This window comes from Neopsephotus bourkii, unplaced genomic scaffold, assembly GCF_033783945.1.
Source record: "Neopsephotus bourkii isolate Nb327-2 ecotype Australia unplaced genomic scaffold, CSIRO-AGI_Nbou_v1 NB_797, whole genome shotgun sequence".
Taxonomy (NCBI): domain Eukaryota; kingdom Metazoa; phylum Chordata; class Aves; order Psittaciformes; family Psittacidae; genus Neopsephotus; species Neopsephotus bourkii.
Window position 1 is genome coordinate 139,286 of NW_026901293.1, and position 144,179 is coordinate 283,464.

Here is a 144,179-nt window from a genome sequence, read left to right on the forward strand (position 1 = left end):
ATCTTGGTTTAGGCCACATGTGAAAATGGGGTGGGGCTTTTTTTCTAATTTTCAGTGCAGATGTTTCTCTGCATCTTAAAATGGCAGTGTAGTTTCTCAGGAAAGATACCACAGTTCAGAAACATATTTGGTAAGTCTAAGGTGTAGTACTGAAATTTATGACAAAAGTAGGGAAACCCTATAACGGGGTTTGCATCAGAAATCTGAACAGCCCTTGGAGGATTTTATTTTTAAAATTTACAGAGAAGCTTTTCTACCTGTCTTTGTAGCGACCAGAAGTAAACTCTTAAGTTACAGATACAAATGCACTGAATATGTTATTCAGACTCTTGACAACTGAAGAGGGTAAAAAGAGGCATTTATTTTTTGTACAGTTGATTTTAAGAGGTATGCAAACCCAAGGAAAAGAACAATGGGAAATATTGGTACATGCATAAGACAGATAATCAGGAACTCACTGAAGTCCTGAAATTTGTGAAAGTCTTTACAGATAAACTTTGGTGAAGTAAAATAGCAATAATATTGAAAGAGCAGAACAGACTTCCACTTGGAAGTATAGCTTCCTTCAGTAGTCTTGTGATCACTCCCCTGAACTTCTTAACAGTTACTTTCACTAAAATGAACTGGCCTGGGGATAGACTTTATTCTTTTCAGAAAGATTTTCCAAACTTTTGTAATCTTTGTAGAGCACAATCAAATGTAGCAAATTGAGAGGTTGTCATTCTCTGTATTATTGTTTTCTTTTCATTGTAATTAACACCCAGAAAAATAGAATGTATATACACACCTCATCCATTTTAATGAACAGTCTTATGGGTTGGTTTGATGAAACAAGAGGAAGGGTTAAAATTAAAATGAGAATGCACATTACATGTCCTGTTCTGCAGGCTGTGCTTTGAGGGCAGTAGCCTCTGGCAGAGAGGTGAAAAAGGTAGTTGAAAATAAGTTCTTAAACTGATGCTGTTAAATTTTCTAAGGGTACTTGAAAACACTGAAGACATAAAAGCACACAAGGATTTTGTACAAAACTAATTTTTTTTAATAAATTTGCCTGATTTTTTTTTTAATAGAAATTGGAATAAAGTGGCTGTTCTAAATAAATTGAAATTAATAGTTTGTTTCCTAATTTTTTTACTAACACTAAAAAATATAAACCTACCCTGTAAAGTACAAAAGTTTTCATTTTAGTGTCCAAAATAAGTAAGATTGCTATAGTTCAGAATTTTTAATTGATAATAGTAATTCTTTAGAATTCACCAAGAATGCAAGGAAGTCCATGTGCATTTAAGGAAATGTGTATTTTTCTTGAAGCATTTTAAGAAGATACTATATTAGGCTATGGAAGATAAGTTTTAAAAACTTTTCTAAGTTTATTATGTGACTAGGCGTGCTTCTAACAAATTTAGTTCTGGTTGTGTTTAATAAAGGATAAGCTTTGTTGTATATCAGTGAGTTTTACCAATTCAAGATTTAGAAGCAAGCATTAAGGCTGTCTTCCAAAGAAGGACAAATACAGAACATTTTTTGAACATACTGCATTTAACTGATAAACACACACATATCTTTATATATATGTAATTAAAAGGTCACATGCCATGTAGCTTATTTGAGAACCTGTGGAGATAGATCCCATTTTGCTTCATGAGAACACTTCAAGTTCCTTTTGTGTGGATTTCTCTTTGGCACTTAATATAATCATCAGTGATTCTTCTGAAGTACTTTGCGTATTTTACATTTAGAATAATGCATTGTTGATCTGGTGAATGTCTGTTTAGTTGTATATGGGTGGTTTGTTTTTTTTCTTCTTTACAACAGGTATTTACAAACTTATAGGTACTCCACAGTTCTCTCCATATTGGAAGCAAGCGTACGCTGTCCTGAAGAGTAAGAAACTTATTTTTGCTCTTTGTTTTGAGGATTCACAAAGGTACAGTTGAGGAAGGATCTAAAATAGCCAGGAACTTAAGATAGTGCTTCTGTTATATGGTAGCTACAGAGGAACTATGTTTCTTTTTTTATTGTTGAACACTCACAGCTAGGATAAATTACTTGATGGCAGATTTTCAAATATTCTGTTTAATTCAGTAATGATCTTGTCTTGTTTTTTTCCTAAGTTAAATGTTGGATTGCCTCTATTGAGTAAATATATATATTATAAAAAAACTTGTATGCTATAATTTTGGTTAGTCAGCAAGGAACTTTTAAATAAATGGAAGTGTAGGAATTAAAAACATTGAAATGCTGCATAAAACCTGACAGTTAAATAATTTCAAAGTTGATTCTAGTTTCTGGGTGTGAAGAGGACTTTTGCATGGTGGGAGCTCTATTTTTGTGATAGGAATTCAGTATAGAGAAAAGAGCAACTAGAGGAAGTTTTCTGGCTGTTCTGATACAAAATTCATACCACTTCACATATGTGGCAAACAAAGATGGAAGTATTAGCAGCTTTCACTTAAGTATGTGTTTGGGTACATGCTTATTTTTATGAATTTTAGAAAGAAATCTCTGCATAGTATTTCAGTGTCCCTGTTAGTGCAGAGCAGAGGCATTTTAATTTAGCAGTCTTGCTGTAAGTCTTGGAAGTTATTTGAATAATAAAATCAGAATAAATGTAATAATTTATGTACAAAATTAGTACCAAATTTTTTTTTACTGGAACATTGCAGGTTTTTGATAGTTGTTATAACCAGTTTATATCTTTGACAGATGTTACAACATTGTCTCAAAGATTTGAGAAGAAATAACCTTTGTGTTAAAATCTGCTGCTTAATGCAGTGGGATTGAGTGCAACCTCAGCAAGTTTGCCAGTGACACCAAGCTGTGTGGTTCGGTTGATACGCTGGAGGGAAGGAATGCCATGCAGAGGGACCTTGACACGCTTGTGAGGTGGGCTGATGCCAACCTTATGAAGTTTAAACATAACAAGTGCAAGGTCCTACACCTGGGTGGGAGCAATTCCAGGCACAGCTACAGGTTGGGAAGAGAAAAGATTCAGAGCAGCCTTGCCCGGAAGGACTTAGGGGTGTTGGTCGATGAGAAAATGAACATGAGCCAGCTTCAGTGTGTGCTCACAGCCCAGAAGGCAAACCATATCCTGGGCTGCATCAAAAGAAGCGTGACCAGCAGGTCGAAGGAGGTGATCCTGCCCCTCTGCTCTGCTATTGTAAAACCTCACTTGGAGTGTTGTGTGCAGTTCTGGTGTCCTCAACATAAAAAGGACATGGAACCGTTGGAACAAGTCCAGAGGAGGTCCTAGAGGATGATCAGGGGACTGGAGCATCTCCTGTGTGAAGCCAGGCTGAGAAAGTTGGGGCTGTTCAGCCTGGAGAAGAGAAGGCTGCGTGGAGACCTCATAGCAGCCTTCCAGTTTCTGAAGGGGGCCTATAAGGTTGCTGGAGAGGGACTCTTCCTTAGGGACTGTAGCGATAGGACAAGGGGTAACAGGTTAAAACTTAAACAGGGGAAGTTTAGATTGGATGTTAGAAGGAAATTCTTTCCTGTTGGGGTGGTGAGGCACTGGAATAGGTTGCCCAGGGAGGTTGTGAATGCCCCGTCCCTGGCAGTGTTCAGTGCCAGGTTGGACAGAGCCTTGGGTGCCATGATTCAGTGTGAGGTGTCCCTGCCCATGGCAGGGGGGTTGGAACTACATGATCTTAATGTCCTCTGCAACCCTAACTATTCTATGATTCTATTCTATATCCCATTCTGTATTTTAATAAGGATAAAAGGTTGAATTGTATTAATAGTCTTGGAAAGATTTTGAAGAGTTTGTCACTAATAAACTGTATTTAGGGAGAGGGAAATCTGTTTATTGGCATTGGAGGATGCTATGAGCCTTTGAGAGAAAGATGATTTTTTTGAAAGGATGGCATAATTTTGGAATAACACACCGGAATAGAATGTCTGTCTTTTGGTGTTGGAGGTTTTGTTTGCTTTGAGGCTTTTACACACAGGCCCCAGGAAGCCGTTAGTTTGCCTCATGCATGTTTTCCCTTAAACTGTATAATGCTTTGAAGACTTCTTTCTCCGACTGCTCTTATGGCAAGGAGTAGAATAAAACTGTTCATATAAGTATATTCCCTAGAAGGGCAGAGTCAGTTCCTATTGGCCAGTACATCTTTCAGTATGCAAAAACGTATTGCTGCTAAAAGAATATTTACAGACCTTTGTGTATTGACAGGTTTAAAACTTAACCTCAAAACATTTGGTTTTGGTATTCATTTTGTCTTAAAGATGCCCTAAAACTTTCAGCTTTCTGGCACAGACTACCATTCAACCCAAGAGGTTTGTAAGGTTGGGTTGTTTTTCAGTAGTCCTACAAAATCAGCACTTCACTTGGCTATTTGTCACACATTTATTATGTCATGGCTGCTAGTGATTGTGTATTAATTCTGGTGTTCTTGTTTTTATGGTATGAGATTTTTGAGTTTAAACTATTGCATGTACACTCCTGAAGTTGGTTCTTATGTGACTTGTCTTACCATGTTTCATTTTCAGGTCTGATGATGAGATATCCATCTGGATTTAAAACACATCTCTGAGCTTCTTAATTCTTCATTAAAGAGATGTGTTCTTTATTCATGGGTAAGGTCATTTTTTTTATGTATCTTTGACCCCTTTCTTAAATATCTTGCGATACAGTTTAACTTAGAAGATTTCAGCGGTTTATGTTTTATAGGTTGCCCTGGGTTCAGCAGTAGCAGTCATTTTTCTCTTTCTTGGTAGCTGGTGCAGGGCTGTGTTTTGACTTTCAGGCTGGGAACAGAGCTGATAAAAATGATGTTTTGGTTTGGCCAAGGACTTTGTGAGCCTCATGCTCTGCCAGGGAGGAGGGAAGCTGGGAGGAAGCAGAGACAGGACACCTGACCCAAACTGACCAAAGAGGTATTCCATACCACAGCACGTCATGCCCAGAGGGTAACTGGGAGTTACCTGGAAGGGCTAAGGGGACTGCAGGGTTGGAGGAGGTATCAGCTGGTGCTTGGTCGGGCTGGGGGGATGAGTTATCAGTCACCTGGTGATGAGGTGTTGTATTCTCTTCCCTTGTTATTTCCTTTATCATCTTTATTATTGGTGGTAGCAGTAGTGATTTGTGTTATACCTTAGTTACTGAACTGTTCTTATCTCAACCTGTGGGAGTTGCATCCTTTTCGATTCTCCTCTCTGTCCCTCCAGGAGTAGGGGGAGGGCAAGAAGAGGGGGGAGTGGGTGAACAAGCTGTCTGGCTAGGGTTAAACCACGACAAAGTTAATCAGGTACTTCTGTAGTATAGGGTTCTTTAGATGCTTGTCGTAGCTCTTAATTTTGACCCAAGCTTATTATTAAATTTCATAATTCATGGGATTTTTCAAAATGCTACTTGTATTTTTAATTTTTTTAGGTCTCTAAATAAATCTGCTGAGATAATACATTACAGATTTTATTGTAATGTGTTCTTTGCATATGTTAATCACTGCTTGCTGAAACATTATTCTGAGACTTTGTGTATTTACCTTGAGTTAAAAATGAATGTTAAAATATATCTCTTTAAAGAAGTATAGTAAACGGCCCAAATATATGCTCTGGGACTTCCGGTAACATGCTGTATTATACAGAGAGTTCTGTGATAGACTTTGTCTTTGGTGTGGTTTTGCTCTGTTCAGCCTTAGGCAAAGCTGTTCTCAATAAAGAAGCTGTCCCATTCAGAGTGAAGGCAAATATCTTTGGGAAGGGTAGAAATTAGCCTTTAGTTGGACTGGAAGATGGATTTTCTTTCCAAGTGCAGTGTCATTTGTCATTGAACTTCTGTGAATTACCATAACAATTGGCAATTACTGACTTTTTTATTTTTTTTTCTTCTATAAACATTTAATATCAATTTCCCAGAGTGTACCTGCAAGAAAAGAGGAGAAATGGTAGAAGGGAGTTAGTGTGTGTCTGGGAGTAGAGGGGGAGAAACTTGAGTACAGTAACTGGTGTCTGTAAAACCAGTGTAGGTATGTATGAGAAGATACTACTCAGAATCACTGTGAAAAGCATGTACAAGCCAGTTTGCTCTGGTTTTTATGCTCTTACTCAGAGCTGGAACTGTAGCCATGGACTGGAACCTAGTCCTGAGAATTTTAAGACAACCAGTTTCAAATATTTATCTTGATAATCCTCATATCAAAATATAAGGTACTTGAGTTTTGCATGTTTAGGATGATGTCAGTGAGCTACCTAGCATAATAAAATTCTAAACAAAAATGGTGTGTGTAGGGTATGATTTTACTAAAGGGGTGGCTCATTATTCAAAAATAATTATAAATGCATACTAGTGAAAAGCAATTTTAAAATAACAGTGCATATTTAATGGATATGTATTTTTTGTTTAATGAGACAGATTATCCAAACAAGTTTTCTTCTAATTTTAGTGGTAGTAATAAGAGCAGGCACATCTTTTCAACTCATATTAGTTATAGGTATCATGGCACTCTTGCACATAGACTTACTCCTTTCTGTTAGGGAATAGAAGAGTTAATCTGTTCTGAATGTCATAATGTTCTTTTTTTTCAATCTTCTGTGTTTCTTGGATTTTGAGGAAATGGTGCTATCCCTTTGTGAATTTTGAATTTAACATGTACATTGATCTTTATAGTAAAATATCTCTTGTATTGGCACATCAGTGGAAAGTAACTCTGTATTATTTAATTTACTGCAGCTTTTTTAACTCTGCCAGACTTTAGTTATAATTAAATCTGGCAAATAGTGATAGTGTAATTGGCTTTCATTTTTAATACTGGAGAAAGAATGTCTAGCATTTCTGAATATTATGCAGAAGTGATCAGTTTTTTGAGTATCTGTTTTTTAACATGCTGTATTGAGTGTTAGCTCTTGAGTATTCTGTCTGCTAGTAGGTGGGCAAATCATACAAAGCCACAAACCTATCAAACTTTAGTATGCTACACAGAACTCAGCAAATGTAATTATTTTTTCAGTCTCTTTGGGAGATCTCTTTTTGGAAGCAAGTCTGTTACCTGGTTGCATTACTTTCCTCACAAAACAAAAAAGAAAACATGAGAAAACCCAAATACTTCACATACAATCCATACTCTTCCCTAGTTACCAGTATTTGTGTTTACCCCTTTTGTGTCCTTTACCTGTAGTCTGGATTTCTGTTATGTCGTGTTGTTACGACTTCAGTTTTAATTCCTTCTGTCTACTAATTTACCCCTACCTTCTTTCTGAGGTAGTATCTAACATTTATATAGTTGGCCATTGTTTCAACTTATTTTGTGCAAAATGGCCACCAAGTTCACTGACTTCCGCTCATCTATGATCCTGTCACTTGTCAGTCACATGAAGGAGTTATACTCAAGTCTAACAGAGCGTAAAACTGTGGTAACATGCTGAATCGTTACCTAATTTACTTGCTTATAGCTGAAGTAATTCATTTTCTGTTGTCACTTCATCAAATGTGATCAACAATGCAGTTAATGAAGTAAAAGACATCAGTAGTTTTTATTATCTTGTATTTTACTGCTACTCCCGCTTAGTTTTTTTGGAAAAAAAAAATTGCTGATTTTGTTCCATTTTGTTTTCTTGTGTTCATTCTTTTTTTGATATATTATGTAAAATCTTCTTTTCTCTGGTCTTTAAATGTTGTGCTGTTCATTTCTGCTCTTGCTTGTGTCTAGCTGCAAGTGTGTCTTTTTACAGCTCAGGTCTACTGCATGCTAATGTGTGTGCTGTAAAAGGAGATCATGTCTTTGAGACTTCCAGGCTATTTTTTCTTGGTATTTCCTTCTGACAACAATAAAGGGTTATTATTAAACTCTGATGGACAAATGAAATGAAGAAAGTTTCCTTTTTTTCTTCCTTTTTTTTTTTTTTGTTGTTCTTGTTTCCTTTGCGAGTAGTTGCATTAACTTGAAAGCTCAGTTTCCTAACCTACCTCTGGTGTTGGTTCATTCTTGTTGCACACACAATCAAGGAAAAGAATCAAACTGGGATGAGTGTAGCCAGTTTCATCAGTTCTAAGTGGTTTTGATTAAGCAAAATTTCAAAAATATCTTAATGTATTGATTTATATTCTGTTTGTAGTTGAAAATATAGTTTTAAACCATAGAACGTCTATGTTTCTATTGGTTTTTTTAATGAAAAATGTGGGTTGAGCAGAAATTTTTTTTTTGCTTTTTCATTCACTTGGACTTACTTACTCAAATGCCATTTCTCCTGTTCTAGCACCTCACTTTAAATCCTCAATTTAAAATAGATGTCTTAATGTTAAGAGCTAGCAGATTAAAGAAAGGAGAGGTGTTGTCCTGGTTTCATTAGTTAACAGTTACTTTTCTCCTTTGTAGTAGCTGGTGTAGTGCTGTGTTTTCAACTTTAGTCTGAGAACACTGCTGGCAACACACTAATGTCTTAGTTGTTGCTCACTATTGCTTACTCTGATCAAGGACTTTTCAGTCTTTCCTCCCCTGCCAGTGAGGAGGGACATAAGCCAGGAGGGAGCAGAGACAGGACACCTGACCCAAACTAGCCAAAGGGGTATTCTGTACCACAGCATGTCATGCCCAGTATATAAACTGAGGGGAGTTACCTGGAAAGCCAGATGTCTGCTCAGGTCAGGCTGGGTATCGGTCGTCAGGTGGTGAGGTTGTACTGGGCATCACTGCTGTTTATTGGTTCTTCTTTTTTTCCCTTTCTTTTTTAGCTTTATATTCTCTCCCCTTGTTACTTCCCTTATTAGTAGTAGTTTTGTATTGTACTTTAGTTATTGCACTGTTCTCATCTCAGTTCATGGGGTTTGAATATTCTTTTGGTTCTCCTCCCCATCCTGCTGGGGGGGGGGGGAAGGGTGTTGGGGGAGCGTAAGCAAGCAGCTGTGTGGTTCTGAGTTGCTGTCTGGACTGAAACCACGGCAGGTGTTCAGTTTAATGAAGAGTGACCAGATCAAGAAAATCCGAGAGCTGGGAGGTGTTTCTGTTCTCATTCAAGTATGTTTGCAGAGTAACTTAATACTTGGAGAAAATGCTGTGTTTTGTGTGACATATCAAACGATACAGTTGGCAATCTGAAAAAATTTGCACTTTAAATTCTGCTGCTTTAGCATGTGAAGATTGCAAACCTTGAAATGTTTCAGGCTAACTTGGAGGGTACTGTTGCAAAATGTTAGAATTAGTTTATTTTTTATGAGAAGTCTAATTTCATCACAGATTCTCAATGCAAAAGGGCACAAATGTCAAGTTGTATTTGCCATGAGAAATAGAATTCCCATTCTGGTTAAAATGCCACTTCAGTGGGAGCTTCTGTGAGAAGTATTTTGAAACTAGTACTATAAAACACCGGCTGCCACCGCATTTTTAAACTTGTAGCTGTCAAGTCAAATAGATGAAAGTGTTCCAAATGTTTATTTGCTTGAATGCTTTTGTACCATCTGAAGGTAAAAGTATGTCCAAAGCTTGAACTGGTACCAGAGATATGTTTGGGGAAGGAGAAAGCCGGGTAAAACTGTGTTAAAATACAGTTGTAGCTGCCATCATTTTCTGTATAAGTAGGAGTAAAGACATGGAAAAGAGAGTTAGATACAGAAGGCGTGTAAAAAATTTCCTTATCAGAACTATTTTGCTTAATTAAGTTGGATGTGAGGAGGTAGGTTTAGGTTTTGGTTTTGGTTTTTTTTTGGGGGGAGGGGCAGTTTGTGGGAGGTTTTTTTTGTGGTTTGGTATTTTGGTTTTTTTGGGGGGGTGTTTGTGTTGGGTTTTTGTTTTTGTTGGTTTTTGGTTTTGTTTTTGTTTTGAAGGAAGGGACAGGAGAAAATAAAATGTTTGTTTCAGAGAAGTTCAGAAATGCGTCACAGTCTTCATATACCTTCACAGTGTCCAGGCTGAGCATCTAACGTTTTGATAATCAAGTATAGCACAGAGAAATAAAAAAGCATTGCTCAATGAATTTGGAAAATGACTGTGTGAAAGTCTAGTTTCTCCAAATCAAATCTCCTTGCATTTCCAAGTTACACTTTTCTTTGGGCTGAAAATATGTCATGATTTTGTAAACACTAGAGTAAAAGACTAGAGGTAAAAGTACTTCTCTGGACAAAAAAGCAAGGTGTCTTTGCAGCAGTTGTGCTCAGGCTATCAACAGCGGTATCCTTTCAAAAAGAGGCTTGGGTTGTTTAAGCTGTCTTCTTAACAAATTTGTGTTGGTATACTTATGAAGTTTATCATGTGTCTAGCCTTCAGATTTCTCAGTTCACAAGTTCATCTGTGTTGGTATTATTGAAGTGAATCTGAGATCTTCAGGTTATATTTCCTTTTTAAACCTACTAAGATTTATGTGCTTTTATAAAGCCTTTTCATTTTAATAAGAGGGTCTCTTATTTTGTGCCTTTTTTTTCCTTATGCTGAAAATAAGTAGGGAAAAACAAAGGTGAAAAGTGTTTCTTGGATTTTGAGCAAGACAGCAAATTCCTGTGAGGCTCAAAGTTACAGTTCCATGACTGCAGTGATAACAGCTGTTATATGTGGGGTTTTTTCCCCATTTTTTATTATAGAGGTACGCAATCAAATATGAAGAGGTTCTCTGGTATGTGTTTTTCAGTGCAGGACAGTTGTAGCCTCATTCCATAATTCTACGCTACTAGGTAGTTAAAATCAAGAGTGCGTGCAGTAAATTTCCATAGAGTAGCTGGCCGGATGTCACTTACTCAAAAAAAAATTGAAAAAAAGTGGTGGATCCTATTGTATCTGTATCGTTAAAGGTGGAAGAAATTGCTCTGCTTTTTCTAGTTTTCAGGATAGCATGAATTCAGTAGCTTTCCTTACACGTCACAGTGAAATAACAGTGTATCGCTGGGCATAACCAAGGACCTGTTTGTAGTCTGCTGAGCTAATTATACTTAGTCTCTAGGTAAACTTCTATTGATAAAGGCTTCAAATTTCAGTTTTCACCAGTAGGGTCCTTGGTAGCCTGGACCATGACATTTTACATATTGCTACCGCCCTTTCCATCTAATCTTTCCACCATCTGCGTGGGGGTTTGTTTAATTGGATCATTTGTTCTGGGTCAACAATATTATGTACTTGTATTTATTCTGAATTAGTTGTCTTCCCTTAGCTATAATAGCTCTTCCCTGACTTATGTTTTGAGTTAAAATGTCCTAAGATGGGAGATTATTATATTGGAAATGATACAGAAACTTACACCCATGCCACATCATCTACCTGAATCCTGATGTTGGTTTATCATCTGTTGGAAGGTGTTCGATACTGGGAAAGTCATTCTGTTGCTTTCAATCATAAGCACACAACTTAATCGGTTCTAGAAGATAATGGGGCCTAATTTATGTTAGTGCTTCCTTTAACTTGGGACTTCAGGACGTCCTAACTTCAAGCAATAAATTATACATGTATCACCTGGAAACCATGGCTATTTTGCTATGCTAAGCTGTCACCTTCCTAAGATTCTGTGCTTTTTTATAGCATGCTTCTGCTCTATACTCATGGTAATTAACACACAAATCCATACTTGCTAGATGTCACCAACTGGTGACTTTTGAGTGTGATACAGGATTCATCTATTTTCTGTGTAGACCAGAAGTTACATACCCAAACCTTCAGTCAGGTTTATTAGTTTATTCTGACTATGGTGCCTACACCATCAGTAGATTAGGAGTATGAGAACAGGTTTTCATCAGCCTGTCAGAGATTAGTTTGTACTTAGTAGGTTCAACATGAACCTTGTTCATCAATGAATTTTTTAGATTTCCATTCAGGGTATCCATTTTTGCAAGGATCCCATGTTCATTTTATTCTTAGGAGAAATCATTAATGAAGAATTGCAGTTGAAATGGAGGAGGAGGGCATGAAGGTGAGCTTTAGTAGTAGGGTCAGGAATTAAAAGCTGTGGCTGTTTTATTTCCTTCCCCCCCCCCCTTTTTTTTTTTAATTGGATATATGTATTGACAGGACAAAGGAATTATTACATGCAGAAGCCTTTAGTTCTGTTACTTCCTTAATTTAACATAAATACAAGAAATGGAGTATCTCAGCATTTCCCAGTGAAGTCAAGGTGGTTTTGTTTTTAAATGTAGTTTATAACCTTGTTAAGTTTCTTGTATAGACCTACAGAATTGTGTACATTTTATGTGCTATGCCTGATTTCTTATCCTGCAACCAGTTTAATTCTGGACTGCTAAAGCCACAATACTGTTCCAATTCAATAGTTTTAATGAAAATGGCAAAGAAAAAATCTAAACCTTGGGTAATTGAGGAAACTGAATGAAAAAAGTGAAACCATTAAATTTAAAACATCAAATATTACTTTAATTGTGTAAGCACAAAGAGGATAAATGCTACCCAAGCATCAAGTAGAAGCAAAAATGACTTAATTGATTTGCGGTTTAACTAAACTCTTAATGTTAAGAAAAAAAATACCACACATCTGGAAAAGTATTGTGGAGGGGAAGGAGCAATGTGGAAAGCCATAAAAGTAATTTTTCTCTTTTTTTTTTTTTCTCTGTTTTTTTCTCTCCCATAGGATCCTTTAACGTTTTGAGATGAATGTTCCATCAGAATCACTAATGGATGTTGGCATGCCTTGGATAAGCTGGTGACTGCTGGATGTCATTCATTTCTGTTCACTGCAGAGCGCCAAAATTGACTCCATTTGGAGTTGAGAGAAAAAGCAGTACAGGCCTATCAAAATGACTGATCCTATGATGGATTTTTTTGATGATGCCAATCTTTTTAGTGAGACCTTAGAAGGTTTGTCAGATGATGCCTTTGTTCAACCTGGACCTGTTTCACTTGTTGATGAATTAAATTTGGGTGCAGAATTTGAACCTTTGCACATAGACTCGTTAAACCATGTGCAAGATGCTCAAAATCAACAAAAGATGAGTGACTTTGATCAGTTGAATCAGTTTGATTCACTGAAACTCCACTCAGTAAATCAGTCTTTTAATAGCCCAGCTGACAATGTCTTATCACCACACTCTCAGTTCAATTGTTCACCAGTTCATCCACAGAACCAGTCTAATGGGATGTTTCCAGATGTGGCTGATGGTAGTCCTATGTGGGGTCATCAAACTGCCACAACTGTTTCAAATCAGAATGGGTCCCCCTTTCACCAAGGACATTCTCAGTCTATGCAGCAAAATAAAAGCTTTGTAGCACACCATGACTTTGCCTTATTTCAGGCTAACGAGCCACAGCATCAGTGTGCCTCACTACAGTCACAACAAAGCAGAAACAACACGGGGCAAGATGCTCTGAGTCAGCCGAAAGACTTCATGGAAGTTAACGTATCTACTTCTCTCAGAGTCGGTGTCAACCACCCCTCTCCAGTTTCTAATCCATCAACTTCACAGCAGCCTCTGTCTGTTCAACAGTTTTCTCAAACTGCAAGTGCTTCACTACATTTTTGTGGGAATCAAGAAGGAAATTTTGATGGACAGTCTCCAACTATTACTCCATGTTCTGTCAGTAATAGCCAACAATTTTCATCTCCTTTTTCTTACTCTAATAATCACATTTCCCCTACAAGCCTTCTTCGGTCTACGACAGCTCTTTCTACTAGCCAGCAGACACACTCTATCTCTGACTTCACTGGAAGCGATGCCTTTACATCTCAAACGGGGACCAAGCAAGAAACAACCAATCAGATGTTGAATCCTAATACACCTCTGAATTCAAATAATTTTCAAATGTTGCATTCTTCGCATCCTCAGGGCAACTTTAGTAGTTCAAAACTCTCTACTGTAAATATTAGTTTTTCAGCTTCTACTGGTTCTGCATCTCAGATAAGCCATTTCACTGACCCAATTGAAAGCAATGGTTTTACATCTTTAGATGAGAACTTACTTCATCAAGTCGACACTCATAATGAACCATTTACAGGACTTGATCCAGATGACCTTCTTCAGGAAGACCTTCTACCACAGTTTGATGATTCTGCATTTGTTCAGGATAGCACAAGCCATGTTTTAGAGCATGACCTAGAACACCATATAAACCCAGAGCAAGTAACACAGTCATCTGACCTTGTTCGGGCACAGTCTCACAGTCAGATCCATCCTTGGCATTCTCCAGTTTCTAATCAGCATCTGCAAGACAGAAGTCGTGTAACCTTACAAGGACAGGTGTGTAGGGATTTGGGGGTGGGGGTTGAGGTCCTTGATTTGGTTTATCTGGTGAAATGAATAATAGTGACTGGTTCTTGTACTAAAGCATGATTACTTAATTCTCTCAGCTGTTCTTACTTGACCCTGAAGAAGTCTTTAAGTAAAGGCTACTTCAGGGGGAAAAAACCCAAGTTGTTGATGCAGACCTTTTTGTCTCCTTTTCTTACCATTGCAGAAAATAAGATGTACATGAACTGAAATATTTAGAGAAAATGGTGCCAGTCCTTCTGGTGCTTATATTTCCTAAGTACAGCAGAGAAAATTGGTTGTTTTGTGGTTTTGGTGCAAATACAATGGCTTATTGTCTTTTTTAAGTACTTACAGCAACATATTTTTAAGAGCTTTGATAAGGCTTGTGTAGATGATTTCCTTCAGAAATTGTACTGGTTTTGTTGTTACTTGGTCCTTTGCTTGATATCTTTGTGCTTATGCTAATTGGCTAAAAATAGAGACTTTTTGTTGTTGGTTTTGGTATGCATAGTAATAATAGAAACATAAAATGCTATGCTGCTGTTTGATTTTTGTTACTTTTGGCTAAACAAAAAAACACTGCAGTTGTTTTAGTGTAATGCATACAAGTATTAAGCCCTCCATGTGGAGGACAAGATAGCATGAAAATTACAGTTTACATTTTTTTGGTGGTATGCAAGAGAAGCCAGCTTTGCAGGCAGTGCTTTTCAGATTATCTGTAAGAAATAACAACGGTCCAAGCACTGGGGAGTTTGAAAGACAGTCCTTCAATCTGTTTCTTGTGAATGCTTTCTCCTAACAAATAATGTAGTGAGCTTTCAAATAGTTTTGAGTGTCCACTCAATATTAAGTGCACTTTTTTTTTTTTTAAATTCCTGACCTTTATCTTCATCCATATCGTCATCTTTTATAGGAAGCATGTAAACATCAATGAATTGAAATATAGGCTGGCACTTGTGGATTACTTTGGTCTGTTACAAGACTAGCTAAGCTTTTCAAAACCAAACAAAATGGCACAAGTAAAGTTGGGTTTTTTTCCCACAACATTGTAACCAGCAAAAGTCATGTTTTTATTACAGAGGCTAGAAGGCTCAGCATTATGTGAGATTCTTGCAGGCTTTTCAGCATAAAAAGTTCCTAAATCAAAGGAAAATACTTATTGAACATAGAAAAGACTTAATCAAATGCACAAATAATTATTCTTTCAGCTCTTAAAGTTTACCAATCTTTAAAGCTGTTGCTGTGGTTTTGGAGATGGGTTTAGCGGCCCTCTTTGTTAATGCTTGAAAAGTGATGTCAGCAAATGCATTACCTTAATCTTACCATAGTTTTATCTGTTTGGTAGCTTCCAGTCCATATTTCATTTGACAGGAATGACTGAAACGTTTTCAGTAAAATGGCTTGGCAGAAGGAGATACTGCTGTAGCATAAATGCTCATGTTCAGCTGTCATGGCTGGTTATCTGGGGTTTTCAAAATTGTGAGACTGCTGAAATCCATGTACATATGAACAGTGAAAGTAGGAATCTTTATTTTAAACTAGTGTTCTTTCTAGTAGAAATGTAAATTGTATTTGAGAAAGGTGATGAAATAGAAATGTTTTCTAATTTTCAATCTGTGCATTTAAAAATAGAGGCAACTCTTATCATCAAATCTAAACCTGCACACAGCTTGAAAAAGGTAATAACTACTGTATTCAGTATATCCTTGCAGCCAATATTCTTTCTACCTGAGAATATAGAATGCTGTCTTGCTGGGAAAAAAAAATACTGAGAAAGTAACTTAATTACTGACTTGCTTCTACTTAGTGTCCTAGGTTCAGTTGTAACAGTTATTTTTCTCCTTCATAGTAGGTGGTGCAGTGCTGTGTGTTGGCCTTAGTCTGAGAGCAGTGCTGGTAACACAGGAATGTTTTAGTTGTTGCTCAGTATCGCTTACTTTGATCAAGGACTTTTCAGTTTCATGCTCTGCCAGTGAGGAGGGGCACATAAAGCTGGGAGGAAGGAGAGACATGACACCTGACTGAAATTAGCCAGAGGTATTCCATACCACAGCACGTCATGCCCAGTATATAAACTGAGGGGAGCTACCCGGAAGTCCAGGTCGCTGCTCAGGTCAGGCTGGGTATCAGACAGTGGGTGGTGAGCAGAGGTATTTGGCATCACTGCTGTTTGTTGGTTCTCTTCCCTTTCCTTTTAAACTTTATATTCTCTTCCCTAGTTACTTCCTTTATCGTTACTAGTAGTAGTAGTAGTTTTGCATTACACTTTAGTTATTGGACTGCTCTTATCAGCCCCCGTGGGGTGTGCGTTCTTTGGGTTCTCCTCCCCGTCCTGCCTGGAGCTGGGGATGGGGGGAGGTGTGGAGAGCCAAAGGAGGGAGAAGGGGGGGAGTGAGCAAGTGGCTGTATGGTTCTGAGTTACCAGGTGGGCTGAAACTATGACACTTAGTTTGCAGGACACAAGCCTGTGAAGGAGGCAGTCTATTACTTTTTCATCTCTTTATGTCATTAGTGTAGAGATAAGGGTTTTATACATTTCATCTTTGGTCTTGGTTCAGTAGATTGCTTCTCCATTTCTGTTTCAGCTTATGGTTCTGGAGTGTGTGGTTGTAGATTTTTACCAGTGAAACTCTTCCTGTAAAACTGGTGTGACATTAATGGAAGATGTATACAGCTGTGTATTTGACATCAGCGTGATGAACTGAATGATGCAGTAGATGTGCTCCATTGGTTTTGATAAACACTTCTTATTTTTTAGATTGGGGAAGGGGAAGAAGAGGGTACAGCCCAAGTAGCTACTTGTCAGTTATCTCTGTAACCTAAAGACACATGTAGTAGCTCCTAGTGAAATGTGATGCTGTTTATTACTGTGTGTACAGTAATGCAGAGGTTACAGCACCCGAATTCCCTGCCAGGAAGTGGAGCAGCAGAGCCACGAGCTATAAACAGTAGCATTGAGGCTGTTGGTCTCCCATGAGCCATACTTGGGTGAAGGGTGAAGAGGAAGTGGATTCCGGGAAGAGTGGGGGTGGCAAGAAATCCAGGGGTTGGGATCCAGGGGTTGTGAGGAGCCTTGGGATACAAGCCAGACAGCTAAAAACAGGTCTAAGAAAATTCTCTGGTGCTGTGACTTTTCTGTTGTGTTCAAGAGAACTATTTAAGTCTTACTTCCATCTTGCTACATGAGTAGCTAGGAATAGAGACAAAGTTCTGAGACCTGTGGAAAGTGTTTAAGGTTCTTGGGGTTTGTGTTTGTTTTTTATTGTGTAAATACAAAGCAACTTTCCAGTATTTAAACTTTTTTTTTTTTTTTTTTTTTTTTTACATTTTTTACCCTGGAAATTTGAAATGAGACAGAAAATGGATAGTTAAAAACTGCTTGGCTTGTTTTTTATTATTTCAGGGTATGCAGTAAATTGTATAAATTGGATTGTGACCTCGAGTTTGTCTAATCAGACGGATTTTTCATGTTTTCATCAGAAACTAATTGTGAAGTGGTCGGTGTCAAACTGTTAAGAGGAATGTACTGATGGGGGAGTGCAGAAGCATATGATGTTGAGGCCTATTTAAGTCAGTGGTGTATGTAATATGAATAGTAACAGAAATGTATGGCAATTACTGAAGAAGTGTTTCAGATCTGTCTTTTGTCTGAGTTAGGTGGGAAGGGATTTTGATAATTTTAATTTGGAATAATTAAGGTGAAATCTTCATTACTTAACAAGGCAGTGTTTCATCCCAGCTTTTGTGCACACTGTGGAAACAGTGGATTAAATTGTTTTCATCAATTTTAGTTTGATCACAGTTGAGTGTTTTTTCAGACAGGAAACCTTTTTATTTTAGTAAATAGTTAATGAACTGTAGCTATGTGAATAAACACAACATTAGACAACCAGAGATCTTCAACTACAGTTATGCTGAGGTTATTTGAAATTAAGGATGAACATTAAACACTCCTGATGAGTATGCTTCCTTCCAGATAATGAAATATTTTTACTTATACAGTATTCTTTTGATAGAAATTAATTTCACAATTAATACATTTATTCTGTGTAACAATGCTACAGAAATAAATACCATCTAGAATATCTTATACCACCGTTACACTTTCAGTGCCTGCTGTAATTAGATTATAGTTGTAAATAAATTGTGCCTCTTAATATTACATCATGCATTTTTCATTAGAGTTAGTTTGAGAACAAAGTAGAGAAGTGAACTGAAGATTCATGTAGCCTCAGCTTCGACTAATACAACATTTGTAGCCTTTAACTCCACTTAAAAATGGTTTAAGTTTGCTAATGCTAAATAATTTATTCACTTTTTTGTGAAGTTGAAAAAAGATGACAAAAATAAAGACTTCAACATTCAGCATCTTTAGGAAAAAAAAAAAAAGTTGGGAAGATAATCTGAACTATAAATTGTCCTAAGAGAAGTTTACAACCCTCTCACTATATGTTATTTTGTAATAAATGTTTTAATCTCTTCTGGCTACATACATGAAAGCAGAATAACTGAGATTATACTGGAAAGTAATATTCAATTAATAATCTTGTGTGCTATAGGACAAGGTGGTAGGCTTAGTTCCTAAATTTGATTAATCTTTTCTCTTTTGTGACTACATGTTTGGCACCTAACTTGATCCTTAAGGGTACCAGTGAATTCCAGTATCTTGTATCTTACTTATTTTGTAAAAACTGGCTTGAAACCTGCTTTTATCCTTGGAAGCTTGAGGTTTCCAAGCACTTGTTTTATACCAACAGATGAGACTATTTCTGGAGAGAATTTGTCTTGCCCTTGTTGAAAGTTTAGCAAAGAAAGTCTGAATATTGTAGATGGTTGTTTGGTGGTTGTGTGCCTTGGGATATCTGTATAGATCAGAATGGCATAATCTCCTATATAAGTGTATAATCAGAGATGGAACTAAATTTCACCTCATCAAAGTCCAGGCATCTGTGCTGCTGAGGTGCATGCCCTGAATTGTCACAGGTCTTTCAGCTCCGGCTGTCTTAGCAGATGCCTCTTTTTATCAAGTCTATATTCATTGTAGACAAGTATCCCTTGGATTATTCCTCTTGTAAACCTCTTACTCTGCCATTGCTTGCTGTTCTACTTGTAGAGGAAATACTGCGCTGTAAAGTTTCTATGACAGAAATACACACTATGCAGTGATATGTTTTCTTGGCTAGTTATGGGAGGTACAGCAAGCTAATTAGTTGATCTGAGCAGTTATGGAGAATGTATAAATGTCAAGGATATAGTATTTGTCAGAGTGTATTTTGTACATTCTATGTAGTTTAATTTGAAGTAAGCCTGTAATGAGAAATATTTTAAAGTAATAAATTGATCACACTGCATGCAAATTCTGTGTAAATGTGGCAGGCTGTTTTGCAGAATAAGTTTATAGGTTATGGCTCCTCAGTATTATTACAGTACAAGATTGTAAAAATTATGATGCTGTTATATATTGCTTATGAAGCAATGGACGACAGTTTTGCGTGGGACTGAGCATAGTAAGATATGAGTCTCAATTTGCCCTATTTTATATCATCTGAAAACTGAAATCCAGACATCTGTGCCACTAAGCAGGAACAGGGGGGAAGCATGAAAAGTCATATCTTGAAATGTAACAAAAACACACCCCCAACAAATCTATCTCCCAAACCAAAAGAGCAACTAAAACCTTGTTCTTTTTCCTAAAATGCTTAATAGTGCTGGTATAGCTCGCATTAAGCATATCCACTGTATTGATACTGTTACTGTTCCTTTAATTATGGTTAATTTTATGGGTGACATCACATTAGCAAATGTAAATCTTTGAGGTTTCCTTTTAAACATTCCTAGGATTTGTATGGATTTACTTATATGTGCTTAAGAAGAATTTTCACCTTTCTTGTAGCAGCTTAATAAATTCTCTACCACAGTGAGGCAGCAGAATCCAGTTGTCATCTCCCAGCACCTAACAGCTTTATCATGTGTGTACAAATAAGGAAAGTAGGCTCTCCGCTGACCTTCTTTGTGCCATATTTTGCAACTTTTTTTTGCTGTCTTTTTATTCTGATCCTCTGATTTTCAGAAAGGCCTGCATGGATGGGGGGAGTCCAAATGGTGAAGCTGTGTCAAATGTGCAGTTAATGAGAAGGAGGAGGAGAGCATCTCTGAGCTTGAGTAGTGCAGCTCCTGGAATGAACTAAGTCTTTTAAGATAGAGCTGTATATAATGTTCTCATGACTAATCTATGGCATTTTGCCAAAGATAGATTCATCACTTTAGATAGCAATATTTTGATAGTTTTATTTATAGTTGAATGTGTATGAAGCATTTCCTTTTGTTTATATTTTGTTCTAAGTTTTATATAAGCATTTTGTATGTTTTGTCTCAAAATGACAAAGATTGAGGAAGGGAAGTACATACTTGTGAAATTAGTTTGTAACACATTTACTCATGAGTATTGCAATTTATAATGTCTACCATTTTTTATTTGCCTTGTTTTTACTTTCAAAATATAGCTGTTTAATAAGGGGAAGACAAAAACTGTTTGGCTTCCAAGAACAGGGAAAATGTGGCAGATTATCTGCTTTACTGTTTTAAAGGATTTATGAGTTTGTTACTAATTACCATCTCTGGATGCAGTTAAATTGTTTCATCATTCTTTCTTTAAATCTTTTTTGCTATCACTAATGCTTTCCTTAAGTCTCAACCCTTTGTCATTTGTCAAATAATTAGGCTGTCCTATTCTTTGTGTATGCTTCCTTTTTAAAATGAAATACTTGCTGTTGTAATAGTTGTTATAATTTAAGAATATAATTTTTCCTGAGATAATTGCACACTCATTAAATGACTGCAATAATTGTCTTTAAAATGTGCCAAAAGAGAAGCATTTTTGTAAAAAATAGTTAACATGGCAAGCATAGAAAGGAAGCTTCTGGCTGGGTCAACTTACAGCAGTGATTCTATTGGGTATCAAGCGAGACTAGTTGACAAAACCAACTAAAATAGATACTGTTTTTTAATGATACTGCAGAACAAGTGTGATTGAATAATCTAAATAATTATTTGCAAGCAGATGTCTTGTTAAGACTGAAGAACTATAAAGCAATTCAGATATGTGAGAATACTGATACAATTGTGCAAGCTTAATGTTGGGAAGGAGTGGTACCTAATTACAGAGAGAACAGAAGACAAACCTGAAACTGTCTTTTAGACAGCGACCCATACTGTAGACTGTTGAATCTGTAGTTCAATTTATGCCTAAATTGTAATTAGTCTAAGGGGGGGAAAAAGTTTATGAAAAAAGCCTCTATCCATTGTATAGTGCTAATGCAGCATTTGTGTGATGAACTGGGAAAGTTAGGTGAGAGAAACTTCTGTGTTTTTGTTGAGGGTGTTTTTCAGGTATACAAGTTCCTGAATTAGTGATCCTTTTAGCTGCACAGAATTGTGTACCATAGAATTTGCTGTGGGGAGAGAGGAAGGAGTGGGAAGCATCATTTGCTGCAGTAGAGGCAAAATCATTGTATATGGAACTGCAGCCTCAAATGCAGAGAGTGCAAGTGGGCATGTTGTGTAGGACTGGCCTTTGGCACCAGTAACCACTCTTCTGCTTTGTCTAAAACAGTTACCTAAACTCTGATTTTTTGAGTGGCTTTGAACATCACATTGCCTCTAAAACTTCCAGAACAGTGCTTCAGCTTGAGATGTTTTGTAGAAAATCAACACTTTAAAAGTGTTAGTGAAGTGTTATTACTGAATGAGAAGCAGAACTTCGAAAGATGCTAACCAGTAGGATGGTTTTGAAGCCAAAGAATCTAAAGTACATTTGGAATTCATGTGGCTTTTGTCCATATGTCTGTGTGCTTTGTGCACTCAGGTTTTACAGTTTCTTTTAGCTGTAATGTTAATTCTAAATGTATAGAGAGATCAAAATAATTTCCAGCACTTTGTCCACCTAACAGCTTCCTATATGTGGACAGATACTGTTTTCTTTATTCATTATGAGGTTGAAACATTTGCACAAGTCCCTGGTTACATGGGTTTCTAAGGCGGTGTTTATCTTCAGGTGTTGAGTGGATTGAATTTGGGATCTCTTAAAGCTAATAAATATAATTGTGGATTTCTAGCATGATGTGACTGAGAATTCTTACGTTGATTTGAGTAAGTTTGATAAATGAAGCTAGGAATGTTGCTTTAGGCTAGAAGTGGTTGACAAGTCTTACATTTTTGAGAGCTATGTAATTTGTAGTAGAGATTGGTTTTTCTTTCATAAATGTGTTAAGTTTTCTTTTGTGTGTGTTATTTGGCTTCTGCTCTCTTGATGTCTTACTGTGAAGGCTAGCATTTTAATTTGTATCTCATGAAATTGTTCCCCTATTTTACATACTGGCGGTTGAGGAATTAAGTCTGCATTTGAAAGCAGTTTTAATCTTAGTAGCGTTAGGTATCTATAGACATAATGCTATTCAATAGCATATTGGATTGTAAACCAGAACTAGTTTCATAGATTGATAGGAAAGCCTCTTTAAAGATATATTCATGACTTCACAGTTTAGTTTTAGTTCATATGTTGGAAAGAAAAGTTGCAAGAAGATATGCAAATAGTTTGGTTCTGAGCATTTTTGTTTTCATACAGTCTGAAACCTTGCTTTAGAAAGAGCTGTGATAGATAGGTTTTTAGAATAATCTTAAGAGTAACCCTAAAAGCAATTCTTTCATTGTACCTTCTTTTTTACTGAGTACTATACACATAGGAGGGGAGTTCTTTAATAGTATTTTAGAGAAACTTGCTAGAAAAACACAGCTATTGTGCTTTTCATGACTTGTAGCACACTGTGGTTTACAGTACCTGTTTTTATACTTTATATAAGAAAGAGTGCTAGAAGATCGGTATGTTTGCATTGGTTTTCGTCTTTGCTAAGTCTTGGTAGCAGCTGCTCATGAGGCCCGGGTGTGGCTTAGCTTGATATGTGAATTTTGTTATAGCAAGAACTTTGGTTCTTGCAAATCTTAAAAGCAGTGATCAGCTGTTGGCAGAGCACAGGTTGTCACGGGGAAAGCAGGTAAAGTAATTAAAGGAACATACGAGTGACTGAATTGGACATGTGTCTTACTGGTTTTGAATTCAGTAAGAATAATTTTTAAAAAGATCAGGCAAATTTATTTTGATGTGTCTGTGTTGTAGCCCCTGTTTATATCATCCTCTGGAGGATTCTTTGACCTGCAGGCACATGGTATTATGAAATCTCATCAACTTCAGATAATACACAGGAGTGTGCTTTCTGGCTTAATGTAAGTGCAATTGCAAATGTGCACAAGCTTTAGCTATTTTGGGAGATGTTTGGATGGTGACCCAGCCTTGCATGATGGGGCAGAGGTGTGAAGGTGCTCTGCTCTTGGATGTGCCCAAGGGTATCCTTGGACAGGCTGTGTGGTCTCTAACCTGACTTGTTCTGCTCTGTGTTGATAACAGGCTCTGTTCACCTGAGCTCTGTTACAGATTGTTAGAAATTCTTGTCTTGAAATTTACGTTGGGCCTGTTCCTGCCTTTGCTGCTAGTCGCAAGACATAGCCAAGATAAAATATTACTGCTGTGCTTTTGTTTCTAGAGACCTGTTTTGCAACTTTTTCTGTTTGATCTCTACCAAAAGGTCATGCTCCCTGCTGTTTTGATTTGGGTTTTCTTTTAAGGTTATCCCAGTGAAGCTCTCACAGGCTGTGTTCTTTCTCTAGAAAAATTTTAGGAGACTTCTGGGGAAAAGCAGTTTGGGTATTTTGGTTGTGTTTTCCGTTTTTCCCTTTGCCTGAAATTGAATCCTGTTGGTACCCAGTAGTAGCTGTCGTCTGACTTGTGACCTTTATTTTCAAGCCATCACGTTGTTTGATAATTTTTTTTTATGTGTCTGGTTTTCCTTCTCATTGTGGGGAGGATTTTGTTCAGGAATATTCAATTGAGAAAACTATATTCAGCAGGAGTGTTTTCATTAAGCTTGCATATATGGTAAAGTAGTCTTGTTTTGGAGGTTCTGGCATAGAATGATAGTGTTTGGCTGCAGCATGTTGTTCCAGGAGCCTTCATACTCTGATGAAGCAAATTTTGTTATGATTGCACTCAGTGTACTACAAAATTAGAGTAGAATTTGTTAAATTATGCTGTTAAAACATGGTGTGGAAGAGAATCTGTCTCTTTGTTTCATTTAATCTGTGGTTGTTCCTCTGACCTAGCCCTGCTCTCCTTTCTGTAGGTAACTACAAAAGCAAGGCCTTTAAACAAAAGGTGGGCAGGTTCCTGCTAGTTCTGCATAGTTCTTGCCTATTCGTCCTGCACTTTCATCACTTCAGTAGGTTAAGTAATTCCTTTAAGCAGCAGAAGTGTACAGAAAATAGATGGTCGTTGCAGTTTGCAACTCTCTGTAACTATACTTTAATGTTGGCTGACTCTGGGACAAAACACAGGGGTTTCCAGGGGGATAGTGTAAGGAAGTAGTGGCAGTAGTGAACTTCATGAGGATGAAGGGGTTTTTGGTTTTAATTATACAAATGTTTTCTTACAAGACCCAGTCCTACGAGAGGTGTAGGAGGAGCACTTGAAAGGAAATTAAGTTTTGACAAGAACCAGCTACCACTGAATTCCTATTGCTTTTCCTTGCTCAGAGATATGTACCTTGCTGGTTTTAGCTGACTTGTGATAGGCATGCCAAAGCTGATCTTGGGTGTTTGGATAAGGTGTATAGAAAGTACCTTGTTGTGGTATTCTTTCTAGTGGAGTTTTGAGTGTGCTTTGGTTATCCTCTCTGGTAATAAAAATCATGTGAAAATCACTCTCTAAGGATTTTGGCATCTTCTATAACTCATGATTTCTGCCTAAAGGTAAATGAAATCACTTAATTTAAGACTACTTGAAAAAAGTAGCTAAAACTTGAATGCTTTTAAAGTAATATAGACTTTTACTGTATATTATACATCCAAATAGAGCATATGTTATTTAAATTTGGGGGTGTAGGGAAGAAGTTGGATAAAAGCTATCTCAACACATTAACTTCATGTCGCTCTAGTTTATGTGACATGTAGACATTACTTAAATGTTCCTTTGTCCTTAAAAATAAACTCAAATTTCAGCTGCAGTTATGAGTATGAAGATTTATGCATCTTCTAAAGTAAAACCTTTATTTCAAATCTTCTGTCAGTATCTACTGCGTGAAAGGGTTGTCCCATATCTTGGTATCTCCTAGTGAGCTCAAACCTGTGTTCACAGTGGCAGGTGAAACGGCTGCATGTTTGCTTCAGCCAGTTGTTAGTTTTTTCTGAGTGTGAAGGACTTTGTAGTAATGTAGGAAAAATGTGGCTTCTAAAGTTTTAACTTACTTAGATTGAGCTTGTGCACCTGCTTCTACCCTGTCCCCCCTTTCCAATTTCTAATATGAGGTGATTTTGTATATGCAACTGGTAGATACGGTATTTCAACTGCATACAGCTGCAATAGTCAAGCACAGTTGTGTGGTTAGTTTTCACGCTATTTGTTTCACAGTGCATTGCAGTTTGTATTTATTTTAGTTTCAGGTCATTGACACAGATATTTGCCATTATTTTGCTTTCTGGATGACAAATAGCACTTGGATATGTTGGGTCACTATGTTGTGTATGCAGAATACATACCTGCTTTCATCACTGGTACACCTTAAATTATTGTGCTCCTAGTCTGCTTCTGCTTGATGGAGTTTCATTTAATAATATTTGTGTACTTGACTGAAGTTAGCAACAGAGTTCCACTGGATTAGTGTGAGTGTATTTGAGGCGTTACAAAGAAATACATACGTTAAGAAAACAGCAATGGAAAGTTTTATCTATCCTGTATGCAAAACTTCTTTCTTTTGACTTATTTTGTGGATGGAACCTATTTAATTTCGGATTTTTTTTCACCTTTTTTATTACAGATTTGAATTATGATTCTTACCACTCTGATTAGAAGATTCCAATGTTCTGTATTTTCAAGCACATACGAGCTCGGATTTTATTTGGTCCTTGTTTTGCTTTTTTATCATGCTTGCGGTTTTGGGAAAATGCTGATACTTGACTTCCTTTTGTGACTCATAAGGCTTTAAAGTAAAGCTGCTGTGTTACTACAAATCTTGTTCTTTACCAGACAGGCAGTTTCTGAAAGAAACTTTCCTATTGGAGACGTAAGTTCCTTTGTGTCAGTGGAAAAGATTGTTTTAGAAGTTTTACTTTGACCATTGTACTGTAAGATATGTTTCTACATTTAAGCCTGAGTATGTGAATTATCTTACTGACTTCAGGCAACGAAACTTGTGAATTTGTCTTTCAGAACAGGAGCTTTAAAATATCAAAAGGAAAAAAAAGTATGCAAAGTAAGCAGTAGTTTCTGGAATTGATGGTTAGAAATATAAGTTATTACAGCAGTCTTCTCTTTTTTGGTTCTGTTATGCATAGGGTATTGAAGACAGGCTTGAGTAATCGGAATGGATACACGGTGAAATGTTTTCAATATATATTACTCTAAAATTTAAATTTCCTATATTAAACTTATTGGAGGAGGGAAGAATGATAAACCCTGATTTTCCACGAATACATAATTTCCTCAGGTTATGTGTTCCAAAATAAATACATTTTAATTTATACATTGAAAAGTTATTTTTCAATCATAATTTAATGCTTGAGAATAATATGTGTAGACTTCAGTGGAGGAACAACAGTTTTAATATTGTCATAAATGGAGTACAAGTAAACTCCACAGCATTTGCCTTTTAGAGGAATACTTATTCAGCCATTTCTTTATATAATGTAATAGTTTGCCACAGGAGTCCTGCCAATAGGTGCACATTTAAGAGGCTCAGATGCACATGTAGGAATGAAAAAAAATAGCAGTTAGAAGGCAAGATACTATACTAAGCATTAATTTAAAACAAGACTAATAAAACTGGAGGTGTAAGAAACTGATATTTTGGCCACTTAATCAAAAGAAATTATTTCTTCTGAAGAGATAGGGGTGCCAGTAGCATTTCCACAGGTCTTTGGTTTTGAGGCATTGAATTCCTTCAGGGAAGGGAGGAGGAAGGGAACAGGAAGCCCTGTTGAGCATTGCTTCAGCAGAACTTCTGTTTGCGTTTTCTTTTGTCAGATGAGAATCTTTAAGTAGGGAGAAAGGAAAGTATTAGTAGATCATGTGGTGTCAAAGTGCTGGATTTTGCAGCTTGTGGTTACTGCAGTGGTAATGTCTGTTGTGGATTTACAGAGGTCCAACAAGGATTGAGCTCATGTTTCATTTCACTCTGTAAGATAGGAACTCACAGATTTTTGTTCTTCTGTTTTAACTGTCTTTGACCTAGAAATCAGTAGGAGCTTGGAAGCATGTATGCACCAAGTTGTATGGCATGGTTGTATAGCCTTGTTTGTATTTTTTAAAGCAAGCTGCATAAAAATTGAACAGCTGTCACTTGTACTTTATTGTACATGGATAACTGTAACCTGAGAGATGAAAAACAAGCTAGCAGAATATTTTAAAGCTAAATCTTTCTTCCAGGTCTTCAGCCAAAGAACGTATGAGGATCAAAGACTGGCTTCCAAACAGAAGCTTACATGCACTGTAGACTCGTTTGTGACATCCAGTGTTGCTTTTGCAGCATACCCAGGTTAGGGGCATCTGCTTACAGTGGCTTGCATGAACAATGACTTGGTCTTCTCCCAGTGAATGGTCTGGTAAATTAGAGGCTTGGTTAAGCAGCTGCTACTAATCACAGCTATGTTATGTTAGCTATAGAAGTGGTGAAGCTTGCTTAGTGGTGATATTACTGGGTTCTGTAGCATTTAGATGAGAAACAAAACCATACTTGAGTGTGTGACGTGCAAAGCAGGTGCATATTTCATCTTAGAAATGACTAGTTTAAGGTTGCCGACCTTTACATTAATGTTTCCATTTCCACATAAATTTGAAATTTGGCCATAAGCCTAGTGTTAAATACCTTGTGAGTACGAATCCTAGTAACCAAATCTACGTTCTGAAGTGACTGTTACACAGATGAAAACTGTCACTTGTCCATGCTGCTGTAATTGTAAGCCATTAATTTACTAACATTACAGATAAGAAATACAGGAGATGGAAAAGGCAGATATTCCCCCTTCTCTCCCCCCCCCCCCCCATCTTTTTCCTTTTTTAATCTATCTGTAGCATATGTGTTTTAATTTGGGTTGTCTCGCATATGTATGTTAGATTTTTAATCTCTTAAACACAGAAACATTCATTAGCAATGACAATAAGCAAGAAAAAGAAGGAAGAGTATGATGAGCATATTGAAAAAACTGTAACTTGGGATGATCTTTGGCTCTCCTAATACTGCCAAATATGCATCAAAGAGAATGGAGAAATAATTGAACCTGCTGGATCTTCATTTTCCAGTGCTCATTGTAGAGTAGCCCCCACAGATGATGTGGGGTAACTGTTGAACAAGAGAAAGTAGAAAGCAATTCAGAAGTAACTCCGAAAGAAGGGGGGAAAAGATACCTTCTGGAGAAAAGAATGTTGCATGTTTACGTGACCTTCCCATCAATTGTGCAGAAACAGCTTGATTAACCATGGAAATCTTATTTCATTATATAATCCAAATAAAATAACTTCTTTTGCTGGGATTGTCATTCAGGAAAGGAGTCTCCTTTCTGCATGCATGGGGCGTGACACATACTGTAAGGAATCTTGTACAGGTTGATTCTGTCAGGGGTGTGAGCTCATCTTTTTTGGTTTTAGTAGGTACTAAATTCTTAATTCTTAATTATAAAACTGCTATTAAAAATTGCTGGGAGAGTTACTTATGCACTGTTCTAGAGGAAAAAAGTTCAGAGTACTAGAATGGAATTCAGGAGTCACTGGGTTCATCATTTGTTTTTTCAAAGTTGCATTCATAAATACAATTTTATAACTCAGATGATGAATTCCTTTAACATTTCTCACTGTTGTGTTCTTACTGTTCAAACATTTCTCACTGTTCATGTTCTTACAGTTGCTTAAAAGCAACTGTAGTTTTCAAATTCTGATGTGATTATAATACGAAAAAATTAGAACCTAATTTGGACAAAACCCCAAACGTATTGATTATCATTAGTTATGCGATTCATTTATTTGTATTATAGTTGTGATATTGAGACTGTTTTGGTGATCGGACTTACAGGAAGGAATTTCTTATTTAGTAGTTAACGTTGACAAAGATGATGTGGTATTGCATGAAGATCAGGTTTCCAGGTGGCTAATTTTAGCTGCTTTCAGTGCAGCTGATACCAAGGTCATCTTGATTTTTCCTAAGGACCTAGTAGACGAGCAAGAGCTTGTTACGCTCTTAAGGCATATGGTGCTTAGTCTGTGCATCTTCCTGCAGAGGTGCACTACCAGCAGTAGAAGTAAAGGATCATTGAAGGCATTGCAGACAAAACATTAGCTTTCTGTTGTTAGACTAGTAAGGGTCAGAATGCAGTTCTTAGTGATAGCTGGTGTTTGGGTGAGTAGATCCACAAGGGAAAATCAGTGCTTTTTAAAAGTGATTTATATAATTAATTCACAAATATGTGGCTCATTAGAATTCAAGGGAAAGGCATTACCAGTCTTTAGAGTATATTAAGAATGGATGCAACTTGGGAGAGAGTCTTAAAGATTTTGTGTGCAGACAAAATTGATAGTAATACTTCTCTATCATGAATGGCTGTATCAACTTTAAGAAAGACATTCTTACCTTAGAAGCAATGTTTTACTTACGGAACAAATAAGGCAGGATTTGGGAAGGTTTTCTCAGAGGTAGAACCTTTTTCTGTGCTGAACTTCACTTCTTGGGGCTTCCTGTATAGTGACATGCAAAGGATGTGAAGAAACTGTTAGTTGTTGTGGAGCAAATTAAAATGTGTCTAGGCGTTGAAGGAAAAAAATCCCAGTAGCTGTAAGCATTGATGACAGTGATTTGTCCTTGCAGTGGGAAGTACTGTGAAGGTCTTCAAATGCATGTCCTGTGCAACTCGCAACAGAATGTTGGAGAAATGCCTCTCTATGAAAAGCCTACTCAGCAGAGTACTGGAGCTCTTGGGAACACTGCTATCATGATTCTGTCTCTTGATATTGTCTGTTAACTTGATTGCTTTTACATTAATTAAGATGTCATTCAGACTTGTAGTGCACCTTTGCCTCCTACAAGACAGCATGTCAAATTCTTTTGAATGCTGCTGAGAAGATGCTCCCCTGGCTGCTGTGAATAAGGGTATATGTGAAGAAGCCTACAGCTGTTATCTGTTCCACCCTTAGTATTTTAGGACTAGCTCTTCCATGTGAGCAGCAGTATGGTCGATACCTGCTGCTGTTAATGGCTTTTGCAGGCAGCAGCAGCAGCACGAATTTGATGTGATTCCTGCCAATTTCCCTGCTACTCACAGGGTTGCGGGGAGCAGTGGCAAAGTGACAGGAGGCTTGTTCAGTGTACTCGGCTGCTGCTTGGCAAAGCTATTAGCAGGAGTAGATACCCTGGAGCTCTCTCTGTGCAGATTCAAGACAACATTGCATTGGTTTATGTTCAGTTATATTTGGATGATTATCCTTACAACCTTGGAAAGTGAAAACACATTTTTCCAAATCCTTAGCTTTTAAATACATGGCTGCCTCACGGTTTTCTTCCCACTTTCTCCTATGCATTTGTCAGTTAAGAGTTGCTTTCCTACTGCTGGTAGGTGGAATAGGTTTGTAAACAGTTGGTGAAAAATATGTTCCTTAGGATGTTTGATCCCTGCGCAGTAAGAGGGAGGGGTGTTTTTGTTGTGGCAAAAGGTTTTGTCCTTTTTGCTGTAGATGCTGTGTAGTTTTTGAAATTCTTTTTGGTCTGCATGATGATGTATAGCTAACTTTATTTTATGGCCGTGCATTTTTTGGAAGCATGAAATGATTATCAGAACAAAAGGCTGCTGCTCAATTACATGATCTGTGTTGCTTTGGTTGGTAAGTACGTGCAGATACTGTCCTCTGTACTGGTTCTTCTAATCTCGAAGCACTTGTGTTGCTTTCCAGTTTTGAGTTTTGTGACAATGGTGACTTCCTTGATGAAGGTTTCACTACAGCTTTATTTAGATTAAAACGGCTGGCTGGTGCCTTCCTGTGCCTTGATGAATGTCATTTCCATATGGTTAGAAATGTGATAGCAAAATTAGAAAAAAGTCCTTGGTTTCCTAACAAATAGCTTACTGTTTGTGCAGTGCTGGAGACACCAGTTAAAAACAGTAGTGCAGAGCAGGAAGCAGAGGGTCAGCCTGAGGAATTAAAACACAGCTTAGCCTTGTCCAGCATAGTCACAGTTACGTAGAGAATGATAAAGTAGTTGAGGACAACTTGGGAAGCAGCTTTCTGCTCTGTAGCGTAAGAAACTTTGCTTTAAAGGAATAAAATAACTAGGCAGATTATTGCAAAAGAATCAGGTAAAAGCCACCATTTCTGTATTGCCCACTTAATTATTAGGTGGGGTTGGTTGGTATGTTTCTGGCCCAGGAATGTACAAAGATGTACCAGTTTCTTTCAAGACTCCTCAGACTGTACTGGCTTTAGTAGCATTTTGCTTAGAGCTGACATTACACCAAGAGTGTGTTAGGAATATATTTTGTTTAGCTGATCTCAAAGTGGAAAATAGTATGGGATTTAGCAGTTTTGATAAGTTACAAAATAATAATCCTAAAAGGTAAATCATTGCAATTTGTTACAGATACTGTAACTATGGTGTAGCAGCATCTTGGTTAGAGTTCTCAAAAGTAAAACTAAACTTTAATAATTGTCCTTGTTATGAAGTGGAATATTTACAGAAAAATCTTTGAGCTTAAGTGGCATTGTTAAGAAAATAATCTATTTGATATACTGGTACTGCTAGTGTTTTCAATGGACAGTGAGCTTCATTTTGAGATTAAATTTAAATGGAAGTGAAAATCAGATTAAGTGTAAGGCCTAATCTTAACGTTCTTGCAAAAATTAAAAATTTCTATGGAAAAACATATTTATCACAAAAGTATAAATCTCTATCTGTCGTGGTTTAACCCCAACCAGACAGCTTTCACTCACTCACTCCCCCCCCCCTTTTCTGTCCCTCCCCCTACTCTCGGAGGGACAGAAAGGAGAATCAGAAAGAATGCAACTCCCACGGGTTGAGATAAGAACAGTTTAGTAACTAAGGTATAACACAAATCACTACTGCTACCACCAATAACAGTAATGATAAAAGAAATAGCAAGGGAAGAGAATACAACACCTCATCACCAGGTGACCGATAACTCGCGCCCTCCGCCCGACCAAGCACCCACCGATACCTCCTCCAACCCTGCAGTCCACCTCCCCTTCCGGCTAACTCCCCAGTTATCTCCAGGGCATGACGTGCTGTGGTATGGAATACTTCTTTGGTCAGTTTGGGTCAGGTGTCCTGCCTCTGCTTCCTCCCGGCTTCCCTCCTCTCTGTCAGAGCATGAGGCTCACAAAGTCCTTGGCCAAACCAAAACATCACTTTTATCAGCTTTGTTCCCAGCCCGAAAGTCAAAACACAGCACTGCACCAGCTACCAAGAAAAAGAAAAATGACTGCTACTGCTAAACCCAGGACAATATCCACCCCTTATTCCATACCATTCACGTCATGCTCAGATCCCACATTTTCAGTATACCATCACTCTTATCTAAGTGCACTCTCATCGTAGTGCATGGGCCAGTCCCTATAAAGCTGCTGAGTCCATCTGGTCCATGATGGCTGGCTCCATCTCTTGTAACAGTCTTTCAGAGCAGGAGAGGCTGTGTGCAGTGTTCACACACATGAATAACCTGGGCAGTAGTGTCCATTGATAAGTACACCCCTCGATCATGAGTCCATCTCAATGTTGCATCTCTGCTCTGACGGCCTTAAGGGCCATGGGCCACCAGGCTCAAAATAATTCACTGTCCCCTTCAGCAGTTTCTGCAGCTTGTAGCTGGGGACACCGTACGGCTGCCTTCCATCTCCAATGCTTCCAAAGCACTGGAGGGGCCCAGTGGACTAGATACTTGCCCATACTGTCCCACATGCCCTGCCACTCATGGCTGTCCAGCCTTGGGGGAAACCTCTTGGTCCTCCCATATCGTCGTCTAATCCCAGACAAGACCCAGACCTGACTCTGCTTAACTTTTGAGATCAGACAAAATGGTGGTGGGTAAAACACACTCTCTATGTGTGCCAACATGGTGAACACCATCACAATCAGCAGGCAGGTCCCAAGGATACCCAAAGGCCATCCAAAACCTTCAGAACTCTCAAACAATGCTGCTGTACTTGTCACTGGGGCTGGTGCAGCTGCTGTGCTTGCCGGCTCTCCCACCACCAGCTTCTCTTTTCCTGAGTCCAGCTCTTCCTCCTCTGCCTTGCTGGGAAATGCTGCGGGGTCTCCTGCGTCCTCCTGGGGCTCGGCGGGCGGCTTCCGGGCAATGCTCTCGGCCGTCTCGGGGCTGGGCTTGGCCGCGGGGCCCGGCTCCTCCGCCGCCTTCTCCCGCTGCTCAGCAGCCGCCTCCTCCCACTCCTCGACCGCCCCGACCTCCTCCACCGGCAGCCGCTCCCTGCCAGCCTCCGGCCCCGCTCCCGCCGCCGTTTGGTCCCCGAGGCAGCTCTCCCAGGCCGCTTCAGCAGCCGCCAGCTCCCGGGGCCGCTCCCCCTTGGCTTCCCAGAGCTTCACGCAGACGGAGGCGAGGGCAAGGGCCAGGACGGTGAGGAGCAGCTGGGCGGCCAGGGACCAGTCCACGGCCACGTCCGTCCCGCCCTGCTGCTGGAGCCCACCCGTATTACAAGTCATTGCCATAAAGTACATTGAGACAGGAACCTTAGCCCAAGCCCCACACTTGATAAACACTAACACAGCAAATACCGGCTCTAAGTAAGTTACAACATTCTGAAGCTGTGAGATCAAGAGGAACAACTCTGAGAGCCAATAAATCAGCATTGTGACGGTCAGATCTGTCGTTATCTCAACCCCTCGTGCCCCACGTTGGGCGCCAAAAAGAACTGTCGTGGTTTAACCCACAGCCAGACAGCTTGTTACCCACTCCCCCCCGTTTCTTGCCCTCCCCTTACTCCTGGAGGGACAGAGAGGAGAATCAGAAAGAATGCAACTCCCACGGGTTGAGATAAGAACAGTTTAGTAACTAAGGTATAACACAAATCACTACTGCTACCACCAATAATAGTAATGATAAAAGAAATAACAAGGGAAGAGGATATAACACCTCATCACCAGGTGACCGATAACTCGCCCCCCCAGCCCGACCAAGCACCCACCGATACCTCCTCCAACCCTGCAGTCCACCTCCCCTTCTGGCTAACTCCGCAGTTATCTCCAGGGCATGACGTGCTGTGGTATGGAATACTTCTTTGGTCAGTTTGGGTCAGGTGTCCTGCCTCTGCTTCCTCCCGGCTTCCCTCCTCTCTGTCAGAGCATGAGGCTCACAAAGTCCTTGGCCAAACCAAAACATCATTTTTATTAGCTTTGTTCCCAGCCCGAAAGTCAAAACACAGCACTGCACCAGCTACCAAGAAAAAGAAAAATGACTGCTACTGCTGAACCCAGGGCACTATCAAACAAAACAGAAATCAAGTCCTGATTCTTCTTCATTCTTTAATGGGCTTCTGTGACTTAAGGGTGTTGCTAGATGGAGTGATGCTGTCAAAAGCTTCTTGTTTTTTAATAACCTTTCAAGAACCTGATCATACTTGCTTTTTGGTTTTATTTGGTATGTTGACAATACATACTTGAAGACTTGACTGATCTTTGAAAATAGCACTTTCAATCAGCATTGTGATGGAGATGATTTTACCACTGCGATGCGTCCCCAGGTTTTCACCGCAAAGTGTCCATAGGCCTTGTGAAAAGGGGTACAGCTAAGTTCAGGAGTTCTTCCATTTTCTGTAGGAAGCAGGCAAGTCTGAGTTTGTATGGTCACTACTGCTAATTTATAGAAATGAGGTAAAAATTAAAGAAAAAATAATAAAAAGTAAAAAATGGAAAGAATAGTGTTGGAGAGCAAGATGGGTTTGAGACCACGAGCTTGTGTTTTCTTGCCTCTCCCCTCTGGCATCTTTGACCTTGCTCCAATGTGGGAAATGGAGCAGCAGAGTAGCAGTGAAGTCAAGCCAGATGGACGCTGAGCTCCCAGGGTTTTCCATCCCGGCAAGCAGGCATTGCTGACAGCGCTGGCGGAGGAGCAGGAGTTAAAGCCCACACCGCATGTAGGGGAGAGTGGCCCGTTGGGGGTTAAATTGCAGAGCCTAATGGAATAATAACGGGTAGCACCATCTGCTGGCCTACTTCCGCAGAAGGAGTCAGTATTTTTAACGACATCTCTAATATTCATGCTGATGCATTTTGATGCTTTGTGCATTCATTTCTTCCCGTGCTTTGTTGGAACCTGGCTCCGCGGTTACGGTGGGTGCTGAGCCCCGCTGTGGCAGCAGGCAACCCTCCCCACCTGAGGCAGCTGGCCGGCACCCGTGGACCTGTGCTCGCCCAGGGAGGAATATGTTGATAAATCACAACGCGTGTTTGTGGAGGGTTGTACATCTCTTGGCTGCAGCTCGCTAAATAGGCCATTTAGCAATCTTCTCTCAATGCTTTTCTTTGAGCACTGCTCAGGGTGCTGAAAAAGCAGAGGGCAAGCCTTTGTCTGATGTCAAACATGTCTTCAGTGAAGAGGCCAAGGGGAAGGGTAAGTGGAAGCCTGAATGAGTGGGAGGAGGAGGGGTTCTTTGGGCTAAAAGGCTAATGGGATTGAATAACCTTCCTTATTACTGGCTGCTGCTGTGGGAGCCGCGCCGCATCGCCATCTTGAGCTGGCTGATGTGCTGCGGGTCCGGCGGTGGCAGCACTCGCAGGCCGTGCACTGCTGTCCACGTATGGGGACCCGTGCCTGCCGCCAGGCCCCGCCACAGCACCCACAGGAGATGCACCCACCAAGGGGCTCTGGACCTAGCCACAAAATGGCTTTGGAAATCCCCAGTGGCTCTTCTTCGTGCTGTAGGCAGAGGCGAGTGTACGGGTGAGAATGTAACATAACTGTTATCTGCTGGGTTTTGTCTGAGTAGGAAATTCTTCCCATTCCTCAAAGGGGAAGGGGGAGGGGAGGGAAGCAAAAACATGTCTCCTAGCAGGGTTAGAGGGAGGCTGATAATCAGAACGTTGCATTCGTGGTGTAAACAATGCTGTGTTGATGAAATGAAATGGTGATTAAAAGCCTAAAAATCAAGACAAGTTACGTTTTCTGACTAGGGCACTGACTGTACATTGATCTAAATGAAAGAAATAGTGCTTTCTGATTTCTTATGAATATAGCGTTTAGTTTTGGTTTTATCTTTTGTTTGTTTTTTAATCTTGATTCTGTTCAAACGTCTGTTCAGCAGTGAATTAGTCTTGTAAGATGTGCTGTCTACTTTAAGGTAACTGTGGTCCTGATATCTAAGAAAATGTGAAGTACTGATGCTGTTACCTTCGGGAGTTCTTTGCTTTCTCAGATTTTATGAGAACAGCATTTATTGGAGGTATATGTCAAATGTATGGGAATGCTGGGAAGGTTAAGGATTAGTTTCTCGTAACTATAGAAAGAAGGCTGAGAGAATTTTAGAACGATATTTTTTTACTGATTTTCAGTTTGTGGCTTGCTTTTTGAAAACCCACAAGTGATACAGTTATTCTGAAACCCACGCCATTCTGTGGGATCAACAGAATTCCTTCTTTTTTATGTGTCTACTTGAGTCCCTGCCAGTTTCATGTGGTTTTTGTAAATGCATATCCAGACCAAAAACTTTTGCACTTTCAGGAAATATTTATATTCTTAAAATAAGGTAATTTAATTTCCTTTTGTCTGTTGCTACAGCCTCCTTCCTCCAAGAAGACTGTTGGTTCGGGATCATATACTAAGTTGCAGAATACCCAGGTGAAGGCAATGTCGGAAAAGAAGCAGAAGAAAAAAGCAGACATGGAAAGTAAGCAAGAGAAGGCAAATCGCATAATATCTGAAGCGATTGCAAAAGCAAAAGAGAGAGGAGAGAGAAACATTCCACGGGTAATGAGTCCTGAAAACTTCCCCAGTGTGTCAGCTGAAGGTAAAGAGGAAAAGAAGGGTAGAAAAGTTAAATCCAAACCAAAGGAGAAGGAGAGCAAAAAACCGAAAACTGGTTCCTCGTCCAAAACTAAAGAGAAAACAAAAATTGGGTAAGTAGACTAAAAGGTCTCATTTCTTTTCACACTGTAAGTCCTTGATTAAAATGAAAACTGTTTACTGATAATAAATTGTTGTCCTCCACTGCCTACACAAAATTCTTCCTGATCAAGTCCATGTGTGGACTCTCTCATTCAGGAACAAGAATCCTCTGTTTTTTCCTTCAGATAAAATCATTTTAGGACTGTCCTTCTTAAAGGAATTATTTTAAATTCATATCCTAAAATATTCTGTGCTTACTCTGAAACATAGGCAAGACCAACATACCTTTCATCTAGTGTTGTTACAGGTTCTGACCCCAATTAACTTTATCTGTACTATATATGCTGCTGTCATAAATTTTGGCATGTGTCTTCAATAAAGTGTGCAATGATAAACTGCATAGGGAGAACTAAATGGAACTAAAATGAACTTGTTAGAAAGTGAATATTCCTATAGATATCACATGTATCAAAAGTTAAGTGCGTATTGAAAAATTTGTATTATAAGCATTTTGTTATTTTCAGTCATAGCAATTTAATCTGCCCTCATAAAAAATTTTGCAGACTCAGCTGGGTCAAACTGGGTGGATATTGTCGGGTAAGGAGCTTTTGAAAGGTATTAGGTGCTAGAATGCTCCAAGGGATTCACGTTTTCTAACTCCAGATCTAAACTAGTTCTCCTGTATACTTATAAAGGAAAGTGCCTAATTTCCACTGTTAAGTATGTCAGTCAGAACTTGAAATAAAAATCTTACCTACAGTCTTTTTATTTTTTCTTAAATCCATGCTCTTTTTGCGGTAGCAGAAATATTAACTGGCATAACTCTCCAAATTTAAATGTCTCATATACATATGTATATTCTCATGTATATAGAGCAGAAATGAATGCTCTTTTAATCAGCCCATTTATCTGCATTTTTTTTTTTTTTTTTCCCCTAGACATCAGTGCTTTCATTATATGTGTGAAGTAAACAATTGCCTTGAGAAGTTGTCCTGTACCGTAGTGGATCTAATCTTGACACTTAACATGAACTTTTATAGCTTTAATTTCTTTCTTTTCTGGCTATGGGTTGGCATATGAATGCTGCTCGTGGTGTTCCTTAATGCACTTCCTTTCTTTTTTTTTTACCTCCATCTTGTTTAAAGTGGGATTTTGGATGTATACTTCCATGGCTGATTTCACTTTCATGTTTTTGAATATGTTCTATAACATATTTTGTGGGTCTGTCTAAGCAGAAAACTTACACTCTGTTGCTCATCTAGGGTCAGTTTTCTGAAGATTCATGTGAATTGCCCTTAGTGTGTTTTCCTATGCATTCTTTCAGATAATTTACAAAACCAGCCAAAATACTATCCTTATAAGACATAGTTCCCTTAATATTTTTACTGTTTCTAATCAGAAAAGTGAAATGAACTGTTACTTTTGATTTATACTTAAACATTTTTTTTGTCTTCATGAAATGCTTAGCTGTGCACATGGGTTAGGATCAGTTTTCGAGCTTTCATGACACAGCATCAGTTGAGAAAGAGCTTTTTCTCACACTGTTTTAAACCATAATAGTTGTGCTTGATCCCAAGTTCGCTGAAGCTAGCAGGGAAACTCCTATTTAATTATGCTCAACTTGTCATAATGTGTTGGGCTGTGGAGGTTCATCTCCCCTTTATTTACTGGTTTAATTAGCTAATGCCTCAGTAGCACGTTTGTTAGCTTAATCATGCTGCCAGGTATTGTTTTAACTACATGGAACACATACTTAAAGATCTGGTAGTCCAATCCTGTTGAAAAGCAGTGGAGGGAGCCTTCTAGAACCACGTATTACAGATTGCACAGAATTTCTGTGTGTTTTGATGCACAGCAGTAAATCAAGTGCTTTGAGGCATCCACATACTTCATTTTTGTATCCAAACAGCTTCAGATTCTTATGTTGTGTTAGCACTATTTTATGTTATTTATGTAAATACATTAAATGTTGCCTATGTAGCGAAGAATATGCTACAGTGGTTTTGAAGAACACTAATTGAAAAAAGGCCTTGATTTCTTGGAAAATAATAATCTCAGCAGGCTGTTTTCTGTACAGATGTAACTACTGATCTTACACGAGAAGAATATTTACTTCAGAATGGCTATACTTATCTTTTCAAAGGTGGTTTAAGAAAACCAATGTGATTAGTAACATCTGTTTTATTTAGAGAAGGACAGAATGAAATCCAGGAACTAATACTGGGTTTAGAAAGCTGAACAATTCTTGTAAAGGTTTTTTTCTAATTACATTCCTAAGGAAATATTTCATAACACATCTTAGCATATCCTGGAAATTATGATGTCAGAATAGAATTGGGGTTTTAAATGTGTGGATTGCTACACTGGTTTTCTCATTTGTCTTAAAGCAAACTTTAAATCTTAGGGAAGAAATCTTGGGGAAAAAAAATTTACAGTGGTGAAACAATACCTTTAAGTTCTTGTATTGGGGAAGAAGGGAAAAGGAGGACCTCAATTCTATGAAAAGTTTTTGTTTATGTTGGAAATCAGGAGGTTTAAGATCTGTTTAAAATTGGAAGAGAAAAAAATTTATGTTTATTTTTTACTCAATAAGGAGAAAAATCTGGAAATAAGAAAAAAAGACAAAGTTGTATATATGACATTGCTTGCATTTAAGCAGGAAGTAAAAATTCCCTCTTCGTGATGAAAAAATCTATGAACAATTTCCAATTGTTCTAAACCGTTATCAACTGTAGTTCTTCTATAAGCAATAAAATCATGACTGAAACTTTACAGCCAAGAAAGATCTACAGTAAAAAAGCATACGCTAAGTATGTATTTTTAACAGTGGTGGATAATCTGGTTTGGGTGCATCTGCTTTCCCTCTGTAGAAGGAGTTTCAGTATGGTATGTCCATCCCAGATGATTAGTTTCATTCAGTGCTTTCTATAGCAAGCACACTTAACTTGCAGTAACTGTTAAATATGCTGTTTCAGTTTGGACTCCAAGAGTTAGCCCAGTTCAGGAGGTGTGATTACGTGTGTTTTGAAAGGTCTGAGGTCAGATGCATGTTTCAGGTGACTCCTGTTTGAGTTGCAGGCAAGCATAACTTGCAAAAACAGAAACTATGAACAAATACATTTTTTAGAAGTTTTTGGAGGCTGGTTTTAATCTGATCTTTCGCATCTCTGCTAGCATCAAACCTAGGCTATCCAGTGTTAGCACAACTGTGCTTTCTGTAGTCCAGTACTCAAACAGTAAACTCTTATTTAAATCATGATCATAAACTTTGCTGGGATCCTGCAAGGGTTCCATCTGCGTAGCACATCCTGTATTGCTCTTGAGGAGGATTTGCAGAGCTACACAGTTGCCCATCTGTGAAAATGATCAACTCCACTGCTCTGGTGGAGCTGAAACACAAAACACTAGTTGCTGAACAGACCTTGATGAAATTGCCTGGTAGCAATCAGCTGAAAAACAAGCAAACAAAAAAACCCTTTTAAATGTCATACCATACAGCTTTTACTGAAACTGAATAGCCCTCATCTAGCATAAAGATGAGTTTTCACTTCTGTATCTCAGTTGAAGGGACAAGATGACTTTTAAACCTTCTTGTTTTGCTTGCTCACTGCATATGATTGGTATGTGTTTGGGGATTCATGTTATTAACTGTTTACATTTTTCTTAGCGATTCTTCTGATATGTATGTACAGAAAAAAAATTAAAGCGTGATTTTTTTTCCCAGCTTACTGCTTATTAGAAATTACTAGCAGTCACTTTCTAGGCAGGCTGTACTTTCTTTCTAAAGGTGGTCATTGTGGTTTTTAATCCTCTGACCTGTTGCACTCAAAAGAATTAATGCCTGTTAATTTCAGTCAGTTTAGAACTGGATTCACTAATCAGTAAGGTTTCTGTGACATAAGCATTGGTAAAAATCAGTGACTAATCCTTTTACTACCAAAAGCATTGTAAGCATATGACAGAAATTATTAGAAGAATGCATGTGTATTATATTCAGCATTACAGACTAATCAGTGTGCTTTATGCATTGATTACTGATCAAGTTAATTCTTTAAAATTAACTTACTTTACAATTTTTTGAGGACTGCAGAACCGCTTTTCATATCTTGGCTATTTACCAAGATGCATTGGTGTTCAGGAATTCATTTAAACCCTATTTTTGCATAGATCTTGTTTCCATTTATAAGCTTTTTCTAACTGATTGTAATTCTACTTCTTCCATTTAAGGTGATGCATATTTAAACTAAAAAGTCTACTTCTTGCTACTTGATGTGAAGGATAGAAGAATTACGAATTTGTGAACGTTCTGTTGTTCAAAAAAGTAGATTGGCATTTAGGTTTTATAGCTCTCGATGTATTTCCACCTACTCACACATAAAATTAAATATCATGGCTCTGATGAAAAGCAGCAGCTCTGCACTGGTGATATAAAGGACAGTATCAGTAGATTAGATTTAGTTTTGGGGATTTTTTTATCACCACATAATTTAAATAAATAAATCACCCAAATCCTAAGGATTTGACTTTCAGTTTAATTCTGGGTGGTATTCCTTAAGTTCAAAACCATTTCCTGTTATCAGAAATGGCCGTGTTGTTTCATGTGCTAGAGCAACAATGATGGGGTTTGGGTTTTTTTTATTAACCCTTAAATTATGTAGTAATGAATACAGCCAGTTGTGTATGATCCCGTTTACTGTTTGAATGAGTAAATGTCCTCGTTGACTTGGAGTAGGTCTCACATGTTTTGTTTACAAGAGCATTTTTAGGACCCAAGACCCTGACAGAATGGGGGAAGGAAGTGATTCTGCTGTGTCTGTATCATTTAAGTTTCAATGCCCAGAACTTGAAGTGAATTTTGCAGAATGCAGGGCACTGTGAGTTGCCTCTTATGTTTTGTGTAAGTAAGGCAGGGGTTGGCTAATAGATCTGTACTCAAAGGGAAGCGATGCTTACTGAATCTTTTTGATCAGTTAGATCATAAACAGCTTCTGTCATGATCAGAAATGGGATACAGATTCCAAATTTTATCATCATTCTGGGAAGAAGCTCTTTACTATGAGGGTGGTGAGGCCTTGGCACAGGTTGCCTAGGGAAGCTGTGGCTGCCTCGTCCCTGGACGTGTTCCAAGACCGAGTTGGATGGGGCTTGGAGGAACCTGGTTTAGCGGAAGGTGTCCCTGCCTGTGGCAGGGGTGGAACTAAATGGAATTTAAAGTCCCTTCCAACCCAAACCGTTCTATGGTATCTTTGCATGCTCTGAGCTGTGACTCCCTGATGGCATTTTCTCTGCTCCCAGATTCTAGTTTTGATGTGTAAGTTACGTCTTAAGTGACATAATTTTAAGTTACTATTGCAAAATATATGAATGCAAAATAGTGTGGTCTTATTGAACAGCTAACCAAACACTTGTTTATTCTCTTGCATTATTATTCCAATGTTGTATGAGCATGAAATGGCTCTTGACTGAAGGGCTGTTTTAAAAATCTGCGTGCAATCCAGCAGTTACTAATTTGAAATATAATTGGAGAAGGAGACAGTAGCTAGTATTACTGTTTATTAAACATATGCTAAAAAGATAAGAGCAACTGTTTTTGTAGCACCAGTTCCAACTCTAATTCCAAGAAGATAAGCAATCTTCTCAAGGACATACCTGCTTTTTTTTTGTATTTTGCTAATAGATAGATTTTTAGCTAAATTTTTTAGTGATAAATACTTACACTGTTGATGACATAGGAGTTTTATTGCTGGTAATATAACAAAATGCTTTGACTACAAATTAAAATATCTGGGATGTGGCTTTGGATGCTAATAAAGAGTCAACTGGTATCCTCTGTTTTGGGAAAATTGGAGTAAAATGATGTGTTAAAGGCATGCACTGAAGGGCAGCAGTTCTTACTATTTCTTGCATGCCTGATGTGTATTTCATATTTGCTGTGTTTCTTTTTTTTTTTTTTTTTCCTCTTCTTTAATCCTTTTTCATATTCACTAACTTGGAAAGCTTTGAAAATTGTTCTTTATAATTCTCAAGGTGTTTAAAGTGCTGGCAATTCTCCCATTGCATTCTCTGCTATCTGCTATTACTGATTCTTAATTTAAAAGAGAAATTGCATTGCTCTTCACATAGTGATTCCTGGTGGTCTTGCTGATACTTTCAATTCTTTCAGCTGTGATCTAAACCATATTAGGAAGCTTATGCTAAGGATCAAAAGCTCTAATGGCTCATGAGATGGCTTCTTTAGAGCCTTTTCTGTTTATATGAGTCCCTCAACATCTTTGTTTTGTTGTTAAAAAAGAAGGAAATATATGTTAAAGAAATCTACACTATTTAAGTATTTCTAGATAACATGGGATGAGATACATTTTAAATTTTAAAAGGGAAGAGTAAGTGCAATTGGAATGGAGTCTAGTGTTACTATTTATTCTATGTCTACAGCGTGCTGTTTCCTTTTCATAGAAACAGAAGAGTTTCTGTTCAGAACAGTTTGTTTCAGAGAGGAAAAAGGGATTTTAGCCAAGATCTTAATGCTTCCATGTAGAAATTTGTAAACTGGCAAGAGAACTTGCTCTCTCAGTGAAAAAAATTTCACAGAATTGATCCAGTTTACAAGCTTCTGAAAATTATTGTTTTCACATAGCAGATTTTGAGAGGTTTTTGGCCAAAATATGAGCAGATTGCATTTTTACTAATAGAAATGCGTGACTTTAGCACCATACTGCTTTTCAGCTACTTTTGATAGCAAGGAGCATTGTGGTTCTGGGCACTGGATCAGAAAAAAGTGAAATTGCATTTACTCCTCTCACTGGCACCATATCCATATAGAGGAGGAAACATTCTGATCTGCATCATCTAGAGATGTTAAGGAAATTTCAGGGAGATGCTTGTGAAGAGAAGTGTGGGGGATAGTGAAGACAAGATGGAGATATGACACAAAAGCTGACAGGGAAATGGAATATTATGTGTAAGACTTCAGGGGCAGAGCGAGAGGTGAACACAAGAGATTACAACTACAGAGGAGAGGAAAAATCGTGCAAAGAAAGATGTAGCTAGAGCTACAATCACAATCTGTTTTAAAACAGAAGGTCCTTAAAATCTTCTGCTATTCAGTAGATGCCACTACAATCCATAGAAAAAGACTCATGACCTTCTTTAATACTGTGTTTCTCTAATCCAAAAGGAGCCTGAGTCTAAAATATTAGGCAGTAGTGCATGAAATGAGTATGAACTATGGTTGCAGGGATACAAATGCTTAACACAGCACCATGCATTTATGAAACATTTTAATACACCATTACACAAAAGAGGATCGAAATTTTGAATAGGTTGCACAGGGGGGTGTCAGCCTTGGAAACATGCAGAGCTTGGCTGAATTCAGCAACATAAAAGAATTCTGTGTTGGATAAAGTTGGCTTTGAGTAGAGACCAGATGTCCTCCAGGGACCCCTTCAAGCTTGACTTACATCTCAGCACCTATTTGATGAAAGGATCCTTTTTCTTTGTTGCTAGTAGTTTTTTGTTCACTTAAAAGTCAAAATGTGTATCACATTCACAGTCATCTCTACATGCCACACGTGCATCAGACCTTTAAAGCCTTTGCTCCAAATCAGAGAAGACTTTGAGCCTTATTTATCGGTCAAAAAATAGTAATATAAAAACTAAATTATGTGAGTTCACCGGATTGAATATGCTGTATGTCCAGTTCTTTAAATTAAAAGATTAAGAAGGGACAGGTACAGATAAGCACTGCTTGTTGCACTACACGTGGCCAAAGCTTAGAGGAGTTCCTACCCAGCTGAGACCAGAGTTTTATCTAGCCTAGTGTCCTCTCTCCAGCAATGGCCAGAAGCAGCTGCAATGGAAAGAGTTCAAGGCAGGGAAAACACATGATACTTCGTAATATTTTCCCAAATTCCAAAGATGCAAAAAAGAACTTTGTGGAAGAGATAGCAGTCTTCCAAAAAATTCTCATTCAAGTTTATCAGGTTTGCCTTTAAATCCATGTTAAATTTTAGCATCCACAATTCCATTTAACAAGCTCAGAAGTTCAATCATAATGTGCCTTGCCTGCATCACTTTGGAACAGGTTAGGTGACAAGTGCTAATGTAACACATATATTCCATGAGACAAGTGAGATAAAAATCAAAAAAGTGGTTTATTGAAGTCCATCACCAGAGTCATATTAGACAAATACCTGAGATTCCAATAGTAAAAAAAAAAAAAACCTAGTAAAAAGAAAAAAACAACAAACCAAAACACAAGAAAAAAAGGAACCACCAACCCCCCAGAACCACAACTGAAAAACAATCAAAAAAACACAACTGAAGACAGTAGGGAACCCAATGTGTTAATTGTATTTCCTGCAATTATGAAACATGTTTCTAAGGAATAATTAAACTGAGAACACACCTAATAAGGGCTTGAGGATCAGAATTTACTTCTGAACAGGCAGCTCTGTGAACAAGCAGGTCTGTGATTATGCTTACTGCACCTTCATTTCAGTGTGCATTTGCCAGTGCTATTCACTTCATACTAGAAGGAAAAAATGTAGGAGTGGAAAATGTTTGGGTTTTTTTTTTTTTTAAGCCTTTCCACTGGACATACCTAGAGGTTAAATATTAAAAAAAAAATGGAAATGTTAATTGTTTCTGAAAATATGCCTCTAGTCTTCTGTAGGCCATGTTGCTTAAAGTATCCCTAAGTTTTCTGTAATTTAAGATTTTCCTTTTCCGTGTGAACTGTTCATTTGGATGTAGCATGTGATAGTTCTTTTTGGACATGTCCAAAGAGAAGCAAATGAGATACAAGTGTTTCAACCACTACCTTCTCATCAGTGGGTTTTTAGGTGATCAGTGTATTTGATGCTGCTTTGGTGTAAGATAATTTATATTGCCTGTATAAAGTCTAAAGACTTTCATTTGTTCTGTAAAATGGCAAAAGAGGTTTGTTTGCTGCAGCATTTCCTGTTTCACAGATCTGGTGGTTAGATATTGTATAAAATTCGTATTTAAGGATAGCACTTTGTGATTTTATTGGATAGCTTGTCATCATTTTTCAGTTAGGCCACTGAAAACATATTTCAAAAGGCGTATTTGGCACATTTCAAATATGAAAAAATAAATATTTTAATACCGTTTAGTTAAAAACAAATTGTTGGTATTGTGATTTACAGAATATCCTTTAAATCTTTACAAGAGATAATTGGTGTTTTTTCATAGGAATATGACTATTCAGCACATTGTTGCTTCTTAATTTATTCTGAGAGGTTCTAAGATTTCTTCGAGCTAAAACTACAGAGTTTTGAAAATACGTTCTTTTGACTTTTTTTAAGGGCTTAAAGGATTCATGCAATTACCTCATTTTTACCATTGAATGACTTACCTAAACATGCAAGTTCTGTATGTCAGAAGGCTCTGAGTAATGTTAGATTGTTGTCCATAGCTAATTGTTTTGTATAAGAGGTGTATTTTGCAATCGGCAAATGGTTTATATGAATGATACACTGTCCTCATCTGCAGATGGTGTTTATGCTAACTTTGTATGGTTTAGCATTGTCAGTTTAAATACTGGATTTGGCATCTCTTGTTCATTTGTGGATTAAAAATGTGTACGAAACAGAGGAATTTTCAGTGCTAACTGCTTGCCTGTAGAGAAACTCAGTAACAGTAGTAGAAAATACTGCCTTCTGTAAAGGCAGTTTGTTGTGAGGCACAGATTTCAGATAGTGGTGCTTCCTGAGTTTTATATTAAGAAGAATAAGGGAATTGCTAGTAGATGTGATGTTGCTTTTTAATCTTGAAGTCCAGTAGACTAGTATATGCATTCACTTAGATGTTGGGCTTTTTTTCTAACAGAAAGCTAATCATCACACTGGGTAAGAAGCAGAAAAGGAAAAACGAATCTTCAGATGAGTTGTCTGATGCTAAGCAGACTACACAGCGGGCACTGAAAGATGAAGACTCACAGGTAAGTACTCAGAATTTTTCCATTCTAAATTTATGTGTTTCTTTTGCAGGTCTTTTCCTCCACTCCCTTCCTGAAAGTTACACTCCTTTTGACACAGTGACAGTTCCTCTCTCACTGCTTTTTCATAGGTAGAACTTTACATTATAAGCTACTTCTTCCAGTCGAAAATCAGAAAATCCTACAGTTTAGAGTCCCCTGTCTGTAATGGGACATCAATGCCCTACTTGTATTTGTTTTAGTACAGAAGTCCATAGATTTGAGACAGTAAACGCTCCCCTGTGGAGCTGGTACTTAGACCTGATCTTTGCTTTGGCTGACTTTGTGGGGAGAATGCAGAGATTGCCTAATAGAAGGAACATTTTTCAGTTAAAACTGGCTGTGGAGAACACTTTAAAAGGCTGGTTTCGGACTTTACTGTTTTTTCTGTGCTCTGCTTCTGTAGAAACATAAAGAACTGTTTTCTTGGAGTGCTGGATCTGAAGGGAGCAATGATCAATACACTGATAGGCTCTAGTTGCTTGTGGAGTACTTCTAAAGGAGAAATGCCAGATGAAGAATCAAAGTGGTGAAGTCATTCCCTCGAGGAATATCTGCCTTGTAACTTTTTTCCTGCATTTATTTTGTACATTGCTCTGGTATAATAGCAGCCTAGCTAATTACTTACAAAAACAATGCACAAAAAATATGAATATGAGATTATTTCCTATTTATGTGTATGTTAGTAGCAGAATTATAGCTTGCTTCCTTTAGGGCAAAATCCATTAAAAGTAAGGTTATGTGTGTAAGTGCACAGTTTTATATCCTGTGACAACCGCAGAGATTAAATCAATATTCATAACAAGGTTGAGTAAAAATTAATTGCATTATTTGATTATGATGTCAGAAAACAATTATAAGATACCAAGTTGACCTTTACTATTTCACAGATGATAATGCTGTGAGGAAAAAGGATCAGAAGCCATTTTCCAGAATGATTTTATTTTAAGTGGTATTTTCTCTAAGGTAAAGGCTACCTGAAAGAATTCTTGAATTTATTTATTTCTCAGGGAGTTTGCCTTGGTATCGAAAGTCTGTTCAGTACACTGAAGGAGCTGACAGCAGGTTTGGTTGTTCTGAAGTGCTGTAACTTACCAGTAGTGCTCTGTAATGAGGTATAAATTTGTAGACTAACAAGTATAATACAAAAGACTGAAGATAATTTTCTCATCGTTTTTGGTGTTCTGAATATTTGAGATTTAGCATGACAAGGGTAGTTTTTAATTCTAGTGTGGTTAGACAGGGAATATCATCAAATTGCATGATCCTGGTGTGAAGGCAACAGTGGGTAGAGATAATACAGGGTGGCATGGGATAGAAAAAATTATACTGCCAAATATCACACCACTGCCCTATCTTCAGAGGAGCTTGAGAGAAGCATAAAAGGAAAGTAGTAAGTTGCTGTGTTTCACTGATTCATTCCCTCTAGTTTTAGGACATTTTCATTATTTTCCTATTGCAAATAGCTGTCTATTTCTAAGGGGGGCAATTTGAGGTCTTTTTTTTTTTTTTTTTTCCTGTAATTCATTTTGTATGTTTAGTTTCACAGGAAGTGTCTTTCTTAAATACATTGTTTTATTTCTTGTATGCTTTACAGCATTTTTTTTTTTATGACCACGCTTAGGGAAATACAAAGAGTTTTTTTTCAAACAACTCAGGTTATATATTAATATGTAAGAGAACATACAGCTATTGATGATTTGTTAATCACTTCATACTTCAAGAAAAGACATAATGAGAAGGATTGAAAACACCTGTTAGTGCCTTGTTAGGTTTTGAAAAATTAACTAAATAACATATAAAACGTGAACCTGATCCTTAATCCTTCTTTTCATAATTCATACATCATTTTACGTTGCTCCTATTAGCTGGCATTTAAAAAATTAAAATCTACCATCAGCAAACTGTTGTTGATTTAGCTATAATGTGACAGACAATCACTTTTTAGTGAAGAACAGCTAGTCTGGCTACGTTATTGTGGAAAGCTGGTTGAGTAGTTTCGCTTATTCAGCTTCTACAAAAGAATGGTGATGCCTGGTTTTGATTTTTACTGTATATGTTACTGTTACTACTCTACCTTTTTTTTAACAACTCCGCTTGTTTTAACTACCTACTTGTAGCTGTTAAAACGTAGCCAGCCCAGTGGCTGAATTTAACAGTCAGGGAGAAAGTTCCTCTGCTGCAATCTTTCTGTAACTTAATATCTGCTCTGCAGAAGCCAGTATGACCACAGGATTTTGGGTTTTGTTCTATTCACAACTTTTCTCCCAACTGATTACTACAGTGTATTGCAACCAGCAGTAGTGCTTTCTTAAACAAAAATACGCTTTGTTGTGTAACACAATAGAATTAATTTTATAGACTGTTTTATTTTGCTGATTTCATTTTTGTAATGATAATTCTCTAAAGCAGATTGCAGTATTTTTAAGCATTAGCTAATTGTTTGATTCTGCTATCATTACTTACCCAATAGACTTACGAATTAATCTCATGGTTAAATATATTGGTACTGAGGAGTGGAAAGGATATGCAGTATCCTAATAATCTAAGTTCTTGAAGCTTAAACAGTGAGTCAGGAGGGATTGCTCACTTAGACTGAACATTATTTCTCCAGCTGGAATTTGGTGTCCTCAGATTCCTGCAGAAATAAGAGTGGAAGATTAGAGAGAAACCGCAAAGTAAGCCGAATACTGCTGTTAAACAAGCTTGATTAAGGTGGAGGAGAAAACAAATACATTAACAAGCAACAAACTTCATTAGCCATCAAATCAGCAATCTGATCAGTATGATCTAATGAAAATGTTCATGATTTTTTTTTAATAGCACTGGTGTTTAGTAGAGACACTTCAGCATGTTTTGTCATTCACTGGGATAATTGAATTGGATGTTACCACATTGCTGTTACACTGCATTATGAAATTGCTGTTGAACAACTGATGCTATGGGAGATCTGTTATGTATCAGCTTTGTTTCCATACTGTGAAAATATTGTTCCATGTTTGCGTTTGAACTCTAAAAATTATAAGCATCAAATGTTTTTATGAAATGGGAGGGGAGGGGGATTCATTTATCACAAATAGTGTATGGCTACTTCTCTCCCTCTGTAATTCACATGCTTCATGTTTTCTACCAAATATTGACATTTGGTTTTAGATGTATCTAAAGTATTACTTAGTGTCCCCAGACTTGCAGTTCATGTTAGAGGCAGTTTTTGGTAAAACCTCTTTTTATTCTTTTTTTTTTTTTCCCCCTCCACTGCTGCATGCAGAAGAGAAGATCAAATCGTCAAGTTAAAAGGAAAAAATACGTAGAAGAAGGAGAAGGAAAACAATCAGAAGAAGAAGCTAAAGTTTCTGCGAAAATGAAAAAGAATTCTGCCCCTTTACCTGCTGAACAGCCTTTACAGTTGTTTGTTGTAAGTGAAAATTGGCTTGGTCTGTAGTGGGAACTTCCCATTTGTCTCCAGTAGTTCAGTGAGTAAAGGTCATAACTTGGAAGGAAAACATTGCTATTACTGAGTAATGGTTTATTTAATGTGGCATGTTGCTAAGATCTTGAAAACTGGAAGAAATAGCTTGTTACTTTTTTATGATTTTCTGTTAACATTTGTTGACCTAGCTGAAGTTAAGGATAAGACTAAGACTAGGTGTATTTTAAATAATGTGTTAGGCTGTGTAGTCATATGAAGAAGCTCTATGCCACTACTATCATGACTTTCAGAAGTATAAAATTCTTTGAGCCTATGGGGATCTCTGCTTACTGAGATTTTTTAAAAAGGAAACCCCTCTCATTTTTTTTGCCGCCTTTGGGTTTCCACTTCACTGTTCAGCTTGTTGCAGCCATGGTAATCAAACTTACTGTTGAGCGTTTATAGGTAAATACAGTGGCAGGTAAGAAACAGGGGAAAAAGTCTTCATGAGATGTTAGGAGGAGTGCCAGTGTTTTAAGGAAGGAGAAGGATAGCATGGTTGGAAACAAGTCAGACAAGAGGGAAGGTGACTCTTGACTGGAAGCAACCTTTAAAGATCAGCTCTTTATATCTGGAACCACAGGTTTAGTCTTGGCAGAGCCAAGTAACCCTTACCTGTGTCATACCTAAGCCATACTGGAATTCCCAGGCATGGCCTCATCTACCTGATTTGACAGCGTGTTTGTTATCTATGTTCAGAGTAAACCTATTACATTGAGTTTGACACATGCTGTTTTTGTTTTAACTTTTTTTTTCTAGCATGTCTGCCAAAATCCTTATTTTTCCATATCTTTATAATGGAATTTTACCTATGTCCACTGCATCGGGTCAGCTCAGCGGGTCGTTCACAGTGAGTCTGTGTCTGGAAAGCATCAATCGCCATTGCTTGTACATTGTGTTTGGCAGGTGACCATTGCATCTGATGCTCTTTGGAAGTGACAGACTTACTGTACTTTAGCATAAATATAGACCTGGCTTTTAAATTTTACTTCCAGACTGTTAAAGAGAACACTCCTGGTAAAATTTACCTTTATTGTTGATCTTCTAACAAGCCACTTGTGTTTGAAGGTATTAAGCCTAATCAGCTTGAAGAGAGGACATTTACTGCAATTTATAATGTCATTTTTTTCCTGTTTTAAGCCTGAACAGTTTGAAGAGGGGGCATTTACTACAATTTCTGTTACTGTTTTCCTGCATTTATAGGAAAATCCAAGTGAAGAAGATGCAGCAATTGTAGACAAAATCTTATCCTCCAGGGTAATAAAAAAAGAAGTAAGTGATTATTATAGGATAAAACCACTTATTTGAAAAAGTGGTTTGTATCTGTCATTAAACGTTTACTATGAATTTGCTTTCCTAGGTATCTGCTGGGATGACAGTAGAAACAGAAGAGTTTTTTGTAAAATACAAGAACTAGTAAGTACTAAAAAGTTGTTTCATTGGAGGTATTGTCTGAAATAAGTAACTTATACATCTTCTAAAGTTCTGTATTGTTGAAGATTAATTTATAAATAGATTTTGTCATCTTTAGATATTTTCTTTACAAATTTAATCTTAAAATTGCTAAGAATCTGTATTACATTCTTAGTAATAACTTTAGAATTATTAGGATTGTGAAACCAGCGCTGACCAATAAGATATCAGCCATTACTACAAGAAGAACAGAATTTTTAGAGAAGACAATTTTATTAAATTCATCAGGGGCTGTGTGCCTCAGGCTAATTTTAATTTCATGAATTTAAATCAGAGCTATTTTGTGAACCTATATTAGATTTAGTGTCACACATTTAGGAGAGGTTGATGTAGGAGTTGGTCTTACTGTTTTAAAAAGGAAAAAAATCTCATAGCAATAGAAATGATTTTACCTCAGAAGCAGGAAATAGAATAAAGAACAGGATTTTTTTGCCATGTTTTCCTATTTTAAATTTTATACCTAACTTGCTGTCACTACTTAATTCTTTATGTTGAAAATACAAGCACATTTTCAGTTCTACATATGTGAGTAATTTCATTGGATTCTTGCTAAAAATGTGATTTCTGTGAGAGTCAGGATTCACATGTTTCTGGAGACCATTTAGCTCTTGTTTTCTGAAATGGTAAAGCCTGTCTTTCTATCGGAGAATAGGTAATACCCAGCAGTAGCCGTTCTATATTGCTATCATACCTTTAGAAAGCTTGAAAACTGATGAAAACATTAAAAAGAGGGGGGTGAGGGAGAGATATCTGTACTTCTGGCAAACCAAACTGACTTCAGAAAGGCTTGCTTTGGGTGCGATTAGATTTGTAGGTACTGGTGCTCTTGCTTCCCTACTTCCTTTTACTATTACTTTGTGCTTTGTTTTATGTATCCTAGGCCAAAATCACTGCCTTAACTAGATGCTCTAAGACAATTATTTGGAAGAATGAATCTTTGATGTTTCCAATGAATTGTATCTTAAATGATAAAATCTTCCTACTGTGAAAATCTAGTTTATAAAATAGATTGTTTTAACTTTATATTAAAAATAGTAAGCTTTTTCTTTCACTAATTCGTTGATGTTAATCTAATTTTAGCTCTTATCTTCACTGTGAGTGGGCCACAGAACAACAGCTTTTAAAGGATAAAAGAATCCAGCAGAAAATAAAACGATTCAAACTAAGGCAAGCACAAAGAGCTCACTTTTTTGCAGATGTGAGTATGAAATAGATAAATAAATAAGCTTTTTTTCCTTGTAAAATTGATTAAGGGCTTGCTTTGAGGTAGACCAGCTGGATGTTGATCAGTAGAAATTAGCCATTGGGGTTGGGATTTTGGTTGCAGCAGGTTGAGTTATTTTTGTTTCAAGTAATTTTAAGAGAAGGGTCTTCTGGATTTGCTGGACTATTTTGACATGCATGCTTAAAATTGTGACTGAGTAACTACTTAAAAGCGGTAAGGAGGGGAAGATTGTTAGTAGGGCTAGTTTCTCTGCTATATGACTTTTACAAGACAGCACTTAATCCTTAAATGACTAAATTTTCTATTTTAATGCCAGATACCTCCTCAGTGCCCATTGCAAAAAAAAAAAACAAAACCAAACCAAAACAAACAAGGAGGGAGTATCTTTAAAAATGCAAGTGCAAAAGCCTTGGTTGTTTCCAACTGCCAGATTCATTTTGCATATGATGAGACTTGGTCATATACCAGCATTTTTTTTGTCTCTCTGCTGATCTTACTGCTCTTGCATTGCAGATGGAAGAAGAACCTTTTAATCCTGACTATGTTGAAGTAGATCGGGTATTAGAAGTATCTCTTTGTGAAGATAAGGACACTGGTGAGGTAAATACGTCTTGAAGCAAGTGAAGAAGATACATCTCCAAGTAGTTTTTGATAACAGTGGGGTTTTTCTAGCAGATTTCAGAATAGCACCTTAATGATTTCAAGCTTCCATAATATTTTTAATGATACATGACAATCTTCACATTTGCTATGCTAGTCATGTATTTTGCAGTAGAAATCAGCTTGTATTTATATTGGCATTAGGTCATACAATAGTACTTGAAGTACTTCTTCTGGAAGGCTATTACAGAAAAAACACATAAGAAAATTAAAACAGAAAACCAAATAAATTGCTTAAATTCAGAAGGAGTCTTAAGCAGGCAGAGAACAAAACTGTCAGTTGCTGATTAAGCTATGATGTTTATTTTGTTCTTCTAGACAGCAAAATGAACAGATTTTATCCAGTGATTTCTGTGTTAATCTTCCTAAAGCAGGGTTGAGAGTTGAAATTATTTTTTATTGTATGCAGCAAATTTGCTGAAAATTTTTGCAAAACATGTATTTGTTATGATAAGACTTTGCCCAAGATCATGGAAGTTCAAAATTTACTTAATTTTTAAACATTCATTTACTGAATCTAAATAAGATAATCTGCATTGGTTCCATCTTTTGAGACTTTTCCTAAATTCTGGCCGACCTGTAAAGCTTTCTATTTTGTCGAGAAGACTTTTGGTTTTGCAACCAAGGAAAGTTCTTCAGTTTAGATAGGTTGGTTTGGACAGTGGAGGAAGTGTTCTGGGTACCACCTCTCTAGTCTAGTAAATTCTAGTTTGTGGAAATGTGGCAAACATCACAAATGTAGTAATTTATCTTTCCTGAGACTTAAGATCTTCTTGTGGATAAGTGGAATTAAAAAGTACTGCAGGGGTCTACAACAAGTAACAGAGAAAGCAAGGATAAGTAAGTAGATAACAAGATACAGTATTTAAAATATTAACAGAAATGTGCTTCTGTCCCCAGCTCTCATGCTAGCTAGTTACTCAAATACTAAGGCATATTAATAGTTTGTGTTCTAAATTAAAAGCTGATAACATTCAGAATTTTCTTCTGCAGCCTGTTATTTACTATTTAGTAAAATGGTGTTCGTTGCCATATGAAGACAGTACGTGGGAGCTGAAAGAAGATGTAGATCAAGCAAAAATAGAAGAATTTGAACAATTGCAAGCTTCCCGGCCTGACTCCAGGAGACTGGTAAAATTACACCTAATTTATTTGTCTGTCTTAGCAAATTGGATATGTTTTTTTCCAACTTTAAGCTTCTGTGTTAAAACATAAGGCGTATTGGCATTCTGTGTAAAGGTTTTCTGTGCTTTGTTACTTACGAATAATTATATTTTCAGGTATGCATAGATAAATTATTTGTTATTCTGTTAAAAAGAATGCTTAGGAAAAAATATTACTATATAGCTATAACTTTCTTTGAGTGAGGAGCAGTACACTGAAACTGGCTATCACAGAATCTAAACAGTATTAAGATAAGGAGGAAACAGAGTAAACATCCTTTACATAACGAACAGGGTTAAGTCTTGGCTTTGACACTGAAAGAAATTGGCAAATGAGATCTGTCAAACAGATTCCATAATTACTTCCTGTTTTTATTTTTCTTCTTGTCAGAAATGGCTAGATGAAAGGAAGAAAAATGCATCTAATAAAGAAATGTGTTTTATCTTTGAATTATGAATCTTGTGTCTTACAGAGCAGGAGAAAACAAAATACTTCTATTTGGAGTCCTGCGTGTCATTGTGAGAATGAGACGAGTGTCATGTGTGGTGTAGTACCACACTTGTTCTAACTTTTTTCATACAACTGAATACTCACAGTGTTCTCATCTGTCAGCTTTGATTTTAAGTTTTTCCATCTATGGATAATGACAGTAGTCACGATTAACGTGTTCGCATTATATTTAGTTAATTTTTCTAGTATTTATTTTAAATCCTGCCATTTTGGCATGTGGGAAGAAGGGCTTTTTATACCTCTCTGTTGCCATATTTGGCTTTGAGAGAAAAAGATGACTAAAGAACTGAAGTGTACCTGTACAACTGACAGTCATCTGAGCATCACCAACAAGTATTTTCTGTTCCAGGCTCCAGCAATTACAAGAAAGTGTTTGCTGTCAGCAGCCGTGCGAGTGGGAGCATGGCTGTTCCTTGTGTGGGGGAGTGGACAGTTGGGTGTTTTGAGAGAGGGGAGGAAGCCACAGCTGCTAGGGAGGGGCAGCTACTGCTCAGAGATGGGTGTCAGGTGATGCTGACATTGGCAAGAAAGAGGTATAAAATTCAACTCTGAAATTCAGAGCTGGCAGATCAGGCCACATGAGTTTAGAGTGAATGCAAGCTTTTATAAAAACTGAGAAATGGGGGGAGTGCAGCTGATCATAAAAGCTCATAACTAAAAATACTTCTCTTGAATGTGTGGGTTTCTTCAAGGTACAAAGCAGAAGCTATTCCAAGAGAGTGTTTTCCACTAGAAATCCAACCTAATATCAGTCAAGAACTTCAAAATTTCTCTGTTAAGTTCCCTGCTAGGCTAATGGCCAGACAGTTGAGTCTCCAGGCTTCGGAATTTGTGTGTGTTTATACAGCTTCTCGGCTTTCTGTTAGCTTGCTAGGGACATTATGATGATGTACCATGATACTGTTACAGTCTGTTTCATCCTGTCCTTTGCATCATGATCTTGCATGTGCTTATAACGTCTTCCATCCAATCTCGTGGTGAATTTGATGCAGGGAGCTAAACCACTCACAAATCTACTTGTTTGTGTTCTTGGTGTTGGCCTCCTGAATCGGCTGAGTGTGAGATTGAGTGATCAGGAGTGACCATGGCAAGCGCTAAAAAGAAAGTTCAGGATCACAGCAACTCAGTGCAGTTTGCCCATACAGCTTCAGGGTAGTGCCAGCAGCCAGTGTTACTCAGACTTCGAGGATTTTGGTAGTCTCAAATACTCAGTTCTAGGACAGCTGTTCTTAGAGCTTCCAGAGTGAAACTGAGTATGTTCTTGAAGTTTCTTGTGTAGGTGAATTAGTGTTTCAGATTGCCAGTGCCAAGCTGTTTGCTTGATATTATTAATTTAAAAAGTACTACTGGATAAATAAATACAAATTTCAGGTTTCCACTGACTGTTTAATTAGTAAGTAAAGTTAACGCCTTTGCAGTTTTAAGGTTGAATAATTGCATTCTAAATCTAAGTTGTTAACACTTTGGAAATAATGGGTTAAAACATTTTGGAAAAATAAAGCATGTACCAATTTGCACATGTATTAATCTTTCCCTTAAAGGACCGACCACCTCCAAACTCCTGGAAGAAGATAGAACACTCCAGGGAATATAAAAATGGCAATCAGCTCAGGGAATATCAACTGGAAGGACTTAACTGGCTCCTATTCAACTGGTACAATAGGTATATCTATGGAATGTTTTTTAATGTAAACTTTAAACCACGTGGTGTGAACCAATATTATGGGGGATGAATACAGTTTGAGTTAAATTTATCTTAACCTCTCTGGTTATAGCTCAAAGGTTGTAACTGGAAAAAAATAATTTCTATTCCTTTGGGAGTAGAAGTATGTTTTGAGCCACAAGAATAACAAAAAGGAAATCTTAAAAGACTATAACATAATTGAAAATACATTTTCAAGGCCTGTGAGGTAATTAAAGCAAAAAACAACTTCCACCAAAGTACAAGCTTTAAGGATTTTTGGAACAGTTGGGAAACTCTTGCATATTTCAAAATAATTTCTAGGATAAGTTCTAATTGAGTTATCTCTCTTCAAAATTGCCCAAATAAAGGTATGTTTCTTCAAAATTAAGGCTACTCAATAATTGTGTTTTCTATGTTATAAATTAAAGGTAACTTTTGTTAAATAATGCTGTGATACATTAACAGGAATAAAATAGCCTTCAAGATTTTTTTCCCAGAACAATGTATTTTCTTTCTGGATTTCTGTTCATGAATCTTCCTGCTTGCTTTATTTCTAAATGTCAGTTGCCTGTCCTCTATAGAGATGATGTCAAAGAGCATATGATTTCACCATACTGTTTGTTTTAATTCTTAGTCGGGCACTACATAGCTGTGTGGGCAGGTGTGCAAATAGCTTGAAGGGCTGGAATGTATGGCTGAGGGTGAGCACCTAGTGGTATTTCATATGGTAATCTGGTTATATGCATCTGTCTAAGTTCTGGAAACAAGAAGGGAAATTTGGCAGTAATGCTATAATGTGTTCCTTTTACGTGAGTGTAGCTGGAATACTTTCCATCTGTGACTTTCAGGGAATCTTCATTAATTTCTAGCAATTTTGTAAAGGTTACTGTTAAAGATAGGAAATCTGTTCGATTTGAATTCTATTAATTAGGGCCAGTACAGCTCTGAAAGAATACTTTTTGAATCTTTCTCTAGGAGAACCTAATGGAATATTCTCAGGTTTTGCCAGTACTAAACATGATTGAAAGCTTGTAATTTTGTGTGCTGAGTTAACTTAACCAGGGAAGTTTGCAAGCATCTTTTACAGTGCCCCAGTTTTGACTATTTGACAACTTGACTTTGTTTTTATAAATTGCCCATTTGAGTAATAGCTTTAGAGTCTGTACTTTCTCTGATACTAATCACCAATACATTTTGTTTTCAGGCGAAATTGCATTTTAGCGGATGAAATGGGTCTTGGCAAAACCATTCAGTCAATTACATTCCTCTATGAAATCCTCCTGGCTGGTATAAGAGGGCCTTTTCTGATCATAGCTCCGCTTTCCACCATAGCAAACTGGGAAAGAGAATTTCGCACGTGGACTGACCTTAATGTTGTAGTGTATCATGGAAGCATGATCAGCAGGCAAATGATTCAGCAGTATGAAATGTACTTCAGGGATTCACAGGTAATCCAATGAGACTTGTACACTGTAACCTACCCAAAACCTGTTGCTGGTAGTAGTAATGAAGGCATGCTTTACATTATCTGTACATACGTCTTAACTGAAGGTCATTTTACATCCCTTGATGTGTTAGTTAAGCTTTTTACATATCAGAATTTTTAGCATATCCTTACTGAGTAAATTTTGTGGAAGTGGTTGCAGCAAGATACAGGTTGTTTTTAGTATGCTGAGTAATTCTGCAATTGAATAGCAGTGACGCTGGTACTCGTGTGGAGATTAAAGTGTGCACAGATGGTTGCAGTTGAGTCCTGAATATGAGAAACAGTGAGAACAGAAGTACAGCTGATTAAGCTGTACATTACCTTTATGTAGCTCTTGATTTCCTTTTCCTGTCTTTGTCTGTGTACAGTTTGCTTTTCTGCCTGAAATACTTCACATTAAATGACATGGAAAACCCCTTGAAATTTGACTCTTCTAAAATGCTGCGGGTTTGGTTTTGGTTGGTTTAGGGGTTTTTTTCCCATTCTGTATATTCTGTATAAATAAACGCTTTATAAATCATGACTGAGACATTTGTACTTCTACAGAACTGATAAGGCTCAAAATGCTCAAAACCCTTTTAAGTAGTACTAAATATTAAAATGACATTCTCATTCTCCAGTGACTTACTGTGTCCTGCCCTATTGAAGGCCTTACATATTGTCAGACCAACCAAGTCGAATAAGCTGGGTAAAAAGTGTTCATTTAGTCCTCAGGTGATACTTATCTGTATGAATGCTAAAGGTATCACTGTCATATGTTTTGATTGACTGAATGTAAGGCTTTTCCTGTGATTTAGTCTTTCAGATTTTCCCAGGGTTAAAAATGTGATACTACTTACATACACCTTTTTGAAACAGTTCTATTAGATGGTTGTAACTGTAATTTAAAAGTGCTTAAAACTTTATGGTTGGTTAGACAATATTGGATTTGTGGCTGTGGATAGTTACTCATTAGTATTAATTACAGAGTTACAGAGATGAAATACATGTGTATGGAATGACAAAACAACTTACAAAATCACGTCTGTTGATAAAACTTCAACAACAAAAATCTTTAAATACATTTGAGGTAATGTAACAACTTCCGTGTGTTGATTAATCTCTAGGGACGTATCATTCGAGGTACCTACAGATTCCAAGCCATTATTACAACTTTTGAAATGATTCTTGGTGGGTGCCCAGAGTTAAATGCAATTGAGTGGCGGTGCGTTATTATTGATGAAGCTCACAGACTGAAGAACAAAAACTGCAAACTCTTGGAAGGACTAAAATTAATGAACCTTGTGAGTAACGTTTCACTTTTGGGGTTTGATTCCTGTTAAGTACAATATGATAATCACAAGTTTTGTGCAAGTTTTAAACAAGCTCTTTAACAATAAAAGCAAGTAGCAGACTTTAAAGGGGAATTATTGTGTAGTCCTGTAGTTAGGGTTTTATTTAACTTAGTGAAATATTTTTAAAAGCAGATACTACCATGAATCTTGAGGCTTCTGTGCATTACTGCAAGATCCACAATGACTAGTTTTGCATTGTTTAATTGGCTTTATTACTTTGATACACTTGTTGCTAAATGTTCTCAGTAGTCATCTTGTTTGCTTTCTGATACATGCTTGGTATGTATATTTTCCACACAATAGGGAGGATTATACATACATGAATATTACAGGCACAGTTGTTCAGTCACTTCTTCATTACAGATGTAGGAAGTCAGGTTTTAAGAAAAGCCAGTAGAAAATACTTACTGTTGTTCTTGATAGGTCTGTTTATCATGTGTGTACTTAGTTACATGCAGAACTGGTATTTTCAGGTTTTGACACTCAAAATTAACACAGAAGTTTTTGCAAATATGTGCACATATGGTCATGTAAGTTTTTTGTTTCCTATTGTAGGAGCATAAAGTGCTGTTAACGGGTACCCCGCTGCAGAACACAGTAGAAGAACTATTTAGCCTCCTTCATTTTCTTGAACCATTGCGGTTTCCTGCTGAATCTACATTCATGCAAGAATTTGGAGACCTTAAAACAGAGGAACAGGTATTGCATGGTGCATAAGTTCATTTTGAGCTTCAGTGTGTAAAAGTGACTTTCCTGAAGGCAAATGCTTTGTTCTAGATAGTAATGGTTCTTGCTTCCTACCCTACCTTTCACTTGCCATGTATCATCTGTAAGATCTTTTGTCATGCAGTTTCTCTAAACTGTGCAGGCAGTAGAAATCAATGAAGTATGATATTTTATATTACAGAATTACTTTTCCTTTTTTGGGCCAGTTTTGCAAGTTTGGCAACTAGTGACAATAATAAAAATTGAAGGTTTTTGCTGTGCAGGCAGAGCCTTTGCAGACAAATGTTAAGGTACATTTTTTTTTTTAGTACATTAAAAACATTTTTCAGTCATTTGAGGTTAAAAATAAGGTAAGATGCCACCTGGCAAGTATCTTACGTAAGTCTAGGGAAAAAAATTAATGATACGGAAATCAAAACTTTCATTAAACTACACTATTACTTTTCATGTTCTGACAAACTGCTATATTTCATTTAGGTTCAGAAACTACAAGCTATCCTGAAACCTATGATGCTCAGACGATTAAAGGAAGATGTAGAAAAAAAGCTGGCTCCTAAAGAAGAAACTATAATTGAAGTAGAACTAACTAATATTCAGAAGAAATATTATCGTGCAATTTTGGAGAAAAATTTTGCTTTCTTATCCAAAGGAGCAGGACAAGCAAATGTACCCAATCTGGTTAACACCATGATGGAACTCAGAAAGTGTTGTAATCACCCTTATCTCATCAAAGGTAAATACATGCTAAAGACTGATGGGGTTCATTTTATTTTATTTTTTATTTTACTATTTTTGTACATTTATTTAAAATGTATCAGAACTTTTATTGTAGTTCTTAAATGCTTTCATCAGGCTTTCCAAGGAGTGGATTAGGTGGAAGCATGTTTTTTATAGATGTAAGGCAAAGTTGTGAGGCAGTTGCACATTTGAGGCCTGAAATGTGAACTTGTTTTATAGGATTTCACAGAATATTTAGAAGCAATTATCTCATGGAAATACTACATCTCTTTGAAAGCAGTATGAAAAATTCCTAGAGCTAACTTTAAACGCTTCTTGCAAGTGATAGGGTCTGTATCTGTCTTCATTGCGTTTCCCAATTTGTGTGGTTTTCCTCTTTGCAAGAAAATATACTTTAAGCTCTTGAAGTTTCTGCTGTGATTTCAGTTGTAGAAGGACTTCAGAAAAATCACAGAATCATAGAATAAACTAGACTGGAAAAGACCTTTAAGATCATGAAGTCCAGCAGTCTTCAAGATACTGTCTTAAGATTCATATTCCATTTAAAATATCACAGGGACAAAATAACTTGTGGTTCTTAGTTGTTTTTTTTTATACAACACATAAGAACAAGTATTTTCATTTTTGCAGTTGTGGGGGTTACCTCTTTCTAGATGTACTAGAACGTGCTCTGTAGTGCTCTGCTTAAAAAATTAAGACTACTTAAGTACTACTTATAGAGACAGATGTTCTTGCTAGACTTTAGATCCATCCAGAACTTTGCTCTGTCTCCATCCATGACTAATAGGGGGATATTTAGAGTATAAGCACTGATTTAGGTAACCTAGCCTTCTATGTATATGGAGTATTTGTGTAGATACACCTACAGATAGAGAAATAATTTTTTTAATAGGTGCTGAAGAGAAAATACTTGGGGAGTTCAAAGAGACATACAGCCCAAGTGCTCCAGACTTTCATCTGCAAGCAATGATCCAGTCTGCTGGTAAATTGGTTCTTATTGATAAACTTCTTCCAAAAATGAAAGCAGGAGGCCACAAAGTCCTTATCTTCTCTCAAATGGTACGCTGCCTTGATATATTGGAGGATTACCTTATACATAAAAGGTAAGATACTGCATATTCTGTCTCCTATATTACACTGTTCTCTGTGGGCATATCTTTGAGTACTAGTGCAGGATTAGTGATTACAGCACACCAAAGGCGGGAAATTGTTCTGACTAATCACTATAACTTGCTGTAGTGGCTTGCCACTTTTTCACCAACAAATTAAAAACTTAAGAAAACTAAAGAGTGGTTGCTGAGTAAACTATGTGCCTTTGTCTCCAGATCAGGAGAATGAAACTCCTTAACACCAGTCTTAACAGTAGAAGCAGGCACTACTTTATTGCAGCACTGGGTGCTAGGTGGAATTTCCACAAATCAGGCACACCCAGTGCCGATTTCATTGTTATGTTTATGCACAAAAATTACACGATAGTACACTCCCAGTTACAGTGATTGGTTAGTGATTTGCATACAGTTATATCTGTAGCATCATTCTCTTCTGTTACTACACTTGCGCAGGGGAAGGGTCTTCACCTGGGCAAGGGTCTAATCAATCTGGGGGTGTGTTTTTTAGTATTACAAAGAAGGCAGCTTACATCAGGTCACCTTTAAGTTTTGTTGCCAAGTTGGCTAACTAGATTTCTACTTTGCCAGGTTGTCACATAACTCATCCTATATACAATAGACCGTAAGTGCTTTGGTTATGCTCTAAAGAGCAAGAACTAATGCTAACATATCACAGAGAACAGGGACTTAAAAGCAGCACAGCGCACAATGCTGATATAAAGGCTAACTTCTTAAATCAAGATGTTCCTTTAGATAACTGTAACAAACACAAAACACAGAAAGTTGCAGTAAAACTTAGCAACACCATCAGTTTGTTGCCTTTTCTATTGAATGTTTTAGTATGTATGTACTGTTCATACGTTGCCTGTCAGAAGGCAAGTAGCTTCAAGCTCAGGGTTGCTCATCCAAACCCTGGAAAGCATACAGTGTGTTTTTCATTTACATCTTGTTGAACTTTGACCAGACAGGGGTAGTGCAGCTCCTTATTCCTAGCAGAATTTAAATACAAAATGGTAAACAACTGGAGGCTTGCTTTTTATTGATGTAAAAATAAAATTTTGCTTCCCAACTCTCCTAAATTATTACTGCTTTGAATTTTGGAGCACAACTGAGCTGCTAGCCATAAAGCAGCTGCTTAGTTTGGCTTTTGCTGCCACATACAGTAGCACCATTTGATTATATTGTTGACTCTACAGAAAACTCAGAGCTTAAATTTAAACACGTGACTAAATAATACCTGTAAAGCTTTAGCACGTAAAATCTCACCTTAACCTTGATTAGAATCAACTGTTGCTATATCAACCCGAAAAAAATATTAAAAGGCATAGTTCTGGGTTTTTAATGGTCTAGTTGTTGGAATGTACATTTTGCTTTGAAGTGTGTATTTGTCGGTAAACTACCTAGTAATATAGAGTTAACACATTAATCAGTGAAAATGTCAAGCCTTCCTGCAGTGGATACTGGAACGTATTAGTAGATTATAGTAAAATCTCCTTTTGTGATGAATGTATATAACTTCTATGCTTCTGTGTTTTTTTTTTTTTTGTTTCGTAAAGCAGTCTATTTGAACTGTGAGCTCAACAGTTTTTGTATGCTTGATTTTAATAGACTAATTTATAGTAGTGTCTAGTACGGAAAATATTCTGTAAAGTAGTAACATGTAGACTAGTGCATCATATCTGCAGGTAGAATCTTTTGCAATCCATAGGAGGTGAAATTTTCTCTGTGCTACTGTTTGATTAGAAATGTTAGAGTGCACACATGATTAGACTCCATCCTTAACAGAATTCATGACTGTAGGAGGTGGCTGATTGCCAGAATGCCTGTGGTCCTGTGGATCCTATGCCATTTTATAGCTGATTAGAAGGAAAATGGTTTTGAGGCTTTTTGACCAGTAGATACACATTCAGCATCTTACTCCATATTCAATTTACAGAAGTGTTTGCTTCCTTTTTAAGTGTTCCCCTTGATTTCAGAAGTTTCAAAGGAGTCTTTGTAACTAGCAAAAATAAGAAAAATGACAGTTCTATTTCAGGCTTTTAAATTCACTGGTTTTAGTTTAGGAAGCTCTGGATTCATTGATGCCTTGATAAAGGCTGTTAGAGATGCTGTCATGTCATCTTTTTCCATTTCTCTTAATCTTGACAGAATCAATATGCAGTTTGTCCAGTGACAGCTCACTAGGGACTGCTTTCAGCTGGTTACTTGGCTACCGCTAACATGTGCAGACAACTTGGTATATAGTACAAAAGTTCACTTTTCTGCTAGTGTGACCTCAAGGCAGGGGGATCTGAGCATAGCAGCATGGGAAAAACTTGTAAGTGTCCACGTGGGACTTCAGGTGATGGTGTGTTTTAATGCAGCTACCTACCCTGTCAGTATGTGTTTTCTAGTAGGTATAATCAGGTACTTGCTTTCATGAAGTTCATAGCTATTCTTAAAATGCTCCGTGTTTGGACATGCTGATGTGTATTGGTACTACACATATGCAAGTTCTGTCGTGATTCCTGGTTATGTTACCCTCTGATAATCAGAGTTAGTTGATATCACTTTTATTCATTGTAAAGAATAAATATGCAAGCAGGAGATCTGTTCTAATCCCTCTTTGTGTGTGTGTGTGTATCTGTGGCAATTTTCAGATACTTATATGAGCGAATTGATGGGCGAGTACGAGGCAATCTCAGACAAGCTGCCATTGACCGGTTCAGCAAACCAGATTCAGACCGTTTTGTTTTCCTTCTGTGTACCAGAGCTGGTGGTTTGGGCATTAATTTGACTGCAGCAGATACGTGTATAATCTTTGATTCTGATTGGAATCCTCAAAATGATCTGCAGGTAAATTCCTTTGAGCGTAATAGCGAAGCATAGGAAGTCAAACTTGGTTGAAACAAAAATTGGTCACTTGGAATATTGTCTCCATTTTGAACAAGCATCATTTTAGAACGTTCAGTTTTTTTAAGGCCTGTGTTTAATATTTCTTGATGAATACTTTCTACTTAGATGGGAGATGTCTTCTCGGTTTGGTTGTATTCTAACATTTTCTTTCATGTTGATTACTCGTTGAAAGCACAACACAGGTAAACTGAATCAGTGAGTTGATAAAACCCCTAAGACTTTGATGACACTTTGAATCCGGGGGTTAGATTTTGCATATACTGACTAACACAGTTCATGGAAATAGAGCTGTTTAGCTAAAATATAGGAGTAATATGTTTTAAGAAACATAATTTGACTTAATCAAATGTAGGAGTTGGTTGCTGAAATTGAATCCAATCTCAAGTCACAACTCCTTTACCATTTATATTTGGAGATCAGATAACTTAAGAATTACCATGTCTTTTTATGTAGTGCTACTGCAAGAGAAATACCATCGAGTAGCATTCAGCACAGATCATTTATCTGCATTTACTTATCATACTGTTTTCAGAAAACTGTTCACAATGCAGAAAATGTCTGGTAGCTTCCATTTACTTAACATGAGTTGTCTTCATTTTGAGTTCATGTTGTTCATCAGACTGCATTACAACAGAAAAAAATTCCTAATAGTGTCTTATTCCTAGGTAAGTCTAAATTCTTGCTGCTGTTCTGTTCTCCCTTCAAAAGGCTCAAGCCCGTTGTCACAGGATTGGTCAGAACAAAGCAGTGAAGGTCTACAGACTGATAACACGGAACTCCTATGAAAGAGAGATGTTTGACAGAGCGAGTCTGAAACTGGGACTGGATAAAGCTGTCTTACAGAGTATGAGTGGAAGAGAAAACAGTGTTGGTGGTGTATGTAGACGTTTCTTGAAATAACTTTCTTTTTGCTTTGGTAATCATGTGGGAATTATTTTAAATTACAAAAGCTACCATTTCTCTGTCATTTGCATTTGGGTTATACAGACGAACAGTGTAATTGACATAATTTTATATGTAGTCACTTTGATAAGTCTTGCTATTTTTTGCTTCTTAAGGTCCAAGGTAGATAATGTCAAAGGAAAAACAAGGAGAAAAGTTTCGCTTTGTTTCCTTGTATCTTCTCATATTAACATAATATATTACTTTTAATATGAGATTTACATCTAGTACTAATAGGTAATTTTTTTAAATTTGTATTCATCACAGTGTTGGAACAGCCAAAACAAAAAAGACACATATTTGTAAAAATGTGAACTGTAACCACATAAAAAGTTATTTCACCTGCCAACCAGACTGTTCTCATGGCTTTTAATGATCTAGATTTTAAGTTTATAAATTGTAAAGCAGAGCTCAGTTGAAGAAGCAGTGAAAGGGGAAATAGAAAAGACTGTGGGGAATTTTTTTTCTTAACTGTCTAGAACATATTTTATTTGCTCAGATCCAGCAACTCTCTAAAAAAGAAATCGAAGACTTGCTTCGAAGAGGTGCATATGGTGCCATTATGGATGAAGAAGATGAAGGCTCTAAATTTTGTGAGGAAGACATTGACCAAATTCTGCAGCGTCGTACTAAAACCATCACAATTGAATCAGAAGGAAGGGGCTCCACGTTTGCCAAGGTGTGGAAGCAGCAAGTTGTTCTTTGACAGTATAGAGCTGTAAATGTAACCAGTGTTGTAAAGCTTATGCTTTGAGAAAAAAAAAGTCATGTTTACTTGTATTTAATGTGTGTGTGTGTGTGTGTGTGTGTGTGTGTGTGTTAAAAACATTTTTTGCGTTCTTACATCTGTGTGTTTATACTAATGTGCACATAGCAAAGTCAGTGTTGCACATCCAGATTGTGTAAATGCCAGATGCAAAGAGCACACTTGAACAAAGATGAGTAATAGCAGTGTGCTGCTTTTTGAAAAGGCTAGGATTTGTGTTAGATACAATGGACTGCATTAACCAAGAATATTAAAACAGCTTTGTTTATAGATCTGTTTGTATTCAAATACATTAAGTAGGGGAAAATGTATGCAAGACAATAATAAGATGAAAAACTGTCAGGCTTATTTTAGAAATGCCTACGCATAGGATATAGTTTGAATCTTGAGCTTTGTGGTAGGAGTTTGAAAAGCAAAATATAAAAGTTTCGGAAATAGCAAGGGGTAGAGAGAGTGTGTGTATATGTATATATTATATTTGTATATATATACACGTGTTTGCGTGTGCATGGGGAGGGTTGAGACTGTAAGGCCTTAGGAGCAATTGTCTAAAATAAAGTTGAAGTGACACTTTATAATTTTTGTTGGGGAGGAGAAAAACAGTAATATCATAGCATTCAAAAAACCTATGCTTAAAAATTGGATGAACAGAACAAAAGGTAAGTTTGGACTCCTTAATTCCCAAAGTAATTGTAAATATGAATCGGAACAAAAACAAATTCAGGTAAATGAAAATCAAAAAAATAAGAAAAAGTATAACTTAGCTTGTAATGGGGGTACTTCATGAATGCAGTTGTGACAGTTCTACCTCCTGTCAAAGGCAAAGCAAAAAAACCTTGTAAGAATGCAATGTATATTTATCACATTTTAAATAATATTTATAACTTAGATTCTCTAGTCTCTTGCCTATTGTGGCTTAGATAAGAAACAGACTTCTAAAGATGATCATCATCACTATCTTTCTTATCAGAAGGCTTAGGAATTTTTACATTTCTACTTCTTTTCCAAAAGCAGTGAATTAAGGGGTTTAGAATGCCTTCTGAAACTAAGCTTGTTCTGTGCTCTCAGGCTTTGATTGTTGGTGGGTTAAACACTCCTTTGAAATTTCCCTCAAGCAAGTACTTTTATATGAGGTGAAATCCCCAAATGCTGATAAGCCTCTTAAAAACATTCTGTTTTCTTCCATTGAAGTAATTCAGATTCAGACTTAGAAGAATCTTGCTGCATAATGTTCTCTCCTGATGGTGCATAAGAGTTCATTAGATTTTTCTGATATATTATGCATCTGATTTAAAAAATTAAGGGGGAGGAGGACTTTTGATTCTTGGCACTGTAAGTAGGGTCTGAATTCTTAACAGCTGCTTGAGAGACTTTTGATGAAATAAGGTTATAAAGTCTTCACAGCACCAAAGTATTCAAACTTGACAAACTTTTGCTGTGTGATGTTGGCAAGATTTATTTTTATTTCTTACAGGCTAGTTTTGTTGCCTCTGGAAACAGGACTGACATTTCACTAGACGATCCCAACTTCTGGCAGAAATGGGCCAAAAAAGCAGAAATAGATATAGATGCCATCAGTGGTAGAGTAAGTACTTCTCTTTTTAATGTGTTTTTTCAAGTATGTGCTTGCTGTTGAATTCTGAAATAGGTGTAGAATTTCTGGTGCTTTTTGTTTACTGTTTCAACAAATCAGACTTCTTGTGCTGGTTAGTTGGTGCATGGGTAATCAACCTGCTGAGAGCTTTAGTATTTCCTAGCTACCTCCCGTCCTGAAAGAGTTTAGGGGTCTTTGACTGTTGTTGAAGGACTGGAAATGGTTTGAAAGTGTGTAAATGTTCTGGTTGCCCTGTTTCTGTCTTTGAATTCTGTGCTAGAAGCTGCAAAATAGCTGACTAATAATTCTGTCAGTTTTATAATACTGGACATTGTGTGCTATACTTCAAGACATTCCCATGTAGTTGGCCCTAAAAAGGTTTTGCCCCTTTTTTATTTACAGAGACTGCAGCATGGTCTGTGTAAATATTAAGCTCAGATGAGGTATTCAGTATTGTTATAACTAATGTACTGGCATCATAGTATGAAACTTGATTTTTGTTGTCTTAAACACCACAAAACATTTTACTTGCTTTATGGGTCTTTAATGTGATTTCTTTACGAAATACTTACTGACATTAAAGCCAATTTTTCAGTTGTCGAATATTGACAATAATATCAATACTTATTGACGTTAGATTGAAATTGTTGTTTCTGAATTGAAGCCATCTACTTAGAAACAATTGGTAAGTTTTTCTTCTGATAAGATCTGTTGGAAATTTTGCAGAACAGCCTGGTTATTGATACCCCAAGAATTAGGAAACAAACACGGCCCTTCAGTGCTACAAAGGATGAGCTGGCCGAGTTGTCTGAGGTGGAGAGTGAGGGTGATGAAAAACCAAAACTCCGCAGGCCCTGTGACCGTTCCAATGGATATGGAAGAACAGAGTGCTTTCGGGTGGAAAAAAACTTGCTGGTCTATGGGTATTGTATACATCCTTCTTCATTCTAGGAAGTTATTAAAAAATACTATTTTTTTATGCACTGTTATTTTGGAGTAACTTTTAGCTATAGTGACAATTACCTGGTATATATAGAATTTATCTACAGTATAAATTTATGTGAATTTATCATGCATCCTGTATAAATCTTTCTGACAATTCGCAATTGAAAAAGTGTTAAAGAGAGGTGGAAACCTCTGCAAAGGAGATAATGATATTTAGCATGGGCACTACAGTAGTCTCTCTAAAAATCATTACAGTAAGTGGTGAAGGAGGCTCAAAATTGTAAACATCTGAAATAAAAGCTTGATAGGTGACTTAATGTTCATAATTGTAGAACGTCTTGCACTCCCATGAGGTGCAGATAGGAACTGAAATCACAACCAGTTATTTTAAACATGCTTAAATTGGGCGTGTTGTGTTGGAAATAAAATCTTAGGTCTTCTCCTACCTACCTTGTGTTTGCTTACCACTAGTGAGTTCCCATCAGTTTTGGGTCTTCGAAGCCATATTTTTTTACAGTAATCCATGTTCTTGTTAATAGGCAGGTATGGTTGAAACTGTGTGTTTAAATATATTGAAGTTTTGTCACAAATGTATTTTCATGTGTCCACTCAGTAGCTTAAGGTGAAGGAAAAAAGTGGAAAGCCATATATTTTACAGAGAGATTCCCTTTTGTAATGGAAACACATAGGCTGTCCAAGCTTTTGAGTTTGAAGTGCTGATCTGTGTTTCACTTTGGATTAGGTGGGGTCGATGGAGAGAGATTTTGTCACATGGCCGCTTCAAGAGACAGCTGAATGAACAGGATGTGGAGATAATCTGCCGAGCTCTGTTAGCCTATTGTCTCGTTCACTACAGAGGGGATGAGAAAATAAAAAGTTTTATATGGGATCTTATTACACCAACAGAGGATGGGCAAACACGAGAGTTGCAGAATCACCTTGGTACGGTCTTCTGGTTTTCTGCAGTTAAATACCTTCATATAGTATGTCTGTGGCACTGAGATAAAATTAGCTAAGAATTCTGTGTGTCCTAATTCGAATAAAGGAAATATATTCCAGATATGCAATTCAACTGATAGGAAAAGAAGTGTCATTCCTGCTTGATAGCTTAACCAAATGGACTGGTGTGCTCTGTGTAAGCTTTATTTCAGTTCATAAGAACCTCCTCTTTCAGAGCAGGTGAGATCACACTCTGCTTTCATTCCCCCTCTCCTGCTTTATCCTTAGCTGATGAAATGTACTCCAGAGATGCTCTAAGAAACGAGAGAGGAAAAACCCTCAAATCCAGATGCTGTGACCCTAGTGTATTTTCTGCACTGCAGGTCCCAATACTGGCATATCATGTAGGAAATATAATAGGATCTATACCTACCTGTTGCTATATTGTATTTTAAATTGTACAGGCTTATCAGCCCCTGTGCCTAGAGGAAGAAAAGGAAAAAAAGTGAAGACCCAAGCTAGCACTTTTGATATACACAAAGCAGAATGGCTTCGAAAATATAATCCAGAACATCTGTTGCAAGATGAAGGATACAAAAAGCACATAAAACACCATTGCAACAAGTAAGCAGTAGCTGAAGCATGGATGTCTTTCAATGTCTTTGTAAAGATTCTTCTTTTATTCTAATTGCTTATTTTCTTATACTTCAAAATACTTGCAGAACTATAAAGAAACAAGTTTAATAGTGTTAGCCTGATTAGAATAAATAGGTTGCAGTATATTAGGAGGTTAATTGAATATTTCAGAATACTTAAAATAATTCTGCATGTGTGTGTCCGTACAGAGAAAGAGATGCAAGGTGTATAGGGAGTCTTGCAGCAGCCAAAGGACTAAAGTTTTTGGGAACACTTAGCAAAGAAACAGCAGTAAAGTCATTGCCCCTCAGTCTGATGTGCTGTTTTACCTAGCATGTTTTCTAGGCTTCTGGGCATCTGAACTACTAGCTTGTTGAAAGCCCATTCATATCCGTGAGCTTGTTTTAGGTAAATCATTTTTCTGCAGCAAAATGTCTCATACTCTGCCTGAAAATTTCATACTACTAATCAAGAATTGAAATAGAGCATGGAGAAGCCATCAGGGTCATGCATCAAATTGTAAGTGAGAAGGAATGAAAAGGTGACCTGAAAGATGCTGTCAGCCCGGTCAATTCTTTCTGAAGGCATCTTTTAAGTAAGAAAAGGGAAATAGCAGTTTGTTCTTAGCAGTATTTTAAGAAGCGAGGAGTGTTGTGCTAGCTCTGGTCTTTGCCTAGAATTTGCAATGAGACAATTCGTAAAAGTGATTACAATAAAGGGTGTTAGGTGACCTGACTTGAGGGTTATGGCCTCTTGCACCTGGAGAAAGCATGTTTTAGGAAAATCACTTGAAAGCTTTGTGATATTATAACAGAAAAAATGCAACCACCTGCTCAACTATTGAAAGCTTTTAGAGTGCTAATATTTGTATTTCTTTTTTCTTCATTTAGGGTCTTACTTCGTGTAAGAATGCTGTATTACTTAAAACAAGAAGTCATTGGTAATGAATTCCAAAAGGTGTTTAATGGAATTGATGCCAGGTGAACTATAGAGAGGTTTTTTGCTTACTTATTTTAAATGTAAACTATCAAATGAAAACTCTCGAGTCTTTCTGGACTTAAATAGGAAATGTTAAACCCAAATATTTGTATCCTTAGGCTGTGAGAAAGATGTTTTTGTTTTCTCTGTTTGCTTTGTAATGGCTCAACATGGGGAAGTCCCAATTCCTATTTATGACTCTAATTATATAAAGTAAAATTATTTAAGTCAAATAGACTGTATAAGTGAGTGAAAAATAGAATTTTTTACTTTACATTCTAATTAGCAGGGTTTTCTGTCTCTTTATACATGCTTTTGGTTAAGTGCTGCATATTCCTTTAATTTTTATTTCATTTATTTTAATTGGAAGTATTGCCATTTGGAAATTCTTTACTTCTCTGCTACAGGAGCTTCTGGAGGATAGAAAGTTTTAATAATTTGATTCACAAAAGTGTTGCGAACATTTGTGGGAGAACAGTCCCATCTTGTGCTGTTAAACACAAATGCAGATAATCCTTGGTTTGCAAAGTTTTGCAAGCACAAACTGCAGGAGTTGCCAGAGTTTACCAAGAGAGGAAAAATATTTTATGCTAGTTCTGCTTTCATATGCTTTCCGTGTTACTGGTCTCTGTCAAATACAAAATACCAAGCTGTCTGGATGCTTTGTAGTGCTATTTTTAGGGTCCTACTGTATATGTATGCTTGGAGAAGTGTAAAAATCCCACATAAAGTAGAAATGTACAAAATGAATATAAAACTTAATTTCTTCCTCTGAATATTATTGATGATGTTGTGCTATTGGTGATTCTCCTTAGTGAAATTGATGTTTGGGTCCCTGAGCCAGATCACTCTGAAGTTCCTGCTGAGTGGTGGGATGCAGATGCAGATAAATCACTTCTAATTGGAGTTTTTAAACATGGTTAGTAATGTGGATGACTACATGTGTACTTGCCCACCCCTCAATGTAAACACCCTACACTCAGTTTTTTACAGCTTACTATGGAAGTTGAACTTATGCCACCTTTTCTTTCTTTTTTTTTTTTTTTTAATAGGCTATGAAAAATACAACACTATCAGAGCAGACCCAGCACTGTGCTTCTTGGAAAGGGTTGGCAAGCCAGATGAGAAAGCTGTTGCTGCCGAACAAAGAGCAAATGATTATATGGATGGGTATGAGCACTTAAATTGTGCATTAATGTTTCAGGACCTTGAAATAAACAAGACTGAATTTCTGTGGTGAACATACTCTCTTCTTAACTGGTTTTATACTAGTTTGATATAATTGTGAAGAATTCTAGTTTGATTTTACTTGCAGAGAGTGGAAGAGGTTTACGAACAGTGTAACAGAACCACTGAAGTTTGAGATTTATTTCACAGTTAAAGGAAAAATGGAGCAACTAATTGTTAACAAGGACTCTACCTTGTGTTGCTGTATCAGAAGTATTAGACACTGAAGTGCAAAAGCCTTCACAGGCATGGAGCACTACAGACCTTTTTAACTTGACTTCAGGTCAGTGAGCTTGGCATGTTAGTCTTGTGTAGCTAACCAGTGACCCCAGTAGATCAATTTGAGTATCACTAATCATTACTGAATGAGAAAACTGCGTTTCTTCACTGCTTCATCAACGGGGTTAGCAGCTGTGGTCATAAAGAATATCTCTGAATGAGACATTGTACTGTGGAAAGGGGCAGGGGGCAAGGTTCAAGACAAAGCTGCCATGAAGTATTCTCCTAATCGCAAATGGAAAATGAAGTACAGTACATCTAGCTAAATTTAAATGAGTTTTGCTTAGTTGAAGAGAGTTTGAGGACTTCTGAAATATTACTAAGATGGGTTTTTTTTGTGTTGAAATTCTAACAGGGATGTAGAAGATCCAGAATATAAACCAGCACCAGCAATGTTTAAAGATGACATAGAGGTATAGTAGGCACCTATTAATAGTTCCTTTTAACACTCTTAGAATGTAATGCTTCCACCTTTTCATTGAGAAAATTATTACATTTTTCTATATTTATCTAAATTTGTAGAACTTATTCCCAAGTGTTTCTTCAGCTGTGTGGGTGCAAGACATGGGAGGGAATTGCTGTGTAATTCTTTTTGCATTGTTATCCATTTGTCCGAAGTATCTGTTACTTTTGTTTTTTGTCATATTCATAAATCGACTATAAGATGCAAGTTTAACCTAAACCTCTGGAGTGGGCTACATTTTAAATATTGCTTTACTTCTGTTTTCCTACAGGATGATGTTTCATCCCCAGGTGATCTAGTAATAGCAGATGGAGGTAAAGGCATAAAATTTCAGATCTGAGCTAATTCAGTCAATCTTGAATTGTTTAATTTTGCTTTCATCTAAAATGTATTCAGATTGCTTAGTGTAGAACCATAGGAACCAGCAGTGTTTAACTTGTTTATTTTTGCTGTGATTTTAATATAGATGGGCAAATGATGGAAGGAGACAAAATCTATTGGCCCACTCAGTCTGCCTTAACAACACGTCTTCGCCGCCTTATAACAGCTTATCAGCGAACAAGTAAAAATAGGCAGGCCCAGCAGATCCAGTCAGCATTCTCAGTACAACCTAGTATGATGCAGCCTCCATATGAGGAAGCTGCTTTAAACCCAAAGATGGCTGCTAAGATTGAAAGACAGCAAAGGTATGTGCAACATGCAAATACACATTTTTTAATACATACTTAAATTAAAAATAGCAAATAAACAGTTGTTAGTTGTGTGAAATAGTGAAGAAAATGATGCAACTTTCAACTATTTTTTTTTCTTGGTGACCAAGATGGACAAGAAGAGAAGAAGCTGACTTTTACAGAGTTGTTTCCACATTTGGAGTCGTGTTTGATCCAGAAAGGGGGCGATTTGATTGGACCAAATTTAGAGCAATGGCTAGACTACATAAGAAAACAGATGAGAGCTTAGAGAAGTACTTGTATGCATTTATGTCAATGTGCCGCAGAGTCTGTCGTCTCCCCTCAAAAGAAGGTGGGCTTATATATTTTACTTCTAGTTTTATCTGTAATTTCTGTTGCCAGGGCTTATTTCAGAAGGTTTTTCTTTCGTGTGTTCCAATGTAAAAAGGGGGAAGAAGCAAATAAGGAAACATGTTAAGTGTAAAATTGAAAGCTTATAATGGGGAGACATGTATTAACCAATTAAAGCCATCTCCTCTTAGAACTGATTTGTAGTGCAGGCTTTTTCCAAATTGTCATCTTTGCTTTGTTTTAATACAGAACTCGTGGACCCAAACATCTTTATCCAACCAATTACAGAGGAGCGTGCTTCTCGGACTTTGTATCGCATTGAACTCCTACGGAAAGTGCGGGAACAGGCCCTTAGACACCCACAGTTGTTTGAACGATTAAAACTATGCCAGCCAAACCCAGACTTACCTGTCTGGTGGGAATGTGGGACTCATGACAGGGATTTACTTATTGGAGCTGCTAAACATGGAGTTAGCAGGACAGATTATCATATTCTCCGTGATCCTGAACTCTCATTTATGTCTGCCCAGAGGAACTATAATCAAAATAAAGTGACACTCTCAAGGACTTCTACTCCACTTCTCCATCAGTACCAGATGGCATTATCTGCTTCTCCTCTTACACCTCAGTCAAGATTGTCAGATGCTAAAGTGAATGCTTTTGAGGACACAAGAGCTAAAAATGACAATCCGAAGGAAGACCCTCAGTTTTCTGAAGAGGAATCTATGTCTACAGAGGAGACACAAACAATAATGAAATGTGAACCTGTGAGTCCAAGGAATGGCACAGCAATACAAAATACAGACCACAAACCTAGTGTGAAGACTGAAACAGACAGGCGCATGGTGGCAGCAAGGACAGAGCCTCTAACTCCAAACCCTGCCTCTAAAAAACAGAGAGTCAGCAAAAGGGGATCTGAATCTAGCTCTGACTCAGACTCTGACTCAGATAGATCATCCTGTTCTTCCAGGTCATCTTCTTCATCCTCTTCATCTTCATCATCTTGTTCACACTCCCGATCAGGCTCTAGCTCTTCATCATCTTCATCTTGTTCTTCAGCATCTTCATCCTCATCATCATCGTCCTCATCATCATCGTCGTCGTCATCATCATCGTCTGAAGAGAGTGATAGTGATGAAGAGGAGGCACGAAAACATGGTATGTGTGTAGTCTTACTTCTGCAGTATAACTCTAAACTGAACAAGTTTAATTCTAAGTAGAAAAATGTCTAAAAAAAAGATTGAATCCATAGAAGGAAACAAATAAACATATTTTCTTGATTCTTTAATTGAATTGGAAGAATTTGAGGGATACAGCATTTTCTTTGCTTCATATCAGTGCCTGGGATGAGATACTTGAGATTTGGTAACTGATTCTCTAAGCAAGCTCACCATGCATGTGGTTCACATCTAGGAGGGCAGTTGAGCAGCTGTGTTTTCTGGAAATATATATTCTATGTGTATTCCATACTGCCATTTACTTTTCTTCTTAAATGCAGAGATTCTTTTGGTTTTCCCTCCTTGCTTTTTTTTGTTTTGCTCACCTGTCTTTGGAGCTTACTCATTGTGCTTTCATGTAATCTGCAGGTTTCCTGCTGGTCAGGCTATGGAGTAACGCGAGCTGCTTTTTCTTGTAAACTGGAGGTGGCCAAGCAGTTTACTTGCACTGGGTGTTTTCAAACACTATGTACCTAGCTAGAAAAGACTGAGGTGACTGTAGAGCACAGGATCAAAAAACCCAGAAACTACTTTTGAAAGTTTCAAAGTATAAGCAAAAACATCTCATCAGTGAAGTGATTTAAAATTTTTAGTAAACCTTATTTTTATTCTGTGACGTCTCCTCTACTCTTGCCCCTTGAAACTTAGAATGTGGAAAGGTCTCTCTACTGTGATGAAAAATGGGAATAGAAAAAGGTGAAGGAGGAAAGTTAGGCAGTGGCATTACACAGAAGTGAATAATCTTCCCCCCCTCCACCACCCCCTATCTCAGGGAAAAAACATTGTGTTAATCAGATGGATCCTCTAGTTTGTGGAAATGACAAATGGAAACTATAGGGTTAATTTACTGGGAAAATGGTTACTGGGCAAGTAAAATGCCACTGAAACAAAATAATTAAGATGCCGCTGCTTGTAGCAGTCTAAGAACCTTTTCAGAGGAAACAGTTGTATGCAAACATTAAAACTGAGAAAAAGGATGCTTATACAACATAAATATTTAGATCTAGATGGTGGGTACTATAACATGTGATACAAGTCCAAATATTAGGCTTGCTTTCTGCCAGCTCAGTCTGTTCAGGCAAGTAACTGTGCCATCCTCAGAGTGCAGTGTCTTACAAATCAGTCAGCCCTTCTTCTTTTGGCTATTTTGCTGTAAGTTGGTGTTGACGATAGATCGGTAAATGCTGTAAAACTCTCTTAACATCGTCTGCATCTTAATTTTAAGACCAGGTTTTATTTCATAACTTGTACGGTGCTAACAGACTCTTGTCATACTTCTCACGTTTGAAACATGTTTTAACGAGAGCTAAATTGTATCAGATGACTCAATACTTAGCTACTGTTAAGGGCAAATTTTGAATTCTATAGAAGTGTCCCTCACTACTAGTACTCTTATTCTGCTGAGGTAGTATTTACATTTTTAGGTAGCACCTGACCATTCTCCTATGTCATACTGAAACTTGCTTTGTTGTCTGGACGGAGGCAAAAGTAAAATAGCAATGAGAAAGTATAACAAAGTCAGAGGATACACTGGAAGGATACTAAGAAGAAATCCTTGGTCATTAAAATTTTAAAAATGAAATGATACAGACACAAGTGTCCTAAGATGTGGAACATCCAGGATTCTGTCCTGAAAATCTTTTTAAAGTAGCATCCCAATTGATTTGCCATCTTCTGGTGACAGCTTTCCTTTCAGTTTGATTCTGTACCTGGCAGTGTTCAAGGCCAGGCTGGACAGAGCCTTGGGTGACATGTTTTAGTGTGAGGTGTCCCTGCCCATGGCAGGTTGGTTGGAACTTGATGATCTTAAGCTCCTCTCCAACCCTAACTATTCTATGATTCTATGATTTTAGTGCATGTTGGCTTACAAAGAAAGTATGTTAAAGTAAGTAAGGACTGTCTGTCAGATTACTGTGAAGCATGTCTGTTTTCAAATAGCTAAATGTTTGACATTAGGGACTGTAAGGATAGGACAAGGGATAACGGGCTAAAACTTAAACAGGGGAACTTTAGGTTAAATATAAGGTAGAAGTTTCTTTACTGTAAGGGTGGTGAGGCACTGGAATGGGTTGCCCAGGGAGGTTGTGAATGCTCCATCCCTGGCTGTGTTCAAGGCCAGGTTGGACAGAGCCTTGGGTGACATGGTTTAGTGTGAAGTGTCCCTGCCCATGGCAGGGGGTTGGAACTTCATGATGTTGAGGTCCTTTCCAACCCTAACTATTCTATGATTCTGTGACATGTTGAGCTCTTAAAAACTAAACAGGCGTATGAATGGAATTTAAATGCCTAGTAAAGGATCAGCAGTCATCCTGAAAAACCTAACAGATTAGTTCTTCAGTTTCACTTGTGTTTGGACTTTCTCTGAACATTGTTATGTGTGTTTCGTTCACCTGAACTTCTTAAATGAGCGTTTAGCTTCCCTATGACATCAAGTAATGTTAGTGTTTTTTATTTAGCAGAAGGAACCCCGCATATAAAAGCATATGATGAAGAGAGTGTAGCCTCTCTGAGTACAACACAAGATGAGACGCAGGATAGTTTCCAGATGAACAATGGGACAACGAGTTCAAGTTATCTCCTACAAGGTGGATACATTTTGGCTGCATCCTATTGGCCAAAGGCAAGTTTATGGTACTATTTTGAAAACCAAAGTTGTAGGTGAAGGTGAGATGTGACATTAGTATTCCATTATACATGTTAAAACCATACCACTGAGGTGTAAAAAGATCTTGGAAAAAGAAAACAGGACTTTATTTGTGGTAAATTACAATAAAATTTTCACAAAGCATTTTGTTCATCAGTTGTACAGGTGTATCTGTAAAAGAGAGAACGTGCACAGAGGATACAGAACTGAAAAGGAAGCCTATTTAAGATGCATGATCCTTAAGTCTGTGAGAGGAATTGTTTAGTGTAATCCAAAAGAATGTAAAAATGAAGTAGCAAGAAATCAGTTGAGCTAAATATTAAAAAAAATAAAAATTTCTGAATAGGAGTAGTACTCCTTCAGATACGTTGCAAGATCCTGAGTCATGCTAAAGTATAGTCTGGCTGAAGCACTGCTGTGAAACAGCTTCTGTGTTAAAACTGAACTATATGATTCCATGAGGGAATTTGTGAAATTAGTGAAATTTCTAAAGTATACTTTGAGAAGGAGATAACACTAAGTGGCTAAGTGATGAAAGCAGTGGCATACTTGTTTACAGGTGGTGAAATTTAAGTACAGAGGTGACTTTCACAAACTTTTACAGGGGATTGGTACAAATACAGGAACTTAAAAAATAGAAATATTGTAAATCCAAGTCCAGGGATTAAGAATGTTATAATTTCCCTTCTTTTTATCATTAGAAGATAATACATAAATGTAGCATGTACAGTGTTGGTAAGCATTACTCATAAAATTTTTTTCTCTGTTTTATAGGATCGAGTTATGATTAATCGACTTGACAGTATTTGTCAAACAGTGTTGAAAGGTAAATGGCCTTCATCAAGAAGAAGCTATGACAGTAACACAGTGGCCTCTTTCTACACAACCAAGCTTCTGGATAGCCCAGGTGCTGCTGCAGATCACATTGAGCCAAGTGCACCGACACCCCCTCTTGCAGGTGTTAAAGAAGAATATGATCAATCACCACAGATGTCAAAGGTGAAGAAGCATGTACGAGAAAAGGAGTTTACAGTGAAAATCAATGACGTATGTTTATTTTTATTGCCCTAGGACCTGATTGCGATTGCGGTGTGCGGCATGCTATACCTGCAAGTGGCTGCCTGCTCTCACTCTCACTTCCTTCACACACTTGTTTGTGGGTATTTGGGTCTGCTGCTTCTGGGCATTGAGTGTTCGGGGTTTGGGTTTGTTTTGGGATTTTTTTTTGGTGGCTGGTGGTGCTTTTTTGATTTGGTAGTTTTGGTTATGGGGTTTTTTTGTTTGTTTTTTGGTTGTGGTTTTGTTTTTTTGTTTTTTTAACTTGCATAAGCCACTGGAAGGAATCGCTATTTCTCTCTCTGAATTGAGATTTTGCCATTCTGGTGCTTCCTCAGACAACCTGTTTTACGCTGTTTCTAAGAAGTCTGGTTAGTAATAAAAGCTACTTCGATTGTTCAGCTTTTTTTTAAGACATTTCAGCATGTCCTATCCAGCAAGCACTTTATTATTTCATGGCCTTTAAGGGGGTTATATGTAAATTTTCCAGTTTAAATGCAGGCTAGAAGCTTCAAGCATTATTCTTATCTGTAGTTTGAGACCTGTTCACAGCACATAAAAATGTATTAAAATTTACTCTTATAATTGGGTTTGGCATTTCTTGAAGACTGGATTATTGAGGTAGACAGCTGTTCGGTGTCTGGATTTTCAGTTACTATAGTAGATAATTTAAAATTTATATTCACAGAAGCAATTCCATGGAATTTCTGTTCAGATTTGGTTTTTACATGGAGGAGAAGCCAGGCTTGTTTTAAAGTTCATTCTTCTTCAGTTCTTCTGGAGTAATTGTTTCTATGTGAGAATCCTGATTATGAAGTAGTCATTTCTGCTTCAGAAGAGACTCTTCTAACCCTGGCATTTATTTAACAGGAAGGTGGTTTGAAATTGACTTTTCAGAAGCAGGGACTGTCTCAGAAAAGGCCTTTTGAAAGCGAGGAAGGTGCACTGGGACAGCAGCAATACCTGGCTCGACTACGTGAACTCCAGAATGCCTCAGAAACCAGCCTTGTCACCTTCCCTAAATCACTCCCCAAGTCAGGTATGTAAAATGTCAGAGGGAATAAGGATTAGTATCAAATCTTATCTCCTGGGTTCTTTAGCTGATCTCCCTGTACAGGCAGTGGAAGAGGGGTGTTTGCAGTGTTGTTTACTCTAAACCACAGTGTGGAAAAATACTCTCCATTCTGTTATGGAAACTAGGCACCTGAGTTGAGGCATGAGGTTGGACCACGAGTACTGTCTCACAGTGTCAGTTACTGTAATGTTCATTTATAAGAATGATGCATTTCTGTATTATAATCACTCCCACAAGATTTGAATAATGAAGTGCATCACTGTACACTCACAGTTATCAGTTTAATTCTGAACTCACTGTGGCTAGCTTCTAAGTAAAGATATGCCCATGCCAGTTTGCACTCTTCATATTCTTTCCTGTGTCTTGTGCAAAAAAATGGTAGGGGACAATAGTCTAGAATCAGATTTTGGCTTATAGCCAAAGCTTGTGTTGTATTTTCTTTGAAAATATTACTAGGTATACACTGACAAGTGAAAATGAACCCGAAGTAAGCAGCTACAATTTGGATTAAAATACTCAGAATTACTAGAGTTGGGTGCTTGATTTAAGCAAGCTTCTGATTAAAAGAGTACAGTCCATTAAGGTTGTGCAGCTACAATTTGTATTAAAATACTTAGAATTACTAGAGTTGGATGCTTGATTTAAGCCAGCTTCTGATTAAAAGAGTGCAGTTCATTAAGGTTGTGTACATACATGGATGAGATTTCATTTAAACAAATATCCTACCCTTCGCTTGCATTTTGTACTTTCTTGTTCTTTTTCAACATAGAATCGTAGAATGGTTTGGGTTGGAAAGGACCTTAAGGTTGTCTAGTTCCAGCCCCCCTGCCATGGCAGGGACACCTAGCACTAAACCATGTTGCCAAAGGCTCTGTCTAGCCTGACCTTGAACACTGCCAGGGATGGAGCATTAACAGCTGCCTTGGGCAACCCATTCCAGTGCCTCACCACCTTTACAGTAAAGAACTTCTTCCTTATATCTAACCTAAAGTTCCCCTGTTTTAAGTTTGAACCCATTATTTCGTGTCCTGTCACTGCAGTCCCTAATGAAGAGTCCGTCCTCAGCGTCCTCGTAGGCCCCAACTTGTTATAAACGTGTATTGAGGTGTATCTGCCTCTGTGCATGTGTGATATCAGCAGGTTTCATCAGCTCTCCTCCCTGTACAGATTTATTTGAAGGGGGTAGAGGACAGTAATAGGAAACTTAGGTGGTAAAATGGCTTTTCAGAGCCTGATACTAATAGTGTTTTAAACAGTCATAAAACAATAGGTGATTTTCATTATATATAACGTGTAGAAATTCTATGCACTTGCACTGTTTCAAGTAATTTAATTTCCTTTTATTATTCAGCCATGTTCTTTGTTATGAACAGTTCAAGCAGGTGACACTCGTTTTATTGCATTATTAATTAGGTACTTCAAGTCACTTAACAGCCAATGCCAACGGAGTCATAGCCGACAGTCAGCCTCCAGTCAAAAAGAGAAGAGGAAGGAGGAAGAATGTGGAAGGAGTTGATGTTCTCTTTATAAACCGAAATAAACAGCCTAACCATGTAAGTTAACTTGATTTTGTATCCAAGAATAAGGTACAAATTACTGTTAATCCCTTAACTGAGCATAATCAGCTGTCAACATACAACAAAAACTTTATTATTCAAAACTGTTGGGTTTGGTCCCTTTTCTGAAATTGTCCAGTGACAGTTCATGACTACACAAATGAGAACTGGTGGAGTTTTACTAAATATTAGATATATATAATACTTGTAACAATTTTAGAAAGTAAATTCTAGTTTTGACAAACTGTAATTAACATGTTATTAAAAACTTGGATGTGTGACCTAGCAACACCTGACATCTTTCACATCTGTCACAGGACCTGATTGTACAATGACTTGAAGGGAGCTATTTATGGTATGAGTAGTCTCAGTCCTTCATTGTGTGCATAATGATCTGCAGGACTGTGACCTTAATTGTATCATATATGAAATAATTGTGATGATTGTTTTCTTTGGAGAACTTTATCAAATGTCTCGAATTTCTCCAGGTTAATCTGGGGATTAACTCCAGTCAAGTTGCTTCAGGAATAAACTCAGCACTCACTCACACACAGTCCCAAGGCATGCTTGATGCAGAGAGTCCAGTTCCTGTTATTAACCTAAAAGATGGAACAAGGCTTGCAGGTGATGATGCCCCGAAAAGGAAAGATTTGGAAAGGTGGCTTAAAGAACATCCTGGATATGTCGAAGATTCAGGAGCTTGTATTCCTGTGAGTATTCCTTTCAGCTCTGCTTTCAGATAAATGGTAAAACATTTCTCACAGAATGTGTTTGTTTGTATTCCACTTCTTCTTTGTTCTTCTGTTTTGTTTAGTAAAAGGAGAATGTTCATTTCTTTTTACATAGTTTAAGCTTTAAAAGCCTTCCTTCTCCTTCAAAGACATAATTGCCAAGAAAAAGCAATACTAAGCAAAGACACTTGATCTTTGCCTAATGTCACCCAAGATTTAAAAAAAAAAAAATTAAAAATCTAGATATGAAAACATATGTTACCCTGCTACTAATGATGGGAGCTGAAAATGTGTAATAGCATCTTTAGTGATGTGCCAGGGGTAAAGACTTTACTCTGGGATGTATCTCATACCTACATTATGGTGCTACGGTACTGATGTTTCTGTGGGTATGATATTCTCATCATGCTACCTCTGAACCCGAGATTTGGTGATTTTGAACAGACTGTAAGAAAACAGTGTAGACAGTGTCTGGAATAATAACCTTATTTCTCCATAAACATGTTACAATACAAAACAACAGCAACATTCCTGACAATTAAAGCATTGTTGAAAACTGAAAATTACTAAAATAAAGCAGTGGATAGAGGCAACAGTGAGAGTGTTTAGTGATGTTTACTGAGCTGCATATTGCATGATTGAGATTAGTAAATTAGTGTTGTTACTAAAATATTTCTGAAATCGATGGTGACTTCAAATGAATGTCTGACTCAGGAGAATGCACAGGTATCTTAGCATTTTTAAAAGTTATACCAGAAAGATAGTGGGCTTTTTGATTCCTTCACAACAGAGGATGCAGCTGCATGATGGGAGGCCCAAACAAAAAAGACACCGTTGTCGAAACCCTAATAAACTGGATGTTAATAGTTTGACTGGTGAAGAACGTGTTCAGCTCATAAATAGAAGAAATGCAAGAAAGGTATTTATCTTACTGTTCCCATTCTGATGTTCCCCAAATGAAAAGTTACCTAAAAAGAAGAACACTATATACTACACTTGCTAAAGTACTGTGTATAAGTGAAAGGGCTTTGGTTTAAAGTTTTGGCACAGAGCAAGAAAGTCACAATCTTTCTGTAAATGTTTTGCAACTATGCAAATATGTAAGATATGGCTGGAAATTTACCCTGTAGTTTATGTTCAGATAGAACTGAAAACAACATATTGGAAGATTTATACTGCTGAAATACATGTTCTGATGAAAGCAGGAAATGTTTATATGCTGCTATATTAGGGTGAGAAGCTTTGTGCATCTGTAGAGCAGGGTTAGATAGAATTTTGAGAGTGTCTCATCTCTTCAGTGCAGTGAGACGGCAGCTCTAGAGAGGAACCTGTGTGGTGCTAGTCTCTTGAAAAACAGCCCCTGGGCTGCTCTACAGTAAGCCATGCCCTGAGGAATCTTTTCAAAGTTGATAATCAAGTAGTGAGATTTGATTCCTGCTAGCTCTAAAAGTCTGTGTTTTCATGGTGGCTTTTTTTTTCTTTAATAAATCTCCATGCCATAATTGAGAATCTTGTTAGTTTATTAATCTTAATTTTCCCACTTATAAACCATCCTGCACTTTTCTGAATCACCAAACTCAATCTGATTCATTTTCTTTTCTAAGTTCATTTCTACATCTAGTAGCAGGTAATGAGGGACCAAAAGTGGCCTAGAAAATGTGAGCTACTAAGTTTGCAGTTCATCAAAAGAACCCAGTAGAGGCTCAAATTCTTTTTCCTTTCTTTTTTTTCTACCATTTCTTCTTTCTGGGTATGAACAATATGATTAACTTGAAAGCTAATTTTCCTGTTGTGATTTCATTGGGACATGCTGCCTAGCAGTCTTAACTTGGCCTTTTTTGCATGAAAAAAAGAAAATTCACAAGAAAAGCAGAGTCTCTTAAGTATTTTTAGAAGTTGACTGAGAGGATAGAATATGACTGTTTAGTGGATAAAGGAAAGATTTAAACCGGATTGTAGTTACAGCCTTCTTGCTAAGACTTGGCCACTATTGTTCTCTATTTATGGGGTTGTTCTTCCATTTATTCCATGTCTGAATAATGTCTAATATTAAACATTAGTCAGAATGTGAAATATTGAAGTTACAAAGTGCAAGTTTAATAGATGAGTTTGAGTTTAGTAGGTTTAGAACAAATCAAGAGTATGTCTCATATACCATGAGGAATCACTGAAAAGCTGTCTTGTACTCATCGATAATTTCAAGTTAGACTTTATTTGTATTGTTCTGTATAAGAGGCAAAAAATGAAACAGTGTCAAGTGTGACTGTTGCCTTTTCTTCTTACAAATGAGTATTTCCTGACTTTCATCTTCTGCTTCCCAGGTTGGGGGTGCCTTTGCTCCTCCTCTGAAGGATTTGTGCAGGTTCTTGAAAGAAAATCCAGAGTATGGAGTGGCTCCTGAATGGGGTGAAGTTGTAAAACAGTCTGTGAGTATTTGTAGAACAAGATAACAGTGACATGAAATATATCTTAAAAACAGGGCAAGCAGGAAAAAAAGCATGCCTTTTGGCATGATTTTCATTTCTGATATTATATTAACATAGAATGTGAGTCAATGGTTAGCTTTTTTCCACCACTCAATTCCCTAAACTGGGTTGTTGGCACAGCTGTGAGTAGGAGAAAGGGAGGGACAGTGGCTGGCAACCCCAAATTAGAGATTTGGGTGAAAGCACTATCATACTGTGACTTTCTCATCTCTTAAATGTAGCCTTAAAGGTTTTGGAGATTAATGTAATTTTGAATATTTATTTTACTTGTTAATTAATTAACTTTCATTGTGTACCTTTAATAAATTACTGTACTCAATAAAAATTTAAACCAAGCATTAATACAGCTATTTTCTACTATAATTATATAGCTGGTATCTCTTTAAGTGTCATTGGCTCAAATACAGTGTATGGTTCTGAGTTCATTCCCTGTTTGTTTTGAAGATAAGAACATATTTTGAATTTTAAGAAGTTACGTTGTATAATAAAGAATGGTTTCTCATAATCCAGTTAATCCTTCATTCCATGTGTCTAACAGAAGTGAAGATGATTTTGTTTACCAGGTTTTGTTTACCAAGTTAATTTTCTAGTTTGTTGTCAGCAGATCCTGTAATCTTTCTGTAAAGTTCTAAATGCCAGTCTTTCCAGTACCTTTGTGGGACATTCCGGTAGAAAAATAGGTAACTAGGAGTAGGATTAGACTGCAGTGAATAGAGTTATAAATAAGATCAGATTTACTTCTAGAATTTAGTCATTATCCACAGAACAGAAGAACAGAGCATGAGCTGTGAATTCCTCTAGTTTCATCAGGCTAGTTTTAATTAGGGATATTTGCTGAGCTTTATTGTAGGATGGAGGTGAGTAATAGTTGATCTTGCCATTGCCATTTACAAGAGAAATTTTCAAGATGGTGCATTTCAAAGAGAATACTGGCGTCCATTACAAATCTTTCTTCGTTGTTAGGTAGGAGGGCTTATGGAGTTGAAGTAATACTGCGCAAGCCCTAAAAAGAAGTGTTCTAAATTTTATTTTAATAGAACTTCAGTCTTCAGTGTTCATTCTTAAGTTTATGGATGAGGTGAAATAAGAGAACATTAAAAAGACACTAGCAGTAATAAAAAGGGTTCGGGGATTGTTGGTATGTGTGCAATCACACATTTATATTTAACTTTAAATAGAGGGAGGGTTTTTTGGTTGTTTTTTTTTTTTCATTAAACTGACAGATTATTTCAATGTGGTAACATTGTAAAGCAGTCCTGGTTTAGATCTTGAATTGAGATTACTCCTGTCATTAGCTGTATTTGGCTTGTTCAGCAAACAAACCTCTAGGGATGAATTAGCAGAGGGTCTGAGAAGATGCCGTGTAGACCTCACTGTGGAAATGGGTGTTCAGACATTTGAGATGCGATAGCCCAGAGTCACCACAAATTCCAGTGAGCTGTGTGGAGATGAAGCTGCTATGCTAACATACCAGGATAATCTTTGACCATGCTACTGTATGGGGTCTTTTGTTTGCTCTTCCTTTTCCATCTGTAAGCTCTCAAAATCCTAAAAATACTCCATGTGTCTCTTGCAGGGATTTCTTCCAGAAGGCATGTTTGACCGTATTCTCACTGGACCTGTTGTGCGGGAAGAAGTGAGCCGGCGAGGAAGGCGCCCCAAAAGTGAGATTGCTAAGGCTACAGCAGCTGCAGCAGCTGCCACCGCTGCGGGCATATCAGTTAACCCTCTGCTAGCTAATGGATTGCTTCCCGGAGTGGATCTGTCCAGTCTTCAGGCCTTACAGCAAAACCTGCAGTCACTGCAAGTGACAGCAGGATTAATGGGAATGCCAGCTGGTTTAACTGCTGGAGGAGAAGCAAAGAACATGGCTGCCATGTTCCCCATGCTGCTGTCAGGGATGGCTGGATTACCAAACTTGCTAGGCATGGGAGGACTTCTCACAAAGTCTACAGAATCTGTTTCAGAGGATAAAAAGGGAAGTGATTTAAAGGAGGCAGACACAAAGAAAGAAAGGACAGAAGACCAAAATACAGATATTGGTGGTGAAAATTCTGTTTCAAGTTCTCCTTCAACATCCTCTGCTGCTGCAGCTGCCAGTCCTCTCTCTCTAAACCCTTTACTTCTGTCCAACATACTTTACCCAGGGATGCTTCTCACTCCAGGCCTTAATCTTCATATCCCAGCTTTGTCTCAGTCTAACATTTTTGATGTACAGAACAGTGAAAGCAACGACAAAGGCTCAGCGAAGCCCACAGAAGAAAAGGAGCAAAATTCTAGGGTTAGAGATCAGGAAGACAAAGGGGGAACAGAGCCAAGCTCTCACAATGAAAACAGCACAGATGAGGGTTCGGAGAAAGCAGATGCTTCATCTGGATCTGACAGTACATCGTCTTCATCTGAGGATTCAGATTCTAGCGATGAAGACTGACCCCAGACTCTGCACTTAAATTATAAACTGATTTTGAATTTATTCTTTATTTCATTGTAAATAACCCAGTGTTGAGTGCATCAATGATTTACTGACCGAACATTTCAGTATTTGTTTAGAAGTGCAAACTGCTTTCAGAGACGTTTTGCATGTAATATTTCTTGAAGTTCATAAGTTTCTGAACTTGTATGTACTATCAAATACACAATGGTGTAAAATTACAACAAAAGGCATTATAATTTTGTTGGGGGTTAATTTTATGAAAATAATGCTCAAGTAAGAGCTGTATATTTAATATATTTGCAGTGAACACAGAATACTTTATGCATATTATTGATTTAATTTGAATATAGTTTTACAGCCTCCTCGACACTTATAATTTACAGATCAAAACTCAGCAATAATTTGGGCAGCTAATGAATGTCATGAAAGCTGTAGAATCTACATCACCATCCATTGCTTTAATTACATGAAAATGCTCTAGTGTTGTGATGCACTGCTGTTTCCAATTCAGGTACAAGTGTGTTTAAAAGAAGATAAATTTTTCCCAATCAGCCAATTAAACTGGCTACCTGTTACCTCAGCTGAGTTAGTTTAGGAAGTTTACATTGGTTTCTATTACTTGTTTTCAGGTTTTGTTTTGTTTTCTAAAGGCATCCTGTATATCATGTTAAAATCTGAGTTATTTGAGATAAGACTGTTGGGTTTGTTTTTTTTTCCCCTTATTACAACTGTTGTTTTTGACAGCAGTAAGGGGAAATTAGAGCAAAAGCTGTCTTACCTCATGCTACTTGGCACCATGTAGATCTATTTAGTTTACACCTTGCAAAGTTTTGGGCTCCCTCTGCAGAATTGCATGTCCCAAAATGAGGAGTAGTTTCCCCAAGACTCAGAAGAGGCAAACTGTCATAAAGTGCCACTGAAAAGACCTTTCAACACTGCATACTTCATGTAAAAATTGTTTGTTTGCTTTGTTTGTGTAGATTTCTATTTGTGTTTTATGTCATAAAGCCTCCTGGAGTTACCAGTTTTAATAATGGTAAATAAAGTATAGATAGTTTTGAACTCCTTTTGAGTTTAAACTTCTCTGCAGATTTAAATCTGACTATTAATTGCCCAAAATCATTTTGGGGATATCACTTCCTATGTTATGCTGAGTTACCCACTGAAGAAAAAGCACTTTGAATAGTAAGGAAGACAAATTATTCCTAGAAACCACAGTAACAGGGCATAAGGCATCTAAGTCTAAATCCTTAGAACCCTTTACTATATAAGATCTGTGTAAGATTTGATGTGTGATATGATTCCTCCTTCTTCTTAAGCTGCTATTACTCTGACACAGTTGAGGCCCAGATTCATATTTACGGAAGTTCTGAACTGACTGAAACTTCAGTTGATGTTGGTTACATCATTCATGGTCCAAGAATAGGAAAGTGTTAAGAGAAAATAAATACAGGTACTAGTGGAAGGTCATTGAAAAAGCTTTACAAAGGGATACATTAAAAAATAATTTAAAAACTGTATATTTTGATATAGTTCTGTTGCTTGCTTGTACAGTAAAACAACTGTGTTGTTTTTTATCAAGAACTTTACCAATGAAATATAAGTTTATGTGCAAAATAACTAGCCCCATGATTAGAAGCAGTATTACATGTAATTACACAGCTATACAAGTACCATTTGGATTGTGGTGGTTACGTATTTTCCCAAATAGTATTCTGATTTTTGGCCCTTCATGCAGTGTCTTAGCAATAGTGAAAATTAAAAACTGCCAAGAGAAGGGGGTAGCAATTCTTCATCATGGGGAAAAAAAACAAAAAACAAACAAAACAAACCTACTTATTTAATATTTTGCCCTTTGTAATATAGCACTTTTAATTAACTAGGATGCATCTATGAAATAGCCAAAGTTTTACAAACAGTTATTAACTCAGTTTGCTGATGGAGTATGTCAACAATGCCATCACTTCCCACCCCTCCCCCTCAAAACAAATCCTAAATCTTGTGGCTAAACCCTAATTTATATCAGATTTATGAAATAAAGTATTTTCCTAATTATGGTCAAGTGAGTTTGGTTATCATTCTAGTGATTCTTTCTATGTAGTAAGGCAATTACAGTTTCAAGTCATGAAGGCTACTGTAGACTTAAACGTAATACATTGGATTTATTTTTAATCGGTTTGAACCAGAAGGGGAAAAAATGTCCCACTATCAATTAACTATATGCAAATACGGTTGTATAAAGTTAAGGGTTATAAGGAAACCTCAGTAGAATTACACTAATACTGAAGTTAAAAGAATATCAAAGGTGATGATAAAGTGTGTGTTGGTAGTTACTAAAAGAACCTTAGCTGTTATTGCCTTGTATTTCTATCCCTTGTTTCAGGCTTCATGATCCAAGTCTTAGTCCAGGTTTTTTTTGGACATTTGCAATATTTGCCAGTTGTGTTCTGTGTAGTCTGAATTTGCTTTCTGTAGTTGAACAAGCGTCTTAAAAAGTCATTTGTAATTTATTGAATTACTTTCTATGATGTTCTATAGAGCAAATGGAAGTTTAATTATTTTTTATTAAACATATTCTTTGACTACCCATGATGTCGGCCTCAATATATGAAAATAATGCTGTCTGTGTAAGGATTAAACCTGTGGCTTTCAGCAGCGAAAGTTAAGTTTCAGTGTTAAGCTCTAAAATAGAATATTAAGGCTTTAGAAAAATCAAACCAAGGATGTTTTTCTGGGAATCATTTCCCTGTTAGTCTGCTGTCACACAAACAATGTAAGCAGTCGTTCCAGCCTTTTAGTAGCTAGAGTCAGAAAGGAGTATATATGGTCTAGGTTCTTGTCTAAAAGTTGACTTAATGTGAAGTAATGATGCACCTGATGTTCCAGGGTGAGGATGTTGGCAGTGGAATACCTTTTGAATCTTTCTTTTAAAATTCTGCATTACTAAATCTTTCAATTATGTACACAGCACTTACTACTGTTATTTTTCATCTATTTTATACATGCCTGGACATTTCTCCTGACAGTAAGTTGTCTTCTGGCTGTCAGGTGCTGCCTTGTTCTAATCTGTCGTTGCACTTCAATGATTCAGTGGTATCCTTCTTACACCAGTCTGAATTTTGTCTTTGGATTGTGATCATCCTGTCTGAGCTGCTGCTTTCTCAAATCTGTACACAGGTGATATAAATGCACATACACATACGAGCATTGTTCTCACATTCTCCTGTTTCTTTTTTCCTTGGAAGTCCTGCAGGTGCCCTAATAGTATTTTTAAATGTATTTTTAGCAGATCTCCTAGAAAAATCGTAAAAAATCATAGATTAAAAAGTAGTAACAAAAAAACAAAAACAAGCAAAATCATGTCTTCTAATTTTATAATCAAATCTTCTTAGTCTGTGAATGAAAAATATAACCAGGTCTTATTTTTCAGTGAAACTTTTTTCCCAAGGAACAGATAATCTAGGCACAGTATTAGTGTTCCAGTTCTTGCACTCCTTTGATATTTTTTGGAAACAGTAGCTGGATGATTAAATGAGATTACTAACAATGTGTCCCAGCCAAATTCCTCTTCTGTTTGTTGTATCTTGTCTACAAGAAAATTATTTCTGACATGATTGGTAATATATTTCTAGTTTTTTGGTCTGTCTGACAGTGCTGTTACACCTTCAGAATGAATGTGTACTTCTCAATGCCTGCATTTAAGCTGTAGTGAGATGACCTGTAACTGCTGTGCATGGTTAATATAAAGGAATCTGCAGCATAGTGTTAAACTCCTTGTGAAGCGGAAGTTACTAATAGTTGTATAAACAGTTTCTGATATAGTTCTATTACACCTGTAATTATTCTCAAGATAAGAAAGCTGTATCAATGTAATAGGGGATTTACACTGCTGTAGTTGACCGGCATTTCATGTTTTACATCTACATTTCTGGAACATTCTGTGGACGAGACTCATTATACCACTGTAGCTGCAGGAGTCTACAAAATTCCTACCTCACCTAAATGTCCCTCATGTTCTACAGGCAGGTGGTATCATTCATTTGCCAACAGTCAGAGGGAAAGGAAATAAAAATACTATCATTCCAGAACTAAACAGTGAGAAAATCTCAATCACTATAATCACTCATTATTCGTAACATGACATTTTTCTGTTAAAAAAAAAATACAGCAAGGACTTCTTATGGTTAAGAGTCTCTGATGACAAAGGGAAGTTTCAGTTAACATTTCCCTAAGAAAAACTATTATTTGAGGAGAAATATTTTTCTAGCTCATAGTAATTAAGTACATGTGAGATACGTCTTTGAAAATTCTGGCCATATACAGAGGAAGGATGTTGACACACATTATACCTCTAGTGGTGTCAGTAAATTATATCATTTATTACTGTCTAAAGTTCCAGCCTGCCAGAAATTATAAAAAAAAAATTTACTGTTGTATTTCGTTTTTTAACCCAATATTCTAGGAAGACTGGAAATAAATATGAAGAATTTAGGAGAAATTCCTATCAAACAGGGTGGAGCTGAAGTCTTGAAATAGAAGTACACACAGGTAAGTATCTCTGTTCAGAACAGTAACAATCCCAAAACACTTTGACTTAAATAAATTTCAGCTTCAATTTGTAGAGTATTTTATACATTAGGTAACATTCAGATTTCTTAAAAGAATAAAAAAAAATGAGGCCACTTCATCTCCCTGCAATACTAGCCTGTATTTCAGAAATATCTTGCCACATCTTCACTGAAGGCAGTGAAGTCTGGGCCTGTGCTATGACTGCACAGCATTTGTTTGGGTTCAAGTTCTACTACCTGTTTCTTGTATTTTGCAAGGAAATTCCAGTTCATTAACAAAGTCACACAAGGATGGAATTTGAAGCCATTTGCCATATTTTTGTGCAACCGTACTTTGAAATGTTTCACTGGTTGTTCTGAGCTGTAAACAGCACCTGTGTCTCCAGCAGTGCTGCCTGTCTGAATTGCTCAGCTTCCCATCACTGCCTTCCCCAGTGTGACATTACCTGGGCGGAGGCGGCACAAGACAAAGAAATATGTAGCCCTGAAGCCCTTCAATACTTCAGTTTATATGAAGGTCCATAGCATGTTCATAAGCTAATTTTCTGAAAATTCAAAATGGTTAAAAATGTATTCCATTGCAGCATAGGTTAGCAGCAGTCAAGGACCTGACTGAAGATGTCTGTGGTATTCTTGTTGAGAGTTCTACACTGGTGGTAGTGCTAATGGCTGTTAAGTGTTGGAAGATATAATTACGGAATCCAGTAGTGGAAACAATTCAAGCAATCAACATGCCAGATGAGGATATCTCATTATTTCAGTACTGATGTTGAACACTGCTATGGTCTTGAATAAAATCCTAACTGCTTTGTAAGGAAAAAGAAAAAAAAAGAGATTAAGTGGAGGAAAAAGTGAAGTCCTCAGGGATGAAAGCATTCAGGGTGTGTTCCTTGTGAAAGTTTTCAGCAGCATTTTCAAAAACAAAACCACAACTTTTTTTAGTTTGTCTTCTATACTAGAATTGTCAAACCATATTTACAAAGTCTGGATGCATAAAAACAGGGATGAACGTGAGTGTAATCAAGCATAGTAACTTTAACCTAGGCTTTGTTTATCTTCTATTGTGAAGGTTTGTTTCTTTTTTCTTTTTTTTTTAATCCAAAGAATTTTGAAAGAGTAGATTAATATTTGTCAATATTAAGTAAAACACCAGAATAAGTTGTTGCTTTAACGAATACTGTAAATGCAGCTTTACAAGAAAGCTCTGCAGTATTACAGACAGACTTCAGAGTGGCATAGGGCATCCCATCAGCGCACTGCCTTGCTGCAAAGTTCACAGCTCCTCCATGTTAGAAAAAGAGGTGTTAAGACATTGAAGCACAAAATAAGACTCTACAACTCAAAGACAGTTAGAAAGCAGGTATGTTTTTTTCGGCTCTGGGTGTGAGGGGGATAACTTGCACACCGAGGGGTTAAGCAAGCAGATATTTATTGCACACAAACATGCATATTCATTAGGTTCCCGAGAGAGTGGTGGAGATATTACAATTAGTTTAGGTATTCATTATCATAAGTCTCCTCCCTTTTGATGCTTGCGCACTGCCCTCTGATGGTTATGGGCAGGGGTCTTCAAGATAAGTAAGTAGTCTTCCTCATGCAGGCAGGGGTCCTCAAGATGAAGTAAGCAGTCTTCCTTATGGTGCACTCTCCACCTTTGCCACAGTTGGATGCCCCAGTAATCACAAAACTAGCTGAAACTAGCCATATCTGTAAGTTTCTGATAGCTGGCAAAGATTTAGAACAGTGTGACCTCTGTACAAAATTTATTGCAAGCAGAACAGGATGGACAGACAAGGAGTATCGTAAACTAGCAGATGTTTAGCAGTCACTGTCTCCAAACTAACTGATAATTAGAAGGATGGTAAGAAATAATTCACTCATTAGAAGGATGGAAAGAAGTAATTCACTCTTGTTAGTAAGACTACTAAATTCTGTTATCACACCACAGACTTGCAACACATTGTTCTCTTAGACCTAAAAGTATCTTAACCTTATGTTTTCCAGTCACTTGCTTTCCTTGTATCAACATTACCTACAGCCTAACTAACCATCAGTTTTTAATGCTGCAGTGGAATGAGCCAGACCCCCGAGTTGTCCTGGCAGGTCAGGGGGCCAGCTTCCACTGCAGACTCTGCACCATCTGGTGCTCTCACTGCTCCCTAAACATGCACACTGGTGACCTGGGAAACAGCTCGGGTTAGCCAAACCAGCATTTGAGATGTGTCTTTTTTTCCCGTGAAGCTCTAATGGTTGGTGGCTTAGAAATGTAGAACAAAAGGAAACAGTAAATCTCTTAATTCCCATGTACCAGCTCTACACCCATCTCTCCTTTAAGGTGGGTGTTGCAGAGTCCTCTGTTTAAATGCAGGGGCCTCAGGAGCTCTTCCCACCTCTCTCGTGTTGCTGTTCACCCATTGGTACCCAGTTGTCTTCGTTATGTTCACAGCTATTTGAAAGCTTTAAATTGGACACAAGTGATTCATATCACAAACCAATCTTTATTATTTTGTGCCCTTGTTTTAAAGTTGCTTTTTTTTTCCTTCGTAACAGCCTACAACTCTTCCACTGTATTTGTCTTTGTTTACACTTGGCTGTGTGAAAGCCCTACGCAGCAGCTTTCAACAGAGCTTGCATCCATTGTGCTTGGTTTTCCTGAGCGGCTAACCGGTACCATGTGTGTGGTGCCTCTGCCCGTCTCACGCCCGGTCACTGACCAGTGCGTATCCCGCGTTCGCCACAGTGGTAATTAGGCGCGAGCCTGCGCTCCGCTACGTGTGCGCGGCGACGTCAGTTGTACGCCATGCTCGCCCCTGCCGCCTGCTGGGAGCGCTGCCCGGGCCGGGGCGGGGCGGGGGCCCGGGGCCGTACGCCTGCGTACTCTGAGGGCGGTGACGGGCCCTGTGTCCTCCCGCCACCCAATGAGCGGCCGCGTTAGACGGCGGGGGCGGAGCCCGGCGCCGGGGTGTTTTGATTCGAATGCGCGTCGCGACCCCGAGGGGCGGCGGCGCAGGCGCAGTGTGCGGCGAGGCAGAGCTGCCCCCTAGCGCCGGGGCGCGGCATGCCGGGCGAGGAGGAGGAGGATGGCGAGCAGGGGGTCGGGGGGGTCGCAGCCCCCTCCCCGCCGGCTGAGGAGGGGGACACCCGGCAGCGCTACGAGGAGCTGTGCAGCAGCCTCAACATGGACGAGCGTGCCCGCTCTGAGGCCTGGCTCAGCTACCAGAGCATGAAGCGCAACTACACCCTGGAGGTGAGACGCGATGGGGCGTGGGGGCAGCGCCGAGGCGACCGGCGCTGGGCTCGCAGCCCAACAGGACGGAGAGGGTTAAGTGGGGGGGAGGAAGGGGGACGGCCCTCGAGGCGTGGTGGCCTCTCCCTCACCCTGTCCCTGGGGAGGCGCCGTCGGGGCGTTACCCCGCAGCCGAGCGCGGGCGCGTTCCGTCGCCTGCCCCGCTGCGTGGCTTCGGCCCGGCCTTGAGTCCGGGGACCGCAAGAAGGTGGCTCCTCAGCCGCGGAAAGCGCCGCTGGGGGACATCGCTTCTCGCGGTTGCGGTGCCCGCCCGCCGGGGAGCGCAGCTTCCCGGCTCCGGCCCCAGCTGTGACGGGCAGGGGTGACCGCTGCCAGCAGTTGTGGGGGAGCCGCGCAGCGGCGATCTCCGGCTCTGCAAGTGGGAAAATAACCGTGATCCTGAGTCACTGCAGTGAAAAGGTGTTAAAAGCGATCGTATCGCTGGGCTCTTGCGGCTGTCCGCTTACAAGCGCACTTTAGTTGTCTCAGTGAACTCTTATCAGTAGCTGTTCAGTTGCCCACGTAGATGCTTTCAGCGCTGTTAACAGTAAATTTGGTTCTGAGAACCTGACACACGGCCCCGTGCAAGTTCCTTAAAACGGTAACGCAGAGTGGCGGGAGATGCTTGTTACCGGGTGGGTTTTTAAAAATCAAGGCGGCTGTTACGATGAAATTCTGGAGTCATCTGGAATTCTTCAGGGCTTCCCACCCCAGGAGCCGACAGCTCTCAACGCAGAGCTACAGGAGTATCCCCACACGGGCGGAGAGTGGGTGGTGAACCATCGGTGCCTGGAACTGTGTGGAGGAAGGAAGTGGTGTGGCCTGAAAGCGCCTCTGTCACACGCTGCCTGTAACCATCGGAAACGGGTTGGAAAGCTCAGGAAGAGAGTTTGTGTTTGTCTCTGAAGTGTGTGCTAATCTGGCCCCGGGAAAGATGTAGCCTAAGAAACCCACAGCATCGAATTCAGTGTTCTGTGCCCACAGTCCGTCTTTTCACTGGCCTTCTCCAGTTAAAACATTGGGCTTTAATCGAAGAGAGAGCATAAGATTTAAAAAGTTTTAACCGGAATTAATTTCTGCCTTGAAGTACAGGTTGAGTAACAGTTCTGTTGGGCAATACAGAAAAAAAAATTGAAACTGTTTTTCTGTTCCTACTGTCTGTTCAGGGAAGAATGTTCTGATTGTAACGAACTGTAGCTTTTGTATGTTTGTTGTTTTTTTAACACCAAGGCAGTACAGAATGTTATGATAGGAGAAAAGCCACAGTAAAAATATTTTGTTAACTTTGGATCAAGAGTGACATTTATACAGGTAACTGCAGGATTAGGTTTGACATAGTTCAATGTTTATCAGTTTAGTTTTGTTGTAGCTAAAATCATAGAATAGCTCAACTTTAAAACAGCAGCTCAACATTGCTAGTACTTGAACTTCGTTCATTTAGGACACGGTCCTGTCCCTTTTCGTTATGTTGGGTGCATAGCTGAAGAGGGTGTTTTTCTTCTCAATGAAGTCTTAGATGCTTGATGTTTTAATTCACAGGGCAATGATCTGCACTGGCTAGCATGTGCCTTGTATGTGGCTTGCAGAAAAGCAGTTCCCACTGTGAGCAAAGGGACAGCTGAGGGAAATTACGTATCTTTAACCAGAATTCTGCGCTGTTCAGAACAAAGGTAACTTTTTGCTCATTTTTAAACACAAGATCTCAAAGACTGCTTATCAGGTTGTGAAATCTAGAAATTGAGAACAAATGCGAAACATCTGTCTTGTTTCCTGCTTTTAAAGATAAAATTTGTATCGCTGGAATCTTTGCGTTATCAGATCATTGCCATGGAAGTAGAACAATTCCATTTGGTCATTACTGTGTTGTAAAAACACTGGTTTCAAAATCAGAGATTTACTTCTCTTTCTTAAAGGCAAAAGAAGCCTTTCTTTGAAAAATAGTCTGTTTTGGAAGAGTGTGCAAAGTGTGAACTTCTCACATGAGAAACCATCTCCAACTGGCTGTGAAAATACTTTTTGGAAGAAGACTTCACTTTTTACATATTCTTGCTTTATGAAACCGAAGTGATGTCAGAATCTGATAAAATTTATATCAAATGTTTATGTCCGTAAAGCACTGAATAAAATGTCCCTGAAACTATTTACTGTATTTATTAACAGTCTGATTGTATTGTAACAATTTAGCAGATTACATAAAAATTAAAAAGGAATCGTCTTATACAGTCTTGCTCCCCATCTCCTTCACTGTTGTAGCTTTGCTGTTGGTTTACATAATACAGAAATGTTTCTTTTTCATAAAAAGTTAGAAATTCAGGAATTTAATGTGGATAAATTATTTCTGTGATGTGGGCTATCAAAGATTAGTAACTCCAAAAAAGTGGGATAAATAAAGGACTGAAAAATAAATGAAAGCCAAATTTATGAAGTGAATTGTCTTGAAACTCAAGGGGTTTTCATACTTTGTAGAATCTTCTCAGCATTGTAGAATTTAGAGTTTGTTCTATTTAACTTAACAAATTATTCAGAAAAATGAAGGAAATCTGCTTTTAGAGTAATCTGACTGTTGTAGCCGATTGTGCCTTTGTGAGCAAAAACCAGAACTGTGAAACATATTTAACATAATAATCAAGTGAAGATCTAAAAGTATTTTGCAAGCTGTCATGTTTATGGGTGAAGGATGGGCTCTGAGTACTTTATCATGATTGCAGTACTGCCCTCTTACTGGTAGTTTAGGAAGTAGAAATTGCAATTTTGTTAGAAAATGAACAGTATATTTCTGCAAAAATAGCCCAAAACTTTCAGATTTAATCTGTTTGGTGTTTTCAGCTTGATTGAGTTTTTTAACAAGATGAAAAAGTGGGAAGACATGGCAAATCTCCCTGCCCAATTCAGAGAACGAACTGAGAGATTAGAGAGAAACTTCACTGTTTCTGCTGTCATTTTTAAGAAATACGAGCCCATTTTTCAGGACATTTTCAGATATCCTCAAGAAGATCAACCTCGTCAACAGAGAGGGAGAAAACAGAGGTATGTTCCTGTTATTTCTAGACTGGTTTTAAAGCAGAATAGAGCAAAAATGTGATGGAATTGCCTGGGGTTTTTAGTTGTATTTTGAGTGCATTTTCATTAAAATATACAGCTTATACTGTTCTATAATTGGAAGAGTAAACCCCTCTGGTGGCTAGCTTAGATAGTAAGTCATGAAGTAATTTTGAAGATTAAGCTGGAAGATGGTGCTTACTAATTTTGGGGTGAAATGTATGTTAATTTTGACATTTAAACTATTCTTTACATAACCAGCTGGAGTGACAAAATTAAAAAAAGATTAAGGCTGAGCAAAACACTGGAGAAATTGAAAAGAATATCCTCACCATTAATAGATTTTTGCCTGAATGAAAGAATTTAATACTAAATACAGTCTTACAAAGAAAATGTGATAAAGACTACTTGGTTTTGAGGCTGACATGTCTATTTCACAGTGTACAGTAAACAACTTTAAAAGCAATGCGATATTAGACACAACATATCTCTAATGCCACCTTTGCTGCTCTAATGCTTTGCTGTCCTGGAGATGAGCTGCAGTATATGAAATAGTACTTCCAGTAACCTGTTACATGGAAACAAGGAATGCCATGGAGTCATAAAAATTGGTGCTAGGGGAGGGTTTTTTGTTTGTTTTTAAATCCATGTGGTAAATACTTAAGCATAATTTCCAGTTGTGGTGGGGAGTCTTATGAAATATCTTTTATTTGAAAGCATCTTAAAAAAAGACTGGCAGAGGAACTTGCTTCTGGTAATCATTTAATGTATTTCAAAACTCTGTATACTGTATAAAACCCTTTACAAAATGCTTTGTTAGTACAGAGATGGTATTCTGAACACACAATTCTGAAAGTTTTGCCCGTGACAAGTGTATTAACATCAACGCACTGTGTAATGTGTTCCTCCAAGAACGTATACCTGCTTATGTTGTTCAGAATGCTTTTGAAGAAGGAATTTCAGCTCTGGCTCTCAAAATATTTCAGCTGACTCTATGTACCATTTGTTGTGTGAAAAAGCAGAAAAGATGTTTTCTTTAGTTTTTAAATTAGGATATTTATCTGTTCTTTGGACATAAGATCACAGTTTTGCCTTAAAAGAAAACATTTAGGCCAGCCATGTTTAACATTAAATTTACAACGATTTTCTGCTTAGGTCTTGGCCTGTTTTTAGTGGAATCTGCTCTTTGGTCTGTTGTAGTGACATTTGGGTCATTACATGCCAGCTGACTAGGGTTCCACTTGTGTCTGTACTAAACCAATTCACAGTTTACTTTATTAACTCTAGTCAGGTTTTTGTGGGAAGAGTGTAAGATTTTGGCCACACTGCAGAGAAGCTTAATTTTCTTTTAGAGTGATTCAGTGTTGCATGATGTTCTATCTCAGTTCGTTGAGCTTATTGGCTGTCTTCTTGCTGTATTTTTCCCCAAAAGGCGACATCCATGTACTGTGACAGAAGTTTTCCAGTTTTGTTGGTTGCTGTTTGTTCATGCAAAAGGTAAGAGATTTGAAAGGGATTAAATATAACAAACCTGTTTTTTTTATTTGTTGCCTTATATTAGTCCTTAAACACTGAATTAGGTGCAGGCATTTCTGAATTCAGAAATGGAGAAAGGGCCTTCATAGAACAGCCTGAAGACAGAATGTATTCTGTTTTAATTTCCCCAGCTGTATATTTTACCACACTACAAGTGAGTTGTACATCCAAATAATTTGGCAGCTTTTATGTGGAGTATTTTACAAAGTTTCCAGTGTTGTGGAGATCTGTGCTGTAATTCCAAGGGAAAAAGATAGCTTAGAATTTTAGTTAATTCATATTTAGGTGGTGTTGTAATTAGCATAAGGTGTATATTTATGTTTGCTGGGATACTGCACATACTTGATTTTTTTTCCCTATAACTTGCTATAAATTCATCATACAATTCTGGGCGTGAATACTTCATGCTAGTATCACAGAGAGCATTCTTACTCTTTTAATAGCCTTTTTGTCTCCCTGCCTTTTTTAAAAAATGATTGTGCAGCAGCTGTATCAAATAAACATATGCATTACTAAATAGGTCTGCGTATGCCTGTCTGGTATTGGTGGTTTTCCCTTGCATTTTGGACATAGTATATATATAAGCAACTGTCTTGGGGACTCAGAATCCTTCGGAACACTTAAGGGGATCCTCTGTTAATATGCTTCTAGATACTATGTAGAAATAATGTGATGAACAAACAATACATTCTAATATATATATAACCTTTATTGTAAAAGCAGTCTTAAAGCTAATAAAAATAGCAGCAGATTTCAGCAGTTTTTCCTCGATAATGACTGATGGGAGAAAAAGCCTCAGGAAGGAACAGGATTAAGTCCTATTTTAGGCTTAAGTTGTTTAGTCATGTCACGTATAGTATGAAGTCTTTCCTCATAGAACGTGCATCTTAAACAGAGCTTCTACATACCTGGGGCTTTATTCACATACTGCATGAATGAGTGTTCACTGGTAATTCTGTGTAAGATAGTGTTTTGAGGGAAATAAAGACAAGATTTGTATTCCTCACTGAAAGTCTTGTACATTCAGGTCCATTGATAAATTTCCAGAAACTTTTTGTACTTTTTATAAGATAACTTCTAGTAGAAGAAAACTGATAGCTTAATTTCTACAAAGAAAAGGATAAAAGGAATTTGGGTTTGGGTTTGAGGTACATGGTAGGGTGGCTTTTTTCCAGGTTAAAAGGGAATCAGTGCTAAGATCCCTGCAGTGTGCTGTGATTTCTGTAATTGGCTGATTTTGAGGATAGGAGAGAGCAGGCTGACGTAATATTGCGTTATCTGCAAATAATAATATTATTTGTTCAACACAGATCAACCTTTTTTTCTACACTGTGCCACATTGCAGAGGGTTGCTAGCAGCTTCTTTGTGGAAAAGTTACTGGTAATGCTGTCAGACCCGAACATCACATCTTTGTACAGATATCATGTGGTATTGCACAAGTGCTCTACTGAACACTGCCTTACATAGAAGACGCCTTTTTGCAGTAGGCTGCAAATTGTGTTTTACTGGGGAAGAGAGATTTTTCCCAAAGAGGTGTGTTGCTTGAAACCCTGAAACACAGCACGCTTTTCCTTTTTTTTTTTTTTTTTTTCCTTTTCATCCAGAGTAGCTCTCTCCAGTAGTATGAAATACCCATTCATATCCACTGAGTCCAGAGGAGAGTTAGTACTGTACTCTATTTCCAGTCAGTCAGGACTTCAGTTATTCAGCATAGTTAGGCAGCTGAGAGAATAAGTAGGTCAGTCTGAAAACTCAGATTTTGCTTTTCCCTTCTATAAAGTCCCCATTTCTTTGGGTTGAGAGTTGAGAGTTGACAAGGTGCAGAGGGTCTTCAGGCATCTTCCTATTGCTAAATTATTGGCTGATATGTTTGAGTAACAAGATAACCAACTGACTACATGTTAATTAGTGAGCAGTTTCAGGCATACAAATTAACTTTGTAGAGAATGCCATCTTGGTAACATATCCAGTTAAATTTTGCAAGAAGAAGGGACATTTACAGTAATTACAGACTTTAAAATCAGTAAGTGACTAGTGGTAAATTCATTAAAATGTGGCAGCACAAAAATGGAAGCCAAATGTCAACCATTTAAAGCATTAAGCATTCCTGTTTTTTTCGCTGTGGTTGGCAGTAGTGCTTATCACGGCAACCGCACATCAGTGGCAAGTTCAGGCTTGTCTCTGTGATATTGCTGCAGGCTTGAAGATCATTGTGCTCACTTTCTCAGATGCAGAAAGTGCAGGTCTCATTCGTACATCTGGTGTACTCTGCGAAGTAAAATAGCAGGTTTGGTTAGCAGTACTTTAGCTGTTTTATTATTTGGTACTAGGTTGCGGAGGGGAGTGGTAGAAAGCTGTTTGAAATGTCCCTAATTATTTTTATGAAACTACTGGTACTGTAAAATTAGATTTTGTACTGACAGTGATGATTGCCATGCTAGACTTAATGGTTATGAAAGTGAACCTGTGTTATGTGAGTTACTTTAAGGTTTTTATAGATTAAATTTTGCTATTGTATTTAGGACTTCCATTGTTTTGTTTTGAAACTTTCATGATTTGGAAATAACTGACGAATGTGTACATTTGATTCAAATTTCATGTAGACTTCATTATTTTAAATAGTTCCAATTATCTGCATTGAAATTCTTTTTTATTTATTTTTTTATAAGCATGGAATTGGGAAATTGAACATAAATTTGAACAAACTGCTATGTTACTGGTAGAAAAGTAACAGTAAATTAGGAAGATTCTTTAATCATATATACATTTTAATGTGTTCTAAGTGAGTTTATTACAATATGATCAATTTCTTCAAGGATTTAAAGCTGTTCATAGTGGGCTCAGCTGAGTGCTTTGGATTATACCTGGGGGTGAGGGGAAAGAGTAGAAAAGTTATTAGTGTTGAAAGAGTGATAGAAAATCATGCTGTACATATAAATTCATGGGATTGTGATTTATGAAATTAATTAATGGTACAGTTTGTTTTACAATCCGCTTTATAGACGTGGTCATTGCTCTAAAGGAATATCATAAACCTAAATGAGTTTGGTAGAGAGTAATGAATCTGCATATAACCTTTGTGAAAGGTGGTAAGAGAGTGAAGAGGTTACAAGGATTCTTTTCTACAGGAAACTAATAAACACTTTGGAGTTATATGAAACAAAGCTACACTGTAAACCCGATGAGAGATACACATTTTAACTCTTTCATAAAGCGCAAGAGAAAGAAAGTTAAATTTATTACTGTTTATGATGAGCATGCCTGCACCAAAATCTTGTAAAGATAACAGGTTGGTAAAGAGAAATAATCCCATGACTTTGAGTGAAATACAGATTCACTCTGGAGAACGGGAGAAATTGAAGGAGGGACAGCACTTGTTCTAGCATATCTGGGCATGAGGGTGTAGCCTGACAAATGTTCAAGTTCTTCGCAGCGCTGTACACAATGCAAAATTGGGGATAAGACAAGTCTCAGTCATAGCACGTTCTTCCCTTTCATAAACTTTTAGACCAAGGTTATCCTTCAGGCACATAGAGTAAGAATCTGCTGAACTACGTAGCACTGCCAGACTGGGGATTGTTTGGGTAACAGTTTTTTCTCCCTTGAGGCAGTTGCATGACACAGTTCATGCTGATTCAAGTTATTTATGCACTGAATTATCAGATTACTGTGAACGAGGGAGTCTGCAATATCACATTTATCAGTGTTTTGGGGAGGTTTGGTTTCAAAACTACATATTTGAGTTCCTACACAATTGCTGAAAACAAAAGTATTTCACTATTTGCTGCATTTTATCAAGTTTGTGTCTGCTTTACTACCTGCATTTCCGTCCAGATGTTTACAGTCACCAAAATCTGTGTTTCCAAAACTCTTGTTATTGATTATAATACAAATATCAACATTTTCTTGGTTAAAAAAGTTTTAAATCTATGATAATTTTAATTAATGGTTTATGTCTTTCTAATATTGAAGGTAATTTTCCGATGATTAGTGATGACTTGGTCAATTCCTACCATCTCTTGTTATGTGCATTGGATCTAGTGTATGGAAATGCTCTCCAGTGTCCAAACCGTAAAGAACTTCTGAATCCTAATTTTGCCGGTATGTTGAAAAAAACCTCTTTATCTAAAGTCTGCAACAACTTTTAAGGCTACTGAGATGAGTATGAATCTATGTGGTCGAGAAAATCCAACAATATTGATTTGAAATATGTGGGAATTAAGGTTTTCTGCATCTGGCTATACAGATTTCTATTCCTGTAGCATAACAGACTGCTGAATTCTGTTAATAATATACTAAGTTAAGAATTCAATTTACTATGGCAATAACCATTGAAGGGAGTTCCCAAGTGAAAAATGCCAGTTAAGGACATTTTGGTGTCAGTGAAAGAGCACGTAGGGGGACGGTATTGCTGGGGACAGTCAGACTGGAGAGTTCCTGTGAGGCAGCAGTTGGGGAAGACCCAGTGCTAAAAAATGAGTGACAGTGTGACTGTTTCTCATTTCTGGATTGCTGCTGCTCTTGTGAGAGAATAGAAATGTAGGTTGATTTGATAACCGCAACTGCAAATGACTGGTGAGAAGTTCCCACTGAATTTCTGATGTAATTCTTTCCAGACTTAAGAGTTCAGTTTCAGTGCTGTACAGTATTTGCATTTGCTTTGTAGTGGTTTGGATGTGAACTGGGACCATTATCTCAAATTTATTTGACTAAATATTACAGTTCACAAGTGTTTGATCAGCTTTCTGTTAGAGCTGACATATTTAATTTTTATGACTCAGTATCTAATCTTTTTAAATCTCTGACTCAAAATTGATTTTTGACAACATTATCAAATTGAGTAGGCGTTATAATTATTCTTTCAAGGGAATGAATTAGCTTATTTTAATTTCACACTCTGTAGACTACACAGCACAGAATTTAAGTTTAATAAACATGCTATGGATTTGCAGAATTAAATAATACAGTATTCTTAATTGTAGGTCTGCCTGAAGACTTTCACAGTAAGGATTATAAAGTATCATCTGATCCTCCCTGTATCATTGAAAAACTGTGTTCATTACATTACGGATTAGTTTTAGAAGCAAAAGGCATAAAGGAACATTTTTGGAAGCCATATATTCGGAAGCTTTTTGACAAAAAGGTTGGTCAGTAAATTTGTGATGTAGAAAAATTTCTCTTCAGATCATTCAGAACAATTTTATGCGCTGAAACATCCATCCTTTTCTTCATTGTCTTACAGCTTTTGAAAGGAAAAGATGAAAATCTGACTGGATTTCTTGATCCTGGGAACTTCGGGGATAGCTTGTGAGTCATTGGATTTGTGGTTTGGCTTGCATCAGTATCCCTGTGCAGTAGCACACTGCATTTGCAGGATGATCTGTGTCTCAACAGCAGTAGTAGCAACTAGTTGACTTGCATATGAATGAATATTTATGCGTCATTACAGGCCTGTTTGAAAGAGGAATGGTTCTTCAGGGTGGTATTACTTGATTTCTTCTTTTGTTCTTCATTTTCTGTGTTTCCGGGGTTTGTTTTTTTTATATAACGCAATGGGGACACATTGAGTGACAAGTGAGAGGGGAAAAAATGGGTTTGGTGGCATTTTTTTCTTTATAAACTTAGAGATGCCTGTAAGACTTACTTTCTTTTAAATGGTATGAAAATATTAAGTATAGTTTTTGATTTTATGCTGCTGTTAAGTTTTGAGATGTTTCAGGACAAATACAAGTTCTCGGTATTTTATTACGTTCCACCTGGAACTATACTGACTGGAAAGCCATCAGATCTAATGGGAAAATGATGTCCTTGTCAGTGTTATGTTGAAGATACTGTAGACTTTAAAAGAGCTCCAATGCTCAAGTCAGGGTTAAAGGAAGTCCTTAAGTAGACTTCAGGAGGCTGGAACTGTGTTTGATCAGTAAGCAGGTGACCAAATACTGTCTAAATAAAAAGGGGTTTGTATCTGTCTTTTCCGTTCTGCTGTAGCAAAGCCATCAACAAGGCCTATGAAGAGTATGTTCTGTCAGTAGGAAATCTCGATGAGAGAATATTTCTTGGGGAAGACGCAGATGAAGAAATTGGAACTCTCACAAGGTGCTTAAATACAGCTTCAGGAACGGAAACAGCTGAAAGAGTACAAGTGAAGCATAACTTGCAGCAGCACTTTGACAGGGTGAGTATCACATGGTTTGTGCTGCAGGTTTTATATGGAGAGTAAAATGAGTTAGTCTCTCATCACAAGAAGCAGCTACTAAAAATTACTATCTTTATTGTTTAAGGTGAGTTAGATATTGTAATTGATCAGAAATAGTGTTTACTTTGGGGGGTTTTGGTCAGGATTTCTCCATGCATTTGGGCTTGCTTTGATAAAATCCACTACAGAGAATATTTAGGTAATTATCAAAGTGGGACCTTTAGGTAGACCTTTAGGTGAAGATTTTCAAGCACAATAGGAGGGGCAATTCTCCACAGGTGTTCAGCAATACTGGGTTGTCTTGCAGCTGTTGGGGCTCTCTGTACTTGTCTGTGCAGCTTCCCCTTCTCTCAGATCTCTGTCTCATATGCAGGGTTGCTTGTTTAACACATGCAGAGTGATGTTTTCTTTTGACAAATGTCCTTCAGGTGTAGCTGTTACATCTGTTCACAGCCTCAGATAAAGCATTAGGGAATGGTTTTCACCTCACTTGCCTACAAGTGTGATACACAGATACGTCTTTATATATGAGTAATGAAGTAGCACAGAATATGGTCTTTGGGAGGATAAAGAACACTATGTATTTCAGAAAAATAAAGTGAAGACCTATAATATTACCAGAGCCTCCATATGACTAGAGCAGCTTCTGAAAACCAGGCATTGGCTTTGAATACAGAATGCAGACACATATACCTATGGAAACAGAATATCAGAATGTTTTGAAAGATGGACAAATTCTCTTAAAAAAGGAAGGAGACAAGACAGGCACATAAAGAAGGGTGTAAGCTGTATTAGCACAATTAGAGCAAAAGGGTGAAACAGCCTAGGTCACTGGATAGGTATGTTATCTTTTTCCAGAGGGAGAGCTGGTTAATGGCTTTCAATATTCTGGAGAGAAAAGGTCCAAGTAACCATATCGGCAAAACTAGTGCAAATAGATAATTCTTAGCTGCTGATCTGTTATAAGAAAAAAATCAACCACCAAGTTGCGCTGTGTGCCAGACTCATTTAGGTTTCTGTAGTGCTGACACAGTGTGGCCTGTACAACACAGCAACTTGCAGGTGCAGTGCTTAGGCTGTTGCGTGCTCCGAGTGTCCAAGGTGGGGCTGGGGGAACCATGTTTCTGGCAGGGTGTGAAGGCAGAAATAAACCACACTTACAAATGTGGAGGAGAAACAGAAGGAGCATTGTGAGCTAGACTTCATGGTAAAAAGACAGCAAAATGTAATGCATTTATTAAAAAAAGGAAAATATTTCTTGGTTAAGTGATTGTGTGGTTAGATAATTAGAAGATGCATTGGGTTTGCATTGAAGGAACATCCTTGTTAAATAGTTTTGATGTGATGGCTTGACCTGATGTAAATGAATTAAAATGCTAATCGGGAGGACTGTTCATGTTAAGCATTAAACTTGCTGAAAGGAAACCCTGGCTCAGTACACTTTCCCTATGAGCTACACCTGCCTTCGTTACTCAGGGTAGGAGGTGACTGCTGGGTGTTTAGGGTTTTTTGATTGGCCTCGTTGTTTCAGTTCCCACCCAGTACTTGGATTTCAGTGTGAAGTTACATCCTCCCTGTTCACCTTTATATAGTACTGCTCGATACAGACACACCTGTCACTGGGGGCTGTTTTCTGAGACATCACTAGTTTGGGCTGTTTGATACTCAACCATTTCTCCCAGGCATATATCCTAACACAGGGTAAGAATTCTGCAGACTGCCACTTCTGTGGTTATGGCCTGTGTCTTTAGTTTTCTGGCAGTGCACAGTTATATGCTTAATTTTTTGTCTTTTTAGTCCAAATCACTCAGGATTACAACCCCGCTAACTGGCCGCAAGTATATTAAAGAGAGTAACCCATATGTGACACCTGTTTCGATGGCAACATACAGCTTAAGCCGCCTTCACACAATGCTGGCAGGGCTGAAAAATGCCCCCAGTGAAAATCTGGAGCAAATACTCAGGTAAGTTTGATATTTCGCTACCAAACAAACCTGTTCTTTAAAAAAGTTTAGTTTTAATAGCAAATGTTAATGCTGAACAGTGGGATTTGAAATGTGAGTCAGTCTTGAAAGGTTATGGAGTAAAATAGGACCTAGAGAGATAGTTAAATATTAAGGACATTGTTCTCTTTATTGAGATACACTTATCCTTAAGGGACTGATGGCTGTAAAAATATACCACGTTTAAAACCCAGCAATTCTGAGTGTCTCTAACAACAAACTACTAATACAAAATGTCAAGACTTTTCTTCTTAGCAAATCTCACCACCTAGCAAATGGCTCCCCTTTGTAGGAGATGCAACATAAAATTTATTCTTCATGTAAATAAACTGTTGCTTCAGGTACAATATATTAAAAATCAATTTTTATATCATGTGGAAAATGTTTAAATATTTGTCCTCCATCAACAAAAGATGTGTATATTTACCACAAAACATGCGTATCACAGTATCACAGTATGCTAGAGATTGGAAGGGACCTCAAAAGATCATCTAGTCCAATCCCCCTGCTGGAGCAGGAACACCTAGATAAGTATACAATAATAATGATATGCTGTGGCCCTTTACAGTACAAATGCAGTTAGGGCACCTATGGGTGTGTTCATATTGTTCTACAAGATATTTACAATTTCAAACTTTCATCGTATTGTAAAAATAATTATAGGTTTGGGTTTGTTTGGTTGTTGTTTATTTTTTCTTAGCAGGAATAGTATGTTAACCATGTTTCTATTTTCAGGTCATGTTCCAGAGATCCTTCTCAATCTATTGCCAACAGAGTAAAAGAAATGCATGAAGTATACTGCCAGAGCACGCAGGCTGAAGGAGAATTCAGTAATTTTTCCAAAGGTGGGTAACGTTTTACTTATACAGATAAGAATTAAAATGCCTGTAAATAAGTACATTAATCTCTTGTAACTACCTTACAGGTCATGCTTTAGCACAAGTGTCTTCTCGATTATTTTTGTCTTTTCCCGTATTGAGACTCAGCAAATTTCAACCCTGCATGCAAAATTATCATCAGCCTTAGCTTAAATCACTGGAATTTGATGATACTTTCAGTTCTACAGAGCAAATGAAGAGCACTGTTCAGGGGAGCACCTTCTTGATCAAATATAAGGATAATTGTGATGGCATGGATTTCTGTGACAGTAATTAATTGTAGTCTTTGCAAACCCTACAGGAAGTTGGATCCATTTAAGTATACTTTCCAACGTATTTATTAGCTTGAAATATGTAGATTAGAGCAGTATCAGGGATTGTTCTTATAGATGGTGTCATCATCAAAATCTGAGTTCAGTAAAAAGTTATTCTACATTCAGCAGTCAGTGCCAGCACAGGAGAGGGATTCTTAAGTTATCTTTAAATTAACTGGTTTAGTCCTGAAAGTACTGTAGCCACAGCAGCACAGAAATCCACCCAGACTACTAAATAGTTGCATCTCTGTAGCTTAAGATATATACTGTAATTCCTTTATTGCATTTCTCAGTACTGTTTCTACTTAAAATTCCTGCAGATGTTGCTAGTAAGCATTTTCGTCGTGCTGAGGTGCTATACTACAAGGTCTTGGAGTCTATCATTGAGCAAGAGAGGAAGAGACTGGGAGACACTGACCTATCTGTAAGGAAAACTAAACAAATTGTACCTCATTTCTAAAGTTGGACCTACAGAAGAGAAAACCAAGTGTAGAGCACAGTATACAGCTCTGTAAAATGAGGTTAAATCTCTGAAACGCTGAATGAGCGTAAATCTCTGAAATACTGAATGGAAGAAACTGCACAATCATTTCTGTGTACAAAGACAAAGATACGTGGTATTTTTAATGACTGAAGATGCCTCATTTTGGAGTCTGTTCTGTCTCTTATCAAATAAGATCTCTTTCAGTAAGTTTGATAATCTCACTGCTGAGGAAGAATAGAAAGTTGGTTTTTTTTATTTATAGTTTCGCTGTAAATTAAGAATTAAAATTTGCAACCCTCTTGCAGGCAATACTGGAGCAGGATGTGTTTCATAGGTCGCTGCTGGCATGTTGCCTTGAGATCATTACCTTCACGTACAAGCCACCTGGAAACTTCCCATTCATCCCTGAAATATTTGACATTCCAGTGTATCATTTTTATAAGGTAAAGTGTTTGATAGCTAGAAATGCCTATCCAGTCATGAGTAAGTCATGTTAATGTACACGCTAACTCTTCATGCTCAGCTTTGCCTTGTCCCATAACGAAAAAATACTGCACAAGTGTCTGACACTCTGGAGGTAGTCTGGAGTTTCGTACATTTAACAGTTAACACAGTGTTAGCAGTTTAACACAGCAGCGATATCCATGTATCCGTATAGTAATTGCTGGATTATCATTGTATCATAAGCTACTGTTGCAGCAATTCCAGTATCTGAAGGGGGCCTATAGGGATGCTGGGGGTGGACTCTTCATTAGGGACTGTAGTGGTAGGACAAGGGGTAATGGGTTAAAAGTTAAACAGCGGAAGTTTAGATTGGATATAAGGAGGAAATTCTTTCCTGTTAGGGTGGTGAGGCACTGGAATAGGTTGCCCAGGGAGGTTGTGAATGCTTCATCCCTGGCAGTGTTCAAGGCTAGGTTGGACGAGGCCTTGGGTAATATGGTTTAGGGCAAAGTGTCCCTGCCCATGGCAGGGGGATAGGAACTTGATGATCTTAAGGTCCTTTCCAACCCTAACTATTCTATGATTCTGCAATAGTGCTTGAAAGTGAAGTGTTTGTTTAGAAAGATACAGCTGTCTTCTGATAAAAGTGTAAGCTAGCATCTCCTTGAGTCATAGTGATGCAGTGTTAATGTTTCTAACATTCTCCTCTTCCCTGAAAATCAGGAGTTCTATCTTTCTGCAAGAAGAAATGCATAAAACATATGTACTACATTGATCATAATTATCCACCTTGCAGGTAATTGAGGTTTTCATCAGAGCAGAGGATGGCCTTTGTCGGGAAGTAGTAAAACACCTCAATCATATTGAGGAGCAGATCTTGGAAAGCATGGCCTGGAAACAAGAATCCATAGTGTGGGACAGAATCAGAGATAATGAAAACAGGGTTCCTACTTGTGAAGAGGTAAATGCTTCTTTCTATGTGTTACATAGTTCTCCCACTCAGGACAGTTAGAGAGGGGATGTTATACCCTGAAGAAGAGGCTCTACATGTCCAGATCTTAATTTCAACCTAGGAGGTGCTCAGTCCTGAGGACACAGAACTGTAGTGTGCTCTGGTTTGTTCATGTACAGCGCTACAGAGATGGCCAAAATGGAGAAATGCAGCCAAGGTGATTATCACCCAGTATTTGCACAGTGTAGCAGAACAGGGAACAAAATGGGCAACGAGGTGGAGGGCTGGACCAGTCACTTGTGCTTGAAGAGGTTACTAAACAAGAGGAAACATGGTAAAAAGTAGACTTTTAATTGTAGTCACAGAAAGATTCTTTCACTACCATATCTTCTCAAGTAGGACAATGGCTACAAAGTTTTAGTTAGGCTGATGGTAAGTTTTCCAGCATTTTTTTTTTCCATGCAGTTTTGATGTTCAGAATTGGCAGTATAGAAGCTTTTAAAAATGTGTTACGTAGTCACTCTGTGGTAGAGACACTCTACTAACAGTATGAATATTGTAGGTAATGCCACCTCACTATTTTGAGAGGTCTGCTGGGAACAGTGTTGTGGGTTCTCCGTTGACACCCAGACGAATAAATGAGGTCCGTGCTGAAACTGGAGGACTAGGGAAAGGTAAGGCTTTTGAAAGTATAGCATACTTGCATGTCTTAAAACGTAGCTTTAATTTTTCATCTAAGTAAGTGGTGTACAGCAAGGAATCTGCATTAATGTCAAGGTACAGTTAATTGCAAATACATTGTACGTGGCATTTCTAGTTCAGCTGACATAGATATGTGATGCATCCATTAATTTCAGCATGAACAAAAAGCTATGTGTACGAACAGCATGTATATCTGCATACATATGTATGCGTTAAATAATACTTAAGCATATACGCTACTTATGTTCTTAACGGTAGCACTTGAACAGTTTTGCTTTACTGTTTACACCACAATCAAAGCTCCACTTACATATTTAGTTATGTGAAGTCTCAAACTTGTTCTCTGATAAATAAAACGTAATGCATGAGCTTAGAAAAATATGAAACAGTATTATTTGAGATGCAGTCATCTCTAAAAGCAATTCTGCACACAAAGACATGATATGTTTTGGTACCCCTTAGATTTCTGTCATGTATTTGTATAATATGGGATTATACAACAAGAGTTAAATGTGTGTGTGTGTGTGTGTTTGTTGTTTCTTAATGCACAGGCCTTTCATCCCCTTCGACCACTCTGTATGACAGATACAGCTCTCCTACAGCCAATCCTACAAGGAGAAGGCTGTTTGCTGATAACGATAATACCTCTGAGAGCAGCACTCCAGTGAGAGTTTCCCAACAGCCCGTGGTGAATACGGTGCCTGTGCAGAACATGAATCCTGAAGCGATGTCAGTAACCCCAGTGCCTGGCCAGACACTGGTTACAGTGGCAACTGCTACCGTAACAGCCAACAACGGGCAAACAGTGACAATACCAGTACAAGGTGAGAGAAAAGCTACCATAGCATTACTGGGACTTGCTCCCATCAGAGTATTAGCACACAGTAAGGAGGAGGGGGGAACAAGTACACCAGTGAAGAAAAAGGATTCCTAATTGCGGAAAATTGTTTGAATAGATGAGCAGAAGCTAGAGACAGAACATATATACAAGGATGTTCTCACTGCCAGCATTTGCCTTCTAGAACTGAGTGATTTCAGCCAGCCTGCCTTCCTGAACTGGCAAGGGATGGAGGTTGTATAAAACCAAGTATAAAAAACTTGGCTCAATTTCATTATCTTGTAGTCTTCTTATGATGAAAAGTCCAAAGTATTTTCATGAAACAATTTCATGTATAATGTACTAATAAAATTAGTTGCTTATAAAATACTGAATTTAAAAATAACATTTAAATAAAACAACCCCAAAAAAAACAAACACCCCACAACAAATCCATAACCATCCAGAAACACCTACCCACCCAGAACTTGGTCTTACTTCAGACTCTTTTCCTTAAATTACAGGTATCGCCAATGAAAGCGGAGGAATAACTTTCTTCCCAGTCCAGGTAAATGTGGGTACCCAGGCTCAGGCTGTCCCTGGCCCCATTCAGCCCCTCAGTGCCCAGGCGCTTACAGGTACCTTGAACACCCAGGTGACAGGGGCTACACTGCAGTTGCCCAGCCAGGTCACCGTGCAGCAGATCTCTCCTGGAGAGCAAAGGCAAACCCAGCCCTTTACCACTGCCACGTCCATCAGGCCACGGAAGATGAGCTCGCTTTCACTCTTCTTTAGAAAGGTAATTTTCTGTCTGATTTGTGCTTTGCTTACTTAGTATTTTGGCAAGACCTCAGTGATTTTTAAAATATGTAATTATTACTACTACTACTAAGAGAATATTCCCTTTCAGTGTTAATCTGTACCTTTTGTCTGTCCATACACATACCCGGAGAGTAGTTTTCTTATGCAGGCAACTTCTCACTAGCAAAGGAATGGACTCTCAGACCATAGTTGTGAGGTAGATTCTGTACTTGTCCAGGAGGTACTTGAAGGTGTCCTTTTTCTTTAAGGCTCTGCAAAAGAAAGAAATTGACCTTTGAGACACTGTGTTTTATCAAATACACAGCAGTTGCTGTAGGCTGTACACTGCCCCTCCTGTGCTTGGGAGAACTTAGATTTTAAGCTTAAAACAAATGTTTTCTTAGAATCAATTCCAAAACTGAAAACATCTATTTCTTTGCACCAAAAAAAAAAAGAAAAAGAAAAAAATTTACTCTTTTTTTGGCTTATCATTCACACAAATTTTACAGGGTGTGTGCAGGTCTGAGCTGCTATTGAGCTGGGTGAGAAAAGCTGTATTGCTGGATCCTGAGCGGTCTCCCTTTCCACAGGTGTACCATTTAGCTAGCGTTCGCCTGAGAGATCTTTGTGTCAAGCTTGATGTATCTGATGAGCTGCGGAAAAAGATCTGGACATGTTTTGAGTATTCCTTGGTACACTCCCCTGAAATCATGATGGACAGACACCTGGATCAGCTGTTGATGTGTGCCATCTACATAATGGCTAAGGTGAGGTGTGAATAAAAAATCCAAACAAACAAAATACCTGCCTAGGACTTAATGCTGCAAACATTACAATTCCTAAAAAAAAAACAAACAAATCACTGAACAACAAAAACAAAAACCAAAAAACCCCAAACCAATCAAACATTACAGAGAACCACCCCCAAACTACTAAAAACACCACAGAAAAAACATTAACCTTTTCTGTCTTTCTCACAGGTGACCAAGGAGGACAGATCCTTTCAGAACATTATGCGCTGCTATCGGACACAGCCACAAGCCAAGAGTCATGTAAGTACAGTTCATATTAAACAGCATGGTTTATTAAATGCCTTGGGTCTATTTTAGGAATGGATCTCTTTCTGAAGTAAGAGCATTCAATGAATGCAGACTGTGAGCCATTCTTACCAGACAGCAGTTGATCCAAAATCCTGCATTACTGAAGCTTTTCATGCTAGACTAAACCTAAAATAGAAAATAGCTTCAGTTAAAATTGCAAACGTAGTGCCTTTTGGATACACTCCTCTCAGGAGGCTGTCTTTTCTCCCGTAAGCATCAATGCAATACCATAATGAGTTTCTAAAAAGCCAATGTATCATGCAGGCAGTTGTTTCTTGAGTACTAGCTGCCTACTTGACCAGCCTGCCTTTGCTGTGCTCCTCCTTCTCCCTACAGGTATATCGGAGTGTCCTGATAAAAGGCAGGAGATGTCGACGCCGCTCTGGGAGCAGTGACAGCAGCAGCCAGCATAACTCACCTACAGACAGAAGCAAAGAGAGGAATAAGGAAAGAAGTGAGTGATTCCAAAGTCTAAAAGTTTGGGTTTAATTCCATTTCCAAAATCATGTGTATAAAGTAAGAGTTGGATTTTGTGTCACTCAATCCCAAACAGTTCTTCTTTGCTAAACTTTGACACAATTGAGGAATATACTGATACCGTGTAAGAGTTGTTGTAACTCAGGGTTAGTATTATATCACTTTGACAGTTTGGAATCAATCGCCACATGTGCTTCCCTGTAGAGCTTACCACAGTGGCTGGCCTGAGCTCTTGGAGCTCAGTCTGTACAGAGAACACCTCTTTGAATAAAGGAAGGAAATCTGTGCTAGCTTGTGCTCACAGGTACTCTTTTACTTACCACAGTCATGGAGCTGCAGTAGTTTCTTTTGCAGCAGCTGGCTGTCTCCAGAGACAAGGACAAACCAGGCACCCACAGCACATCTGATAGCTCTGCAGAGACTTTTCCTTGACATTCAAACCCACGTATTTTCCTTGAGTTAACCTTTATAAAGAAAAGCTAATGAAGTAATACTGGATATTCCTACCACTAGTTTTCAAGGTACTAGGAGCTAAAAAAAGCATACTGTTCCCAACTTGAAATGGTGCCAGTTTGCAACAAGAAAGAGCTACTGTTAAAAGTGCAGCACAAATGTAGAGTTGTAGCTCTGCTAATATTGTAACGAGACTGAGCTTATTACAGAAGAGCCACTTGTTTATCCAGTAAGAAGCTAGAAATCAAACGTGTTTGTGTACATGTCCTCAGCACCACACTGCTCTCTTACGGGGCTGATACTGCTTCTCCATAAGGGAGGCTGCTAAGTGAATCCCATCAGCATTGCTGATGCTGACAAGACTGGATTCAGGGTCGCTGTGCTGTGATTTAGGGGTGGGGAAGGCAGTGGCTGTACAAGGCTGAAAACCTGGGCAGAGGTGACTGGATTGGGTGAAGGGGATGTGGCTGAGCTCAGGAGCTGCTCCTCATTGCAGGCAGCAGAGACTCCAGCCCCGTGATGCGATCCAGCAGCACCCTGCCTGTCCCACACCCCAGCAGTGCCCCCCCAACCCCAACCCGGCTGACAGGGGCCAACAGCGACACAGAGGAGGAGGAGCGAGGGGACCTTATACAGTTCTATAACAATGTCTATATCGAACAGATCAAGGAATTTGCCCTGAAGTACACCTCAAATGCAGTAAGTAAATTCTGTGCTTTTCAGCTATTAAGAGATTTTTTTTTTACTGTATCTGCAGTGAAGTGCTCTTAGTTAACTCCACTGCAACCAAACTCCAGGGATTATATTTTTATGACATCAATTCACCTGAAGGACACACTCTGCCGCTAACACACCACCCACTGTCAGCCCCTATTGGCTGTTTCCTACTGTATGCAGTAGACAGCACTAAACAGTGTCAGCTGCCAGCCTCAGACAGCATTAGAAAAGTAAATCAGAAATAAACCCCCCCAAAACCACCAATCTGTCCAAATGACATGGCACAGCTTAGGTCTGTTCTAAATGTGTATGATGTGACATGTGGGAAAAACTGAACAGAGCTGAAAAGTGACCACCTCACAGAAGCTGTGCTTTGCAGTGTGCTTTTCCCTCTCTCTGCAGACCGACTCCCCTCCTCTCTCTCCCTACCCATTCGTGCGGTTGGGCTCCCCTCGCCGTGTGCAGCTGTCCCACAAATACCCCGTGTACATCTCACCACACAAAAATGAGTCCGCACTCTCTCCTCAAGAGAAAATCTTCTACTACTTCAGCAGCAGCCCATCGAAGGTGAGGCCGAAGGGTCTTAGTTTGCTTCTGTAAATCCTTAATTCTACCTTTTCTTTGTGGTAGTGAAACTGGAGAAGGTTGTGCCATGCACCGTTCTGTTTACATGGTGTAACACATGCTTTCTCATCTGACCCTCTTCTGACTGCCCATTCAGGCATCTAAGAAGTTGTAAAGCAATCAGGTGCCCGTGAGTACTGTGTACTTTTTAAAATTACTCTTTGTACTGCAGCACAAGAAAGAGTCAGGAGGCCAGCGATGGTAACCTTTGCTTTCAGATGGGTTCCTTGCTGTGGAGCCTGTCCAGAGAGAGCACCAAGTACAGTCCTATCCTCTTGCCTGCCTAGTGGGGAAAAAGTCCCCCAGCTCTTACCACGAGAGGATTTACCAGGGGAATGTGTAATAGGCTGCATCCCATCATCCCTGGCTACAATGAATGAAGCAGAAATCTTCCCTGGGAAGCATCTTCAGTCTTCACAGAGATCATGTACCTGTGGTATAAGATAACATAACTATGGGTGGAAGCCCTGTCAGCACTCCATCCCTGGCACTGTTCAAGGCCAGGCTGGACAGAGGCTTGGGTGACATGGTCTAGAGTGACGCATCCCTTGCCCGTGGCAGGAGGGTTGGAACTAGATGATCCTAAGGTCCTTTCCAACCCTGACTATTCTATGATTCTGTGTCAGAACAGCAGACTTCCTTGAGTAAGACAGGAGCATACTCTGGTAATGGAGAGAGCAGGACAGTGATTAAGAAAGTTGGTCTGTCACAGGAAGCACTTTTTGCAGTGTAGATCTCCAGAAATGAAGCATATGTGACCCCATTGTAATGCAATTAAAACAAGTTCACCTTATATTCAGGTAGTCACAGTAACGAGAGATTAATTCTACTTTTTCCCCCCCTTCTCCTTCCAGAGGCTAAAGGAAATTAACAGCATGGTTAGAACTGGAGAAACTCCAACAAAGAAGAGAGGCATTCTCTTGGAAGATGGAACTGAAGCACCAGCCAAGCGCATCTGCCAGGAGAATCACACTGCTCTGCTAAGGCGGCTGCAAGACGTAGCAAATGACCGAGGCTCTCACTGAGCCCAGTGTTCCAGCACAGGTATTCCTTCCTTGTTTCCGTCCCTCCCTGCAGCTCCACCAGCCAGGCTGTGTCACCCAACCTGTGGGGTCACCAGGCCATGGCACATGTCCTCAGCCATGCTCACCTCTGTGCTGTGGCCAAGCCAGTCCCAAGGCAAGCGGCCCAGCACTAGGCCTTGGCTGCAGAGCAGTGAAGAGCTTTATCTTGCTTGGAGAACACACCCCTAATTCCACTCTTTACCTTGGGGCAGGTATTTACCTACATTTGCTCTGACCTGTCCCCTGACGCTGCTTTTACCAGTGCTTCACCTTTGGACTGGGAAGTTACCATGTGTCAGATCTGGGTGCAGTGCTCCCACAACACTCAACAGTGCATTCGTTTTTAAATAAAGACCCCCACAAAACCAGTGACTTAAAAGTGGTATCTATAGGGAAGTCTAGTTCAGCTTGGAGAGGGAAGACGGGGAATAGCCTTTTGGAGCCCCAAAGGAAGCTCCAAGTGGATTGTTTCCATAGTCAGGATGTTCTTTGTGCCTCTGAAAGCCACCCCCTGGTTGCTGTGTCAGGCACTGGCTGAGCCAGCTCTGGACTGAGCTGTGAGCAGCAGACAGTACTTGGGGCCAGGCTACAAGCATTAGCGGTGCCTGTGAGGCAGATCTCTTTGGCTGTACATCGGCAATGGCACTTTCTCCTCCATTGGAATAGCTGTTCTGAGGCTGACTGCACCGCTCTCTGCAGTGAAGCGAGCTCACCCTTATATTTATTTTCCAATGGGCAGCCCGCAGCTCCCTATGGCAGAGAAGGGCGCTGGGAATCACTGCAGCGCACTCAGCCTGCTGGCTTTTGTGAAGGAATTTTGTGTGTTTGTAATGTGCCTCCAGATTGGTCCCAGGATGTTGGGAGCTGCCCCCTGGCTTGCATGGCAGGAGGACAGTGGTGTCCAGCTCTGGAAAACTCCACTGGGCTGCTTGCTTGTTTCTAAATGGCAGGGCTCAGGGGGTGGGTTGGGTTTTTAAATGACTTAAATCAGGCTTTCCCCAGCAGGGTAAGGAAGCAGTGCATCCACTGGACTTCCTGGTCAGTTTCATTTAAAATAGTTCCAGGATGCATTAAGCATACCAGCAACCAGCACCATTCACCCACTGACTCCTTGGTGTACAAGGCACAGAGGTGCTTTTAGTGCACCATGCAGCCCACCCAGATTCTAGCAGGTTTTGTAAGAAAGCAGAAATTAAAAGCTCAGAGTTACAAGTCATTCCTGCTCCTCTGAAAAATGAGAAAATTTAGGACTTAATTCAGCTGTAAATTCAGTTAAAGTAAAATAAAAGCATCTTTTGTTCTTGCCTGCATAACAAAAAGGCTGAAGCTAAGAAATCATGTAGATGTTTCTGTAAAAATATTTATGAACTCGTCAGACAATTCTTGATATCAGTTACATTACTTTGTATGAAAATACTGCAAGTTATTTTTCAATAAAGAATTTATAAGCTCCCAGTTCTGTGTTCTTGTGTGAAAAAGCAGCGTGCGTGCACAGCTAGAAACAGGCTGTGGCCCTCAAGCACCAGTTAGTGCAAAACCTAAATACCAAGACAGCCCTGTAGCTGGGCTCCGTAAGGCACTTGATGCACTGGAGCTTGCAAGAACTCCAGTCAAACACTGCAACCAATAGGTTAAAACTAAACTGGAATAGTAACAATTAAAAAAAAATCACCCTAAAAGAAATAAATGAGTAAAATAAGTATTAATAAAATACACTTCAGTCCCACAGCCGGGGATTCTCTCTGCCCCCTTTCAGTCATCCTGTTTCTTCTACACATGCTTCCTCCCATTGCTAGGCTGGGACTGAGTGCCAAGGGATGGGCAGGTCCTGGACTGCCCCTGCTCTGGTGGTCTTGTGATGTAACCCCGTGCCAGCAGACCCCTTTGCACACTGGCTCCTCTGTGCTCACGTCTGAGCTAACTCGGGGAATGTTCCAAGAATTCTTAATTGAGGTGCTAAGAACTGGTTCGGCTGCTGGCAGCCGGGTGCTGTATTCCTACAGCCGAGCACATGCTCCAGTTTCTGCCTTGGTGGCCCTGGCACTGTTTCCGCAGCTGCTGTTGTTTCCATCTCTTTCTGAACCCAAAGTGCAGTCACCCACAGCTGTAAGCCCTAACAGAGGTACAGCCTGTACTTGTGCTTTAAACAAATGCTAAAAGAGTTCCTGCCACAGAGGTGCTCCAAAGGAGGAAAATACCAAAACCCCAAAAGTTTGCAGTAGCTTCAACATACTATTTAAAAACTTAGCACAGAATGGCTCAGTTAAAAAGGGGGCTACAACCAGGGATGTGCCATCGCTGGCAGTGTTAAAGGCCAGCCTGGACAGGGCTTAGAGCAACCTGGTCTAGTGGGAGGTGTCCCTGAACATGGCAGGGGGTTGGAACTGGATGAGCTGAGCGTCCTTTCCAGCCCAAACCAGTTTGGGATTCTACAGCCACCACCCACTCCAGCTGCAGATTAACTGTTGAAGGCTGTCTGGGTCACCTGCAGTTCTCCTGCTCTACAGAGCTTAGAGCTGGAAAGCTGATATTCAAAGACACCCCCTCATCTCAGTGTTGGCAAGGACCTGGGTTTAGTTTTTAATTTAGTGATTTACCTTTACCAGGAAAGGTGAGTGCTACACTGGGAGGGAAGGATTTGATTTCAATGCTATCTGTTGAGTTCTCACTCGCCCACCTTGTTCCCCTTGTTTCTGGAACAGCTGCTTCTAACACACAGGAAGACACAGTCCTTGTTCTCTTCCCTTTCTTAATCTAGTAACAACAACAAAAATCAGGTTACTCATTCCAAACTAAACAACATTCCCCACTGTTTAAGTAAATAAAATCATTTTCTCTCCAGCAAACTGCTCCCAGCATGGACGTAGCTTAGAGGAACCCAGCCTACTCTCCAGCCCTCCAGAGGGACCAAACAGCTCAAAGATAAACTCCACTCAGATAACCATCATTTCCAATGCATCATTCCATTACTCTTTGTCACTGTTCTTTCTGTGCTGTTCTCTAAGCCCCACCTCATCTCCAAGCAGTCCCGACGTAACACTCCCCATGGCTGCTCTGTACCTGGGGCTCCCCCGTGGATGTGGGGACATTCTCCTACTCCTGCAATGACAGTTGTGGGGTCAGCCCTGTGTCTGCCCTGCTGCAGCCAAGATGAAAGAGCAGCCCAAGACCAGAAGGGATTAAACTTCTACATGAGCCCTTTGCTAAGTGGCTTAGGAATTTGCAAGTCAGTGATTTATTACAAAGGCTTCTGAATAATCATACGAATAAACCAGGAGGAGCTGCCCCACTCTGCTCCAGCTCTGCCTCCCTGCCCAGCCGGTGCATCCTGCTCTGTCACTGCGCCCAGGCCCTTTTTTTGCTTCATACCAAGAGGCCTTTAACTAAACTTTTCCAATGCTCAACCCAATGCATTTAAATTCTAATTTCAGCCTTCCTGAGAAAAGTGTAATAGGAATGACAGCAGCAGCAGCAGAATTAATGTTCACAGCGCTTTAGTGGCTGCACTCAGGCTGGTACATGAGTCCTCAAAAACTGATCCCTCCTATTTTCCTTGAAAACCCACAGCACCACTTCCCAGGCAACGCAAGTTCAGCTTTCAGACCAGCTCCTCCAGTTCTGTTTTCTAGTGCCCACTCGGCAATTCCAGGCACCTGCAATTCCTTGTATCCTGCCAGGTTTCCAAAACACACCTGCTAATGGGCCCTCGATGCCACGCACGGCTGCAGGCCAGCAACTGAGCCAGCCCTGCTCCCTCTGCATGGGGCTGCAGTGAAGCTGGCTGCTGCTAACCCAGGTTTCACAAGTCCAACACAGTTTTGAATCCCACCTCAGCTGCACTGTGCCCCGGCCTAGAGACCTCCCTGGCAGAAAGCACTACTGGAAGCAAACTGCTCAACAGCAGGGGCATGCTTGATTGAAGCCATGTACTTGTTCAAAAGGCTCACCAAGCAGTGGCACACAACATGGAGGATGGCCTGGAACTGAACTGAACAAATGTATTTAGGATTATCAGAAATCTGTTCTCTAGAATGCAAGTAACCAAAGCCAGAAACTCTCCAGAGGGTGTTAAGTAGCAAATCAGCTGCACAAGAATGAAGACAAAGGTAAGGGGGCAATAAAAGAAATATTTTCCAAATACTAGGCTAGTTCTTAAGAGGTTGTTGACCACCCTGTGCTGCCACAAATAGTCGGATTTAAGCATGAGACATTACCTGCAGCTGCTGCAAACGCTCCTGTATGTGTTGTGCTATTATCTACCCCCTTACCATGCATTTGAAGTGCTTGTGGAATTGCAAGCTGGATGGGAGCTACTTCCCACACGTACCCTTCCTAAGGCACCATGTAAAAAAAGAAATAGCAAGAAAACCAGTGAAGTGTGCAAAGTGTCCCAAGAACAGAGTCTTTGGACAGTTCCTGTCTCCAGCCCTGTTCCATGCACACTCAAAGCCTTCGCTTTCACAGTATCACAGTATCACAGTAGGTTAGAGATTGGAAGGGACCTCAGAAGATCATCTAGTCCAATCCCCTTGCCGGAGCAGGAACACCTAGATAAGGTTACACAGGAACGTGTCCAGGCGGGTTTTGAATGTCTCCAAAGAAGGAGATTCCACAACCCCCCTGGGCAGCCTGTTCCAGTGTTCCGTCACCCTCACTGAGAAGAAGTTTCTTCTCAGGTTTAAGTGGAACCTCTTGTGCTCCAATTTGTACCCATTTCCCCTTGTCCTTTCATTGTTTGCCACTGAGAAGAGCCTGGCTCCATCCTCGTGACACTCCCCCTTTATATATTTATATACACTAATAAGGTCACCCCTTAATCTCCTCTTCTCCAAACTATAGAGACCCAGCTCCCTCAGTCTTTCCTCATAAGGGAGATGCTCCACTCCCTTAATCATCTTAGTTGCCCTGCGCTGGACTCTCTCCAGCAGGTCCCTGTCCTTTTTAAACTGAGGGCCCCAGAACTGGACACAATATTCCAGATGCAGTCTCACCAGGGCAGAGTAGAGGGGAAGGAGGACCTCTCTCGACCTACTAACCACCCCCCTTCTAATACACCCCAGGATGCCATTGGCCTTCTTGGCCACAAGGGCACAGTGTCGGCTCATGGTCACCCTGTCGTCCACCAGGACCCCCAGGTCCCTCTCCCCTACACTGCTCTCTAACAGGTCATTCCCCAGCCTATACTGGAACCTGGGGTTGTTCCTGCCCAGATGCAGGACTCTACACTTTCCCTTGTTATATTTCATCAAGTTATTCCCCGCCCAGCTCTCCAGCCTGTCCAGGTCCCTCTGGATGGCAGCACAGCCTTCTGGCGTGTCGGCCACCCCTCCCAGCTTAGTGTCATCAGCAAACTTGCTGATAGTACACTCAATTCCCTCATCTAAATCGTTGATGAATATATTAAATAATACTGGTCCCAGTACCGACCCTTGAGGCACTCCACTAGATACAGGCCTCCAACTAGACTCCGCCCCATAGACTACAACTCTCTGGCTTCTCTCCTTCAGCCAGTTCACAGTCCACCTCACTACCCGATCATCCAGACCACACTTCCTCAATTTAGCCGCAAGGATGCTGTGGGAGACCGTGTCAAACGCTTTGCTGAAGTCAAGGTAGACCACATCCACTGCTCTACCATCATCCATCCACCGTGTTATTTCCTCATAAAAGGCTACGAGATTGGTCAAGCACGACTTCCCCTTGGTGAAGCCATGTTGACTGCCCCTCATAACCCTCTTATCCTTGATATGCCTTAAGATGGCACCAAGGATAAGGTGTTCCATCACTTTCCCAGGAATGGAGGTGAGGCTAACCGGTCTATAGTTACCCGGGTCCTCCTTCTTGCCCTTTTTGAAGACAGGAGTGACATTTGCTTTCCTCCAGTCCTCAGGCACCTCTCCCGTTTCCCAAGGCTTGGTAAAGATGATGGAGAGCGGTCCAGCAATGACCTCAGCCAGTTCCCTCAGCACCCGCGGGTGCATCCCATCTGGACCCATGGATTTATGGATATCCAGATTGCTCAACTGGTCTTTAACCCATTCCTCATCGACTAAGGCAGACCGCTCCGTTGACCTATCTTCATCCGGGGTCTCAGCGGTACAGGGCTCTTCAGGACTGCCTCCGGCAGAGTAGACAGAGACAAAGAAGTCATTCAGTAACTCTGCCATCTCTGTATCTTCTGTCACCAGGGCACCCGTCCCGTTCATCAGCGGGCCTACATTGCCTCTGGTGTTAGTTTTACCTGCCATGTATTTGAAAAAGCTCTTTCTGCTGTCCTTAACTTAACTGTCCTTAACTGCTGTCCTGTTTCCTGCGTCAAGTGCTTCACCAAGCACTTGGCGCAGGAAACAGCTGAGGTCCCACAGGGCAGCCACAGTTATAGCCTGGTCCTGCACCACCTATGAGCTTTTCTGCTGGAACAGGAGACCAAGACACCAGCTCCCCCCACACCACCTCCCACTCTCACCTCCCAAAGGAGCAGATAGCAGCAACCAAGCTCACACCTCCCAGGAGAGCCAGATGTGATCTTCCAGCTCTTCATCAAAGGTCCCAGGGACAACTGACCTGATGTGTGCAGGAGGCCTCTGCAGAGCTGCCCAGGGCCATGCTGGCACAGGAGGTGCCACAGGTGCTGCTGGCACACCAGGACCTCAGGCAGCAAGCACACTGTGCCTGAGCAGACACTCAGCCCCATGGCCGGGGCAGGCGGCTGCTGATGGGGGAGCACAGCAAAAGTGGCATTGCTTGTGACATGTGATTGAGCAACTAAGTTTTAAAGCACTATTCTACACTGCCCCAGTGCCCTGGAGATCACTGCACCAGGGACATGCTGTGCCCCGCTATGCATTCCCCTACTGAGGCAGGAGGGAACCCTCTGTGTGCACATGCACTCCCAGCACCGTTACCAGCTTTTCAAGATACACCTGTGTCCTGGGTTTAACAGTAGCACTGAGCGACTGCTCCAGAAGTTCTGTGCTTCCCATTGCTTTCCCACAATGGGTAAGGAGGAGAGGGAAGGACAAGGTCCTGCTGCACGTGTCACCACAGAACTACCAACAAGAACAGTGGAGGATCACTTGCCTCCTGCTCAGATCTGTTTTCCTTTTGTGCTCAATACATGTAAACAATTGGGAGTTACAGCTGCCACCCCAGTGCTGTTCTCACAAAGTAACTACCCTAAGCATGAAAGATGAAGAATGCAAAAACAAAGTTAGAAAAACCATCTTTAAATAAAGGGGTCAAAAGTTCTGCTGCAGGAAAGAGAACATAAACGAAAGCTTTGATCTGAAGCAGAACTCAAACATTTATTATGTTGTGGATTTGGTTTTTTAACTTTGGTTTTGTTTGGTTGTTTGTTTTTGTTTGGGGGGGTATGTGTGTGTTTTTTGATTTGGATTTGGTGTGGGTTCCGCCCCCCTCCTCCCTTCAAAAACGCACTTCAGAACAAAGTTCTTTGCAGTCCCAGGCCTTCTCCCACTCCTTCCTTCCAAAGGGGCTGGAACAGAAGAAAGAAACCACCAGAAAAACCTCAAATCCATTATTTCCACAGGCTTATTTCAAGGTTTGAGTTGAACATTTTGTTCCAGTATGTCATCCTCACCTGCAAGAAAGTAACATTTAGTTCCCCATTATTTAGCTGGTGCTGGTTTCTAGCACTGCTGCAGAAACAGATCAGAGTGCTCCTCTCAGCAGCCACTGTTTCAAGACTCAAACAGGACAATATCCTACACCCAGTCTGCTGGCTTTGCTATACCCATTTTGAAATGCCACTGCCTCAACGCATCTTCATCTCAGCCTCCTAACAAAGTTGGATGAAGCTCCAGGCTAGAGGAGCCAGATCTGTGTTGAAGATAGTAGGAACTGACTTTACTCTCAATTAACTGCCCTACAAAACATGCCAGGTCACAGACATCTTACCCAGTGATTGATTCAAACTTGACAAAAATGGCCTTTTGGAAGATCTGCGCTCAACCACCACTATCAATGCAGCTTACAATTAATAGCCCAGTGCATTTAAAGGTTTAAATCTGCTGTACTAATCCATAGGGCCTGAACCTATATGAAGGTTTAGAAAGAACATTTCAGCATTCAGTCAAGAACTTCATTCCTGTAACAGACACTCTACAAAAAATGAGAGGAGTTAAAGAGGAAAGACGAACCACAGGAGGGTGGTGAGGCACTGGAATGGGTTGCCCAGGGAAATTGTGAATGCTCCATCCCTGGCAGTGCTGGACAGAGCCTTGGGTGGCATGGTTTAGTGTGAGGTGTCCCTGCCCTGGCAGGGGGTTGGAACTACATGATCTTAAGGTCCTTTCCAATCCTAACTGTTCTACGATTCTATAAATGCACCTCTGGATGCACTTCCTTCTGTGCCTTAAGAAGGATCCTTGCTCTCCACACACCCTCTGAATTCTTGTGTCTTAAGAGGAATTCCAGCAGTAGGAGAGACACTCCAGGCAGCCCCAGGAAACTGATGCACCTCAAAGGCAGAAGCTCTAAAAGATTTAAAACAACATCATGCAGTAAATTTCAACACTGCCTAAAACAGAGTAAGGTAATTCTTTTACACAGTGTTAAGTGCTGCACAGAAATTACGTCATCCTTAACAGTACATGAAATTACTCATTTGATGTGTGAGAGCGCATTACTTGTGACATCACTGTTTCCTTAAGGGCTAAGAAGTTTCTCCCTTCGACAACAAGTAGATTTAGTCTGTCAGATAAAAGCAAAAGACAGAACCCCCCCAAAACACACAGCACAGTACACCATTCCCCACACTCTCCAAACACCTCATCTCATTTATACATGAAGTCATTGCTGGTTGTTACTAGACAGCAGGGTTTGCATTAACACCATCAGTATGGGTATGAGAAGCCACAGAAAGGCAGCCCAACTGCAAAGGGTTAACATTGTGTTCTGATAGGAAAATCCCATTAGGCAAGAATAATGCGTTATGCTAGGCTACAGCATTAGGAAGCCTCTTGTGAAAAGATTCTGTCCTGAGCTCATATGTGCTTTAGAAAGGTTTCCCTGTATGTGGATCAAAAATATTATCCAATATTTTCAGTATGTAACACCCCGTTATCCAGTAACATCCCGAACACACATGCAAGTGAATGCATATGCATCCAGGTGCTTCCGTACCGGCTCATCTTTGCTAAAGATCTACAACACAGACAAAGAAAGGGACAAAAGCAAGATCACAAGTTCTTTTTATTGTAAGATGTCACTATTAACACACATTAGTCAAGCTATCCTAAGTAATCCCCTTCCCCTAGACAGCTAGGGAATCTAAAATTTTGTATGATTTCATTAGCTCAAGAGACCACCATTACAAGCTTTGATTTTAGTGTTTATGTAATAAAAGTAAGAAGCCTGTCATTCTGCTTTCACCCTATCAAACTAATGTGCGCTTTAGTGACAATATCCATTTACATATCAATAATATATCATACATCATCCCCAGCTTTATCTCAGGAAAGTGCTAAATGAAGTCAATGAACCGCCTATTTACAATTTCAAATCCTAATATATTTACAATAGAAACCAAAAGTATTTAAAACCATTAAATATAGTGTTTAACTCTGCTATATTAGTTTACATGAACACAGCTTACCTCTGGCATCATATCTCCAATACTAATATTTCTGCCAGTAATTTAAGATTAAAAAAAAACTGCTATTCCTGGAGGGAAAAAATAAAAGCTTAAAAACCAACCCAAAGCCTCCAGGCATTTCAGAGCCCTGAGGAACTACCCACCATAGACAGTCTTCAAGTAGAAGCACTGCAGTCAGTGTTCAAGAGACTTCCAAACTCCAGGCAAGCCTTTAAAACCTAATGCATATGTAAAACCTTAAGAGTCAGTAATCCAATGAACAGGTTTACTGGAGTCACTGCTACCATTCAGTTTTTACTAATCCGTAGTTAAGAAGGAAACTGCTGCTTTGCTGTTTCTCCTTCTGTTACATTCCCTCCACCCACAGAAAGTGTTTTGTGCACCACTGTCCAGAAGAGCTAAGTAGGCATCGTCTTCTCCTCTTTGCTGAAAGGCTGAACTGTGCCAGGCTTTACCCAGGAGAGGCCAGAAACATGCATGCTTTTGCAGTGCTGATCTTCTGGCTTCTTCTAGGCAGAAAAAGAATCAAGTCAGAATTATCAGATACCTAATAAGTAAGGTCCATTGTAAGTCCCTCCCCATCCATTGGCAAATACAAGCATAGCAGAGGCTAACATCATTTCCTCTCCTCAAAGAGGGACAGAAAAATACCTATTGGTTTCATTTCTGGGAGCGTGTGTGGCATCTGTGGAACCATGCTGACATTACAGAGAGTTTCAGTGACTTAGTTCATGTACTGCTACCCTATCACACAATAAAGATCAAAAGACATGCTTTGGGTAGTGCCCTCTGCTTGAACATCCATGTCCCAGCACTGCTGCACTGCTGTTTGCCAAGTTTCCTGGTTCTACAGAAAGGAGTGTCAATCCAAATCAAAACGTTTCTATCATTAACCTGACAATATAACCGTAGCATACTACCTTGCTATGCTGTGTATGCCCAGTATGCTGGCACACTGTGCAGCACTCCATCCCACTGAAGTCGTCCAAATGCAAATTAATATGGGAAAGCAGCAAGAGACACCTTTCCTATACCACTGAGTTTCTGAATGCTTTCCAAAGATGGTCTTTCCCTTCCCTGAGCACTCACCATGGTTAAACATTTCAACAGTAACTACTTCTACTCAACACAATGCACTGAACATTTGAGACCAATTACTGCAATTTAGAAAACAAAGAAAAAAAGGCAGGCTTCAAGTTGAGGGAGAAAGATGTAACTTCAAGCATCTGTAGATCTGAAGCAGTTTAAGATGACCAGTACATAAGATACCTTCTCCAGCACATCAAAGAAACAGAATAGCTTGCTGGTTTTTTTTGCATACCAGGAGCCAGCCCTGCCTCCACACTGCTAGAGGCTCATCAGATGCCAACTACATCAAACCTGGAATGATGCATCGAGTTCTAGAAAGCAGTAATTTTGTACGTACACTTGGTCATACTATGGGAAGCCTGACAAAGTAAAACAAGACAGAAAGAAAACTGATCTTGTACTTCTGTCCCTCCCAATGTCTTCTGTATAAGGTGACAGTGCATGACAGAATTGCCATTAACACATCAGACAGCAGCAAGTGAGAAGGATCAATTAAACTTTAACCTAGCAAAGTAGCATCTGCCTATCACATGCTACACAAAGGATATTATCTAGCAAGAGCCCTGTGCTCAGCAGGGATCTGGGACATCACAGCCTGCCCTGGGCAAAAAAATTTAAGTTCTCAGCTACACTGACCTTTTGGAACAAAACTCCTAAGCCATACAAGTTGGGCCATTCCTGCTATCAGCAAACTACTTGTACCACACATGCAATAGTTGAAGATGTCTGTTTTCACTTTAAAAGGAATTAACATGCACCTCCAAAGGACAAAAAGAAAAAAGTCATAATTTGCTATCAGTCTCAGACAATATCATGTGCCTTCCATTTCAAGCACTTCAACCTGTCCCTTCCCTGTATTTTTTTGTTTAAAAGGATAAGAATGAAGGAGGTAGAGAGTGAAGGAGAAAGGGGAAAAGTAGTCAAAAGTATTTTCTAAATTTCTTTTTAAGAACACAAAAAAGTCAGAATCTGATCAAAATATTTTCCTTTGTGTTCTAAGGCTGGAGAAAGGCCACCGCACTTCAAGCCCTGATGTGACTCCTGCAGCTGGGCACATAGCTCACTGGCAGTGTATTGTATTAAGATCAATACAGTCAAAAATGCCATTCATGCCAGAAGTGCTTGAGTTAAAGCAGTGAGGAAGACTGAAGTTGGGACTACTGAAAAAAAAATATTTAATTACAAAAAATGCAGCAAACCAACCCACAGTTCTAATGCAGTGAGGCTAAATCAGCAACTAAAACGTTCAGTGTGCATTTGCTTGCCAGTCCAGCAAAGATACCAGCCACCATTTCAGACTCACTAGGCTCTGCAAGTGGATTGACTTGTCATGGCACTCAGAGGATCACCCTGTGCCACCTCTTGTCAAGCACAACAGCAAAATAAACCTCAACCACCAAACACTCCCCACCCCACAAAGCAAAGGTGTTACTCAGGTGAAAACTATTTGAACCAATACATTCTTGCCATATCAGCATAAGTGCTTAGTGACACAAGTCATTAAACTAAGCAACCTTCAATTCCCTGATGTTCCCTTACTAGAAATCAGTAGTGTCAGAAGTGTGAGGAAGGAACTCTGCTTCAGAAAGTTTGGAACGAGAAGAAAGCCCCAAAGCTTTGCTTCAGTAATAAAAGATCTCTCAGCAGAAGAGAACAAAGCTGGGGACTGCTGGGCTACACAGAAGTAGTAATGGCCACAAGAAGTGCAGGACAAGCTGCAGTCAGCAAACCTTTCCCATTCTTCCCTCCCTTTCATCCCTGAACAAAAAGAATATCTGCCAAGTGCGCCAGCAACTGTACTAACAAAGCTTTCTAGCTAGCTCAGTGATTAACTGCTTAACACACTGAAGTTAGAACAGTGACATAAGTACTTAGTTAGGAGACCAAATCAGTTCCAGCATGCCTACTGATCCAAAACAGGAGTGGAATAAGGTCTGACTACTACATGTTCAGCACAAACAACCTTTCCTCCCTTATCAGGCAATAAACCCTTCCTATTGTGAGAATCTGGACTTTGTGCATACCTTCTGAGACAACATCTTCTCTCTAGCTTCATCATGTATAGCTGGATTCCATGGAGAAAAACTGGAGAAAGAACAGTTATCTCTTACTATGAATTTTTGCAGACTACAGAATTGACAGAGGAGAAAGCAGCCATTTTCCTGTTCAATTTCAAGTAAATCACAAGTCTGACTTTTCAGTGTTAAAACATAAATAACTAAATTCATATTATCATAGATCTTTTCAACAAGAAATTATTTAGGTTTTCATTTTGTTTGCCGTGAGAACTAGCAATTCAGCAGGAATTACATCAGATACTACTCATATTCACCTTGGAGCTGACTGCCCCATCGTCCATATAGTCGTAAGTATTTTAAAAGTATGACCAAAGCTACAGTCATGCAAACTGAGCTCAGGAAAGCCCAAAAGCAGTATTTACTCCATCCTATCTCTACTTGAGTGAAGTGGAGTGCTTGGGGGCTTTTTTTTTTGTTTGGGATTTTGCTGAGGCATTTTTAAGTCCTGGTTACTTAGTGAAAGACATAGTAAAATCAAGTGCCTGATTAGGTTTGAGATTTATGCAATGCTAAACAGAAGGAAATGAGGGCAGGTAGGACTACTCCAAGTATTGCTATAAATGTAACAAAAGAACCAGGTCAATCAACTTGCCAGACAAAGGCTTCAAACCAACAACCGTAGCAAAACTTATCCTTGAAACATCAGGACACAGTGAATTTGCTCATGGTACTTACATGATTGCATACGGATCCTCTATTTTGGGCTGATCGAATAAATGACTGCTGCATAGTTTGACACTGTCCACCACTTTACTTTTGAACAGCTGAATATCTTTTTCATAGCTGCAATAGGGCAGTAAATAACATTAAGTACTTGCAAGCTGGAAGATGTTTGCTCTAGAAGCTCTAGAAGACTTGGCAGAACCTCAACTTTAGTTCCTAATGCACCCAACTCTGGAGGTAAAGACTGAACTGATAATTTCCAGAAATGAAATCAAATACAAACCTCTTGCTTCTGCAAGTCTATGTAAAAAAAACTCTTAAGAGACCATGCCTATATGCATGGAAGATACTTACAGCACTGCAGCCTCAGGGTTCAGGGGAGTAGTTGTGTCAATCTTGTAGAAGACTCTGCGAGCATACATTAATACTTGCCATATATGATTATGATTTCGTCTAGAAAGAACAAAACACAATGAAGAAAGGAACGGGTGTCTTTCAAAACATGTATCAATGTTACCACTAACCTCCATTTTGCAAATGCTCTTTTCACATCCAGTTCACCAGAGAGAGGATCTACTAGTGGATGGAAGACAGGCAGATCAAAAACCAAGCGCTGCATGGGGGGAAAAAAAAATAAAAGAAATTCATTATGACAACTTCAATCCTAACGCTAAAACCACCAGGTGAAGGTCAGTCAGATGTTGCTTCCACATACTAATTAATTGTTACTGTTCTAAAAGAAAGCAACTTGAAGAGATTTTTATCAGCTGTGAAACCGTAATTCAACACACCCACATTACATACAGGGTCTTGTCCTCTCTCTCATGCTTATCACCAAATCAGGAAACTAATCCAGCCAACTGCACAGGCACCAGTGCCAACACAGGTAATAACAGCAGATTAAGATCAGATTAAAGGAGTTTCTATCGTTTAGCTATTTGTGACTGAAAGCTTTTCATATACTTAGGCTACAGTCAATTATTTTTCTGTCCTACACATCTTTTAGTAAAGTCTGCAGTGCCACCACACTATTTTCAGTTCTGTAAAGCTAGTTTCCTCCAGTGTTTATGTATTCCCCCAAAACAAAACTTAATTTCAGCAAGAAGGTTTGAAAGCCCTATGGAAGCATAATGATGGCTGTATGAGACATACTAAAGTCTAATCTTTGAAAGAAACTATTTCCTACTACTTACGTTCTTTTAATGACAGCTTTCCAAAGAGCTTGACACCAAGCACACAGCATTGCAACTTGTTCTCAGCTACAGCATCTACACACACCCAGTGTTCCTCTTGAAGAGATTTGGCCAAAAGGGCTGGCTGCTGTGCTCTGAACAGTAAGATTGCCACAATTTTTTTTAACTGATGTAGTAACTTGGATACTTTTTCCTCAAGGGAAAAAGAGAAGTAGGTAACACCACACTACCTATCTCCTCCTCTTTTGTTTCACCAATGTTCTCCTCAAGTTCTTTATTTCTTTAACATAATTTAGAAACGAGACTGGCAAGAAATTCTGCAGTACTACAGCAAGCACAGCACAGGTGCCTGGATTTTATGTTCCATTGTGTTGCTACTCAGAATCTGGATACTTCGTTTATTGTTTCAATCTTAACTGCCTTGCTGGGGAAGCAGCAGATCAACAGTTGAGGTTAAAAAAAAACCTGGTTGATTACTTAATACTCCAATGCATGTAACCTCAGGAAGTCCACTCTACACCAGCCTCAGTAATCAGAGAAACATGATCCCTCCACAGATGTTAGGAAATATGTGTAAGACACTGCAAATGAGCACAGCCAACTGGAAAAAAAAAATCCTAGTTAAGGAAATGAGAAGTTAACTGGTCTATTACCTTTAACATAAAACATGACATTAAAAGTCATACTTAAAACACTATGAAACAAGAAAAACTCAAGACACACACAACCACTTACCGGGCAGTCTCCATCTGGATAATTATCAGGAATATAGACAGTAAATTTAAACACACCATCCTGGTAGAGCCCATGTCTTATGAATATTACACCAAACCACACTGCAAGTGAGAAAGTTTGCTTGAGTGAAAGAATTTTAAAACATATATAAATAAATTTTTAAAAGTTAAGTTTAAACTTACTTAATGCTGATCGGTAAGATGGCTGCACATAGACACCTGGCAACTTCTGCTTTACAACCAAGGTACTGCAATCAGAATCAGCATTTAGAACAGCTCCACAACTACACTAAATTCACAGCAAGCAGTAAACACAACAGTAAACCCATAGTATACTACCAATAGCTTAACACAGCTTAACTTGTTCCACAAATGTATACTGGGTTCCCGACGGCAGACAGCTCACAGTGAGGAGCTGGCAGAAAACTAGTGAAACCATGTTCTTCCCCTCTCACTTTTCCTACCCCTTCAATGCAGAAGGAAAACATAGTTCTTGAATTAAGAAGTCAGTGTCAGTTCCCTGAAAAAAAAGATTAATGTTTGAAGAGTTCTCACTTTCCATGTAATGGTTAAATGCAAAAAATGAGACTTAGCGTTGCATAAGGACTCCAGGGATTTCATTCCAAAAGGCACTACATACTTGAGAATCCAGTACGTCTATTATAGAGGAAGTCCCTTTAGCACTGTAGCACAGAATAGTTTATGTAACTTTACAGAACTAGAAAGTTTTGCAGACAAATAGATTTGTATGCTCCCACAGCTGTCCAGAAACTACTAGATTGGATCAAACGCAGATGATCCAAAGAAAGCTATTTAAATCCCTCACAGGTTTGATGTTAAATATCACTGACAGGAAATAATATAGTCTTCCTAATATCCATATCAGACAGCATTCAAGTGTTTCATGTAACAACTGAAGGGAAGTTCCCAAATCACAGCTCCACTAGCCATACATTAATAACCACCTCCCCAGTAGACAGCTGTTCATATCTAGTCTAATATTTGTTTCAAAATGTCAGTATTTCTGACCATCTATCAGGATAACTGGTCAGGATGCCTAAACCCAAAATGTGTTTACTTCACGGCTGAGAAATATAGTAATTCAGAGAATAACATCTAAACACACCCCTTAAAATCTCATCTCACGTACTGCTCCTCTTCTACATCAAGATAATGGGGCTGCTGCTCCAGAAGAATAATTTTGGTGGAATTTAAGATTTACTGCCTTCTATGGCAGAGACACAATGCAAAAACTAGATTCCTGCATGGCTTTTTTTCCCCCCACCAAAGCATAAGCCCAGTGCCCCAAAAAAGACAAAAAAGTGAAAACCTACAATTCTGCAAGTAGAGAATACTCCAAATAAAATGGCCCATAGGAAGCGTGTGTTCCATTTGTTGACTGGGACGACATGGCAGGTGAAGCAGGCTTGGTTATTGGCACAGCATTCTTTGGAATAGAAGGCAATTGTTTCTTTGCAGAGGCTCGTAGAGGACTGGTTCGCAGCTCTCCACTCAAAGTTTTCTCTTCAGCATCAGGTCTCTGTTAGATTAAAAGAGAACCAAAAGATTACAGGCTATATTTCATAAACATTTAATATTTGAACGTATTTTAACACAAGTTTAAACCCAACATGGCTAATTACAAGTTTGGCCAACGAAATATACCTTGGATTTCAGTGCTTGGGGCAGGGGTTGTGTCTTTTTTACATTCTGGTTTTAAACAGACTACTCAACCAAACCTAGCCTACAAGTACAAAAATAGTCAGTGCTGGACAGGAAATTTGCAGATTTAGGACAAACAATTAAGGAGGCTTAAATTTGTCTAGAAACTGGAAACAGCATATAACAGCTTAGAAGTCAATCTATTTCTAGCACACAGTGCATCAAGATAAATTATTTCTACTGACAAAATTCCTTGCATTCCAGTCTTTAAGAGTAGGCTAGTAATGCTGAGACGAAATAAGAACTTTCTACAGAAAAATTCATGCATTTTAATTCTTGCTTGTGCTTAAGGCACCAGCATCCTGCCTGGAAATGATTTATGTAGCCTCTTCCCACTGCAAGAGAATCACCATTTGACAGCAATATCAACTGTAAATCCTAACACAGGTTACAATATAAGAACCTTTTCATGCCTATACCATCTTTTATAAAAAAAAACAAAAACATTTCTACTCAGTCGGTGCTACAGTGCTAGAGAACACTGTACTATGTACATACCTCAAAAACATTCTGTGGATTGCAAAGACAAACCTGCAGCTTACAGACTCACAATGAGGCTGGTTGTGGTGACGAAAGGCATAATTTAAGTGTGTTTTGAAGCAGTTTAGGTTTAGACTACTAACAATACCTATGTCACAAGCACCATCAACAAAGTTATAGAGTTTGCCTTAGCACTGAATGCTAGAGATGTGACCAATGCTGGAACCATCATGCTTTTATCATTGCTACAATCTAAGGCTGCAATAGCATTATGGAGGCACAGTTCTGTCAACGCTCACTGCACACGCAATACCTGGCTAAGCTCTATAGAAGACAGTAAGCAAATGTCCTAAGAAGCAAGGACATCTGAACAAGTTTGTCTCATCTTTCTTATGTCAAGATGCTTCAGACAAGAAAAGTCAACAAATTCTGGAGCAAACTCCATCCACAGGCACATTCCAGTTGGCGCTGCTCAGAGCTAGCTTACACTTTTATTGAAGATGGTCACAATCCTGGGGATAAAAGACATGCTCCAGCTGTATTTGCAGATTGTCTGATGGTCTTTTCCAGAACTGCTGCCACCCCTCAATGCATGTTAACACCTCATGCCATCCATTCATTAAATACCTTGCGCACAGAACCTGTAGACATGCTCCAGAAAGGGTTCATAACGTGTATTCCAAATAAAGAACCACAACTTTTCAGTGTCTTCGAGTGTCCTCAAGCTCCTCTGGTTGATACCCTAAAAAAAAAAAAAAACACCAGAATGAATATCATTCTAACAGACAAACAGGATCCAGTATATAAATAGGATTTGGATCTATTTCTGCAGCCATCTTTGTATTTCTGTAATTTCAGCAAAAGTCTTACACACTTAAGATTGACAACAGTTAAAACTGCCAAAGCTCTATTACATCTAAGACTCCAGGACAATAACACAATTGTCTATGGAATCATTTTCACACATTAATTCCTGCCTTCTTTCTGCTAGAAAGACACTCCAGATTCTGCACCCCATGTTTTGTCTTGTCAATTGGAAAAAAAGACCATCTGTTGGCTCAGCACAGTCAAGAAAGATCCCCTATACACAAGAACATTAAGAAGTTGCCACTTCACCATTTGCATCCAGTCCCGGACAGTTCTAGAATGGCTTATTCTTGCTGCATGGGTAAGTGCTGTCCCTCACACATGCTGCTGACTTTGCATGCTTCTGAAGCACTTCAGTTTGAAAACATCTCTGCCCATTCCCAGTGAAAGAGATGATCTTCCCATTGAGTTTGCATCATGTGTGTGTCATTCTGTTTTCGTCTGCACTGGAACACCACCAGGAGTAGACAAAGGCACAGAACACAAAAGTTTTTCTGTAGCTCATTTAATGATTTCATTGTAAGCACAAAGGCTTAGTGCTTTTTATTTAACTGCTCCAGCAATTCAGCAACAAGAACCAGCAGTTCTTAAAGAGTTTCAAGTGCCACCTACTGTCTATGGCCTTAGTTTGCTCTCTTTTCTCCCCTTTTCTTCTTGCTCCATCTTGCTACTGTTTGTGTGAGAACTCCAACTCTTGTCTACACCTCTTGTTGAGCACAGCCTATTTCCTCTACTGTTCTCTCTTCTCCTCCTCACACTCTCCAGTTCCCTAGTTTCCCTTCCCCCCTTTCTACCCTCCTACTTCTGGCTACATTAAGGTTTTGAAGCAATTCAGTGTACTCAATTTCTTTAATAGGAAGTTGTACAACACTGATCAATGCAATTTACAGGATGTGAAAGAGAGAATGGCACAGGCTTCTAAGGTTTTCTACCGTAAGCAAGGCACTACCTGTTCACCCATTGCTTTAATTATAGAAAAAATAGTAATGTAACAACCAAAGATCTTCCTAAAAGGGAAACAGATGGCAATTTAAGACAGACAATTTATACAAAGGAAGTCGAGCAATGGTACAGTCATTTTTAGAACAAATCATAGGTATCCTTCTAGACTCCAAATCAGCCAGGCATTCAAAAAATGCAAGCACCATTCAGAAAAGTGATGAAAAATAATTCACTTTCCCACTCCAAAATGATCTCAAACATTCCAGTACATTTTTCCTGTTCAGCAGCCAATCTCACATCAGTCCAAGCCACTGAAAACAGTCACAGCATGGCTGCTGCTTGGCCATGCCCTGTGACAGCAGGGAGCTGTTTTCACTTTTCTCCATCTCCTGTCTGGGAAACAGAGCCATGCCAGAAGGCTATGCCCTTGGCCTTTTCTCTTCCATGAAACCCTGCCAGACTAAGTAAGGCAGAGACGCTGGGCAAGGAAGGTGCAAGACACTTCCTTGGGAAACTCCAGCATAGCCAGAGGGTGGAGGAACTGACGCACAAGAGCACCAAGTGCTATGGCTCTGACAAGAGAGAAAAGTGCTGGAAGCTGATGTACAGGTTGGAAGACAATTAACTGGAATCTGGACTGATTATGGGGTTTTGGTGGAATTTGTTTGTTTGTTTTGGGCTGCTGTTTTGGTTTTTCAGGGTGGTTTTTTCTGTTTGTTTGGGGTTTTTTGTTTTGTTTTTTTTTTAAGACTAAGTAATATAAAATTGTATTATTCCAGACTCACAGATATGAGATACAGGTGTTTGAGCAGGCCAAAGAGTGAAGTACATACATAAAAAACAGCCCAGCCTCATACCAGTGAGACAGAGAACTGATTTAGAAGCTTGATAACTGGTGCTAGATGGAATTCAGTCATTGACTCCACCTTGCAGAAAGCAGCTCTGCATCTCAGCACACTTACAGCATTGTCAAGAAGCTTTTTATTACAGGGCTGCTTACTTACAGGCTATTAAGAGCAGTTTGTTTCTCCAAATAAAACACTGATTTAGCTCTAGTTCAACTACAGAATAACTTCCAGAGATTTGCCTTTTGTCCAGCTGCTTGTCAGTAATAAGTCCTGCACTGGTGTTATCCTAAATTTACTGTTAATACTGTCTCCTGTCTCATTTGCCTGTTAAAATACTATTTATGATGGAAAACTAATAACCTGAGAGTAACAGCTTCCCAGAGGAAGCTAATTTAAAAAGCCTTTCAAGGTGTTTTAGAGCTTGTTTACTTCTAATCACACTCACTCCTTCCAGCCATGCTACCTGGAAGTGGAGAATGGTATCAGTACAGGAAACTTACCTGCAACTGATGATGTTCTCTAGTGCCTTCATTTCCCAATTTACTACCTTGCATTAATCACAAGAATAAATATACGTGTTTAAAAAATTACCAAAGGACAACACATTTAAGTTAGATTGCTTATCCTACTTCTCACAATGGTGAAGGTCTGCAGCAACGAGAGCCAAGTCCCAGTATGGTTAAGTGGAACTTCTAGGCAGGGTAGCCATTCAATCTTGCACAGGGCTACAACATTTACTATAAGGTTCCTATCAGTAAGTCATCTTACTGTGCTATAACTACTGAATCCACCAGCTTCCCAACAGAACCTGAAACACTCCCCTCATTTTATGAAAAGGGAATAAATGCATTCAAAATCACCACCCTACCTCCTTGCACAGTCATCAGTCACACTGCATCAACTAATAGGAGGCTTAAGAGTGTGCCACTCAGTTATGTGTTCTACTAATTCCTGCTACTTAAGAACAGAAAGTAACAGCAACCCTTCCCTGAGCAACCCTCCTCCCACAGGCTTTTTATGGGTATCTTTTTCTCTAGTGTTTTACTTCTAGTACAACAGCAATTAAAAAAGAGAACACAAACGTTGATTTCAAACACTTCTTCGAAAGGCCTTCAAGCTTGCACCCAGTACTGCACTGCTCAGGTTCTGCCAACCAGACCAGGAAAGCCACTTGTCACCACGAACAGCCTTATGCTGACCCTCACCAGAGCTGACATATACAGGACAAGACAACAGCAGTTAAACTCATGCAGTGCTTCATCATCCCTCCAAGATACTTCAAAACTCAAAGTTATCAGTAATAAAAACAAGCATTTTAAGTACTGTGCTTTTGCACGCTCTCTCCACTAGGTATTCTCATCAGAGATTGCCTCTGTTTACACCTACTTACATATCACGTGTCGTATTTTTCCCCTGTCATCTGCAGTCATTAGATTAAATACAACACTAAATCAGTTTGACAAAACTTCCTCTTGCCCGGAACACAGCAGTTTTATAAGTACTTTCCGGAAAAACCCTAAACCATTCCTCGAGAAGAAAACAAACAAGAAATACAGATAAACATACAATATAACGTTTCCATGTATGTTTTTATGCATTTTATTCCTTGAATTGCACCACCCCTACCCTGAGAACAAACAGAGCTGACAAGGCAGAGCACGAGATAACAACATTACTACTACTTGCCCAGCAACTGTAACTGTCCGTTTGCACCAGAACCGGTTTCTCCTCAGTACACCCACTCCCGGTCTCCTTCGGGCTCAGGGACCTCACCAGCCCACACCCGGCCCACCGTACAGGCGGGGGCCGCAGAAAGCGACAAGTACGCTGGCAGCAGCAGGAGCGCTGGCCAGTCAAGCCTGTTTGCCGACTTTTCCTTCACAGCTGTATTACAGCTTTCAGCCCCACACCTGCCGCTGTGATTTCAATCCTCTAACACACCTCTACAGGAACCATAACCCGCGCCAGCGAAGCCGCCCCTTATTAAACAGCCAACAGAGCAGAAGACGCTAGGAGTGACCTGCCGGCTCCCACCGGACACCTGGCTCTCCGGGGGCTATCAAACGGAAAACTAAAGACACGGTTCTCCGGAACCCCGAGCGAAACTCTCCCGTCAGTCCCGGGGATGCCTACGCCGCAGGATGCCACCGCTCGCAGGGCGCCCTGAGCGCCGCTGCTCGCCCCACCGCGCGGTCTCCTGAGGAGAGGTGCCGCGGATGCCCTGCGAGGAGGACGGCAGGGCCGGGCCGGTTCCCCCATGAGGCACAGCGCTGGCCGGGCCGGCAGCCGCCCCGCGGCGGCAGCAGCAGCAGCAGCAGCAGCAGCTCCTCAAAGGGCGCGGCGGGCCCCAGGCGGGCCCGGCCAGCAGGCAGGTGATGGCGGAGAGCTCACCCGCACCGAGGCTCCCGCCGCTCCGCTGCGGTGCGCGCACGGCCCTGCCGCGCCAGCCACCGCCGAAGCCACCACTGCCCCCTACCCCCGCCGCTGCCCCACTTAAAGCCCGCCCCCTCCTCACCGCACATCCGGACCCGTCCTTCCCCTGGGCCAATCGCCGCCCGGCTCTTCAGGGAGGGCTCCACAGGGCGGGGCGGTGCAGGCAGAGCCTGCCAATCACAGCCCCCTCCCTCTCCGGGGTGCCTCTAGGCTGACGCCTGTCCTGTCCTGACGCGAGGTGGGCGGTGCTGAGGGCTCCGCCCTGGGCACAAGGATTGGCCTGAGAGCCTGTCCATCTCCGAGCAGAACCAATGGGGCCATGTGACGCACCTGTCACTCTCTCAACAGGAAAAACGCGCTGGAGCTTAGGGAAACAAACAGCTCTCATTGGCCGGCGGTGGGAGCAGGGAGGCATGCCATTGGCTGGAGAGCCGAAGCCGCGGCCGCCGGCAGCCATGACCTGGCAGCGGGGCTGAGGAGCGCGGAACCGGGCCCCAGGGAGGGGCGAGGGCGAGAATGAGGGTGGGGGCGCGGTCGTGGGTCCGACAGTGTCCGAGCCAGAGCGGGCGGAGGGGGCCGCCTAGCGGCGGCTGGGGGGAGCGGGGCGGGCTTCAGCGGGGCTGAGATGGGGGGGAAAGGCCGGAAGTGTGCCTGAGGGGACCCGCCAGGTACACATACACAGTGTTACCTGTATGTATACTTACAAAATCTATCTCTGTAATCCTGCTGAAGAGAAGGATCAAGAACAAAACCCAGGAGTTATAATTTAGTTGAAATTACACTTTCTTTCTGAAACAAGTAGAACCAATTCAAAAACGCTGTGCCAAAAGTAGGTGGTGAAGGTTTGGCAGGTGACAACAAAATTCATGCTATCTGAAATATAAAATTACAGAGAAAATTAAAAATCAACTAAGGTGGGTTTTTGTGGTGTTCCTAAATCATGAGCAAAACCACCATACTGAGGGTATCACTGTCTCGGTGTGTAAGCTCTTACCTCCTTGTCCTCACAATGCCACGTCAAACTCTCCAGTTACTAAGGTCACAGTCCTGGCCAAAGCACTGCCTCAGCTTCAGGACCTTTTTGCAATTCCCTGCTCTTCCGTCGTTGCCCACACCTTCAAAGTGATGTACAGCCTCCATCGGGGTTCACACCCTAAGTTACATACCTTATAGCAGTCACCTGTCATCTCCATTTCTTTCCTAACCTGTAGGAGTAGCAGTCACCTGTCATCTCCCATTTCTTTCCTAACCTCTGCTCTCTATATATACTTTTACTTTTTGCTGCTTTCTTTTCCCATTATCCTTCCCTTGCTGGGTACCTTTCCAGAAACCCTTTTCCCATGGTTACCTCCCTCAGTGGGTGTCTCAGACCCAGCCCGTCCTCAGAGCACCTTGCCTGCACTGGGCCTCAGTGTTGCTGAGAACCGCATTACATGTTCATTGATGGGTTATGCAGATGCCCATCAGATCTTAAACTGCACAATTCCATGGCTTGAACAACATTTTAGTGTTAAGTGCCTGTGTATGTGTGTGTGTGTGTGTGTGCGTGTGTGCAAGATGTTGTGAAAGTATGTCACAATTGTGATTACTATTTTGATATCCAGAATTGAGAGGAATACTTCACCAATTCCTTGAACACTATTGCTCTGCCAAACCCCGCTAGGGCGCTGTTTTGCCAACTTCAGAAATAATACTTCAACAAGAAAGAAGCTAATTTTTGTCTAATGCATTTTCTTAAATGATGTTTTCTGAACCACTGATGAGGAAAACACTTTTTCTGTCATTTCCTACTAGAACCACAGATCTACACAACCATCATTTCTGTGAAACAATGTCTGTTTGCAACCTGGACGCAAGATCATCACTTAAAATAGCATCTCTCTGCTCATAATGCAAAATGTTTTCCTACAATCTGAAAGCACTCTGATTTACGTCCTTGGATTTGATGCATCATGTTGTCCTTTGCATAATCAGGTGAGGAAATCTGACAGTATAGCTTTGGGTGTGTGCATAAACCTCATGTAGCAGCACTGATTGTTCGACCTGCTGGGTAGTAAAACCTATTCCCTCTTTTGCTCTGAAACCCAAAGCCCATCCAATTAGGTGTCCTCAGGTGAGCTGTATACAGGAGGAAAGTTAAATGAATACCTAGTTCATACACTGGTGAATCGATCATACCAGAATGACTAAGCTTACATGTAATGACTTTGAAGGGGAATGCAGAAAGCTGACCATCAAGCTGAATTAAAATACAGAAGCTTCAAAATATTA

At 39.1% G+C, this 144,179-nt stretch overlaps 3 protein-coding genes across 13 annotated transcripts; 2 read left to right on the forward strand and 1 right to left on the reverse strand.

Annotated features, from left to right (window-relative positions):
- The first annotated feature begins 4,480 nt into the window (after positions 1-4,480).
- CHD9 (chromodomain helicase DNA binding protein 9) lies at positions 4,481-91,374 on the forward strand. Of its 7 annotated transcripts, none has more exons than XM_061355415.1 (39): positions 4,481-4,584; positions 12,502-14,104; positions 37,001-37,338; positions 47,177-47,288; positions 50,593-50,739; positions 51,997-52,065; positions 52,154-52,209; positions 53,347-53,464; positions 54,005-54,091; positions 55,145-55,282; positions 57,367-57,488; positions 58,714-58,957; positions 60,102-60,278; positions 60,885-61,028; positions 61,533-61,788; positions 62,686-62,896; positions 65,542-65,737; positions 66,506-66,673; positions 67,239-67,418; positions 68,980-69,090; positions 69,826-70,022; positions 70,787-70,986; positions 71,448-71,607; positions 72,510-72,599; positions 73,413-73,516; positions 73,650-73,767; positions 74,459-74,516; positions 74,838-74,880; positions 75,033-75,252; positions 75,387-75,589; positions 75,838-76,746; positions 79,262-79,425; positions 80,224-80,496; positions 81,376-81,544; positions 82,994-83,133; positions 83,625-83,846; positions 84,658-84,786; positions 86,189-86,293; positions 87,930-91,374. In XM_061355415.1, exons 2-39 carry the CDS (start codon positions 12,668-12,670, stop codon positions 88,782-88,784), a joined length of 8,670 nt encoding a protein of 2,889 aa, XP_061211399.1. In that variant the 5' UTR covers positions 4,481-4,584; positions 12,502-12,667; the 3' UTR covers positions 88,785-91,374. The 7 variants fall into 7 exon arrangements, with proteins under 7 accessions (XP_061211399.1, XP_061211401.1, XP_061211400.1 ...); XM_061355417.1 differs by having other exon boundaries at positions 81,403-81,544; XM_061355416.1 differs by having other exon boundaries at positions 79,265-79,425.
- Positions 91,375-96,306: 4,932 nt separating this feature from the next.
- Positions 96,307-120,698, forward strand: RBL2 (RB transcriptional corepressor like 2). 3 transcript variants are annotated; one of them, XM_061355409.1, is made up of 23 exons: positions 96,307-96,602; positions 98,181-98,311; positions 99,468-99,668; positions 101,113-101,177; positions 105,190-105,318; positions 106,200-106,360; positions 106,460-106,524; positions 107,206-107,392; positions 109,211-109,377; positions 110,152-110,261; positions 110,929-111,032; positions 111,398-111,535; positions 112,333-112,497; positions 113,051-113,162; positions 113,742-114,014; positions 114,532-114,575; positions 114,663-114,806; positions 115,399-115,575; positions 115,789-115,860; positions 116,245-116,362; positions 117,335-117,537; positions 117,958-118,122; positions 119,034-120,698. In XM_061355409.1, the coding sequence occupies exons 1-23, from the start codon at positions 96,414-96,416 to the stop codon at positions 119,202-119,204; spliced, it is 3,291 nt and encodes a 1,096-aa protein (XP_061211393.1). In that variant the 5' UTR covers positions 96,307-96,413; the 3' UTR covers positions 119,205-120,698. The 3 variants fall into 3 exon arrangements, with proteins under 3 accessions (XP_061211393.1, XP_061211392.1, XP_061211394.1); XM_061355408.1 differs by having other exon boundaries at positions 114,532-114,806; XM_061355410.1 differs by lacking the exons at positions 96,307-96,602; positions 98,181-98,311; positions 99,468-99,668; positions 101,113-101,177; positions 105,190-105,318 and adding an exon at positions 105,352-105,792 and having other exon boundaries at positions 114,532-114,806.
- Positions 120,699-128,440: 7,742 nt separating this feature from the next.
- AKTIP (AKT interacting protein) lies at positions 128,441-137,593 on the reverse strand. Of its 3 annotated transcripts, none has more exons than XM_061355414.1 (9): positions 137,446-137,593; positions 135,951-136,156; positions 134,800-134,864; positions 134,618-134,718; positions 133,214-133,302; positions 133,044-133,142; positions 132,702-132,809; positions 131,973-132,033; positions 128,441-129,365 (listed from the first exon to the last, which is right to left on the reverse strand). In XM_061355414.1, exons 1-9 carry the CDS (start codon positions 137,485-137,487, stop codon positions 129,258-129,260), a joined length of 879 nt encoding a protein of 292 aa, XP_061211398.1. In that variant the 5' UTR covers positions 137,488-137,593; the 3' UTR covers positions 128,441-129,257. The 3 variants fall into 3 exon arrangements, with proteins under 3 accessions (XP_061211398.1, XP_061211396.1, XP_061211397.1); XM_061355412.1 differs by having other exon boundaries at positions 128,441-129,368; XM_061355413.1 differs by lacking the exon at positions 137,446-137,593 and adding an exon at positions 137,306-137,439 and having other exon boundaries at positions 128,441-129,368.
- Between the last annotated feature and the right edge of the window lie 6,586 nt (positions 137,594-144,179).

Excerpts from the sequence above, each read along its gene's own strand:
- RBL2 (XM_061355408.1), top strand. The coding sequence starts at position 96,414 with ATGCCGGGCGAGGAGGAGGAGGATGGCGAGCAGGGGGTCGGGGGGGTC. Across the intron at positions 98,312-99,467 it reads CTGCGCTGTTCAGAACAAAG|CTTGATTGAGTTTTTTAACA; the intron begins GTAACTTTTTGC and ends TGGTGTTTTCAG. Across the intron at positions 111,536-112,332 it reads CAGTGTATCATTTTTATAAG|GTAATTGAGGTTTTCATCAG; the intron begins GTAAAGTGTTTG and ends TCCACCTTGCAG.
- CHD9 (XM_061355415.1), top strand. The coding sequence starts at position 12,668 with ATGACTGATCCTATGATGGATTTTTTTGATGATGCCAATCTTTTTAGT. Across the intron at positions 61,029-61,532 it reads ACCTTAAAACAGAGGAACAG|GTTCAGAAACTACAAGCTAT; the intron begins GTATTGCATGGT and ends TATTTCATTTAG. Across the intron at positions 80,497-81,375 it reads TTACAGTGAAAATCAATGAC|GAAGGTGGTTTGAAATTGAC; the intron begins GTATGTTTATTT and ends TTTATTTAACAG.
- AKTIP (XM_061355412.1), bottom strand. The coding sequence starts at position 137,487 with ATGAACCCTTTCTGGAGCATGTCTACAGGTTCTGTGCGCAAG. Across the intron at positions 132,034-132,701 it reads GAGGATCCGTATGCAATCAT|TTTTTCTCCATGGAATCCAG; the intron begins GTAAGTACCATG and ends TTCTTTCTCCAG. Across the intron at positions 129,369-131,972 it reads AGAAGATGTTGTCTCAGAAG|AAGAAGCCAGAAGATCAGCA; the intron begins GTATGCACAAAG and ends TTTTCTGCCTAG.